Source organism: Carassius carassius, chromosome 27 (genome assembly GCF_963082965.1).
Source record: "Carassius carassius chromosome 27, fCarCar2.1, whole genome shotgun sequence".
Classification (NCBI taxonomy): domain Eukaryota; kingdom Metazoa; phylum Chordata; class Actinopteri; order Cypriniformes; family Cyprinidae; genus Carassius; species Carassius carassius.
In genome coordinates, this window is record NC_081781.1 from 23,182,222 (window position 1) to 23,292,734 (window position 110,513).

The 110,513-nt window shown below is 37.1% G+C and overlaps 1 protein-coding gene across 3 annotated transcripts; it reads left to right on the top strand.

Moving 5' to 3' along the window:
* Window positions 1–683: 683 nt before the first annotated feature.
* dlgap2b (discs, large (Drosophila) homolog-associated protein 2b) lies at window positions 684–91,325 on the top strand. 3 transcript variants are annotated; one of them, XM_059513172.1, is made up of 7 exons: window positions 684–898; window positions 1,412–1,466; window positions 63,386–64,539; window positions 76,161–76,375; window positions 82,126–82,282; window positions 84,463–84,682; window positions 90,062–91,325. In XM_059513172.1, exons 1-7 carry the CDS (start codon window positions 881–883, stop codon window positions 90,886–90,888), a joined length of 2,646 nt encoding a protein of 881 aa, XP_059369155.1. In that variant the 5' UTR covers window positions 684–880; the 3' UTR covers window positions 90,889–91,325. The 3 variants fall into 3 exon arrangements, with proteins under 3 accessions (XP_059369155.1, XP_059369156.1, XP_059369157.1); XM_059513173.1 differs by lacking the exon at window positions 684–898 and adding an exon at window positions 1,096–1,132; XM_059513174.1 differs by lacking the exons at window positions 684–898; window positions 1,412–1,466 and adding an exon at window positions 12,456–13,012.
* The last annotated feature ends 19,188 nt before the right edge of the window (window positions 91,326–110,513 follow it).

A 110,513-nucleotide genomic window follows, 5' to 3' on the forward strand; every position in this document is an offset into this window, starting at 1 on the left:
GCTGAATTCTGGGTTATGGCCCGTATCAAGTCCGCACAAGTCACCTCTCCATGCATCCTCGGTAAAAGGAGCGGAGCAAGAACACATCCGGGGATTTGAACTGGACTTGGCTAGATGTGAACTTTGAAAAGGGAAACAGTACTTGGGCAGCGACTGATGACATTTCACAAGTCCACAAGTAACGTTACAGACAAGTACGCACAACATGGCCGATCAGGCAAGACGCCCCCCCCCCCCCTGGATTTAAGCCAAAACGTGATTGGTTGAAGCGATAACGTGCTACGATTGGTCAGCTCAATGTGGCCGTTATTTGATTGGCTTGAGTAAACGGTGGGTGGAGTCCACTTATTTGTGGATTTATCTGCACGTCGACGCTAGAAGTGTTTCAAATCCACAAATGCACAGGAACCGATCCACAAATGCGTGCAGTGATTTACAAATGCACAGACAGCGGTTCACAAATAAATACCAGGTAGAGTTGTGTTTGTGACATTAAACACATTTGTAAATATATATATTTTTATTTGCAAATCTCATTTTATTTATTTGTGAGTTTTATATTTTTTTGTGAAACTCTGTACATTTATTTGTGAATTTGATATATTTTTGTGAATCTTGTTACATTTATTTGTGGATCATAATCTATTTATTTGGAATAAAGCAACAATTCTAACCCCATAAGGCAGTCTATGCAGTAAAAGCAGCAGCAGTGTGTTGTCGGAGGGTCTGCGGGGTTTCTGCTGATGCGAGCGCACTGCAGCTCAACACGTGTGTGTACTAAACCATGGGCTGCTGACACACACCTGCACGGTCCTGCGTGCTCACAAACACAGTCCACATTCACATCAAGGACTGAAGCGATGCCACGAGCCTCTGGAGAATGTCCGCTCTGAAAAAGGTATTGCAGCTGGCGTTGATTTGATGGAAATGAAACCGTAGTCTTCTAATCATCAGTATTAGTGCTCCGGTCGACTGACACCGTTTAACTCATTAGATCAGGGAAATGATTCACGTGTCTTTCCAAAGACTACAGATGTTTCTGCTGATGTCATAAATAGTCTTAATGAACGTTTTTACCCACCTGCTGTTGCCAGTGCTAAACAGTGATGACGTCATGTGCGTCTCACTTATTGTAAGTCAATGCTTTGTGTGATTTTACTAGAATAAGTGATGAATAGTATTTATTTGTATGCAGAGGGTTAATTAAGGAGTAAGTTGTGTGTTTTTTTTTTTTTTTTGCAGATGCATTTTATATTCTTATATTTTTCGTCAATAACTTGAGTTAGCATGGCCCCTGTCTCTGGGAAATGGTTTTATCTTATCTCTTCATCCTCTTCCTTCACCGATTGTCTCTCTGTGTGAAATTTACTCCATTGTACTATTTCCATCTTCATTTCTCCATCTGCTACAGGTGTTACCATGGATCCTGCAGACACATTGCTGCCTTTTCCTTGACAAGAGTCCAGGTCAGAGACAAGATGGGATATTTAGGGCCTTTCTCCGTCTTAACTCCTGACTAAAAGAGAGATGTGCAGTGATTTGAGGATTTAAAGGGACGGTTCACAACAAAAATTATTTCAGAATTTACTCACCCGTTGGTCTAAACCTGTATGAAATACTTTCTTATGTGGAACACAAAAGCAAGGGTTCTAAGAAGGATTTTGTTCATACACTCAAAGTGAAGCTCCAGAACGAAATCAAAAGTACTCCATACAACTGGTGCAAAACCGTAGCTTAAACAATCTCTGGTTAATACGGTGTTGTTCAACAGTTACATGAAAGTATATGTTTTCTTTAAAAAAAATTACAATAAAATCACTTAATCCTTTTTATTACGCTGTTATCCAAAAGTCCGTAAAGGTGGAAGTCATAAAGTTACAAAAGATTTGTTTCAAATAAATGCTATTCCTTTAAATTTTGTATTCCGCAAAGAATCCTGGAACAAATGTATCAAGGTTTCAGTAAAAATATTACAACTTGCACTAAACAGCACAACATTTTCAGCATCGGTAATAATAGGCAAGGTTTTTTTTTTTTGTACCAGATCAGCATATTAGAATGATTTCTGAAGGATCATGCGACATTGAAGACTGGAGGAATGATGCTGAAAATTCAGCTTTGCATCACCAAATTAAAATCAAATCATTCAAAATGGGGGGGGTACTAATTTTAATTATATTTTACCGGATATTACGGTTTATTTTTCTGTATTTTTGATCAAATAAATCCATCCTGGTTGAGCATAATCCACTTTATGTGTTTAAAAAATAATAATAAAACATAACTTGCAGATATCAAACTTTTGAACGGCAGAAAAAGTCACATGACCAACTTCCGCAGACTTAAGACATGAAGGTGAAGGAATGACTGCAGAAATGGAATGTTTGGGGGAACTCTTCCTTTAAATTTATTCTGTGAGTTAGTTTAAACTTACTTTGAAAAGCCCAAACCACCAAAGAATCACTTCGAGAGAAGTCGTTTAGTTTTTCCTGTAGTGATCCTGTTCTTTTCCTTGCCATTTACCTAATTCTCTATTCTAAAGTTCAACTGTGATGATTGTCTTGTGTTTGGAAGTGAATGTCTTTTGTCCATTATGAACTTATGCATGATTTGTGTTACATTAGAAACATCAGACTGGACTTTCTAATGCATCCGTACAGTGCTGGCCCATTGGATGTATATGCTTTTTGGATCTGAAAGAGAAATTTAGCTCTTTAGAATATCACGGCACTTCTTCTATCAGCTCTCGCGGTGCCCTGTGTTAACTTGCCCCTCTCTGTGAGGGTTCAAAGACCCTCAAGGTTGCTGATGAACCACTGTATGCAGTTTTCTAAATTCTTGAGCCCACATGATTGCTGGCAAGCTGTCCAGCCGACTGTGCATCAGCCCACAATGTCCTGCATGGCTATAGTTTACTTCAGTGTACCAGTGAATATTGAGAGAGCCCTGCTGCTGTTTCTATGGAGACGAGGGAGGCTGATGTCATTGGAGGTGATCCTGAACATGCTCCGATCTGTTTGTTGGAACCAGTATCTGATGCCGATTATGTATTCAGCGGTATACAAACCATCAGTATTCATAAACCAGATCCAGCAACACTCCTTTGTGAAAGCATTCAGACTGATTTCTAATAGCCCTCTTTAATATTTAGTTCATTCACGAAGAGGAGTGCAGAGAATATATTTCAGAATGAGTCACCAGTTCACCTTTTTTTTTAATTCATTCATCATGGCTCGGCGTTTTCCCGAGGTCACGGCCAACAGCGCATGTTAATGCTGTTTGTCTCTAAAGACATTTCAAATCAACATCTGACTCCTTAAACCCATGTTGTTAAACCAATTTAGTTCAGTGCAAGACTGAAAAGTACAGAGAGGTGTCATAATTTTGCTAACTCATCTGGTTTGGTTTCATTCTTGTATTTTCTTCAAGTTTTCAAGGCAAGTTTGTGACAGTTTGTTATTGTCGCTAGATGGCGCCATTTTTAGATGTTTTTGGTTGAGCGTCGTCTCATTCAGCTCAACGGAAGTTGCTCAGTTAGCACAGGACTCTTGTAGGGGAAGAAACTTTTATCAGAGAGAAAGATAAGCAGGATGGGACAGCAGTGAGGGGACTACAGGACAGGGAGGACGTTTAGCTAGGACACAATTCATTTTGATGGGCAGTGGAGAGCAGACTTGCGTCAAATTGCCCAGAACGAGTCCCAAATTCCAGTAACTCAGGTGATAGGATGAAAAGAATTATGCTCATGAGGCAAAATAGGCAGTATCAATTGCTTTCCCAAGATACATTAGAACTTTGTACATGGATGAATTTGTGTGAATGTCACGTGACACATTGTTCTGAATAAGGTTTCATCGTGCCACCAGAGGGAGACATACAGCAGTATATGCTGCAATTCGTCTATTCTATTCTATTCTATTCTATTCTATTCTATTCTATTCTATAGAACTGCTGTTGTTGTTTTGGGATATCGCATATACAATTTTGGGATATTGCATAAAAAAATGCTTAATGGAAATGCTAAGATGTGCATGAATGAAATTTGCATAAAAAGCACATGCTCTCTGAGGATTTTTTTGACCAATGAGAAAACTTGTGCATAAACTACGCTGTAAACCCATTTAATTAATGTCTTGATGTGCGTCAAAAAGTCACGTGACTGTCTCAAGAGACCATGTGATTGGATAACTGAACTTAAACTGATGTCTTTACACACCATATTTGCAAATGCTGTATGTGATATGTAAATTTGGGCATTGTGTTAAAGGGATAGTTCACCTAGAGCTAGTCATTAATTGCTGGTGTATGGTCTTTACTATAAATATGAATCTTTGGGGAACATAAATATTTTTTGATTCATATTAAAAGGTTTCAACTAAACAATGTGAGGAAAACTAATACTTTTTTTGGTTTTTATTTTTTTTGTGCAATATCCTTATACAGAGAGAAAAGCATTGGGCTTCCCCTGGAGCAAATAAAATGGCTCCGTGTGAATGCCAGCCCTAAAAAGGCTCATGTCAGGCAATTCAAGAGTTTCAACTGGCTGGACTGAATGTGTTCAGGGACGAAGAGCCCCTTGTAGTGGATCTCTCAGCTGTTCCCATGGGGACAGTGAGGCGGCTGGTTTGAGGGGATTCCTGAACCCCTGAAGCTGTCATCTTCCTCTGGGGATACCTGTGAGCCGCGGGTCAGTGGGCTTTGGAAGACAAATATGCCGTGATCTTTGAAACTGGAATTGGGTGAAGCCATCAGTGTTCAGTTGAAGATGAATTAGACGAAGGACTTGCGGTTAAATGAATGTACTTATTGTAGAGTTAACTGAAATTAGTATGTGCATTGTAACGGGCGAAGCTGATGTCATGAATGTCAGTAGACTGGGATTTCTTAAAAGTATATTCATAATTCGTTACCTGTGGATATACAAACAGGAAGTCGACTTGTAGGCAAACGAGTGTGGTACTGAAAGGGGGCGGAGCTACATAACCAATCAGAATCTGGCACTTCCAGCCAGCATTGGCAAATCTTCTGCAAATTACAGGGTCAGGAAAATAGTAAAATTTACAACATTTGACATATGAACTGCAACAGGTTTTTTTGTTTTTGTTTTTTTCAGTAAATTGAATGTAGCTTATAATGAACAGCAGAATGTGTTTCCTCCTTTGGGATAAAAATAAAGTGGTCACGTTTTGGTGTCCCTCCTTATGTTATTCCTCGGCTTTCTTCCAGAGGTCGGTCAGGTGCTATTAACGGCTAACTAATGGTCATATGGTGCTGCACACTGATATTTGGCATGTCTCCATACTGTCCATACTAGCGCTGGGCAATATAGCAAATCTAAATCACACCATATTCCAGCTTTTTGACTATTTTCCATGCATCTCTTCATTTATTGAACCTTTTTTTTTTATTTCTTCAATAAAACAAACGTCAGATTGAAAATAAAAGATTAATGGAGTATGGTTCACAAGAAAATGTCATTTTGTCTTTCTACTTAATTCAATGTGTTGCTTGTCAATTCTTTATAATTATTTGCAAAATATTCTTGCAATTTCAGAGTGAAAACTCTTTGAAAGTAGTGTTTCAGTGTATTTGTTCAGATTTATTTTTTCAATAATATGAACTGTCATTTCGATTAAACGGCCATTGTTGCCAAGTAAATGTTTAATTACATAAACTAAAAAAAAAATCTAGTTAAGAATGAAGGTGGCATGTTTTCCCACTTTGTTTTCTATTAAGTAAACCCAATTAAATATTATATTTAATTATTCAAAACATTTTAATATCAAAATGTCACATGGAAACTGTGACCATTTTGAGATAACAAATAATTAATTAAACAGATTCATTATGATTCATTAAAATGTAAATGAATCAAATTACCAACTATAATGCCATTTTTGATATTGAAACAAAATATGGAGAATATTTTTTTTCTAATTTTCTGTATATCGCCTATAGTAGTCCAAAATATTTGGACGATTGCATGATTTGCACCGTGGTTGTTACCTACTTGATGGAAGCAGAGAAATCAAGAAATGAAATGAGCAAGATTCCTGTAACAGAAGTGATTTGCAGGGTACAGCATGTGTGGAGGTATTTTTGTGTGGATGACCTTTCTTTTGAATTCGGCTTGTGACACTTCTCTCCATTGTTTTTTTTCTTTTTTCTTATTTCAGTTTCTATTAATTAAAAGGCACCGGAGTGAAATCAGCCTTGTGTTCCTATTACCTGTCATTTATCACTGAAATAGGCGTCTTGAGAAATCACATCTGTCTCTGTAAAGTCCCTAGGCTTTGTAAACAGCAAAAAAGTCTCAGGACGACATCGAACCAGCTTGTAACAAACCGTGGGTGGCAAATCGTACATTTTGCATTATGTTAATTCACAGTCCTTTTATAATACGTCATTTTCATGTGCAGCACCTTCCATTGGACACACTCTACATAAGTGGGAAGGGCCTTAATCACACAGATCAGCCAATCACAGGCTTCCACCAATATTTAATAAAGATCTAAAAGCAATGATATTTACACCATTCTAAGTTTAGGTATTTAAAGTGTAAAACAACATTTTATTTTTTGATGTCAGATAGCAAAATGATGGTTTCAGTAGAGTTCCAGTGGAATTCGGTTGGTTTCTGTATAATTTAAACCACAAGGTGTATACTGTATATATTGCTGTTATGATTTAAAATGTTTTAAATAAGCTTGGGGTTTGTTGTACCAGTGTTATTTTAGTAATACTGGTACATATGATATTATAGTTTTTGTTAACATTCTGAATTAGATTTTGTTTTTAGATTTCTTGCTTTCATGTTAATTTGAATGTTAAGTTTATCAAGCGCAAGGTTGGGGGTTCGATTCCCCGGGAACACATGATAGGTAAAAATTGATAGCCTGAATGCACTGTAAGTCGGTTTGGATAAAACTGTCTGCTAAATGCATACATTTATTTAATTTATTGAAATTTATATAAATATTTACATTTATCCATTTAGCAGACACTTTTATCCAAAGCGACTTACAAATGAGGACAATGTAAGCAATCAAAATCAACAAAATATTATCAAGGTAAAGATGATTGCAGTGACGTACAGAAGTTGTACAGTAAGCACTCGTGAGTCCGTTATAATAATGTGTGTACGAGTGCTCTTGGTGCGCTGATCGCACATTGTATTTATGCACAAGCACAGACATTTCCGTACATTCACGTTGTTCCCACCACACATATACAATAATGTTTTTATTTGTCATGTGTATGTTGCTGTGTTTAGTTATACTGAATGGATCCGTGTACTGTAGTAGATATATGCAGTCAGCAGGCGGTCGGTTTATTTATTTATTTTTTGCTTCTCCATGTGGTCCTGTTTGGTATCGTAACTTGACTTCTCTGATATGTAAAAAAGCTCTTTGCTGTTGCACTGTACACATCCTATAAAATTCAGATTTTTTTCTTTCATATGTGCTTATGTGGGCTCCTTTGGTGTACTTTTGGAGTTTGAAGTGGCCTTTTTTGGAAAGACATCTGAATTTATCTTGAAAAAAAGCTTGCAAAAAATACAGATTTTTGAGAATCACCCTTCAATCTTTTGGTTTACATTGCTAGATATATCAAATGATGACAAAATAAATATTTGACACAAGATAAATAGTCTATGCTTAATTTCATGAAGTATGTGATTAATCGCGGTTACTCACATAAAAAGATGTCAATCAATTGACAGCCCTATTATATATATATATATATATATATATATATATATATAATTTTTTTTAAAGCATTTTAAAGCATTGAAGTCTTAATTTCTTCATTTTCAAAAATTAAACCATAAAGCTTTTAGTTTATTATTTTTTTCCATGATCTGGTGATTTCAGACAGTTTGTGTCAAAGAACCAAAAATCACGCAATGATGTCACGTGAAGTTGTTATTAAATGGGGATGTTTTACGTTTACAGCATATAAAGTGATTAAACTAGACCTAACTCACTCTTTACATAAATCACGTGAAATTTTTCTCATTTATCTCAACTGCTTGGTTCAAGCCCTCGGCAGTTCACATTTCAGACATGTCTGAAAAATACTGTTCTCAGTTCAGTGATTTGATACTCACACTAAGCCATATCGCAAATTCGGTTTGATTTTGATTAAACATGCCGCCCTAATATATTTGAATGTTGTAATTGACCAATTAGAGTCAAGTGTTCCAAAGAGAAACACAATTATCATTTTAATTAGTCCATTGGAATTCCACTAAAGCAAGATGATCAGTCCAATAATGCATTGTCCTTGAGCTGTGTATGGTAACAGCAAGTAGTTACCCGAAAGGCCCACTTTTTGCCCTCTGCTGTGATTACGATTCACCTTATTCAAATGGGATGCAGCAGCAAAATAATGAGCAGCCCGATAGATCTGCCCTCTGAATAAATGAAGCGAATCACATTGAAGGGGAGGCTGTCATGAGATGTCTCAGACACCCACACACACCCTACCAGTCAAAACGGTTTATTCATTTTAAATCACAAAGTAAAGAAAATGTGACACCTTAAGGGCATTTTAACATTTCTAATGCACCTTTTTGCTGCCTGTGAAAGTGAATGTGATCTTCATAAGGAGTGTTAATGATATATTTGGCAAGGTGGGAGTGTAAACACACCCTGATGCTAATGAAGCTAATGAGTCTGAACCGTAGGTGTTAAGACAGTACTCAGCAACAGTCTCTCGGTTTAAACTCACGCTTTTGTTCCTTGAAAACAAACAGCAGAGTCTTGAACTAAGGTTATATTTAACCAAACTACAGACTTTGTTCATGTGAAGCACTCTAGTGGTTGTAACAGTCAGTTTATGCTATAAGTGTTAGTCAAGGAACAGATAACTTGACAGGCAGTCGATTTTGTTGAGGAAGGTTTGGCTGCAGTGGGCATTCAGAAGGCCAATGCTGTCTTATATGACAGTGAGGTAGCCTATCATCCAGTGAACCAAAAACACCTCTCAACAATGTGTGACAAAGCTCCAAGTTTTCACCAAACTTTAGAGGAATGTACTATGAAACTGACTTGCCGCTGAACTCAGTGTAATTGTAAATGTTTAGTGTTGTTTCCAAACAAGGATCCACTGCTGTCGTCACCAAACTAAATTCGGTTCATGAACTGAAGTATTTCTCTGTGGTGCGTGTTGGATGAATGCAATGCGTAAATATAGAGCTGCTTTATGGTAAGCCTTCAATGTTAGCAAAGAATAAAAAAAAGCATAGCCGAAGGGTGTTTTGAAAAATCTGAGACGTGGTCATGGGAATGGGGAAAAAACATAAGACCTCAAGACCAAGTGTTTTTTTTTTAAAGCTGAACTTTCTTTAAATGTGTTAAATGCTGTTTTTTAATATCACTTTCATTCACAAGATGTTGCGCGAGATGTGAGCACTATGGTCAAAACAAATCCTTCTATTGCATGTTTACATAGAAAAACTATGGGAAAGTCTTTTTGTGTGAATGGCCCCTGACACTGCGGCATGCAGGGAAAGAAATCAGAAGCCTTTTTTGGATGGATATCAATATAGGAGAGGATTTAGTGTGCTTCCTAAACTGCTTTTGTGGGAAAACAAGCCTATCGTTTAATGAATTGATGGTCTTTTAGCTAATCTTCAACATGTTTGCTATTAAACAAATTAAACATTTGTTTTGGATTGACCTATTTTTTACACTGACAAATTTGTGAAAAATAAGTGAAAGTCATGTTGCACTTCTCATTCATTCCTGTAATTTCTACAAACAATGATTGACTGTCGCCAGCTCTGACAGAAATTCAGTGCCGTCAAGGCTCTAATGTGAATTGTTATCAAGGCACTCAATCCAAGTTGACTGTTGCGATTTCTCAAATGGTAGAGCCTACTGTACAAAGTTGGTATCTTGCAGTGTTAAGACCAACTCTGATACATCATCAACATTTTGGAATATCATGTGACCTATGACATTGTTACAACCACTAGGGAGGCCAAGAATATGAATAAAGTTTATGTAAACTTTTAATCAGAAATTAATCAAATAATAATACAAAAATATGAGTAAAGTTATAAAGAAAAAACAATCCAGGGCTGAAGAGGAAAGGATCAACGCCCGCAGTCCATGTCCTTAGGTTTTATCCCAAACAAAATTACAGGTAAAACGGCACACCTGTCCTATACTCAAGCTGTGGAGGAGGCCAGATCATGGAACAACTTCACCTAGTGGATAAATACAAAACACCTCGGGCTGTAACAGACATCCACAGAGTTGATACTTCCTGCCATTTCCAAATATTACCATTTTTTTCTCCCATGGCCTTATTGGATGGTAAAGTGTCAAATGGATGCATACATTGGAATCTCTTCAGAAATAGTTCAACGGTTGGGCATTGAGTATTTGGACATACTAAATTTTTGTATACATATACATTTATTTATGTAGCGTGGTCATGTGATTCAGAAAGGAGCTTGCCTTACACTGTCAATCAAAAACTGTTCCAGTTGTCTAATTTTAGGTTTCTTTGAGATGAACAACTTGCTTCTCATTCTTGTGTATTTCTCTCGGTTCAAGGATGTATCCCAACAGACTCTTGTGAAATGGTCAAGGACTCATGTAAGCATTCACACCCACCAAAGTCCAAATGGTCTTGGTGAAGCTCACTGGAATGTTATGTAATCTTGAAGTGTCTCCTTTTGTCTGTCATTGCCTTCTAAGAATCAACGTTTCTTTGCTTTGCTTTTGAAGAGGATACCAAGTGCTTTGTTCACACTGCATCCGATTCTAATTTGTTTTTAAAATCTGATTGGCAGGACTGATTGCCCACGCTGTCATTTTGGAAGTGATGAATCAAGTCCATTTGTTCAGACAATGCAATCAACGTCTAGTATATATACATCGGTTGCCATAGTAATGGCAAAAGCCAAGAACAATGCCAAGAGACTGGTGTTCAGTAGCTGTCAGTTTGGAAAAGGAGAAAGAAAAAGTGTTTATGACATTCTGTCTTGGAACTGAACTTATGAGGTACATCAGGCAATAAAAGAGTCACAGGCAGTATTGTACTTTACACATCCATACATATTGTGTTCAAAAATTCATCCATTCACTCTACTCACTATTCACTGCCGCTGTCACTTAAGTCATTGAAAGGGTTTGAATTCTTTCATCATAAATACCTAGTATAATAAATTCAATATGTGAAAATATACCAATGACTTCACTGTCTTGTAACACTACAAGGTTATGCCTCACAAAGCAAATAATGTGTCAGAGTTTTATTAAACTTCATAAAAAAGATAATAATAAAAATAATAATTATGCAACGCAGAGCTTCTCTACAAGTGTTTGCACTTCTGGTCGCCCAAATTTGCATAATTAAAGTTACTACAGAAGTTCAATGCTAAGATAGTAGACATACATTGGAATGAATGGAAGTATAGACAAATCAATAGCAAATTAATTTGGACATGTTTTGGACATATTTTATGTTATATAAAATAAACAGATTCTTGAAAAATGTGCCTCTACCTACATTTTTGCAAAACTCTTACACTTTCCAGATTAAATGAACATTTAAGGCAGTAAAACGCATACCTTACTGCACATTTTCAAAGATTAACTGTTCAGTAAGTGGCGCTAAAACATGTGGCCACATTTTTATTCCATTGGTACAGGCACGTATTGTGGTGCTTCAGAATTCAAATGTATGCAGAGTGTCGCTAAAAGGCTAATGCTCTATCGTCTTAGAAAAAAGCAAACCCGCTACACCAAACCCAACCCTAAATCTACCAGAGAGTGTTTACGAAAGCAAAAGTGATATGAAAACACAATCATTGATGCAACTGTACTGTACTATTTTTACTTGTTTATACACAGGTCAAAATGTAGTTTCACAGGATTCGTACTTAAGTGCTTCACCTTGCAAGTGCAACGCTGTATCGGTGGCCTTCTGAGAAAACCTACTGCGTTAGAAAATCCATACATGAAGTGCTCTACGTGACACTAACATTCAAAAGGTTTGTACATACTGTATAGGCATGTTTTTACAGATATACTTCCCAGCACTACCAAAATATTTTGTGAAGCAAAAATAGTAGCACATGTAGTTTAACCGAAGTATAATTGAAGAGAGTACAGAAGTTCAATGCTAAGCTAACAGTTAGATGCAAACCTGCGCTCATATTAGCAGCAGACCCTGTAATCAGCTGAATTCTGTTTTAAAATTAGATCCTACAATAAGCTTGTCAAGACAATCTATTCTTTTTTTTCCCTTTTTTTTTCTCTCCAGCGCACATTGTAATTGTTAACAACCTAGTGATTAGCATCTCTCCTGTGCACTAATGTGTTTCCCAAAGGGAAATTATGGGCTTCCTAATTTGTCCATCTCAGGTTGCGTCCTCTTCCATCTGTGGTGACAGTGATGCAGAAATGAAAAAAAAAACGGAAACAGTGACATCATCACCATCATCATCACTGATCATACGAGAAAGAGGATTCCTTTTTTAACAGGATCGATTTTTCCTCTCGATTGGATATGAGGCATGGTTTTGACATTTACAGTGAGAGCAGAATAGGATGACAGATGAGATAAGAGGAATACAGATAAGTATTCCAGAGTGAGCAGGGGCCAGTGGCAATCAAGAATCCTGAATCCGGTATCTGGCTCCATGTTTTGCCGTGTGCCAGAGGAGTCCGTGGAAGATGCCGAGATCGCTGCAGAGGAGCTCTAAACGCACAGCTTAACACCAGCGCTGGGGAGATCGGCTCTCCTCTCCTCTCCACTCCTCTGCTCTTGGGGAGGCGACGGGAAAGAGAGACAGCAGAGAGAGAGAGAGGGGGGAACAACGGAAAAACGGCAAAAGACAGAGAGTAGCTGTTTTTTTTATTTTATTTTTTTTAACCAGGCTTCTTGGACTATCAGCCCTGTGTGAATTTTCCTGACTCTCTCTCTCATAACTGTTTTCTGGTTTTCTGGGATGGTTTGAAGAAGCCTTGTATGTGATGCTTCCTGCACAGAGGTAAGTCCAATCCAAACAAGTCGTATCCGTGAAGAACCAGTTGCTCTGAGAAATGAATGAACATGTCCTGAGGAGTTGGTGTTATGCGTGGGACTTATCTAGATTGTTGTTTTTCAGTTTGACGTGTAAACTGCTGTAGGTATGTATCTCGTGTGTGTGTTTCTATGCATGCAGGATTTAAGTACAGGTGTCCGTGATATGATCTTCTAAATCAATGGAGACATTAACATCTGCTCAAGTGTGGCGGGCACAGGTTGTACCTCTGTTCAAACCGGAGAGGCCAGGAACGTTGCCTAGCAATATTGCAACCTTCTCCATGTGGAGAGATGTGGTTTTATGCTCTGCTGCCTGACGGTGGGGCATCCTTCACGCGAGGACATGCCAGAAGCCACACGGAGCACATTGAGTACCCGTGTGTTTGCATGTGGCACGGTAGGAGGCAGAATTGAGGTTGTCTATGGTCCAGGCTTGCCACCAGTATGTGAAGCAGTGTGGGACGCTATCGCTGGGGTTCACAGATGAAGATTCACGGTTTCTCGCACTGTCATTCTCCCTTGACCACTCTGTTATACACTGAGCTAAACGTCTGCTGCGTCTGCAGCTCACTCGAAACTCTCCACACTGCAGGGGCCGAGCATCTTGACAGCCATCAGCACCTCTCACACACTTGCTGGTGTGTGTGTGTGTGTTAGACTGTGTGTGATAGTGTGAATGAGATTATGTGTCCAAGTGAGCAAGACTGTGTAAATATTGCCGCTCTACCTCTGTTATTGTGTATCTCGCAGGAGAAGCTTTTGTAGATTGAAGACTCTGTGTGTGTGTGTTGCGCTGGACCTGTGCTTTTCTAACAGATAGTGCTCAGAATCTCAAGCACACACTCAATCACGACTCAGACCAGCCGGAAACACAATGTTCTCACCTGCATGGATCGTAGTGTGTGATGCAGGAAATGAAAATTAAACCAAAAATGAAAAGTCATACATGCAATATATATAAAAAAAAATATGTGCATGTTACGCACACAATGAAACTTTAAAAACTGCACAAAAATTAAGTAGACTGCCAAGAACAAAAAGTAATACATATTACCAAGGTTTTTTTTTTTTTTTTTTTTTTTTTACAGTAATAATTTATTTTATTCTCTCTTTGGAATGAACCATATAATACCATGTTTGTATTGGACATGCGCCATGGTAGTGCAATATACTTGCATTTATTTATTTTTGAACACATACCATGTTACAGTCAGGTTTTTTTACATTTACCATAGTAACACCATGTTTTGGACATGTACTGTACCATTGCAGTACAGTGGTTTTAGGATGCATACTATTGCAGTGTTGGGGTTCACTAACTAAAATTAGCAACTGCTACTTAAAGGTGTAGTTCCCCTAAAATAAAAATTCTTCATCAATGACTGACCCTCATGTTCTTTAAAACCTGTTGTGTCCAAATAGCACTAGACCCTGTTGACTTTCATTGCATGGACAAAAATACTCAAGTAAATATTTAAATATACAATTTCAGTCACATTCGGTTACAAATTGCTTTAGTTCTTCTATTGTGACTCATTTTGGATAAAAGTGGCTGCTAGATGCATAAGCATAAAAGTTTTCGTTACATTCCCTGGGAATCGAACCCATGACCTTGGTGTTGATAGTGTCAGGTTTCATTGGTGCTACAATAATGGGAAAATGCCAAACCTTTCATTTAGTTTCATTGTAAATTGCAAGGTATAATTCACAAATCTTTTTTTATTAATTCTTTTTATCTACAATTTAGATTTGAGATTTGAAAGCTCTCCACAGAGCATGTGTGCACAAACACACGTCAGTGAAAGCTGCTATTATTTTAGTATCGACTTGTTTTTCAGAAACAACTACTTTTTCCAGTGAGTAGTGTGACCAAATGATCACTCTTTGATTATCACGTAATGTGTGTCAATTGCACGTGCAAATAAGTTTGTCAGTTTGGTATGTGTAATTAATATGGTTTAAAATGAATTGATTGATTGAATAATTTATTAATTTGATTGATTGATTCAACTATAGTATATATATATATACATACAGTATGTGTGTGTACACTTTATTTATGATTAATTTTAAATAATTTATTAATGATATATTTATTCAATAATATTTATTAATAATACCATTATTAAATAAAAAATTAATAATGATATATTATTGTTATTATATATTTTAGTTTTATATCCAATTTTTATAAAATTGTTTATTAAATCATATATTATATAGTTTATTTATATTATTTTGGTTAGTAGATCGTCATGTAAACTTTTCTGTTTTGTTTTAATAGTAACTCAACTATAGTTTGTGTTTTTAATTACAAGAACCATAGAGCAATGTAAGTCGCTTTGGATATTTATAAATATACATATTCATAATGCAAAAGCAATGAGTACAATGTTTTTTTATATACAAGTAATTCCATGGTATTCTTTGAAATAGATTGGTGTGCTTTGCAAATACTATTTTATATCAATAAAGTGATCATACAGTACCATATTAAATATTACAAGATCATGGTAATACCTTCTGATTACCTCACTGTACCGTGGTACCTCCTCTCTACTCTTTCACTGTACAAGAGGCTGCTGGATTTTCCTTTCTAGGAAACTTCATAAGAGCATCCAAGCCATATATTTATATATATGACCTGACCTGGCTTTGCTTGAGAACACGGGTCGTACATCAGTGCTAGCCAATCATATCGTGCTCATTAGTATTCAGTGCACACAAGAGGGGGTTTCCTGGATGCTGTATACATTAGTGCCGTGCTGCAGTGCAGTGTTTCCCACCGTTTCAGCTGTTGGGTGTCAAGGCAGGGTTTGGCTTTAAGTTCTGATCGGGGATACCAGTCATACACACGCTGAACTGTGCGCTGATACTGTCAGTAACCGAAACTGAGCTTGAGTTCATGCGTTATTCATGCATTGCAGCTCTTTCTGGGCTTCTCTGCTTTATTTCTGTCTCCGTTGTTCTCACTCTGTATTTTGCATCTCTTTCATTCTTCCTCTCTCTTTCTCATCCTCCTCTATCGGTCCACAGAACAGAGTGGGACGGGCCGCTCTCCCGCTTGTTTCCATGGAAACCGTGCGCGTGTGTGCGAGGGTGCGTATGCGCATGCGTTTCCCTTTACGTTCAACACATTCCTCAGAATGGTTCTGGCGTTTCTGGGATTCAGGAAAGATCATGGACTATGTGTGTGTGTGTGTGTGTGTGTGTATAGGTTTTTGCAGTGTGTAGTCACTTCAGCAGCCTGTTTGCCATTTGCCGTTCAACTGCCAATGATTAAGCCTATGATTGTGTGTGTGTGTGTGTGTGTGTGTGTGTGTGTGTGTAGATGGGTGGGTGGCAGCTAACAGGAGTGGGTGGCAACCAGCTCCTCTCCACTCGAATCCTCTGTAATACTGTGAATCTCCACCGTAATGAAGCAGATGATGCAGGCTGTTCTCTCCTCTCTGTGCATTTATATTTAGATTAACAAAAGCCTGATGACACATCGGGCCATAGATCGTGACATCTGCCCTTCAGTGTAGCTGCTTCGATTGTGTCAGATCAAGCTGAAAAAGAAGTATAAAGATTCCTCAACCGCCAGCAGGCATTGTACATTTAGTGGTATTACACATCTAACTGAAATATTTTGATATTCTGATAAGTGAACTGCAGCATTCATAAAATGGACTATTTTTTATTATATCTAAGAAGAAAGAAATGCATCAAGTCAACATTTAGAAATTGGTTTACACTTTAGTCAGTGAAAAATTGCTTTTGTTTCTCTATTGTGAGTCCATTCCTTGGAAATCATACCCATGAACTTAATGTTGAAAAGCAAAAATATAAAAATGCTTCATGCTGCAAGGTCTAACTGACTAAATTAAATGAATCTGATCACAAATTGTAGACATGAGAACTCTATAGAAATGTTTTTGTATACTAAGTTGAAAGCTGTATAAATGGACTAGCCTATTGAACGAAATGCTTCAGTAAACATTTAGATATTGGTAGTCACTTTTTTCTGTATTGAATTGTTTTTGTTCCTCTGTTGTGAGTTGCTATGGGCAAAAGCATTTGCTAAATGGATATAATCAGTTCATTCCCTGGGAATCGAACCCAGGGCCTTAGCAGTGCTTGTGTCACGGTCTACTATTTGAGCTACAACAATACAAAACTTTAATCTACAGTAGTTTCATGCTACAAGGTCTCATTCACAAATCTGATCACAAATTCAAGACATGAGAGCTGTTTTTGTAAGTGAAAAGTTGTATAAATGGACTATTGATTATTGTATTAAAAAAGAAAGAAATGCTTCAAGTAAATATTTAGATATTGGTATAGACACATTTTTCTGTGTTTAATGGTTTTTAATCCTCTATTGTAAGTTGCTTTGCATAAAAGCATTTGCTAAATGCATTATTAGTCAGTTAATTCCCTGGGAATTGAACCAATGACCTTAGCATTGCTAGTGTCACACACTACTATTTGAGCTTTAATGATGCTTCAATCTAACTTCCTGTAAATTACAATGTCTAAATCAAAAAATCTGATTACTAATTCAAGTCATGAGAGCTCTCCATAGAGATGATTTTGTATAATAATCAAAAGCTTTATAATGGACTATTGTATAGTGTATCAAACAATAAAGAAATGCATCATGCAAACATTTGTGATATTTTTAGACATTTTAGTAACATTTTAGAAAACAGTAACGTTTTCTATTGTAAGTTGCTCTGAATAAATATTCCCTGGGAATCGAACCCATGACCTTAGCATTGCTAGTCACAGTCTACTATTTGAGCTACAATAATACAAATCTTCAATCTTGCTTCAGATAAAAGCATTTGCTAAATGCATTATTAGTCAGATAATTCTCAGGGAATCGACCCAATGAGCTACAATAATGCAATGAGCTACAATAATGCAATGAGTTACAATAATGCAATAATGAGCTACAATAATGCATTACAAAACTTTGATCTAGCTTCCTGGAAATTACAAACTAATAAAAAAAATCAAGACATGAGAACTCTCCGCAGAGATGTTTTTGTCTAATTAGTAAAATAATAGACTACTGATTATAATAAATTCATCAATATTTAGATATTGGTATACATTTTCAGTCACATTTTTTCATTTTTTGTTAAATTGATTTTGTTTCTCTATTGCGGGTCGGTTTGGGAAAAAGCATTTGCTATGCATAAATGTATATGCATAAAATCAGATATACTAATTCATCTGTAAAAATATCAGAATATAGATTATATGTAGAATATAGAAACAATTTGTGCTACTGAAGTACTGTAGGGATTTCTGGCTCAGGACAGGACTTTTTTTTTTGTTGTTGTTGAGAAAACAGCCCTTTTAAAGATATGAAATGTAATACAAAACTGCAAATGCAAACAGAACAAGTGCAAAAAATAAACACTTTGAGTATTTTGAATGTTTACCTTCCACTGCTCTGAAAAAAACACACATTATGAATATGCCAAAACCTCAGAATTGAACAGTCCATGAAAAAACAATGTTTTGCCTGTAGTGTCTTGCCTTTTTATTTATTTATTTATTTAGTCATTTTTTTGTATTTCAAAGTAATGTTTTTTGGCCTAAAAAAAAACAACAACTCAAAGCTCATTTTTCGTTGAAATACCCCTATATGTGCAAATCTGAATCTTGTTTTAGAATTGAAATATTAAAAATAATAATAATAAAATAATCTGGCTGTCTCTCAGTAGATGTGTTTTAATAAAGGTACATATTTGGTAGCATTTTATTGTTGTTTTACTTGAAAAGAAAGTGTTTAGATGAGATGCTGATCTCCATGCTGATCATTGCCAGCCTGTCATCTATGACTGTGTTCACCATTAAGAGAAGGATAACACTCCATGCAATGAACTTAAATACCTGTTAACAACTTCTAATGGGAGGTTTCAGAATAAAGTGACCTCAGATTTGAGGTTAGTTACTGCAGCTGCTGTTTTCAGCAGACATGAATAGAGATTACAGAATCACAGATTTAGCTTACAAGTTAATTGCTGATTTTTAGGGGGGCTGAGATCAAAGTCGAGGCAGAATCCTCTCTAAATAGGGTTTAGCAAAGTCTATGACTGCATGGCAGTACATCCCTTACTCATCAGAAAATGTCCTATAATATTCCCTTTAAAATAAAAGTTTAATTGCTAGTTCACAAATATCCAGCTCACTGCTGAATGAACGTAGTTCAGTTGAATTTTCATTTTGGGGTGAACTAATCTATTAAGTAATATATATATATATATATATCTGTGTGTGTGTATATTAGTGCAGGTCAATGATTTTTTTTTTAAAATTGCGATTAATTGCATTATTGTCTGCGATAAATCGCATTGTTATGCACAAAACTAATAATGCATTCAAAAGTAGTGTATTGTGCACTTTTTCCATGTAACAATGTTATTACACTGTAACTAAACACAAACATGCAGTTTGAGCAGATATAAGAGTTAGTATTTTAATATTTTAATTTTTTTGTATGCAAAGAAAGGCTCACTTTGTATTCACAGAAGAAGGAAAGTCACATAGACTTGGACTTAAATAATGGTGCAAAAATGATGACAGATTTTTTTTTCATCTCCCATTTTTGGACATTTGAATCGCTTTCAATTTTTATTGGTGGAGTGGAAAAAGAGTTTCATGTGGGTTAAAACAGGCCTGTGCTTGTCTGTCCTTTGGCCACAGACTGAAGAGTCCCCTCCATTTCCTGCTCTTCTGCCATGTGTCCTGCCAGCTTTCAATAGGCTGCATGTCACGTTCACGCGGGAAGACAAGATTCGGCCAGGAAGCAGCCATACGAGCGAAGAACTGTTAGAGGGACAGGGCTGTGAGCAGTCAAATGTCAAGCAGGCAGCAGATGGTAGAGCTTGTTCACTCTTTCTTGAGACATTTTCAGCATTCTCTTAATTATTGATTTTATTGATTCTCTGGAGTCTTTAAACATGTCGTCGAAAAGATCAGTCTGATATTGCATGTATTTATTTATTTTCCAGAATTTTCTTTTTCCCCTGAAAAATGTGGTTCAGAAAAGTTTCACAAGAGCAGAAAATAGTTTCTTCACCTAGCCAAAAAATATGTCATTCATTTATGTATTAAGCTAATATTATAATTTAATATATACATATATATATATATATATTTTTTTTTTAAAGACTGTAATTTTTTACCAGGAATATCAAATCAGGTTAAGGGCTTTCAGCACAGCACAAGGACTATCAATAAATAAGCCAGGATGATTGTAGGTTATCTCTTTATTTCTTTCTTTTGAAATGAACTGTCCATACAAACCGAATAGATTTTCAGTGCTGCTTGACGGAGAGTGTACTAAGAGAGCGTGTTTGATTATTGCTTCTGTTTGCTTGGTTTAAAGCTGTCTGTGCAATACAGTGTAACATTAAAAATAGCAATAGCCGTTTGTCACACTACGCTGCTCATTGTTGGAAAAAAAAAACAGTTTGTTACTGGAAAAGCCACACTATTTAAAAATGAGTCTGTCACACCTGGAAAACAGTTAAGTGCTAAAAATGTGAACAGCTGTCAACACAAACAATTTATATGCATGTCTATTGTTATTATATATCATTATTGTTATACTGTTTGTACATGTTTAGCAAATTTGAAATGGAGTTTGAAGTTCTTGTTCAAGGATTGGGATAAAAGACACAGGATAAAATGTTTTTGATGTTTTCTTTGGGTTTAGGATTTTTCTGCTTAATGATGCTGAAGCTATAGAATAATAATAGTAAGATTGCACAATTTGTGTGATATACGAAGAGTTGTTTTGAAACTGGCTGTTATTAGATGAACGTACCCGGAATCCTATAACACTGACCTCAAAAGAGCAGTTAGAAATGTCTTCAGTGCCAGACACTTATTAGACTCCTTTTGCTACTTCGAGGATATTTATCTGTGTTCCATCAGACAGTACAGATATTGTCATCTTGAGATTTTGCGAGACTAGAAACCTTTCGCCAAAATTTCTGGAGTGACCAATCCTGCTGTTATTGCAACATTATAGGCTCTAGGGATGAAAAACACAAAGATTTTTCACATTCATAAAATAACTTAAGCTGTAATTCATGTAGCACTGGGCTTTGCTAGAAGGCTCAATGTTTCGCTCAAATGTGAGCTGCAAAGTCTCTCAATCTTAATGTGACAACTTCATTACCTCGCTCGCATGGGTGGAATCCCAGGAGTGCTGGTTTCGGTGTTTTTCTGGCTATTGAGAGACTACAATTCATTGCCTAGTAGAAATACACTAGATCAGCTCATGGGGAATATTGGCTATATTGTAAAGGAGCCAATTTTTGCACGTTATACATACAGCCATTTGAAATGACAACACTTACTACAAACAGAGTCCATATGTACTGTGAAACTCTATCTTTGTTAGTTCTTATAGTAAAACGAATTAAGGTTTTAAGGTGGATTCTTAAGCTAGCAAACTATAGCAATAATACTGTCACCTTTATTTTTTATATAGCGCTTTAAACAAAATACATTGCGTCAAAGCAACTGAACAACATTCATTAGGAAAACAGTGTCAATAATGCAAAAATGATAGTTAAAGGCAGTTCATCATTGGATTCAGTTATGTCATCTCTGTTCAGTTAAATAGTGTCTGTGCATTTATTTGCAATCAAGTCAACGATATCGCTGTAGATGAAGTGTCCCCAACTAAGCAAGCCAGAGGCGACAGCGGCAAGGAACCGAAACTCCATCGGTGACAGAATGGAGAAAAAAACCTTGGGAGAAACCAGGCTCAGTTGGGGGGCCAGTTCTCCTCTGACCAGACGAAACCAGTAGTTCAATTCCAGGCTGCAGCAAAGACAGATTGTGCAGAAGAATCATCTGTTTCCTGTGGTCTTGTCCTGGTGCTCCTCTGAGACAAGGTCTTTACTGGGGATCTGTATCTGGGGCTCTAGTTGTCCTGGTCTCCACTGTCTTTCAGGGATGTAGAGGTCCTCTCTAGGTGCTGATCCAGCATCTGGTCTGGATACGTACTGGATCCGGGTGACCGCAGTGACCCTCTGATCTGGATACAGACTGGATCTGGTGGCCACGGTGACCTCGGAACAAGAGAGAAACAGACAAATATTAGCGTAGATGCCATTCTTCTAATGATGTAGCAAGTACATCGGGTGTTATGGGAAGTGTTTCCGGTTCCGGTTTACCTAATTAATGCAGCCTAAAAATCCTTTAACGGATTTGGATAATAAAAGCATATTAGTATGTTATGTGTATGCCAGGTTAAAAAGATGGGTCTTTAATCTAGATTTAAACTGCAAGAGTGTGTCTGCCTCCCGAACAATGTTAGGTAGGTTATTCCAGAGTTTGGGCGCCAAATAGGAAAAGGATCTGCCGCCTGCAGTTGATTTTGATATTCTAGGTATTATCAAATTGCCTGAGTTTTGAGAACGTAGCGGACGTAGAGGATTATAATGTAAAAGGAGCTCATTCAAATACTGAGGTGCTAAACCATTCAGGGCTTTATAAGTAATAAGCAATATTTTAAAATCTATGCGATGCTTGATAGGGAGCCAGTGCAGTGTTGACAGGACCGGGCTAATATGGTCATACTTCCTGGTTCTAGTAAGAACTCTTGCTGCTGCATTTTGGACTAGCTGTAGTTTGTTTACTAAGCGTGCAGAACAACCACCCAATAAAGCATTACAATAATCTAACCTTGAGGTCATAAATGCATGGATTAACATTTCTGCATTTGACATTGAGAGCATAGGCCGTAATTTAGATATATTTTTGAGATGGAAAAATGCAGTTTTACAAATGCTAGAAACGTGGCTTTCTAAGGAAAGATTGCGATCAAATAGCACACCTAGGTTCCTAACTGATGACGAAGAATTGACAGAGCAACCATCAAGTCTTAGACAGTGTTCTAGGTTATTACAAGCGGAGTTTTTAGGTCCTATAATTAACACCTCTGTTTTTTCAGAATTTAGCAGTAAGAAATTACTCGTCATCCAGTTTTTTATATCGACTATGCAATCCATTAGTTTTTCAAATTGGTGTGTTTCACCGGGCTGCGAAGAAATATAGAGCTGAGTATCATCAGCATAACAGTGAAAGCTAACACCATGTTTCCTGATGATATCTCCCAAGGGTAACATATAAAGCGTGAAGAGTAGCGGCCCTAGTACTGAGCCTTGAGGTACTCCATACTGCACTTGTGATCGATAGGATACATCTCCATTCACTGCTACGAACTGATGGCGGTCATATAAGTATGATTTAAACCATGCTAATGCACTTCCACTGATGCCAACAAAGTGTTCAAGTCTATGCAAAAGAATGTTGTGGTCAATTGTGTCAAACGCAGCACTAAGATCCAATAAAACTAATAGAGAGATACTCCCACGATCAGATGATAAGAGCAGATCATTTGTAACTCTAAGGAGAGCAGTCTCAGTACTATGATACGGTCTAAATCCTGACTGGAAATCCTCACATATACCATTTTTCTCTAAGAAGGAATATAATTGTGTGGATACCACCTTTTCTAGTATCTTGGACAGAAAAGGGAGATTCGAGATTGGTCTATAATTAACTAGTTCTTTGGGGTCAAGTTGTGGTTTTTTGATGAGAGGCTTAATAACAGCCTGTTTGAAGGTTTTGGGGACATATCCTAATGACAATGAGGAATTAATAATAGTCAGAAGAGGATCTATGACTTCTGGAAGCACCTCTTTTAGGAGCTTAGATGGTATAGGGTCTAACACAAAGACTGTCTGTCTACTATCTACTGTATATGCTTAGCTTTAATCATGTATTTGACATTTGATATTTGTGGCGAGTGGGGCGGGGCCGAGGGACGTGGGAACAAGGAGTGAGGCCAGCAAAGATTGGGCAAATCAGGGACACCTGCGACCCACCGCCGGTCTCGAGTCCCACGTAGGAGATGGAAGGATATAAAACTGGAGCGACGACAGTGAAGGACGAGAGAGGACCAGGCCTGGGCTTTTAGTTGTGTTTTGTTTTTTTGAGCGCACCAGTCGTCCGTGAGGGGCTGGTGCGCTGTTTTGTGTTTATTTTGAATTATTAAAGTGTCCGCCGGTTCCCGCCTCCTTCTTCCGGATGAATATGAAGGTTTATCATTACAATATTATACTGTTTTTGACATTATATTTAGTATTATTGTCATGATTAATACTTTTACTATAACCATTAGCACAAAAACACTGAATAAAGATGTGTTTTTGTCAGAAAAATATCCATCTTAAAATGTTAGAAACACTTTTCTCTCACTTCCATTAACTGTCGTAGCCGGAAGCCGTTCCGGGCAGATGACGAAGGACATATGTGCAGCACATGCGGCAGTGATTAGTGACGAATGCGGAAGCGCGGAGAAAAGACAGTAAAACAAAATGCTGGTCACAAAAGTACAGAATGAGGATTTGTAAAGAAAAATGTCATCAGAGTTCGATTTAAGCCAAGAGAATACTGTTTTTCCTTTGCTAAATTAAGGAAACTTTGCTTCCTTTGCTCCTGTAAACAAACTCGCTAGACTAACTTCATCCACCTGGAATGGCTTGCACGTAGCGGAAATAAGAGAAAAGTATTTATTATGTTTTAAATATGAATATTGTTCTCACAAAAACGCATCAGTTTGCTACAGGATGCCTTTATTCCCCGGGAGTCATGTGAGGCAAATTTAATTATGGATGGATGTGCTTTATTTGACTTCTTTTGGACTGTTGAAAATTATGGAAGCATATGGGTAGCATTATTCAATTTGGGATGTAATATTCAAAATGACAATGCAATAGGTAAAATGACAATGCATTTCTGTATTTACATTTACATTTTCCAATACATTTGTGCAACGTTTGGTGCAAAATGAAAATGAAAATTAAATTACATAATTTTCATTTGCCATTTCATACACCAGTTTTAATATGTAAAATGAATACTAATTGTAACACTTTATAAGTTGCAAAATTAAAATGAAAATGTATCACAGAAATGATTAGATATGTATAACATGTTCAAGCAAAAACTGTGGCAAAATGATCATTTAAATGCTATTTTTCTTAAATGCATTGACACTCACAGTCAAGACACTTACGATTGCATTTTCATTCAGTGTCCCGCAATGAATGTAGCAAAATTCAATGTGCACATTGAAAATGCATTCCTAGCCGATCACGTGTCCGCCCCCTCGCGCCATGTCAATCACTGCGTGAACAAGGCGGGGCTTGCAGAAGGTCAGAGACTCAAATCTCAAGAAGAGGATTCAAGTGACAGAACATGGACAAGACAGTTGGTCCGTGTACGTTTTGATCATTTCGGTTTATGGCTTCAATATTTCATTCGCACTTGTGGGCGGAGCTGAAACGCTGCTTTCATCTGATTGGTCGAATCAGGCAAAATAAGAGTCAGTGCGAGTGAAGCACTGTAATGTCTGAATCTACACTCACTGTTAATTAGCATAATATTTAAATCAGATGTAGCTGGGCACATAATTCGTGCTGCTGCGACCTGCAAATTATTTCTAGGTTGTAGTATTGTATGAATTTTGTCCCACTGATAAATACAGTGCAAATAGTTCTCTCTCTTTGGATAAAAGTGAAGTGGAAATAAAAATCAATAATAGACTGAACAGTTCCATGTCTGTAACATTTACCACTCTCATCTTTTAAGTCATAAGGCACTAGGTATGTGTGTGTGACATTAATAAATAATTGTAAAAATTAATATAGTTACATTTCTAAATAAAAATAGTAAAATCAGCTCTATGCTGCTCAGTGCTCCTGTAGCCTACCCCAGAGCGCCCTCTCGTGGCTGTAGACGGTAATGTTTTCTCTTGGTTCTGAATAAATGCGACTTAATAGTCCAGTGCGACTTATATGTTTTTTTCCTCGTCATGACGTATTTTTGGACTGATGCAACTTATACCGAAAAATACGGGTAACATTATTATTATTATTTATTATGAGAGTAACTGACACAGACTAGAACTTTAATGTTTCACCAAATTCAGCTCAGATCTTCAGACTCGTCTGACTCGTGTTGCTGTATAACTGGCCAGACTTACCTTCCCAAAAAATCCTATTTTTTTTTTCATAAATTTAACTATATTTATTTCCACTTCACTGTTATCCAAGGAGACAGAAATATTTGCACTGTTTTTATCAGTTGGACAATATTAATACAATACTATAACCTAGAAATAATTTAATCTAACTGGCCAGACTTACCTTCCCAAGAAATCCTATTTTATTTTATTTCATAAATTTAACTATATTTATTTCCACTTCACTTTTATCCAAGGAGACAGAACTATTTGCACTGTTTTTATCAGTGGGACAATATTTATACAATACAGTATACAACCTAGAAATAATTTAACGGGGTCTCTTGCAAGTCGCAGCAGCACGAATTATGTGCCCAGCTAAATCTGATTGAAATATTATGCTAATTAACAGTGAGCGGTGGTTTCAGACATTATTACAGTGTCACACTCGCACTGACTCTTATTCTGTCTGAAAGAATGAAAAGACCGAGCTGAAGCTGGAGCGATTCGACCAATCAGATGAAAGCAGCGTTTCAGCTCCGCCCACAAGTGCGAATGAAATATTGAAGCCATAAACCGAAATGATCAAAACGTACACGGACCAACTGTCTTGTCCATGTTCTGTCACTTGAATCCTCTTCTTGAGATTTGAGTCTCTGACCTTCTGCAAGCCCCGCCTTGTTCACGCAGTGATTGACATGGCGCGAGGGGGCGGACACGTGATCGGCTAGGAATGCATTTTCAATGTGCACATTGAATTTTGCTACATTCATTGCGGGACACTGAATGAAAATGCAATCGTAAGTGTCTTGACTGTGAGTGTCAATGCATTTAAGAAAAATAGCATTTAAATGATCATTTTGCCACAGTTTTTGCTTGAACATGTTATACATATCTAATCATTTCTGTAATACATTTTCATTTTAATTTTGCAACTTATAAAGTGTTAAAATTAGTGTTAATTTTACATATTAAAACTGGTGTATGAAATGGCAAATGAAAATTATGTAATTTAATTTTAATTTTCATTTTGCTCCAAACGTTGCACAAATGTATTGGAAAATGTAAATGTAAATACAGAAATGCATTGTCATTTTACATATTGCATTGTCATTTTGAATATTACATCCCAAATTGAATAATGCTACCCATATGCTTCCATAGAAAATAAACAAAACACTACTCCGGGTGTATGTTAAGTCTCTGTGTGTGCGTGCTTGGACGGTTTGAATACAGAGCACAGATTCAGAGTGTCACTTCACTTCACTTCACTAAAAAAACCCACCCAGGGGCACTTTTGTTTGAACTTAACCCTTTAATTAAAGTTTAACTTTATATAGCACATTAAACTAGCTTGTTTTAGATATCTAACCATGTATTGTACAATTTGTGAGTTTCTATACTCACAAATTGTACAATACATGGTTAGATATCTAAAACAAGAGTACTGTAATTAGTACTGTACTGTAATTCCCATATTATTTAGTCTACATGATAAAAATAACTTACAAAATGGATCTTCTGCAGTGAATGGGTGCCGTCAGAATGAGAGTCCAAACAGCTGATTAACACATCACAATAATCCACACCACTCCAGTCCATTAATGAATGTCTTGTGATGTAAAAATCTGTAATAAAGCTGTTTGTTATAAATCCATAAACCATTGTTTCTGGTTAAAATACCAGTCCATAATGAATAATAACGCTTCCTCTAATGTAAAAAAGTCAATCTTCTGTTGTCCTCTCATATAAATATCCGATGACATTTGTTTAGAACTGATTTCTGTTTTTTTTTTGGCTTTTTTTTTTTGTAAACTGTGCTGGATATGTGCATATTTCTCCTCTGATTCAGACAAGATTTTTTTTTTTTTTTACTGGAGGAATCAATATTATAGATACAGGGCTTGTATTTTAGCTGGAAGCAACATCTTGATAATAGATTTGTTTATTACAAACATTACACTTTTAATAATTGATGTTACCTGTATTAATTGATGGCCTGGATTATTGTGATGATTTTATCAGCAGTTTGGACTCCCATTCTGACGGCACCCATTCACTGCAGAGGATCCATAGGTGAGCAAGTGATGTAATGCTGAATTTCTTCAAATCTGTCTGGTCATTCATCCTTGTGAAAAAATGTTTCAATAAGTCACAACAGATGTCATAATATCAGCAGCCGAAACAGAGCTCTTGTTTTGAAGCAATGCATTTTATGATGGGCGAAATTGGCTGGAGTGTCTGTGCAGTGGTGTGGAAGTAACTGCAGTTGTTCTTGATGAGAACTGGCTCACAGGGTTTGGGGTTTTCTTTGGACTGGGTCCTCATGTCCCAACCCCATTTTCCATTTCTCCCGTCCACCTCTATTGTCCTGATAAAAGTAAAAAATGGCCAGTTTACTTTACTTTTAAAAGACATTTATTTGAGTGTACAAAGTACAAAGTCACTGAGAATTTAGGACATTGGGAAATCTTGGAAATCTGGGTTGCTCTGCAAAGTTTGTGCAAATCTCCTAAAGTATGTCTCTTGATTCCATCTGAAGATTATTTCTGAAGCTACTTTTATACTTACTGTATCAGTCAAAAAGTTCATTAAGATATTCATTAAGATAATTCTCTTATTTAAAAAAAAAGTACTACAGTGGAATATTATTACAGTTTAGATACATGTTTTCTATTTTAATATATTTTAAAATGAAATGCATTTTTGTCATTTCAAATCTGGATTTTCAGCATCATATCTCCAGTCTTCAGTGTTACATGATTCTTCAGAAATAATTCTAATATGCCGATTTGCTACTCTAGAAATAATTATCGGCATTGTCAATGTTGAATACAGTTGTGCTGCTAATTAATTTTGTGGAAAATGTGATAAAATTCAGATGTTTGGGGTAAGATAAAAGAAAAAAAAAGTTTATTTGTCACAATTAACATAAAAAAAAATTAATGGCAAAAACTGTTTTAAACCGTGATAAAAAGAAATGTTTGTTGAGCAGCGGATCAGCATATTAGAATGATTTCTGAAGAATCATGTGGCTCTGAAGACTGGAGATATGAGGCTGAAAATACAACATTACATCACAGGAATAAATGTTAAAATATATTAAAATTGTTTAAATTGTAATAATGGTTAATTTATTTAAAATAAAATATGACATAGCATTGCTGTTTTTCCTGTAATTTAATAATGAAATACAAAATGTAAAAAAATTAATCTATACTTTTTACACTCCTTCTTTTGTCACATATTAACAGATAGATTCTGTGCTTAATATCCAGTGATACATGTAGATTAGCACAGGTGTGACATAACCTCAACTTGAATGTGCTGGAGCCTGATTCCAAAGTGTGGGATCCGGGGATAGACCCAGCTGGTGTGTGTGTGTGTGTGGAGCAGACAGGCATGATAACGTCTTCAGTGCTCCCCAGCAGCTGGCCTGAGAGAAAGCAGGACCACTGAGAGACACCGAGTAGACACACATATCTTCCTTGTGCAGCCACGGAGCATATAAAGCTGTGCTGTGCCGGCACAGGTCTCCAGTCCTGCACTTCTGTTCAAGTGTGAATGTCCTTAGATATGACTTGAAGCTACTTCACTACTTGAAGCTCTTATATTTCATTTAAAAAAATATATTTTTAATTTATTATCTTTTGTTTTTAATGGGATTTCTTTTTTTCTTTAAAAGTAATAACAGGAAACAATATTGAGAAAACAAGGTGAAACTATTCAACATACTTGTAAAGTTAGACATTTTTATTTTTATTTTATTTAAATAAAATTTGTGCATTCAGCAGACGCTTTTATCCAAAGCCACTTACAGTGCATTCAGTGTTTTTACCTAACATGTGTTCCCTGGGAAGCGAACCCACAACCTTGCGCTGCTAACGCAATGCTCTACCACTTGAGCCGAATTCATATTTTTTTCTGCTAAACACCAAAAACATAATTATACATAAAATAATGGAGTTTTCAGCTGAAATGAGCACTATGGTACATAAACAGCAACAACTTATTTTCATTTTTACACAAATTATGATTATAGTAACAGATTATTGATTAATAAAGGCTTATTTTCATGCAGTTCCTTGCACATTGCTATGTTAAGACCTCAGAACACCTTAACCATAGTGCATGATTTGTAAACTAATACATTTTTATGTTTGGAGCACATAAACATCTGAATATGTATTACTTCTGACATAGTAAACTGGCTCGTAAACTCCCCCGGTACACATTGAATTTGAGATGCAGATCACTCTGGCACGAGTCCTGTGCAACACATTTTATGATTAAAAAAAGCTCAAACAGTTGTACAAAGAAGCTCAAATTACATGGCTGCTTCAGCAAATGTGTTTTATCTCACATTTTCTTTGGTCAACACTATTTGCTGGGTTCTGGGTACAGTTTACTACTGTTTTAAGCATGCTACCCATTGGAGCGCATGGTTTCAAAGTCATATATTTTTTACTTTATTATAATTATTATTTATTTTTTTAATTCCGTAAAAAAAATTGCACCATTCCTTTGGTTTGTTTCAGATTATTGAGAAAGATGAGAGAATACCCAAATTACTCACTCATTTCAACACCTCTCTGTTCTGTAATGAGGAACTCTCTGGTATAGTTGTTGGAGTCCTACTGTAAATCAAAGCTACAATGCCACTGACATACAGTACCAGATCATGTTTGTTGCTTAGCAACCGGTTACAGCTCTTAGAGGAAGGATCCCCATTTCCAAAAAAAGACACAGTGAGAGCGGTTCCTTGATCTCCCTCTGTGGGTGTTTACATGCAGTATGTATTATAAGTGTTGATCAAGGCTTCTCTCTCCATCCACACACACCGAAGGCTTTCGCTCCATTGTGGCCCTTGTGTGGGAGGAGCAGAATCAAGGACCCTGGTGGGACTGAGGTTACATCACTGAAACAGCTTATTAGTAAAGATAAATAAGTGCATCTTCAAGTATTCTCCGATCTGACCGACCCCCATCTGAGGGAGCTTTAAACATTTCAAAGAGAATTTATTGTTGAAAACACGAGTGGTTAAGAAATATTATATTCAAGCAAAGAAAAAATGTAGATTTAGCTTTTTAGTATGCTTAATATGTTCCAACAAACGTTGTTTTTTGATTAAAAAATTGCTGCACTACATTAAAATATACAACAAGACGGTGTTTAAGTGTTTATACAAACAGCTTAATTTGAAAAAAAAAAGCAGGAAGCATAATTTTATATATATATAAGTGTAATATATAACACTATATAATTTAATAAATTATTAATTCAATATGATTTGATGCTGTTATTAAGATTTTATTTTAATTGATAAAATTATATATATATATATATATAAATGGAACAATATTATCTACATGTTTTGAACAATATTTAGCACTTATAAATTAATTGAGAGTTGAATTAAATCATTGTTAATTTATGTAGAAATAAATGAAATTATTTTATAATTAAAAAAATAAATTGGTTATGTTTGGTTTAGGACTGAAATTTTAGATTTGAAAATTTTTTTAGAAAACCTTTTTAACAGTTTAGATATCTATTTCGAATAAATACTGCTCTTTGGAACTTTCTGTTCATCAAAGAATCTTGAAAAAAGGTATCACGTAAAATATTGAGCAGCACAACTGCTATAAATCTGAATAAGAAGAATAAATGTTCACGGAGCACCAAACCAGCATATTAAAATGATTTCTGATGGATCGTGTGACACTGAAGACTGGAGGAATGATGCTGAAAATTCAGCTTTGCCATCACAAGAAGTATTAAAATAGAAAAGAAAAATTTTAAATATAGTAATATTTCACAATATTACTATTTTACTGTATTTCTGATTAAGTAAAATGCTCCATTGGTAATCATAAGAAACTACTTTCAAGTTCAAGTTACTCTAAATCACTTTACTTCTGATGTTTGTGTTGCATGCCAAATTAATTTTGAACCCCTCACTTTACATTATTGGGAACAACACCGTCTGCTGAGACTTTGACACAGCTAGTAAAGATAGTTAGTGTTAGAGATGGTGATTTCACCAAAGAATGAATCCACTGCTTAGAATAACTGTTTTGATGGCAACAGAATGCTTCTCTGAAACTCTTTAAGCTTGCTGAATCGTACCTCAGCAAACATTCAGCTCCTGTGGCTCTATGATTAAAAGCTTCTCTAATTAGATCAAACCGATAGCACCCTGGCATCATTTCAAAGCACAGCCCCTTGAGAAATCTCTTGCAAAGTCATACACAAGCCAAGTGTTGGTGGTAATACTCGAATACGAGCACATGCTGCGATTCTGCTTGGCTCAATCCTGTTAGACTGTTATATTCAACCCGAGTATGAGGAGCCCGATCAATTAAAAATGGGTCGTGTCTCATTGTTGATGCTTGATGCTGTGCTGCTCCTGGGGCGTCTCGCTAATCGAGATAAATCGCTATCTGAGTCGCTCCGATCAATATGTGCTTCACAACACACCCATTGACACCCACAGTCAAGGGCGGCACCATGCTGTGTACGTCTATGGCTCACCGGATTTCACTTTTGATTTGATCTGGAAGACAATGAGAGGAAATTAACAGTGAATTAGGTGTGTGATGTTTCTGATATATTGCCGATTACTTGCATTCATGCACACATGTCCCTGCAAAGTTTTCAGGACCTTGTCAAATATTTTTTTTATTTGCTAATGTAATTTTGTTCAAAGGATCAATGTTAAGAAAAGTGTCTACAATAATAATAATAATAATAAAAAAAAAAAACATCTTTAAGAAATGTAGTTCCACGTTTTTGGAAATGTACTCTTTGTCTTCTTGTTAGTTTCATATGTTTTGTTTTTGTTTTTTACAATTTTCTAGAAAAATGTAAAAATACACATACACATATCACTGTAAAAGTGATAATTAATGTTATTCTTTACAAACAATTGAATGTAATTCTGTTTAAAAGATCAATTACATGAACGTGTCCATAGTAAAGAAACAAGGATTTTTAAAAATCTAGTTTAAAACACAAGTTCTTAATTTACAGTTCAAATTCATGTTAGTTTTATACCATGAAACATGAAATTAGGTGTATTTAAGTCATTGCATACATGAATTGCACTTTAGATAAATAAATAAAGATGCTGTAATGCCTGCTTTAGGTCTTTTGGGATTGTTATGTACCAGCTTTGCATGTTGTTCAGTTACAATATGGTCGAGTGGTGTGCACCTTTAAAACCATTCTCAAAAACTCCTCTCTGTAACTCCTTCAAAGTGATCATTTGCATCTCTCTTATGTTCCCACTGAGAGTTTGGAGTGAAAGCCTTTCCTAGGCACTATCTGTGTACCTTGATGTAACTTCCAGTTCCTGATAATTGAACAAATCACGCCCAATGGGACATCTCAGCACTTGGATACTCTCTCCTTAATTTATGCATTTGTAGTTAATCTCCAACTACTTTATGCCTCATTTTCACAGTTGTCCTTCACGTTCACAGCCCGAATAATGATCCCTCAGCTGTGGGGTTTTTAAACTGAAAATGTGATAGTTATTTAAATGGCTCACAGGTACAGGCCATTTGCAACATAATTGTGTTCAAATTACTTAGAGCTCCTGCAGCACAGCCATGGAATATCTAAACAAATATTTTGTTTTTGTAACCGTTATTATGGTATGAACATCTACTATTTAAAGCTAAATAATCATTGTTAAAGGGAAAGTTCACCCAAAAATGAAAATTTGATGTTTATCTGCTTACCCCCAGTCTTATAATGTAAGTGCATGGGAATAACGGCTTAAAAAAATGAATAATAATACACAAACAAAACTAAATTAAATCCTGCGGCTCGTGACGATACACTGATGTGTAAAGACACAAAACTGAACAGTATCAATTGAGATTGTAGATAAAGTGTTAATGGTCCCCTTGATAGATTCTGTAGGTGGCAGTAATGCACTTATGAGTCTGCAATCCACCGTAAAGCAAGAAGAAGAAGAAGACGCCTCATGTGCCGGCTGTGTTTTGAAGAGGCGCTCATACAGTTCAGACTGTTCAGGAATTTTAGTGCATCAGAGGTAAAAAACAACAACAATATAAATGCATGCACAGACCAATCGCTTTGTCTTTACACATCCATGTATCGTAGTTTAATTTGGTTTTGTTTGTGTGTGTTTTTTTTCTTTTTTTTATTGTATGTTTTAGCCATGATTCCCATTCACTTACAGTACATTATAAGATGGACAGACTGCAACGGTTTAATTAAAAAATCTCAGTTTGTGTTCTACTGAAGAAATAAAGTGACCTACATCTTGGATGCCCTGGAGGTAAGCAGATAAATATCAAATTTTCATTTTTGGGTGAACTATCCCTTTAAGTCCAGATACTAAATTATGTATTTCATTTTAAATTATTTGCTTTGTTTCAGGAAAAAGACTACTCAAATGTATATTTTTTTTTGTCAGCCTCTGCTGACACATAGATTACCTCAATGCAAACATGAAACAAAAGCCACTGATTTCCATTTTTTAATAAAATTACATGAAAACATTAATGCCCAAATGAAAATTTGCTGAAAATGTACTTACCCTCAGGTCATCAAAGATTGTGTTTCTTCATCAAAACTGACTTGGAGAAATTTAGCATAACGAATGGGTGCTGTCAGAATAAGAGTCCAAACAGCGGAAAAAAACAGTTATCCACACAAATCAAGTTCATTAATAAATGTATTGTTAAGTAAAAAAATGTGAAGTGATTAAGACATTTTAACTTCAAACCATTGCTTTCAGCTGTCATAATAATTGTAAAAAAACAACTTTCTTAAGAACTTTCTTAGATTAATACACTGTAAGTACACTATAAGTACATGTAATTACACGTACTGTAAAATAAAGTGCAACCAATATGTTGGTAGATTTTGATGTGAGAGGACAACAGGGGATGGACTTTTAACACTGGAGGAAGCATTACAAAGGCCAGAAGCAAAGCCACCTCATAAAATATGTACGAGTTGGTCGTGAGATAGCGTTGGTGAGCAAGTCATGTGATGGTAAATTTCTCCAAATCGGTTATAGTGATAAAACAAACTCATTTAAACCTTGGATGGGTTTAGGCTTATCGCTTTGTTAGTTGTAGTGGGTGACTTACGATCCAACAAGCTTTGGTATTAAACAAGCTACCAAACAAGCTATAGAAGGCAATGCTATAATCACTAAAATAGTGGACTCATGGAAAAAAATACATTGGTTATTGTCAGTTTCTTTTTTTTTGGCCGTGACTAATTTACTGTATTAGTGACTCAGTATCATCTGTAATAAAGAGAAAAGAATCACTTCATCTGAAGTTTAAATTGAATGAAATGGCCTTGACAGCCTACATGCTGCAGTTCCTCAATGACTAGAGAACTTTGTTCTCTCCCACTGGACTTGTGTGTGTGTGTGTGTGTGTGTGTCTATTTTTTAATTATTTTTTTGTTGCCCTGTTTGTGTTTGCATTGTTTTACTACTTACACAGTTAATTTAAGTATATATAATTATGTGACCTACAATACACAGCATGGCTTTTGATTATATTTTTAGGTGTTGGTTTGACAACCCCCCCCCCAACCCCGCATAAATTCCACCAATAAATTAAGCTACCAAAACCATTCAGATGGATTACAACAAGCTTTATTTTTAATATACTGTAAGATGAGGGTCAGATTCTGTAATCACAGTTACATGGCCATATTATTGTGACTTGCAATTGAGAGATTTACAGAATCTTGCAGCAAATGTAATGTTTCTTCCAGTTCAATGGAGGTGACCAAAAGACAACAGATAAATGGCATAAGGTGTATTATTGTGTGTGTGTGTTGTTTGCATGGTGAGTATCTCAAGGTCATTCAATATACTTGGCTCACAGACGTTGCAGCAGTGTCCACTCTATAGATTATATAGAGATGTGGATTGTCTTACCATTCAGTGCTATTGGTAACATAAACCTTCATCAATTATTATTATTGTTCATGCCAGAAACCAGATTATGTTCACAAACATCAATCCCATGAAATTTGAGAATCTTTGTATGTATGTATGTGTGTGTGTATATATATATATATATATATATATATATATATATGACAAAGCCTCCCTTCTTCAGTACAAAATTCTCAAAACCTGAAATAAATAAATCCAGGGAGATTAGACTATATTTAGTACTATTATTTTATTAATCTCTGATGATAGCTGACTGCGCCTTCCCTGTAGGCAGAGACATGAGTTCATGGGTTTTAAGCATTGTCCTATGATGTATCCTTGTAATGTAAGCACTGCAAAAAAGTGCAGAAATAAACTGTTTTTGGTAATCATACATTTTAATATTTTTGCAAATATTTATTTTAATAATATGCCTTAATGAACCAACTCACTAAAATATACTGAACTTCAAAATAGGAGAAAGGACATTTTAGAAATGTACTTGACTATTATCTCAGTTTTCTTGTCTGTAAAGCTGCAGATGCAATACAGTGTGTGGGGAAAAATAGAGAAGTAGCCATTTGTGATTCTGTTTTACTGATTAGCTTGTTACAGGAAAGAGAGCCACTGAGCTACTGTCATGCCACTGAAAAATCTTGTTATTAGCATTGCCACTTTCAGTTCGTTTCTCGCCAACACTGATGACTATGGAGTGAAATTTCTACAATATATTCAGTCAGAAAACAAAGGTCCTCACATTTCCGATGTGTATGATTCTCTTATACAGAATATTATGTTTATTTACCTCTGTATATATTCTGTGGATTTGAATTAAATACATTTTTAGTTCCTATGTAAATATATATACATTTCTTTAATATTATTATTATTATTAGTAGTAGTGGTAGTATTGTTGTTAGTAAAAGTAATAGCAGAAGTATTAATAATAATAATAATAATAATAATAATAATTAATATTAATTATATAATAAAAATAATAATAATATTGTTAAAATGTTATTGTTGTTGTTAGTAATAATAATAATAATAGTTTGTTAATTTACCATAAATGTTTAGAAAGGCCCTATATAAATAAAACACTAACAAATTAACAATATGTTTGTTTTCATTTTCATTATCATGATCATTTATACTAATTAAAATAATATATAATGCTTACAGTAGTAGTATAGTAATAATAATATGATAAAAACATCAACAACATTATTATTATTATGTTATTATTATTACTATTAATACTCTGCGATGATAACTGACATTATTGAAACTGACCTTGAGTTTTTAGAAATGCTCTAAATAAATAAAATGCTATTGTTGTTGTTGGTGTTGTTGTTGTTGAAAATAATAATAATAATAATAACGTGTCAACTTTCAAAACTGCAGCTGCAGTTGCACTATACTTTTGTACTATTTGGGGTAATTGGTCAGTGTGAATGTTCTTAAAATCCATCATTGTCAATGTTTCTGTGCTTAAAATGTCTGGTGGTGTCATTTGAACTCAGACCTGTGTGCTGCTCTTGTTGGAGTGACAGTTTGTGGAAAGCATTCAGCTGTTTCGAGCTGTCTTGGCCTCACAGGTGGAACTGAACATGACGGAACATTCTAATGAACTGCATGAAGCTGCTTTCAGATCTCAGGGGCGGAGTCTCATTTACCAGCAACTGTATCTGTTGCTTGATAAGAAAATGTCAGTTTCATATCATCAGAAGAACATTGCCCTGCGGGAGGCAGAAGAGAAAAACACTCTGGGCCATTAGAGTCGAAGAGTCTCTTTGCAGTGCTGCTACCACAAGATCATGTGTTATTTACCAGACTGATCTCACAATAATTTATACACATTTTACGAGGTGGCTAATTCATACAAACCTCACTCATACAGATCATATGATTTTTGCTAAATTGCACATATTTTATGACACATGTACGCCGTCTGCAGTGCGTGTACAGTCTGTGTAAGCGGTGCAGAAACAGCAGCAAGAGCGCATTATTGCAACGCAAAAGCACATTAAAATAATGCACAAGTGCGAATCTCTCTGTTCGCAAGCAGATTTCTTTTGCTCTGTCACAAAACCAGACGTGCTTGCTCAGATACACGCTGCTCTCATGCCGGAGAGAGTGCAAGCACTTAAAACGTGTCTCCTCTCACTTAAACTGCGTCCTGTGCAATTTTGGCACAAATGGAACCTCATATCTCTATGCTCATGTGCTAGATATTAATTATTTTTGCATGTTTTTATTTTGTAGCCTTTTAAATTAAATTAAAATTAAATGTATGCATTTAGCAGACGCTTTTATCCAAAGTGACTTACAGTGCATTCAGGCTATCAATTTTTTTTACCTATCATGTGTTCCTGGGGAATCGAACCAATGCTCTACCAATTGAGCAGTGTGAACGCTCTGATCCGTTAACATGGGCTTGCAAAAAAGATGCATCACAGACAATGTGTGAACCTGGAGTTACATATGCCCAGTCTGTTCTGTTCTCGCGCTAGGTGCGTTGAATTCTGATTGGATCGGACAGCGTACTGCGGGAGGTCAGGGCCGCGGAAAATGGTGCTATAAAGCTATTTAGAAATCGCACACACTCAATTCGTGATTTTATGACGATTTCTATTAATCGCACAGCCCTAGAATGAACAGGCAATGAACAGAAAAAACTCAAAAATAACAGCAAAATGGAAAAAACAGATCCAGGCAGAGCTCGGCAGCGGGTAGACAGTCAGTGGAGCAAGCAGTCAGGAGGAAACTGTTGATAGCATTTATGCATGTTTGAATTTGTTATTCTGTAGCATATGCAGCAAAAATATCTAAGATAAATTGGCGGTTTATTCTTAAACCAATCAGAAAGCTCAAATAGTGGAAGCATAGTTACAGTTTAATATTTATTTTTTGTCATTTAATTATATATATATATGAAATATATTATTTATTTTATTAGTAATTGGCGGCCCACCTGCCGCGTACCACGTTGAAAACCACTGACCTACACATAACCCTGCCCCTAAACCTATCCATTACTGGGGTGTAGACAAATCTTAAAAAACAAGTGAGGTCGTACGAATTAGAATCCGAATACAGATACGAATATAAATTGGTCGTCAGATAGCATAGGATTTACTGACAATGTTCACATTAAAGAACACAAATGAAACATCTCATTTCCATAATGACCAGCGCAATCTACCAAACTACCACAAGCAATGCAAATTACCACCTGCTTTAAGACATGCTTTTTTCTACGCTAAATAATAGCGCAAATAGAAGTAATTTGACAAACTTAAACATTTGTAAACTGTGAATAGTAATTTATTTTAATAGCCTACTCTCCTCCCATAAATTTTGCGTCTGAAAGGGAAACTCCTACAAACGCAAAAATAACTGCGCCAATTCTTTACTGCACATCTTTAGTAAATCCTGACAGTAATATTTTAACACCAAAAGATGGTTTGTGCTGGCGCAAGGTGTGAGAGGGCTTTTTACATTTGCCAAAAATAGAAAATTTTATATCTAAAACAAACAAGCAAACACAGCTCAGATGAGGAAAAGTAACACAAAAGTGAAGTATTGCATAAAAAAATCTCGTAAAACGTAACTAAGTAATGTAATCAGTTACTTTTTTTATGGAGTATAACACAATATTGTAATGCATTATACATTTCCCCAACATTGCATTTTAGTGCATATTTCACATCAGTGAATAATAAATAAAATGTAATTTATTTTGTATAAAATGATAGATAAAATCAATTCAAAATAATATCTTAATTTTTTGTTTATTTACACTGCTTAATAAGTATAAAAATAATTATTTTTATTAGTATGTTATACTACTATTATTCAGTCACCTTTTCAGACTGTTACTTAGGAAATATACAGCAGTTATCATTCAAATATGTGCATCTTTAATCTGAGCTGATTGCTTGCTAAACACCATCGTTTCAACTCATTTATGCATTTGGCAAATGTTTTAAAGGCACATACCATTTATTCAAGGTGTAGCCTACATATTATGAGTTCACACATTCCCTACATTGTGTTCAAAACCCATGACCTTTGTTTTAAAAGCATCATTTGCTACTGTATGACCCTTTCAATGTGTTTTTAACCATACATGGCTGAAAGTGTTGATGTATGAGCAGTTTTCTCTGCAATTAGTCCTTTCATAACCACCAGTTCGACCCATTCATGCAGGTGCAAAGCTGTTTTAATGGAATGACAGGGCAGTGTACTTTCTCTTTTCAGCATGTTTTACAGTTCGAAAAGACCTGAAATGCCACTTAGATACGCTTATTATAATCTGTTCATTTACAAGAGCCATCCAGATGAACTGATTCACCAGAATGAATCATACTTTTCAAAGCTACATAGACAGATTCAGAAAAAGGGACCATTTAGGGTGATACCGATATCTGTACTGATTATTTCTTGAATGGATAAAAGAAAACATTTCATAGAAAAAGAAAGATATAGAGAGATTTCTGAGATGCTGCTGTTAACTACTAACTATTTTTTGTTCCCTGTCATTTTGTTTAATTTGATGTTTAATTCATCACAGATTCACTCTTATGTCATACTATAGGGTTCCCGTTTATGCAGATGCGCACTCTGCATTTATTGAGGACACACACAAATATATAGATTAAAATCCTTTTATAGGTTGTACTGCATGTGAGCTTGCTTGTTGTACCCAACAGCACAATTTAAGCAGTTCTATTTAAGCCCATATGTCTTACTAACAAGAAACTATGCTTCTAACCGCAGGTCGAGAGCTAAGTTTGCGACACTGTTTGCAAATGTTCAATTGAACTATGGTTTTGGGTAACACTGAAATGTTGAATGATGTTGGTAACGACGGAACTTGCGACCATAGTTGGCTAACGATGCTTTTGGGAAACGCACCCCTTATTGTTAATCTTCTATCACTTGCCACTAAAAGCTCACTCACAGTACATGATAAGATGTCTGTGTTTTGATCTGGAAGTATTTTAAAGCTTTTGTTCATCTGCAATATGTCGCTATGTTTCCTCACTTCAAAAATTATTCAACTTAAATTATATTAAACTAACTTAAGAAATCGAGTTGATTCTCATATACCTCAAGTGACTCTCAAAGATGCGTATACCCTCATGGGGTTGGAGTGCCACTGGTAACACTTTGGGCCTTATTTTAATGATCTATTCTAAGTGCATGGTCTAAAGCGCAAGACACAGGTGCACTCAAGGCGTGTCTGAATCCACTTTTGCTGGTTTAACGACGGGAAAACACTCTGGTCTTAATGGGTTTTCCCTATACTCTTAAAGAATAATAGGTGTTTTTTGGGCGTAATGCAATAAACCAATCAGAGTCTCCTCTCCCATCCCCTTTATAAACCAGTTGCGCTCTTTTTGCTCTTTTTGCGCTATTTACGTGGCGTAATGTAATTTTTCATTTTTAAAAGAGGTTTGTGTGCTGCTGTGTGTCCCTGTGTGTGTAATAAGCAAAGTGTACAGACGTTGTGCTCGCGCCATATTACTAACGCGCTCTTTAAATAACAAAGCAAAAATACTGTGGCAGACTTTAGACCAGGTTTGAGTTGGTCTATGGCACAGTCTATTTTCAGTTCCTCAAAATAGCAATGCGCCATCAGTGTGCCTGAACACACCTCTTTTTTAGACCAGCAGGCTCATGGGCGCACAAATGGGCGCAGAGGCATTTGCTATTTAAACTAGTGCAGGACGGTAAAATGAGAACTGCGTCAGGCTGAAACTAGAAAAAACACTTAAGCTGTGCCTTGTGCCGTATTTTGCCGGTTGAATAATAGAGCCCTTTATTTTGATGGGTCATACAACATACTGACTATGAGACACAAATATGTGTCAACTTATTCTAGTAACCCTAAACCTGACCGGACAGTCTACTCTGAGAGTTAGTAGACATGCATTTGCAAATTAATGAGAATTAGTTGACACTGCAAAGTTACTTATAGTTAGTAGAATGTCTAAGGTGGACTATCAAAATAAAGTGTTTTAGTGATTTATGTGTTGAATGTTAAGGAGAGCACACACTGAATTTTTCACTTTGGTTCATTTCTTTGTCAACATATCATTGGGCTAAAACCCACGAATCAAGACTGCCGTTGTGTGATGGAGGAAATAATTACTATTAAAGTAGGACTAAATTGTACAATGTGTACAAATTACCTGCATGAATCAATAAATAAAATTTATTAATTTAGCTTCACATACAAAGTGAAGTTTATCAACACTTGAGCACATTGAAATCTTTAAAAATGTGCTTCAAAGATCACTCTTACTTACAGGAAAAGGCACCTGTTTCATAGAATGACCTCTAAACAGAGGACAACGGAGAGCATTTTTTTGACTAGACATTGTGAGTTTTTCACAGCGTGCCATATGTGTGAACCACAAAATAATGCTGCTGGGATCTGAGTGTTATTATATTACTGGGACTGTCCTGCTTACTCACTGAACTTCATCCAGCATGAGAGAAGTGCTCAGTATTGGACTAGACCTTTTTTATTGTTTGAGAAGCCAATGCACTCGGAGACACCTTTTTTTTTTAACTAATTCTAAAAGGTAGATATGGCTCTAGATCCTTAGCTCACTACTAATTTAAGTTGAAAGTGTGTTTTTTAGTATTATTTAATATTAAAATATTGTTATGCATGGTATTTTTGACGTGTGATTCACAGATGATGTTGTTCTCAACCTCTTTGAAGAGAAAAAAAGATGTTATAGTTCCCATAGAAACAATATCCTTTAAATAATCTCAGTATTACTAATCCGATGGACTGAGTGAACCTTGCAAGAAAAGACAGAAACATCTTCGGTTAACATTTATCTCAGGTTTTTATTAAAGCATTGTGTTCATTCTTTTTGTTTACTTATCGGTGTGTAAAATGTCCACGTATTGAAAGGTTCATTTAGCCCAGTGTCTGCAGCTGTTATCCTGAACTCCCCAATGATTTCTTCTAGTATTATCTGTGTAGGAGCCATTTATATTTTCACCTTCTCTGGATAGGTTAATATAGCTATTATTATTCTAGTCACTGGGTGGGAGTGTTCCACTATGTGTGACACGTCACTGGGAGGTAGATATATTTACAGGTGTTGCAATTAGTTAGGAAAGGGTGTGGATGGCGAGGAACACACGGTTCTTACCGTAGCCGTGAGCACTCAGGTTACCAACAGCACGACAGCACTTTAATATTCAGCACTGGGTGAAGTACCATTTTATGTAAATTATCCCTTTTTTACCTTCATAATAAACGGGAACACCACCCAAAGAGAGCTAATGTTTGGACTCAGAATTTTCTGCTACGCGTTGAGAACACCTTGCCATCTATGCCGAGGCTTATAGGATAGCCTCAACACAGTAAGAACCTATTCCTTTTCGTTGGGAGATGCTTCTGAATTGGACAGGAGTGGCCTGATCGCTTGGATATTGAAAGGATTGCCCATTTCATTGGATTGCTTACCTGTCACGGAGCCTGGAAGTTATAATTGAAACATCTGTAAGTCCCCATGCAGACTGCAATCCCGGAAAGCTGGTGGGTACACTTTCATATATTTCTGCTGATGTATGGAATTGGAAAATGGTGGACTCTCGAAATTGAAATGAAAGACTGTTTCAGTGTTGTTGCTTCGTAAAATTGAAAGTGCTATGTTGTGTGTGCTGTTGGTTGCCTCTGCCTGAGCAAGATTAATTGTGCTGTTATCATTGAGTGCTTTGAACTGGATGCGCTTAATGCATAAAGATGATTGCAGAGGAAGAAACTGAGCTCGATAGAGCCAAAATTGCTTCTGTGGCTACAGATAAAAATTATATTTCTGATAAGTCTAGTGTTGCTGTTGCTGACTCGGGAATTTTTTGGAAAAACATCTGGAAATCTGGAAGTCCCAACTTATGCAAGCTAATAAAATTAAGCAGAGGATTGAGGTTCTTTCTGGAAAAAGAACATCTCAAACTGTGTTTGATGTGAAGAAATGTCTAAACAAATATACCACGTTGTGCAATGTGGCTTTAGAAACCCAAACTACGTTGCTGGAAATGCTTATGCCAGATTCTGAATACGACAAACAACAATATTGGCTTGCACATAAAACAGTGGAATTTAATACATTTGAGAATGACGTGAAGAAGTGGTTGGCCGATGCTGCTCCAAAAAATGATGACGAGAATCTTGATGTGTTGTCTATAACAAATGTTGATATAAGGCCTGAAGACAGTATTTCCAATGTCTCAAGGAAATGGTCAAAACATAAAGTTCACTCTTCTGTCCATTCCAAGGCTTCCAGTATTAGTTCTGTGCGTTTAAAGGCAAAGGCTGAAAGGGCTGCACTTTTACAGTCTACATTGAGAGAATGCATGACATTGACGCTGAAGAAGCAGCCCTTCAAATGGAAAAGGCAAAGCTGAAAAGGAAAAAGGAACAGCTAGAGGTTGAGGCCAAATTGGCTGTTGCTACGGCTAGATTGTCTGTGTTTGAAATGTGTGTGGTGGTGAAGATGTGGATGAGTATGAAGAGGATAATGGAGAGGATGCCATGAATCTTCCTGCTCATTTGAAATCACAAACATCAAGTTATGTGAACACAGTTCCTGTCTTGCAACTTCCTAAAACTGTCTCTTTCCAACGGGACCATTCTCTGCCATTAGCTGTACGGCCTTAGGAAAGGCCGCATATTCCACAAGCCCAGTCTTCTGACAGATCCAGACTCACGAACGCTTCAACAGCAGGGTTTCAACCACTGACCTCACAAGGGAGTACATGTATGCAATCACAGTCGCACCATCATTCCTCTGTTGACAATGTTCAACACCCTACTTTGTATGACCTTATGCAACAGCAAACTAACATAATCGGTCAGCTGGTACAGAACCAAGCCTTAGCCTTTCTTCCGCCATGAGCTATCCCAGAGTTTGATGGTGATCCACTTAAGTATGATGCCTTCATTAGAGCTTTCGAACAAGCAATTGAAAGGAAAACTACAGATAAACAAGAATGTCTTTATTATCTTGAACAACATAACAGAGGGCAGCCCAGAGAACTGGTTTGGAGTTGCTATAACATGGCTCCTGGGCATGGCTATGAGAGAGCAAAGAATCTATTGAAAGAATTTTTCGGAAATGAAATAAAAATTGCTGTAGCTTATATGGAGAAGGCTATGACGTGGCCTACGATGAGGGTTGATGACATTAATGCTCTGCAGTCCTTTTCAATCTTTTTAAAGGACTGTTGTAATGTTATGGAAGATTTACAGCATATGGAGGAGTTGAACGTGCCATCCAATCTTCGCCTGATAATGATGAAGTTGCCATATAAAGTGAGGGAAAAATGGAGGTCTGTCGCTTGGGAGCGACAGGAGCGCCGTGGTTACAGAGCTATGTTCCCAGACTTTGTGGCCTTCATTGAGCGTCAGGTAAAGATTCTGTCTGATCCTCTCTTCGGTGACCTACAGGGTACGCCATCAGACTCTTCCTCTAAACAAAAGAGTAGACATACCGGAAGAGGTCAAGCTACTGTTGCTGCCATCAATACTGCCTTAGGATCAACCACATCAGCAGCTTGGTACCAACAGCACAGAGGGCCAGCTTCACAAAGGAATGACGAAGAGTCATGCTGTGTTTGTAAGAGTCAGCTTTCAGTGGAGAAGTGTTCACAGCTTGATGAGATGTCACACAGGGAGAAATTGGAGGTTTTGAAGGTGGGCAGAGTGTGTTTCAGCTGTCTGAGGAGAGGTCATATGAGCAGGGACTGTGACAAGCCTTTGACTTGTGATGTATGTAAACACAAACATCCAACTGTCCTACACTTTAAACTTAAAACACATGAAGTGTCAGTCAATAATGCATCTGTGTCATTGGAGACATGTGGCCATACTGGGGCCGGAAGTGATGAATGTGTTCTCTCTATTGTGCCTGTACAGGTGAAGGCCAAGTCCGGGAGCATGATTATGAACACCTATGCCTTTCTAGACCCTGGGAGTTAAGTTTCCTTCTGTACTCAACATCTCATGAGAAAACTGAATCTTTCAGGAGTCTTTCTACTCTTGGCCAAGAGAGGTCTGTAGACACATTCTTGTTTAGTGGTCTTGAGGTGTCTGGTTTGAATGAAGAAAACTTCCTTGACTTACCTGAAGTTTATACCCAGAAGACCATGCCTGTGAGCAGAAATAACATTCTCACTCAACAGGACCTAGAGGGATGGAAATACCTCAAAGGCATTACAGTTCCCAGTCTTGAGGCAGAGGTGGAATTGCTGATTGGCACCAATGTACCAAAGCTCATGGAACCATGGGAAATAATAAATAGCCAAGGCAAAGGACCTTATGCTGTCAGGACTCTACTGGGGTGGGTCGTGAATGGCCCGCTGAGAGGTGGTGAGCCGCGTAAAGGCAAGATAGGCCTTCCTGAAGTCACTGTCAATAGGATCTCAGTCGCCAAGCTACAAGACTTATTGGTTTCCCAATACAATCAGGATTTCAATGAAAAATCAGACCATGTTTGCCTTTCTAGAGAGGATCAAAGATTTATGCAAATAATGGAGTGTTCAATTCAGCTTGATAAAGGACACCATTGCTTTGACCTGCCATTTAAGGCTAAAGATGTCATCTTGCCAAATATTTATAGCATCGCAAAGCAGCGTCTCTTAAGTCTTCGCAGGAAGTTCAAGAGGAATAAAGATTATCAAAGTCAAAGTCACCTTTATTTATATAGCGCTTTAAACAAAATACATTGCGTCAAAGCAACTGAACAACATTCATTAGGAAAACAGTGTCAATAATGCAAAAATGATTGTTAAAGGCAGTTCATCATTGGATTCAGTTATGTCATCTCTGTTCAGTTAAATAGTGTCTGTGCATTTATTTGCAATCAAGTCAACGATATCGCTGTAGATGAAGTGTCCCCAACTAAGCAAGCCAGAGGCAACAGCGGCAAGGAACCGAAACTCCATCGGTGACAGAATGGAGAAAAAAACCTTGGGAGAAACCAGGCTCAGTTGGGGGGCCAGTTCTCCTCTGACCAGACGAAACCAGTAGTTCATTTCCAGGCTGCAGCAAAGTCAGATTGTGCAGAAGAATCATCTGTTTCCTGTGGTCTTGTCCTGGTGCTCCTCTGGGACAAGGTCTTTACAGGGGATCTGTATCTGGGGCTCTAGTTGTCCTGGTCCCCGCTGTCTTTCAGGGATGTAGAGGTCCTTTCTAGGTGCTGATCCAGCATCTGGTCTGGATACATCCTGGATCCGGGTGACTGCAGTGACCCTCTGATCTGGACACAGACTGGATCTGGTGGCCACGGTGACCTCGGAACAAGAGAGAAAGAGACAAATATTAGCGTAGATGCCATTCTTCTAATGATGTAGCAAGTACATAGGGTGTTATGGGAAGTGTTTCCGGTTCCGGTTTACCTAATTAATGCAGCCTAAAAATCCTTTAACGGATTTGGATAATAAAAGCATATTAATCTGTTATGTGTATGCAAGGTTAAAGTGATGGGTCTTTAATCTAGATTTAAACTGCAAGAGTGTGTCTGCCTCCCGAACAATGTTAGGTAGGTTATTCCAGAGTTTAGGCGCCAAATAGGAAAAGGATCTGCCGCCTGCAGTTGATTTTGATATTGTAGGTATTATCAAATTGCCTGAGTTTTGAGAACGTAGCGGACGTAGAGGATTATAATGTAAAAGGAGCTCATTCAAATACTGAGGTGTTAAACCATTCAGGGCTTTATAAGTAATAAGCAATATTTTAAAATCTATACGATGCTTGATAGGGAGCCAGTGCAGTGTTGACAGGACCGGGCTAATATGGTCATACTTCCTGGTTCTAGTAAGAACTCTTGCTGCAGCATTTTGGACTAGCTGTAGTTTGTTTACTAAGCGTGCAGAACAACCACCCAATAAAGCATTACAATAATCTAACCTTGAGGTCATAAATGCATGGATTAACATTTCTGCATTTGACATTGAGAGCATAGGCCGTAATTTAGATATATTTTTGAGATGGAAAAATGCAGTTTTACAAATGCTAGAAACGTGGCTTTCTAAGGAAAGATTGCGATCAAATAGCACACCTAGGTTCCTAACTGATGACGAAGAATTGACAGAGCAACCATCAAGTCTTAGACATTGATCTAGGTTATTACAAGCGGAGTTTTTAGGTCCTATAATTAACACCTCTGTTTTTTCAGAATTTAGCAGTAAGAAATTACTCGTCATCCAGTTTTTTATATCGACTATGCAATCCATTAGTTTTTTCAAATTGGTGTGTTTCACCGGGCTGCGAAGAAATATAGAGCTGAGTATCATCAGCATAACAGTGAAAGCTAACACCATGTTTCCTGATGATATCTCCCAAGGGTAACATATAAAGCCCGAAGAGTAGCGGCCCTAGTACTGAGCCTTAAGGGTACTCCATACTCCACTTGTGATCGATAGGATACATCTTCATTCACTGCTACAAACTGATGGCGGTCATATAAGTACGATTTAAACCATGCTAATGCACTTCCACTGATGCCAACAAAGTGTTCAAGTCTATGCAAAAGAATGTTGTGGTCAATTGTGTCAAACGCAGCACTAAGATCCAATAAAACTAATAGAGAGATACTCCCACGATCAGATGATAAGAGCAGATCATTTGTAACTCTAAGGAGAGCAGTCTCAGTACTATGATACGGTTTAAATCCTGACTGGAAATCCTCACATATACCATTTTTCTCTAAGAAGGAATATAATTGTGAGGATACCACCTTTTCTAGTATCTTGGACAGAAAAGGGAGATTCGAGATTGGTTTATAATTAACTAGTTCTTTGGGGTCAAGTTGTGGTTTTTTGATGAGAGGCTTAATAACAGCCAGTTTGAAGGTTTTGGGGACATATCCTAATGACAACGAGGAATTAATAATAGTCAGAAGAGGATCTATGACTTCTGGAAGCACCTCTTTTAGGAGCTTAGATGGTATAGGGTCTAACATACATGTTGTTGGTTTAGATGATTTAACAAGTTTATACAATTCTTCCTCTCCTATAGTAGAGAATGAGTGGAACCGTTCCTCAGGGGGTCATCAAGAGTACACAGCTTTCCTCTCCGAAGTCATTGAAAAGGGGTATGCTGAGCTTGTACCACATCACCAGTTGAAGCGAGATGATGGCAAGGTGTGGTATATTCCCCATCATGGGGTATACCATCCAAAAAAGAAAACCCTTCGAGTTGTCTTTGACTGTGCTGCTGTGTTTAAAGGAATTTCATTGAATTCTCAGCTGTTGCAGGGGCCTCACCTCACAAGCACCTTACTTGGCATACTTACTAGGTTTAGACAAGAATGAGTAGCACTGATGGCAGACATCCAAGCCATGTTCCATCAGGTGAGGGTGACTCCGGAGCACACAGACTTTTTCCGCTTCTTGTGGTATCCTTATGGCGATACAAGACAAGCTTCCATGCAATACAGAATGAGAGTTCACCTCTTTGGGGCCGTGTCTTTGCCCAGTTGTGAGAATTATGCACTGCAGAGAATTTTGCAAGACTACAAAGACAACTTTGAACCTAGTGTTCTGAACACAATACTCCAAAATTTCTACATGGATGATTGTTTAAAATCTGTGTCATCAGAGGCTAAAGCCATGAAAATTGTGCATGAATTGACTGAAGCCTGTGCGAAGAGAGGATTCCTCCTGTTGAAGTGGACAAGCAACAGCAGTGAGGTCTTGGCTAGTATTCCTCAGCCACAGCACTCCAAGACCACCAGGGGGCTTAACCTGGATCAAAAGGCAAGTCCTGTCGAAACAGCTCTTGGTCTTCATTGGTGTATAGATACAGAAATGCTGACCTTTAGGATAGCCATCGAAGAGCGCCCACATACAAGACGTGGCATATTGTCTGTGGTGTCGTCTATCTATGACCCTTTGGGTGTTCTTGCACCATTTACTTTACCTGTTAAAAGGATGCTGCAGGATATGTGTAGGCTGAACATCGGCTGGGACGCCAACATACCTCATGTCTTCTCCGAGCAATGGTCTTAATGGCTGGCTGATCTCCATCACATCATTGGTCTCACTGTGGACCGGTGCATCAAACGGATGTTGCACAGTGGAGACACATTGGCACAAAACTTAATCCAGCAGATGAGGCCTCCAGGGGTCTAAGTGCTGAAGAATTTCTTGCATGCAGGCGGTGGCTGAAGGGACCAGACTTTCTCTTGAGGGGGAGGTGGAATGGCCTAAGACCATCATGGAACAACCTCTAATCCCCTTGGGTGACCCGGAGGTGAAGAAAGATCTACTGGTGAGTGCCTTTGTATCCCATCGTCCACTGAATGCAACAAAGGTGTTTTTAAGCTACTTTTCAGATTTTAAGAAGCTGAGAACGTCTGTGGCATGGATGTTCAGACTCAGAGATGTGCTTCTAAACCTGTCCAAAAGGAGAAAGGTTCTTGAAGCCTCTAAAGGCATTGGCCACGATAATGGAGGCCGAAGAAGCGACTACCTCTATGCCGAAATGCAAAGGGAAAAATTGGCACTTTGTGGACAGCCACTGACTGCAGGTGACCTTGAGAGGGCAGAAAGTGCCATCATCTGTTTTTTCCCAGCAAGAAAGGTTTTCCGATGAGATTGCAGTTTTGAAAAATGGAGGATCTGTCAAAAGAAACAGTGACCTCTACAAATTGGACCCAGTGTTGGAGGATGGATTGCTGCGTGTGGGAGGAAGGCTTAGTAGGGCTGACATGCCAGAAATTGAAAAACATCCTGTCATTCTTTCTAAAGAGAAGCATGTGTCCAAATTTCCATCAAAGGCTGGGTCACGCAGGTAGAAATCACATGCTCTCTTCTCTCAGGAAGCTATACTGGATTACTCATGCCAATTCTGCTTGCAGGAAGGTCATCTCTGAGTGTGTAGTTTGTCGCCGCCTCCAAGGAAAGACGGGGGAACAAAAAATGGCTGACCTACCTTTAGAGAGGATTGTGCCAGACTTACCTGCTTTCACAAATGTGGGAGTTGACTACTTTGGGCCAATTGAGGAGAAGAATGGCCGGGGCAGAGCAAAGCGCTACGGCGTTCTCTTTACCTGCATGGCGAGCAGGGCAGTTCATCTTGAAGTTGCCTATGCTTTAGACATTGACTCATAAATGTCTATAAATGCCATTCGCCGTTTCATGTGTCGCAGAGGTCAGGTGACACACCTGACATCAGATAATGGCACCAACTTCATAGGAGCTGAGCGGGAGTTAAGGAAAGCCATTGCTGAGTTAGACCAACAGAAGATTCAGCATGTCTTACTGCAGAATGGTCTGACATGGTCCTTTAACCCTCCAGTTGGGTCTCACCATGGAGGGGTTTGGGAGCATCTTATTCGTCTTTTGAAAGGGGTCCTTTCTTCCACGCTCAGACTCCAAACACTGGATGGTGAAGGGTTTCATACCATTCTTTGTGAAGTCAAAGCCATTCTCAATAGTCGTCCCATTACAAAGGCTTCTGATGATGCCAATGACCTCGAAGCACTTACACCCAACCACATCCTGCTCTTCAAGTCAAAGCCAAACCTCCTTCTTGGGCTCTTTTGTAAGGATGACCTGTATCTGAAGAGAAGATAGAGGCAGGTGCAGTTCCTATCTGATCTATTTTGCAAACGCTGGGTGAGGGAATACTTACCACTACTCCAGGAGAGACAGAAGTGGATGAGACCAAAAAGAAGCTTTTCTGTTGGAGACATTGTGGTTATAATGGATCCTGTCGCTCCACGAGGGTCCTGGCTGATGGTAAAAATTACGCAGACATACCCTGACAAGAAAGGCTTGGTTCGCTCAGTGCTGCTGAAAACAAAAATGGGTCAGCTGGAACGGCCAGTAACAAAGATCTGCCTATTGATGGAAGTCGAAGTGTCACAGATGAGGTCCTGACTTGCTGATCTGCCTGCAGATGTCCTAAGCTCAAAAGAAGAAGATTGTATTTAAGATTATCATTGCCAAATGGCTCCTTTAGTTTAAAATTGGTAATTTGCGAAATTGTGGTTAAAGTAAACATTCACAATTATAGGGCCGGGGTGTAGGAGCCTTTTATATATTCACCTTCTCTGGATAGGTTAATATTGCTATTATTATTCTAGCCACTGGGTGGGAGTGTTGCACTATGTGTGACATGTCACTAGGAGGTAGATATATTTACAGGTGTTGCAATTAGTTAGGAAAGGGTGTGGATGGCGAGGAACACACGGTTCTTACCGTAGCCGTGAGCACTCAGGTTACCAACAGCACGACAGCACTTTAATAATCAGCACTGGGTGAAGTACCATTTTATGTAAATTATCCCTTTTTTACCTTAATGTTTGGACTCAGAATTTTCTGCTCCGCGTTGAGAACACCATGCCATCTATGCCGAGGCTTATAGGATAGCCTCAACAATCTGATATACTTCTTTTGCATCACATGCTTTAGAAAATATCTTTGTGGCTCAAATTTGCTAAATTCTTGCAATATAATCCTTGTATTACTTTGCAGCTGAATGGCCAATAGCTCATTTTTATTTACTTGTCAAAACCAAATTTCACTTACTTGATAAGTGTGAGTTTGGCCCTTGTGTACTGTATATCTGTAGCTCTTGAAGTTTATTATTGCTAAAAAGCCTTATATTCCCATTTTCTACCAAATTATTGCCTGAAACTGCTTTCTTTTTAGTAATATAATGGAAAGTGTTCAGTTCATGATTAATAGTGTTCATGTAGCTCAATTGGTAGAGCTTTGCTCAAGGTTGGGGGTTCGATTCCCATGCATTTAATTTTAATTTTTAAATTTGATAATGACCACACATTTGGACAGTTGAGCAATTTTTTCAAATATGTTCTTACTGAGAGCCAACGCTTATAATCTGACGAGCTTATGAGTGTTCACTGTCCCATCATTTTGGTGATTTTTCTTTGCTCTCCTCTCTGTCTGTTATGAAGTGAGGAGCTGTTTATTGGGTGGGGCGTCCCCGTCCTGTGTGTGCGAGGGCAGCAGTGGGTGTGAGTGGGAGACTGAATCAGAGGTGAGCTCCTGCTCAGGCATCCAGCGCAACTCTTTTTCTCTGGCATTCGCTTCCTTCAGCTTTATGTAACAGTTAACTGGGAGCAAACACAAAGAACTGACTTAATTCTCTCTCAGACGTTGATTTTGTCTGAATGTAAGCGAAAGCCAGCTGTCTTTTCTCTTTTAGGTGTTCGGTTAGATTACCATCATTACGGTGAAGAGGAGCTTAGTGCCTGAAACCTCTTGTCTATCTTGTTGAAGGTTAGAGGTGAGCTCTCCTGCACTTACTCCATTAGCTGTTTGCCAATAGTACAGTGCAACACCAATATTTACACTAATGGCAGGTGATTGCGAGGGACCTCGGTTACCCCTTACAGGAAGCCGAACCCCTCCCTTCTGCGATATTTTTAGCTGCGCGACTCACATGGCTGTGGATTGATGCCTGTTACTCTGCTTTCGTCTTTAGTGAACTTTTGTTTGTGTGGAGGTGGAAAGACTTGATAATGGCGAGTTATGCAACTGGCATTGGAGAAGATACAAGTGCAGCTTTCCTTAAGTAAATGCAGTTCATTTTCTGTCTCATCCGTCATCTCATTTCGTCCTCCTGGGTCATTCATGTTATTTAGTGCCTTTTGAACTCTGTAACCTTTGTAAGGAAGCATTATAAAAAGAGTATTTTTCTGAGTGCTCTAGCTCATGCTCTTTATTAATTATAACATGATCCTTTTTAAGTAATTTCAAGAAAATTAAGAGGATCGAAATAAAGAGCCGGAGTCATAAGTCCATTTTTGAGAGTTAGCTTATTATGAGAGGTGAAGTTAATTTTGAACATTTGGAAACTTTGTTAAAAATAAGTGTTTTAACCTTCTGATTTCTAACTTTATCAGAGAAAATAGAATTTTTGAGAACAGTGGTTCTTAGTCTTTCTAATTCCATTGTCCACAACTCAATTTAAAGGCCCCATGACTCTTTTAGAGGTTTGTAATTTACTGCATAAAAATTAAGGCACAAAAATAAAGCTCAGCAAAACCAGAACCTGATTTGTGGTGGCTGTGCTTTAAAAATAAATTATTATAAGCTTAATTCAAGTGACAAAGGATTTTGAAAGTCTGACAGTAATCAGCGTTGAGTACTGTAAGGATAACCCTGCCTGGTTTAACTGTTTCAAAATTATTAACATTTGAAAATATTCATTAGAAATAGAAATAGTTACACTACTTATTAAATTTTAAATTGGGTAACTTGTAATCTGTAACCCATTATATTTCCAAAGTAAGCTTCCCAGCATTGTGTATAGCATTGTATAATCTTATTTAATACAGACATAATTCATAGATAGAGAGACCTGTACCTAGAGGACTGTATTCCGTGTCAGTGTACTAAACACAATTCTTCCTAAATGCCAGATTCTGTGACTTCAGTGACAAATACCTTTTTGTTTCCTAGAAATCACACAATTCAACATATCTCTGGTTGCTCTGGTAGTGACCCTTAACGTGTCAGTGTGCGTAATTGTGTGTCAGGAAGATGCTAAATGTAAAACCCACATGGTTATCTTTCTCTGACTCATTTAGTTGCCAAGGCATCCACATGTTCTTTATCATTTTCAGTAGAGATGTATTGTGAAAATAGCGAAACCGCAGAGGAAATGTTGGGAATGTTGCATATTTAAACGTCGCTGGCTTCATTCTGTGTATTCCAGTGGGCTGCTTTGACTGGGAGGCTCAATAATAATTTTACAGCAAGATCCATTTACTGTACCCTGAAGTCCTTGCACTTATGAGCTCTTTATCACCCAGACGTCAGGTATTCAGATCTGTATATATCAAGTATACAGATGTATAAATTGTAATAATTCTTGGTTGAAATCCAGTGACATCTGCGAACAGCTGTCCTGTTGTGAATTACTGTCATCCGTGTGTAACAAACTCTCAAATCTGCTTTTCATGGTCAGAGTTCTCAGCAATGGTTACCATGACAACTCTTGTGTTATATCTCATTCTCTTTGATATACTGCAATGGATTATGGGCCCCGGGCATTATGCATGAGGAGATTTAGCGCTAAAGGTGTTTCCCGCTCTGATTTCTCCTCTGGCACGTCAGCATCTTTGCTTTAATATGTCATTTACTGATATTAAGCTGTTATCTCAGATGATGAGAACACATGGTTTGAATGATGCTACGTTAGATTGGCTCTATCTCTTACACACTGAAAAAGAAATAAATGCATTTTAATATTGGTTTAATAAAAAAAAAAACAAGGTTTTGTTGAGTTTGTCTAAAGCAAATTTGTGGTTCTAAAAAGTATTTGATGCTTTTTGTTGCTTTGGATAAAATGAATGGGAAAAATACTTCCGGAACCAGCGCCACTGAAAAAGTGGGTGGTCACTAATGCACTCTATAGACAATTTAACTTTAGCTTACAGTGAAATCAAGGTGTTTATTGAGAATGTATGCGTTTTTTACCTAAATCACAGCAGCGCCCATCTATGAAGGGTGTACGCTGTCAAATATACACAACTGTTAGCCAATCCTAGCAGTGGGCGTTTACTTCCAAGTCTACAATCCGTCACGACTATTCAGACAGAGCGTTCATATGAGGGAGGTAAAAAAAAGAGCCTATTACTTCTCAATTATGATGTTTTTTTTACATAAGAATCCTGATAACATTGTAAGTGGACATAAGAGAACAGTACAAAATAATAAAAAGGGCAGTTCATGTCTCCTTTAACAATAAGACTATGTAACAAATGAGAGTATTTTACTTTTTCTGTCAACATTAGTTTAACTCACAATCAAAGCTTATAAAATATAGTGTATTGCAAAGAAAGAGAGAGAGAGAGGTTTCCTGCAGGATCCCATTAGTAAGAACAAGAGAGTCTATCTGAAAGACAGTTAAATATTATTACCTTTTTTTGTGATATATTTGGACATGGTTTCATGTTAGAATGAAAGTGAGAAGTTCTTATAAGATAACTATAAGCATTCCCATTCATTTCAGTATCAGTGGCCTGGATGGTGCATCTAGTCCCAGAAGTACAAGTTTGGTAATTAGGCATCTTTGCTCATGGGCACTTAAGTATGGAGACATGTGACTAATCACTGTAAATCTGCAGGAAAAATACACCCAGTTTTTATTGGGTGATGGCAACACAAGAAAATGCACATTCCCAAACCCTTTACTAACAACTTTCCTGGTTAAAGGGGTCGTATGATGCGATTTCAATTTTTACTTTCTCTTCGGAGCTTTACAAGCTCTTTGTGCATGAAGAAGATCTGTAAAGTAGCAAAGACTAAAGTCTCAAAATAAAAAAGGGATATTCTTTACAAAAGTCAACCATGCCCTCTTTAAACGGCTCATTCTAGCACGCCCCCACATGTCTACGTCAGGATGTGGGAAGATTTGCATAATGCTGCCCAAATGTTCACGCATAGGAAGAATGTGTAACTTTAACTCTCGTTGTTGCTGCTGCCGCCATGTCGTGGAGATGCTGTGTGTTTCATTGTTTAAGTGAACCTACTTTGTTTTGGCATACCAAAAGAGGACACAATGAGAAATCAGTGGTTAAGTTGTATTTACAGCACTGTTCCAGAACAGTTCAACCCAAATATTCAGATGTGTGCAGCGTATTTTACGGAGGACGAGGACTGTTTCCTGGACCAGTAGCCTACAATGCTTCTGTGCACAAAGGTTGTTTCTATAAAGTGGGGCAATTCCAACTTTGGAAGTCTGGCACTTCTGACTCACAGTTTGTAAGTACATTTACATATTTAAAGAATTTACCAATGATGATTCAAACGCAAGTTTTGAGCAGTGTAGAGTAGAGCTTGTTATTTGTAATTTCTCAGATCACAAATGCAGACATGGTTTTATGTTTATGCAGCGTGATATGCAACACGTAAAAAGATAGTATAAGTCATTATAATCAGTAATTAGGTCCCCACTGGATGCAACAAATTATGTTTTATTAACAAGGTTCGGGAGGAGCACGATCAGATAATCAATCAGTCTAGCCCAGCTGGAGCTTGTCAGCTAATCACCTAAACAAGCACAACACGGATATATACTGTGTGTATGTATATATATATATATATATATATATATATATAGATATATAGATATATAGATACATATATATATATATATATAGATACATATACAACCAACTTAACACCAAATATGCTACTAATTGCTCTACTATATTATATATTATACTATATTATACTATATTATATGTTAGTGCCTTGTTTGCAAAGGGTTTTATTGGTTTTGTCTCGTCGTGCCGGGACACGGCATCACAGTATGTTAAGGGGCATAACATTTCCGTCACATGCTTGAGGTATTTAGAAAATCACAACGCACTGGATAGCTGACCAATCAGAGCACACCTCGCTTTTCAGACTGATGAGCTTTGTAAAAATCGTTGCGTTTCAGAAAAGCGGGGCATAGAGGAGAAACAACGTACATTATGTTATGTACATTATGTGGAAAATAATGTGTATTTTTTAGCCTTAAAGATCACGTTTTTTGTTTTTTTTTGAAGCTTTGATTTTGTTAACAGTGTACAATATAACATGTTCATGTTTCGCGTGTAAAAAAAACAGTATTTTTCACACAATTAACTTATCTGTATACTGCTGTTTTCACTGTCATAAAAACAGGCTGATGACTTCCTTATTCTATAAAGTCCCTCCTTCAGAAACACATAATGAGTTCTGATTGTGCCAGCGGTTCCTGTGTTGTGATTCGACAGCAGCTGAGTGCGCGCTGCCCTCCAGGAAACGTGATTGGACTAGTTTTGCAGTAGTTTTGAGAAGCAAGTGGGCAGGATTTGTTTTGAGAAACTGGCAATCCTGATCTGAACTCACGTGCTGGATATGTACTTATAATCACAGGAGCATTTTTACTGATGAGATGCTCATGAAAATCGCATTCGATTATTTGCACAGCCCTAACATCTAGTTAACAAAGCTAAACAGCATTTTCCTTTGTGTAATAAGTTACGGAAATTGTTAAACGCACCAACTTAATAAAATACACTTACCGGTTGTGGTCCATAAACAACGCCTTCTTGCTTCTTGAAAGCAATATCTTGCTTGGCAATGAACTTTGAGCTTTAGAATTTTACAGATATTATTTATACTCTAACAACAACATTACACACTAACTAAAGTTTAAAACATGGGATCACGAAGAACGGGACCTTAAACCGCATAAACACATTGCATTACACCAAATAATGTTCTTTTTAGCAAAGTCATATGACCCCTTTAAGACACTTGTAAGAGTACTTAAATCATTTTGCAAATAAAATACTTTTATCATTTCTAGATATTTGCCTCCAAATACACTGTAGACTTTGATATTTGCAATGAATGTGCACTTACAGGACCCTATTTTAACATTCTTAGCACATGGCGCAAGTGCACTTAGGGCGTGTCCGAATTCACTAATGCTGGATTAACAATGAAAAAATGGTTGGCGCACTAGGCGCATGGTCCAAAGGGGTTGTACCTAGTCTTTTAAAGAGTCACTGACTCATTGCATATTAAACAGAATCAGTGCATCCTCGCTATTGCAGGTGAGTGTTTTGACAACATGAAAAAAAAAGTTATTTCCAGACAAAGCATTGAGATATCATTTACAGTACTTACAGTTTGTGATGCAGCTGCAGTCAGATCTAGTACCACTTCATCTTTCAACACCATGACATTGTTTAAAAAAAAAAAGACAACTATCCACTTGTTTCTTACAGTGAGATCCTTCCAATATTTGTAAAAGGATTAGCTATTTAAACCAAACGCCTCAAAGCAAACTTTTTTTTTCACTCCATCCTCTTGACGACTGATTTAAGCATGTGCACTGTGTCAGAAAGCGAACGTGCATCTGTAGACAAGCTAACAGCAGTGATTGCAATTTCTATTTGTTTTTGACATGACCCGACACTCCATTCAGCTTAATCAAGTCTTGTGTTAGCTGGGTCAAGCCATTAAGCAGCTAAACGCCAGTGGGTAGGGCCTATGGTGAGATGATGACTATTTGTCGATTCGTCAAGTGTTTATGCAAATGTTTGTGCCCGGGAGATGCCATATTGCACCTCACATCCAAAACTAACTTGATTAAATAAATGCTTTTTCTATAATGAGGAGGTTGTTTTAAGCTATGAAACTTGCTTGATGTTTTAATGGTACAAAGACCTCTTGACCAAGATGAATTTGATTTCTCATTTCCCCTTTAATAGAACTTTAAACTATAAATCATTTCCATTTAATTGTAAAAAAGATGCATGCAATTAAGTATCTGAAAACATTACATTTGTTTCACACTTAAGTATTTTCTTATAAGGGTAGGCTTTAATAGCTAAAAGCAAATCAAGATGTCTGGAGCTCTTTGGAGTTTTAGACCTGACCCGGGGTGCGTTCCCCGTACAACGACGTAACTCGCCGATTAACCACCATAGTACGATGCATTGTTGTTGAAATGAACTAGCTAGTTACAACTGTTTCCCGAACACGGTCACATCTCCGTCACCATATTAGTTCTACAACATAGGGCCATTGTTAATGACGTCACACGCATGTGATGGAGTAATAACATCTCTAAGATGCTGATATATTGAACATGGCACCTGATGACTAATTACTATTTTTTTTGTTCCCTGTCATTTTACTTTACTTGATGTTTGATTCATCGCAGGTTACTTCTTACGTCATACTCCGGCGTTCCCTTTAGGTATTTATGGTGGGGCAGCTGTGGCCTAATGGTTGGAGACTTGGATTAGTTATCCAAAGGTCACCAGTTCGAGTCTTGGTGCTGGCAGGAGTTGTAGGTGGGGGGAGTGAATGAACAGCGCTCTCTTCAACCCTCAATACCCATGGCTGAAGTGCCCTTGAGCAAGACATTGAACCCCCAGTTGCTCCCTGGGCACTGGATATATAGCTGCCCACTGCTCCGGGGGGGGGGGGGGGGAGGTGTGTTCACTTCTCACTGCTGTGTGGGTTACCATACTTAGCAAATGTCACGACTTTCACTTTATGTATATGTGCACTCTTCAAAAATAGTGCTTTTAGAGGACGTGCATAAATACATAGATTAAACTGCATTTATGTTTAGATAGAATGGAATATATAGATTGTACTGCATGTTAGCTTGCTTATTGTGCCCAAGATCATATTTATTTAAGCCCATATCCCTTGCTAACAAGAAAGTATGCTTCTAACCACAGCTCAAGATCTGTATTTCCAACCACGCAAGTTTGCGATGCTGTTTGCAAATGTTCGTTTGAACTATGGTTTTCAGGAAACACATAATCACTGAACTATGTTGGAAACGACGGAACTTGCGACCATAGTTGGCTAACGATGCTTTTGGGAAACGCATCCCTGATCAGCTGGTTGTATGGCTGATATTTTAGGTGGTGGGGTACCTCAGCATGGGAGATAAATGCATGTAGTGTGCAGTAGCAACATTTTTTCTGCTTCTCTATGGTGTGTTTAGACAGATGCACTTAAGACTAAGAAAGGCCTTAGGGTGACAACTTGAATCACTTATGTTAGCTGCTAGTTTAATACAGGGAAAAATTACCTTTTTATTCCAGTCCCACACAATGTCACTTTCTCACCTTTGAGGACTTGGAAATATTTGTACACTATCACATTTTGAATATCACAAAACAATGAAGTAGATCCAACTTTGATTGGTTGAGCAGTGTACCAGGAGTGTTGATATACAATGGTGATGTACGTTTCACTGTTTTTTATCACTACGCATGTCTGCAGACAGACTGTCAGCTTGTGCATCAGTGATGGCGAATCTTTCAAAACACTAATTCAGTCTGGAGCTAAACAAGTCATTGAACTATTTATTCATCCATTTTGTAAAAAAAAGGTGACTTATATGGCTGAATCATTGAACCATTAATTCATATGATTCTTTCAAAAATTCTGATTCATTGAGAAATTGTCTGACTGAGTGAGTCATTGAATGATTCACTTAACTGATTTGCTCAGAAAAGTAATTCAGAAACCAAACAAGTGACTGTCTATGTCCGAATGCAGAGTAGGTAGGTACTTTGAGCAAGTAATAAAAAATGTTCTTTATCAGGGGTGTCCAATCCTGCTTCTGGATGGCCAACATCCTGCAAATTTGAACTCCAACCCTTTCTAGCACACTTGCTTGGAGTTCGAAGTAATTCTGAAGACCTTGATTAGCAGATTCAGGTGTGTTTTATTAGGATTGCAGCAAAACTCTACTCAAGGCCTGTTTCACACCGCAAGCTTGAGCTTTGCATCAGCTTTGTGTCAACTTCATATCAGCGTAACTACAATGTCACTGCAGCTGCAGACACGCAAGAGTATTCACTCTGGAAGTGTTTTTACAGCATCTCAGCAGCGGCTTCAAAGCTGCAAATTCCTTTACAAAGACACCTATGCACTTGTTTTTAGAAACTGGTAGTTTATAAACTTGATAGTCATGAAAGTTTGTTAAAAGGGGATTCACCTTAACATCTGGATTTGCATGTAAATGGTAAACAACAAACACAACCAAGAAAATGTGTGGTTTTATAAGTTTTTTTTTTTATTTTATTTGTATTTTTTTATAATACACCATTCACATACACTTTCAGCCAAACTGAATCATTAAAAACAAGTTCAAAAGGGCAAACGTTCTAAACATAATTGATTTTTCTTTTCTTTTCAAATCATATTTGTTTTGTTCATCAAAAGTGTGCTTTCATATTTGAGTTGAGCATGAACCGTGCAGCAAAAATATACTCGGCATTGAAACATTCCTTCACTGCTGCTAATGCAACGCTCCTGCTTGATGCTCTTATTTGTCACTGAAAAAAAATGCACTTCTCACATTTGTGGTGTGAAACCAGCTGAACAAACCAGAAACAGGTTTGAACATCCCTGTTCTATATATTAGAAATGAGTGTAGTACAGTATGAATGTAATCCGGACGTACCTCTTCACAGTACATTCAACTGATTCATTGAAAATCTATGTCCTTCTTACATAAACAGCTTTTCATAATCCTTTTTTTAAAGTTTTTGAATTAGTAACAGAAGCTTGAATTAATCTAGCAACTAGAGTTTATGAAAGGTTCAATTTATCACATTGTTCGCATTCGCTAAAGTGAATGTTATTTTCTTTCCAATATCAAAATGCAAACTTTACATGTTTTGAATGACTTGAGTGTAAGTAAATGTTGACAAATTCTTATTTTAACCACCTTCTGTAAAGTACTGAAATGAAATGCACTTTTTTTTGTGCAAGATAAATGCTGTCATGAAAAAGTTCTGTCATGAAACTCTAGATGATGCAGGCTGATGATATTCACAGCGTTAAACAACTTGGCACAAGCTGATTGGTTCATGTTGCATATGCAGTCAATAAGCTTACTGATTTACATTTTAATGACTGGTTAGAAGTTCCTCTGAAATCCTTTACCTTCCTCAGCTCCACCTGTATAGATCTGCAACAGGTTATTATATATGCTACTTTTGCAGCAGCAGTACTGTATGTCTTAAATGCTCACAGTCCCGTATACACTGGCAGTAGCAAGTAGCAAAGCGATGTTCAACATAGAGGCTTCGAAGCTTGTATCTTTGGCGTCCGAAGCTTTGTTTTTGCACACAACCATGTGACTGCTTTGAATTCTGATTTAAATAACACGAACCACTCACTCAGTTTCAAATGTCACTCACGTCTTTTAAAAGGAATAAATCATAATTTGAATAAATATTTGCGTGTGTAGTTTTGTGCATGTTCATTTTGTATTAATTCCTGGTTCACAGACATTTTAACTGACCATTCTATGATAATCTTCGATTATTTTATCATATGCCTACAGCCTTGCTTTAATTTATTTTTTTTATTTATTCATATTGTGTTATACAATGACTGACATGAAGACTTATGTACTGTATATTGACTTCATATTTCCTTTGCTTTATACAGGTTTTCATAGCACACACTAGTTTGTTATCTGAAACAGTCCAAAAATGACTGGGTACGCAAAGGCAGCTTTTTTCCACCGTTTTGGCTTGAAAAGCTTTGAGTAATGAACCTTTTTACGATACAGTTATGGGGAAAGTTCGGTGTACTAGTAATTTTCCATTACAAGTAGCAAGTTCCTGTACTTGCGTTACAACAACAGCAATAACCAACAGCAGCATAGCAGATCTATTCTGCCAAGACCAAACAGATAAACATTGTCATATCCATTACCATGCTGAAATCTTTTGAGAGTTGTCATGATAGAAATAATGTTGAGACTAATCTAGTAAAACTGCTCACCTTTAATGTCCTTCTCTTTATTTCAGACCAGCAGTATTCCCCCTGGTCACCATCCCGAGATTTCAATGAGGATAGTAGCCTCGCTCCACCCAGGAACATGAAGGGCTTATCAGGTGGTCGCGCACCGCACCAGATTCCCACACTGCCCCCGTGTGGACTGGCGGAGTGCGAGCATCTCCATGACCTGCATGGCATGCACGTGTCTGATCTGCGCCACTCCTACCTGCTCAGCCCCACGGAGACCTGCGCCATGGACTACCATCACCGTCTTTCCCCCCGCAGCTCCATTCACTCCGACTGCATGATCATGTCACCCGTGGCGCTAACTTCCACTGCCCCCGCCGACCACATCTCCAGCAGCACCTTTCCCAGAATGCACTACAGTTCGCAGTACTACGACACAGCTGCCCGGGAAGACTGTGCAGCCATCACCACCTCAGCCACATCTGCCGCCATCGCTGCTGCAACATCTGCCTCTCACCACGTCAGCAGCAACAGCAACCGCATCCCCCCAAACCTGCTGGACCAGTTTGAAAAACAGCTTCCACTTCATCGTGATGGCTTCCACACACTCCAGTACCAACGCACATCTCCCGCCACTGGTGGGGAGCAGCGCAGTGAGAGCCCCGGTCGCATCCGACACCTGGTGCACTCCGTCCAAAAGCTCTTCACCAAGTCCCACTCACTGGAGGGATCGTCCAAGATGAATGGCACCAAAGGTGACAGTGGAGGTGGGGGAAGCCATCACCATCACCACGGCAATCATCACTCATCCAAGCATGGCAGCAAGCGCAGTAAAAGCAAAGAGCGAAGGCATCGGTCAGGGACAGGGGGCTGGTGGAGCTCGGATGACAACCTAGACAGCGATAGCACCTACCGCACGGCCAGCGCCTTGAGCCGCCACCATTATGAGCATGTTGGCCACAGTTTCCCAGAATCCATGCACACTCACTTTGGAGACCACTCTCTCAAAACATCCAAAAGCAACAATGACGTCAAGTGTTCGGCCTGCGAGGGCTTGTCCATGGCACCTGAGGGGAAGTATATGAAGAGGAGTTCCTGGTCAACGCTCACCGTAAGCCAGGCCAAAGAGGCCTACCGAAAGTCCTCCTTAAACCTAGAGAAGCCCATGATGCATCGGGACCTTAAACCATCATTCCGGGCCTCACACTACCTACAGGTCAGTCATGGCTTTCTTAAACATATACACTTCCATCCTTGAGAATATGATATGATGGTGCCCCAAATGCCTTTCAGAAATAAACCAGTAGTTATATGATGGGAAAGATGAACAGTTGATTTAATGGTTTCCTTTTATATGACAGTGTCTTCATGGAGGAAATCAGTAATTCTATTGCATGTGTTCAACATACATATATCTGTTTGATTTTGGAGTAGATATTGACAAAAAAATTCCCTTAGACATTGAATAGTTTTCAAGATGACAGTATGTTCATTTTATTAATATGTAATGAAAATTGTTTTGTGATATCCTTCCTGTAGCTCAAACAGTAGAGCATGGTGCAATCGATGCCAAGGTCTTGATTTTACTTCTGAATAAATCTACCCCCAAATACTGGATTCTGGACCAAGGTGCAGCTACCCATAAACCCAATGCATACTCTATGCATGTAACTAAATGCTACTGAAGTGTAATTACATTTATTTTTATTGCATTTTAACATTGTTGCAAAGGGTATAAGTAGTTTTTAGTGTATAATCTTATTTTATTAGTGTCTTCTTTTATAGTCATTTTTCTTTATTAGGTAAACCACTGTCCTGGTAGAGCAACAGTTTCGATGAGAATCCAGGCAAGTTAGTTAAATTCAGTATGTTTATGGCAAATTGCCTGAATAACAACATATTTAGTTTAATGGCACATGTATTTGACAGTAACTCTATTGAGTACTGTGGTTTGTTACCAATGGTCAGACCAGTTCAAGACCATTGACACGCAGACTGTTTCGTCACTAGTTTAAACCCAAGGGGTGATTCATGAACTGGAGATTTCTGATGGTGAAGCACTTTAACCCAGGTTACTTTCTAACCCAGATTGTTCTTATTGTTCTTATTTATGGGGATTGGTCTTTGAATAAGAAACACATGAATGTTTAATTTATATTGGCCCCTTAGATGATAAACTGCTGATTTTGAGTGTCTCTAAGGAGAAACTGTCTGTTTTGTCCACTTTCTTTTACTGAAACAGATGCGTGTGGGGTAAAATGCAATTGAATCCAGTAACTGATTATCTAGTGTTATTGTTTAAGGCCCTGTGGGAACCATTGATGCCTAAGAAGGAGGGATCAATACAAACAGGATCCGTGATGTAGTGTAGTGAACTTTTATTTGATAGATGGCTAGATGTCTGAAGTATTTTTCATCAAATAAATGCTATGACATACATTTCATAAGTTTTGTTTTGTTCAACAATGCCAGAGGAAATAATTAACTGCATTGGCTTATAAGTTTTTCTGTTTTGTCGGTAAGTGCCAGAAGAGGGACTTTTATGTTGACAGTGCAAGAGCTTTAATTTTGACAGTGCAAAGAATGCCATAATGTCTTAACAGTCAAAAATATCCATATTAGTACACCACTGATTTCATTTATGTGATTTTATAAAAAAAGCTGTCAAAACAGATCTGAATAAAATCAGTTGTCGTTTTGGAATGATAGGACAGTTTGAGTGCATTGCATTGTGGTATATGTTATTTCACACATTGTGCGTTGTTGTATACTGCCTCTGATTCTCATTCTGAATTATGGCATGAAGCACACATAGGTCATGCTGACTGCTACACAATTATTCAACTAATATGTTCCTAGCATCTAACTGACATCTTCCTTCTTGAAGGTTAATTATGGCATAAGTAGAAGTGGTCTCCTTGTTCTGAGGAGCTATACTTTGTACAAATCATCAGCACATACAGCATTGTCATGTTTGCATAGGAAAAAAATGAAGCCTGTCATCTTGCTGACCTTATTAGAGACTGTCAGTGCTCAAGACAAATGACAGCCTGGCTGAGTTGTAAGTGACATGAAACTGGATACACTGACTAATTAACCATTCAGGAATAACCGTGAACTTCAAATTTGATTTCGTTATAAATCCGCTGTGTTCCAGTGTGCTTAACCAGATGTGTCTTACATGCATGGTTTGTAACAGTTTGATATGAAAACCTGTAAAGGTTAGGCTTTGTGTGAATTTAAATTTAAGCTGATGAGTAAGAAATGTCCAGGCAAGCTGTCTCAGACATGTTTCTTCTAAAATCCCTCTTTCCCATTGTCTATCCTCGTAGGATGTATGTGAATAGACAATTTTGGACAAGTGCAAGTAAATGTATAAGCTATGAAATAAATGCCTATACCATACTTAATATAAGCCTGGATATTTTGTTTTTTAAAACACATCTAGTTCATTAGTATCACAAAATTCTTACCTTTATGACTGATAAATATAAATCACATAATCAGATAAACTAATAAATCAAGTTTATTTGTTTATTTTTAAACAAATAGATTTCTGAAACTAGAAATCCACTGCCCAGTTTTCAAAGTTATCAAGACGGTTTCATTAAGTTACTACAACTTTGTTATTTTTATTATTACTGGTTACACTATAAAATAACTTTTATTAATATATCGTAATTTATTTAAGTTGGTAAAAGGTCTTATTCATTCTTTAGAGTGTGGATGGGAAGGCGATTTAAATACATACATCTTAAAATCAGGCCTAAATATATTTGTGTGTGGTTTGATCTTGGAAGCATACTGATTGATTTAATTGTTTTGCATATTTTGTTATCATGGCAAATCTGAGCACAGTTTGCACATTATTCAGATCTGTTTTGAAGCTCAAGATTATCAGGGCCTTCCTCCCAGCTGTACTGAAAAGACCAGTTTGGCATGAATTTTCATGCTGGTTTGCTGGTGGAGCAGCACAGCCATGTTATTAACCACCGAAATTGAGTCTGATTTTGGTAACGCTGTTCTACCAAGAAAATCTGGGAAAGAGGAGTTAAGATGTCTTTGGGTAAACAGCCCCCTGATTAATCAGCTAGCTTTCACAATGTCGGTACATCTCTGTGAAGTGGCGCTCATTCATTTAAAACTTTATTTTGCAGTATTTGAAGATCTTAACTCCTTTATCAACTCTAACCCCTGGAGACATTTCTATCTCCCAGCATATAGAGTAAACAACAGGACTGACCTTGCAATGATAGCATGCAATCTCACAATTTGGAAATGTCCAAAAGTATTCTGCAGTCATCATTTCAACATCTGATGGTTTCATCTCATTAAGATTCCTCTAATACTGCTCTTGAGTGGAGTTATATCTCGATCGGCACTTCCTCACTGTCCGTGAATATTAAATGATATTTACAGTTTATGGGTGTGTTCTCTGTAGCGCCTCTTTGTGTTAGAATAATGTACTGAAACCCGGCTAACACTCTCTGGAAGAAGATAGGAAAATTAATTATATGAATGTCCATTTAGAGATATTCCTGTTTGTTCCTGTTTTACCAGATTTAAGGTTGATTTGTGTGATATACAGAGAAATGCTGAGGAACAGCAAATAGCTTTTATGCTATTGAAATGGGAGATTCTGCTAATTGTGTCAATCTTGAAATAACGAAATTAAACAAGAGCACATAGTGTGTTTCAGTCTTAAAATGTATATAAAAATGTAATTGAAATAAAAGGCCACTTAAAGGGTTAGTTCACCCAAAAATTCACTCTATTGTGCTAAAAAAAGAGAGAGAGAAAAGAAAAAGACACTCATAACTCAAAGAAACTCTTTAGAACGACTGAAACTTTTTAAAAGTGGCTTTTTAAAGAGTCAAATTTAGTGACCATGCTTTATGTATTTATTGACTTAAGTATTCTTTTAAAATTGCACTTTGTAACAATATCACTTATTTTGAATGGTTTACTAACCTAAAACTAAAGCACATACTGAAATATATATTATTTTACTAAATTGCAATTACAAATGTGTAATCACAAGAACATTTAAATTCATGACATACAAGTTTCAATACAAATTACATCCAAATATATTTTAATTCACCATAAAAGACAGCAGAAGTAACTATGCAATTACATATAAAGATGTCCTGAAGTCCTTCTTAAGTAGGTCAGAAAAGCACTCTTTGGTGACATTTAATATACATTTTAACTATACATTATTTAATTGTAAATTACATGCAATTAAGTGTTCAAAAACATTCAGTTCGTACTTAAGGATATTATTTTGAAAGTATTATTTCCCTAAAAAGTACTCTTTTTAAAACATATGCTAAACTGTACTTATTTTTCACAAGGCATGGCAACCCTGTGGCTTATGACTAATTCAATACATTCGCTTTCTTTGTAGTTCAGTGTTAAAAGTGTAATATTTTATGCTGACTTTAAGAACTTAAAAGTCTCATATCATGAGGAATCCAATTTTCGTTCATTTTTTGAAATGAAAAAGCTTGATGTATTATGATAATATACTGTAATTCCCAGAACTTCCTCCCTATGTTATTGGAACTAAACTGCAAAAATGACTGCGAGCTTCACGCACAGACATCACACAGATAAATGCATCAATGCATCGTTGTCCAAAAAAGTGACCAGTAGGACAGGGCGGGAAATTATAATGGGGGGAAAAAATCCTAATATTATAAACTGATCTAAAAAAAAAATACAGAGTATAAAAAGCATGATATGACACTATTGAAAGTGAAATGAAGCATAGACTTATGAAAAGAGATATTCTAAAACAATTTGAGGTAGAACAAGGAACTGTTGCCTGTCACGGTCTGCTGAAGAGATGAATTGGTGCTTTTCTCATGACGCTGTCTAGACATTGTGATTTTATCACAGTGATGTGCTTCAGAATCCAGTCAGGACACAGAGAACATTGTAAAAATGTTGTAAAAATGTTGTAAAATTGGACATAAAAGTTTTTTATTTTTCACCCTAAAATCAGTTTACCCACATTTGTTCACATGTTAATTCTGTAGCACTGTGTTGGAACAGTCAAACTATGTTTGATTTGTCCAAATTGATGAATTGTTTATTCCATCCATTTTCAACCAATTTGACCCATTTAGGGTGATTTGTGACCCGGTTGTGAACATGATGGGTTAGCATTATAGCATTGACTCCTCTCATGTGACTTTGGGTTGTATTTTGCGGTTACAGGCTTCACAGTCATACCGAAACACCACCCTTTGACACTTCATCTGCTGGTGGCACTGCTGGAAAATTATGGAAAATTCACATATATTTACTTTTTTACATACTTCTTTTATGGAAAAACATCCATTGACGTGCTTGCTGGCTTGCATCCAGAAATTAAAATGCACTTTTAAAGGATCTAGCTGTATCTACCCACCATTATCCAGTCTGATGAAATGCTCTATGCTTACTTTTACTTTTAAAAGTTATTTCACGCAGAAATACACTAGACAAAATTTTACTGTAAATGATTCTATAGGACCAAACTGGCGATAGAGTCTACATAGTAATAATAATTTTGTTTAATCATGGCTAAATGGTTTTGTTAGGCATGACAGTAGGGTTCACAGTATTCCCAAATGTAGCAAATGATTTGTCATCCATCTACTAGAACAAGTTTTCCCAATGCGGGTTCATGAGGGAACTTCAGAGGGTTCACATAAGAATTCTCTTGTGTCATTCTCCACTGCGTTCTGGAGATTACCATGACACATGTGTGTGATGCTGCTGACGAGCAGAGGAGTGTCCATCACTCTCGTGAATGGCAGCAGAGACTGACCAGGAGAAAAGAAATCGTTTATTTTACAGTCCTGTTCCCCATGTACATACTATGTACTTATTATAGTAATTACAATAACTATGTAATAACTAGGTACTAACCCTGAACCTACCCCTAAACCTAATCCTACCCCATGTAGTTACCTTGTATTACCAGAAATTTCTTAGATAAATACACTGTAAGTACACTATAAGTACATGTAAGTACACGTACTGAAAAATAAAGTGCAACCATAAAGTCTTTATTTTTGTTTTCTTTGCGCACAAAAAAGTATTCTTGTAGTTTCATAAAATTAAGGAAATGAACCTGTCTGTGCCTTGAATATGGTAATAACATTGCTGTCTATGTAGGGTCAGAGAGCTCTGGGATTTCATCAAAAATATCTTAATTTGTGTTCAGAAGATGAATGAAGGTATCACAGGTTAAGAACGACGTTCATTCAGTAATTCTTGACAAAACTAAATCATAATGATATATCATAATGACATAAATCGTAGTTATGTAACTCCATATGTGTCCCTGGACCACAAAAGCAGTCCTAAATGTCAATTTTTCAAAAAAGGTATGTCTACTTCAATAGTTTATTAGGATTGGACAACATTTGACTGAGATACAACTATTTGAAAATCTGTAATCTGATGGTGCAAAAAAATCTAAATACTGAGAAAATCGTTGTAAAAATGAATTCCTAGGAATGCATATTCCTAATCAGAAATTAAGTTTTGATATATTTATGATAGGAACTGTACAATATATCTTCATGGAACATGGTCTTGACTTAAAATCCTAATGCTTTTTGGCATAAAAGAAAAATCGATAATTTTGACCTGTACAATGTCTTTTTAGCTATTCCAAAAGATATACAGTACCCCAGCAACTTAAGACTAAAGCATATATATGTCCAAAGTCACACACACACACACACACACACACACAATACAGACCAAAAGTTTGGACACACCTTCTCATTCAAAGAGTTTTCTTTATTTTCATGACTATGAAAATTGTAGATTCACACCGAAGGCATCAAAACTATGAATTAACACATGTGGAATTATATATGGATTTATATACATAACAAAAAAGTGTGAAACAACTGAAAATATGTCATATTGTAGGTTCTTCAAAGTAGCCACCTTTTGCTTTGATTACTGCTTTGCACACTCTTGGCATTCTCTTGATGAGCTTCAAGAGGTAGTCACCTGAAATGGTCTTCCAACAGTCTTGAAGGAGTTCCCCGAGAGATGCTTAGCACTTGTTGGCCCTTTTGCCTTCAGTCTGCGGTCCAGCTCACCCCTAAACCATCTCGATTGGGTACAGGTCCAGTGACTGTGGAGGCCAGGTCATCTGGCGCAGCACCCCATCACTCTCCTTCTTGGTCAAATAGCCCTTGATGCCTTCAGTGTGAATCTACAATTTTCAGTCATGAAAATAAAGAAAACTCTTTGAATGAGTCCAAACTTTTGGTCTGTACTGTATGTATATATATATATATATATATATATATATATACAGTATATATATTAATTTTTTATATCTTTTTACTAGTGGGTGCAGGACACTATAGTTATTTTATGTAAGTGAAGATAGAAAAATAAAGTAAACTTTATTTCATACATAGAGTAAACTACCAGTAAAAATTTAGGACCAGAAATTATTCAGACACTTTGACCTGACCATGTTTTTTGTTTTTTTCTTTGATTGCTAATGCTACCTTTTTACACCACAGACTGAACAAAGCATTGCTTAGTAATTGGTTGACCTAAATTGGTATTATCTAATTTTGTACTTAAATTTAACAGCTGACATCTATTCAACCTAATTCAGTCTCAAAGATATCTGACATTTTTAAGAATAATTTGTTGTGACTCAGTTTAACTTTGAGTTCTTCTTGTATTTTATTGGCATTTTCTACAACATCAGAGAACCATAAACATGCAAATGTGTCCGGGAGCTGGGTGGTCAACCCTATACATGGGTTATTGCATGTTTTAGCATGGCTGGAAACCTCTTCTGACCAATCAGAAGCCTGTTTTGTAATGCATACGAGCTGTTTTTCATTTATTTAAGATGCATGTTTAATTATACTCATTGTGTCATCTTGTTGCAGTTTTCTATTTATGTCTTGTCTTATGCAGTTTATTTTAATCTACATCATGTTGCTCAAAAATACAAACAATAGTATAATGCATACTGTAATGACTGTTGTGTCTGATGTCTTAACTGCGAGGTGTTTACTTGGATACATGTTTGCATAAATAGTTTGTTGAATGACATTTTATGGAGCTCTCGGAAATGCTTCCTTCTTAATAAATTGTCCAGTATAAACAATGTCTATTTCTCATTTGAAGTCTTAGCAGCACTGTTGCATATGCATGCAGTGTTCATACTTATTCATGTGTGGTTGCTATGGCTACATCCTACACAAATTTCTACCGTTATCCCTTGAAAACAAAACTGGAGGTGTTAACAAATGCGGTGTTCAGATGTAAGAAGATTTTTAAGGTTAAGAGGTCTTTAGGTTGCCTGACCCATTTTTTCTCACTGCAGATTTTCTGCCAATAAGCTCGAGCACAGTGGTTTTATTATAGCCGTGTTCTGCGAGGGAGCTGTCTACGGCCAGAATATGACATTTAGAAAGAGCCATAGGCTGCATTCTGCAGAATATTTGAACCAAATTTCAAAGACAGTAGAAGTAATTATGAAATTACATACGAAGATGTACTTAATGAGGAAAGAAAGCAGTCTAAAGTTCAGCTAATATCAATTTAAAATACAGTTTTGTTTAATTGCACATCTGAAAATACTACATTCAGTTCACATTTGAGTATATTGACTTTGTACCAAATAATTGAGTCAAACATTGACAACTCTAGCTTCAGCATCCCATGACTGTAAATGACAAACATGCCAACAAATAAACGTGTTTAGTGTTAGATATTTTTAGCCGTATCTTGTAAAACGCTGTTGCTTTTGAATTCCATGGTTTAATGAGTTACTTTCACAAAGAACCACTTTGTGTAAACAGAAATGGATTAAGCACTTAGACAACGAGTGACAACCTTCCACAGTGTGTATGTGCTATTGCTAAAATTAATACAATTACATAGCAACTCCAGCATCACTCTATAAAATAATTGGCTTCTGAAAGCCGAGATTCATCACAAGCAAATGTTCTCTTACTGACATCGCCCTGAGAAACGATTACCACTCTAACAGAGCTTTAGAGTATCTGAGAGTCGCTTCCGCTAGTCATTTATATCACTTTATATTCTCTTTGAACCTGCAGAATACAACCATGCTAAATCCATTTACTGACCAGACAAACATATCATTTCTTTTTAAATATGTAGGTCGTGATGTATTGACATGTTAGTTAAAGAAATAAGTTAATAAGTCTACATAATTACTATCAAGAGAATGAAAGATAAGCTTGAATGGGATCCAGGTTTTCTGTGGATCTCTGACTTAGCTGTTCATGTCCTCTTGCTATTCTATCTGTCTGTCTGTCTGTCTGTCTGATATCTATCTATCTGTCTGTCTGTCTGTCTGATATCTATCTATCTGTCTGTCTGTCTGTCTGATATCTATCTATCTGTCTGTCTGTCTGTCTGATATCTATCTATCTGTCTGTCTGTCTGTCTGTCTGTCTGATATCTATCTATCTGTCTGTCTGTCTGTCTGTCTGATATCTATCTATCTATCTATCTGTCTGATATCTATCAGTCTATCTGTCTGTCTATCTGTCTGATATCTATCAGTCTATCTATCTATGTCTAGCTGTCTGATATCTATCTGTCTGTCTGTCTGTCTATCTGTCTGATATCTATGTCTGTCTGTCTGTCTGTCTATCTGTCTGATATCTATGTCTGTCTGTCTGTCTGATATCTATGTCTGTCTGTCTGTCTGTCTGTATGTCTGTCTGTCTGATATCTATGTCTGTCTGTCTGTATGTCTGTCTGTCTGATATCTATCTGTCTGATATCTATCTATCTGTCTGTCTCTATGTCTATCTGTCTATCTGTCTGATATCTATCTATCTGTCTGTCTGTCTGTCTGTCTGTCTGTCTGATATCTATCTGTCTGTCTGATATCTGTCTGATATCTATCTGTCTGTCTGATATCTGTCTGATATCTATCTGTCTGTCTGATATCTGTCTGATATCTATCTGTCTGTCTGATATCTGTCTGATATCTGTCTGTCTGTCTGTGTCTGTCTGATATCTATCTATATCTATCTATCTATCTATCTATCTATCTATCTATCTATCTATCTATCTATCTATCTATCTATCTATCTATCTATCTATCTATCTATGTGTTTAATTTGAAAAGTAGTTACATTTTTATTTAAATTTTGTGTTTCTTGGTAACACTTTATTTGAACCCTTTAAATATTGTGATATAAAAAAGTGTATAAATGCAACTTATTAAGGATTGTATGATCTCATGAACAATTGTAACCACAGTAATAATACTTATATGTTTTACTTATGTATTACAATTATAATTATAATTTATATATTCATTGTTATGCTTTTAGCGTGATGCTTTATAACATGACAAGCAAACAAATCTAGAAGAAAATGGGTAAATAAATAATTATGAAGTTTGCAAATATTATAATGCATTTAAAATTTGTTAACTTTCATTGATGAGAAGATACTGTATAATGCATTAAAACATACATTATAAACAGGGGTGCACATAAGTGGTCCGCAGGTCCGCATGCGCGACCAAAATAAAAAAATGCGTTATATAAATATGTTCTGACAGCACATTTGTGTACCGACATGGTTGACAGGTGTTAAAGCACAATTACCATTTTAGATCACAAACTGTACTATATAAGGTTTATTTTCAACCTGAAAGCATAAATCTTGGCTATTCCTACCGTTTCAAAACACAATACAAAACTGTGACATTCATCCACTGATGCTCTTTAATCAGCAGCGCTAAATCCGGAAGCACGTATACTTACTTGCTGGCAACCTGCCAAAATAAAAGCCTGCTGATTTTAAGTTTGAATATGATGAAAACGTTTTTGTTTATTTATTTTTAGATGCTTTTTTCCAAAGCGACTTAAAATTGGGGAATACATAAAGCGATTCTTCTTAAAGAGGCAAACAAACAAAGTAGTAGTAAATATTAACATTTTATTTTTAAGTTTATTTCCTATAAAATAAATGCATTTGTATTTAATACTAGGACCTCTTTTTATTTTTAATAATATTATCACACACTATTATTTAGTTTATTTACTATTATTTAATTTTTAAAAAACTAAATAAATAAATAAAGTGTAATAATATTATAACTATTATTAATTCTTTTTTATAGTTGCATTTAATGGGTCACACTATATGCAGTGTGAGGACCAAACCAAATCTCCAGGTTCTCTTATGAGAACCAGGCTGAAAAAATTATGTGCACCCCTGATTATAAATACCTTTATAATCCATTATACATGAGTAAAGTTTTGCCAGTTTTGATTTTTAAATCATGTGTTTTAGTTAAATAAAAAAAAGATTGCTTTTATTTTAAATTTAATTGCTTTAAAATTGCTTAATTGCTTTTTTTATCCATTTGACAACCTTTCTATAGCTTCTTTTTTAAAATCGATTTATTGTTACATTTCTTTTTTTTAACATGTTTATTTTATTTCAACTTGTTTATTTATAACTGTATCATCTTAGTTTTTTGGGGGAAAAATATTGTTACATTTAATTATTTTTTTTAAATTAAGAAGTTCAATACAATATTGAAAGAAGTTCAAAACAATAAGTTCAATAAAAAGTCTGTTTATATATTTATTTACATTTTTATACTTGCTAATAATAAAGCCACAGGGACTTCCTGGAACTCCTGGCTAATGGTGATGGATATATTGGCGGAAAGTTAAGCTGCATTTGGCAGGTTTAACGAACAGCTTGACATGATGTGTTATGAAAGGTGCAGTATTCTCTCGCTCCGCGTGTGAGGACAGGCTTTGATGCTGTGTGTTTGTATCCCTGCAGGTACCTCAGGATGAGTGGGGGGGTTATCCAGGGATTGAGAAGGACGAGGAGATCCCGTGTCGCCGGATGCGTAGCAGTAGTTACGTCAAAGCCATGGGAGACGATGATAGTGGTGAGTCTGATACCAGCCCCAAGACGTCGCCTCAGAAGACTGTGCGGTCCGATGCCCTTGTCCTTAAATCAGCCATGCAGAGGCCACATATAGACACCCAAAGGTAAGTCTCAATAGATCTTTATTGTTCTCATTCTCTGGCCGTTGTGTATCCTCCTGCTTGAGCTGTTTCCAGGGCGTCTGCAGAAACCCTCATTAGAATCAGCTGGTTTTATCAGTGTAGATGCTGTGGCGTTTGAGTGGCTCACAGCATCGCTGAGGACAATATTAATGTGCAGAGAAATTGTGTACTGTACGTTCTCTTAATAGTCTTCTTATCTTGTGCACTTTAGACCATATTCAGTGCAGTCAACATCTTATGAGGCCTGGCCACAGGGGTGTACGAACATATGTTTGGGTCGTAAATTGTGTAAAAGAGAAATTACTTTATAGTTATACCCCTGGTTTCACAGACAGGGCTTAACACTAGTCCTAGACTAAAATGTAAGTCTGAGCTGTTTCCACTGAAATAAACTTGCACTGACTGATCTTAAACATATGTCAGTGCCTTTTTAGTTTTAAGATGCACATCGGTAATGTTTTTTTCTAAGCATGTTTATAAAAATTACTTAAATGTCCTAATTGATCTATGGTCTGATCCTGGCTTAGTCTAAGCCCTGTCTGTGAAACCGGGCCATAGTTTAATTCTTGTCCTGTATGACTTTCTTTCACAAACAAGATACTTAAAAATAAAAGAATTTTTGTCCTTGCAATGAAATTCAGTGCAATGAAATTATGCTCCATTAACTTTCATTGTATGATCATAAAAGTGTTACAAAACAACTTGCAACTTTTTTTTTTTGGTGAACTGTCCCTTTAAGGATGTATATTGTTTTATTTCCTCAGAAATAGTCTAGCTGAATCAATAGAACATTTCCTGATGAAGTAACTCTGATGCACAAATCTGTTTCATCTAAAATTTCCCAAAGTTCGGGAATTCTATTTTTCCACTGAAACTTTCCAGATCTGACATCAAATCTATTTAAAATAATTTCTATTTATCAAACAATTCTTAAAATGGATGATGGTTTATACTATTCATATACATTCATCTTTTCACTCTTGCTCTATATAGGATTTTTCATTCACTGTGGTGTGATTGTGTGTGAGGTTAGTTCTTCTTATCTGACTGATATATTATTTATGACGTTTGTAACTGAGAAATAGGTAAAACTCTGGATTCTGGCTCTGGGTGATCTGGAATTTGAAATGAAATATTTAGTGAATTTATATGAATGAATATACACCTTTATACATTTTTCATCTTTTAATACCCGGTTACTTTGTTGTCATCAGTATATTTGAGCATATTTTGGGCCTGGAAACACACGTGTCACACATTCAATAAATTAATATGTCTAAAAGGCATGTACAAGAGCAATATCCAAACTGTACATGCATACACTACAGTAGAACAGTAAGGAATCATATAAATAATTTCCACACAATATTTCTTTCTGTGTTTAGATCTCCATGGAGCCCTTCCTGAAAGACGATTAACCCACATTGCCCTAAAGAGTGTGCCTATAATAAGTGCACTATGAGATATTATGGACAAGAGACATCACTAAATAACAATAATTAAGACATCTCAGGGCTTAACTATCATCAACTCTTGTCTTAATGCAGTTGCTGGTATACAATATTCTGTAGCCTGCAGAAGAATATTGGATTTTGATGCTAGGAGCCTCTCAAATATTACAGAGCTTAAATATTTCAATGTTGCAATCATCATAAGAACATTAAGGACAACACGATCAAATCAGAGTTTATTGATTGTATTTTAGTGAATGTCATATCAATGTTGTCTCCCTGGTTTCATAAACTCTGACAATAAAAAAAGGGAATAGTCAGATTTACTATTAATTTGAAAGAAACAGCAAAGTAACACATTGTATTAAATTTTAAGTTTTGAAGTAATGAGAATCGTGCAGTGACCACATAAAGACAGAAATAAAGCATAATCTATTTTATCTAAAACTTTTTTTTTTACAGTGTAATGTGGTGATTTGGCTACTCTTTATATTTTACATATTCAACCAGAATGATGGTATAATGAAACTACATTTAATGTCAGAGAATCTTGAAATGATTATTTTATTTTATTTTATTTTATTTTATTTTATTTTATGCCTTTGCTCTATTAACAGACAAAGGTTGGCAGTACTTGCAATCAAATAATAATAATAATTTAATAATAAATGTTTGCTGTCAAACTGATGATAAGAAGGGCATCTGTTTGGGTGTGGGGCGACATTGCTGAAAATGGAAAACAACATGAGGCACAAGGTGTCTAGGTTGCTCCAGAGACACCATCAAACTCTGTATTTCCCAAAATAGTTGCTCTATGTGTGACTTTGGTGCCTGCAAATCCTGCTCACTCAGAAACCTGTGAGCTGGGTTCATATAGCTGCTGATGACACAGTAAAATACATTCCTTTTTACATTTGTGTTCATAGAGAGCACTTTATTAGCAAGGAAAGGAATCAGTTTCCATGTCAATTACCCATTCTAACTTACCCACAATTATATGCTGTATCTTTTTGAACTTAAAATTATGCTGATTGGATCAACTTAGAGTAAACTAATATTTTATGTACAGTAGGTGATAGGAATAATTTTCACTTAATAAATAGTTCAGTGTTTTTTTTTTTTCTCTTTCTCTCTTGTGTTGTTCCAAACATGTTTGACTTTTTAATTCTGTATAACAGAAGTTTTAAATAAATTATTGGTATATATTATGAAAGTAAGTAGGAAATGGCAAAACGACAACATTTTGGGGATAAATTGATACCCTTGATATTCTTTAGGCGAGAGTTTTTGTAACAACTATAGTTCGTCTGTTAATTTATGGCAGTCATAGAAAAAGCTGGTATTTTGTTCAAAGGCCACAGGAAAAGGGGATCTTAGTAACTTTCCAGTTCACAGGACACACTAAGATTAACCATTAGCCGCATTTCCACAGTCGGGCCAGTGCGAGCCAGGGCTTAAAACAGGCCGGGACGGGGCTCATAGCCTCGCGCCAGTAACACCGAGGCCAGAATAGCGCAGGGTTTCCACAGTCAGGGCCTGAAGCTCTGCTGCGCGTCACTAAAACACACCCTTTACACGCCTCTCAGAACAATGTCATGCAACCTCATCATTTCACCAACAAAGAGAAGTTATCAGAAAACTAAGAAATAAATCACTGGAACATGCGCGATCACACACGAACATGATAAAAGCGGCCGTTTGTTTGCATGCTTTGTTAAATATTCAAATTCAAAAGCATCAATGTTTTACTATAGAATAAGTGATACATTGATCATAATGAATTAATTTATCAGGACTCAAAATTAAAGAAATTAAGACTCAAAATTAAAGAAATAAATTTATTTGTATTTTATTATTTTGTACGCTTATGAAAATAGCCTGCTTATTCAGTCGAGTCTGTTTCTGTTTATCTGTAGCCACAGTAGCCTATATACATCACATTTATAATGAATGATAATATCTCTATTTTTATAAAAGCTCCCGAAAAAAAGATTATTATATTTTTATGAAAGGCAACATAGAGCTAAACTCTCGAAAAGAGAGACAGATAATATAAGTTACTAAATGAATACACGATTGTGATAGAGAATAAGAAGCTGACGTCTGATTTCTTCAAGCGGTCATAATTACTATGTTTACTGTGGTAATGTTATAAATATTGTGCTTTTGTATGATTATAATCCACATCGGATTAAATTATTTCAAACACACGCTGCCGACTGCAAGTGAGCTCAACTTATTAAAAAAAAGTTTTTAATGCTGGTGTTTAATGCAGCTTTTTGTTATGATCCGCAGCGCAGACTCTTTATTTTTATAAAAGCACCCGAACAAAAACCATTATTATATTTTGATGACATATTCTACGCGGAGCTAAACTCTTGAGATGAGACTTATGACAGATAATATAAGTTACTAAATAAAAACACAATTGTGATAGAGAATAAGAATCTGACGTCTGATTTCTTCAAGTGGTTGCATTTACCATGTTTACTATGGTAATGTTAATGTTTATCGTGCATAGTCTTTTACATCGCTTTTAAATATTTCTGCCTTGTATGGTGAATATAACCCACATCAGATCAAGTTATTTCAAACACTCGCTGCTAACTAAGAGTTAGTTTTGAGCTCAACTTATTTTAAAAAGTCTTTAATGCTGGTGTTAAAGCTGTTATCTTTCTGAAATGATCCGCAGTGCTGAGCTCTCTAGACGTGGAGAAACTCCGCCTTTGTTCATAACCACTCCTCTAGCCCCAGCTGGCCCGCTTTGGCCCAAGGTTTTCGTCGGGCCAGAAAACCCTGGCCGTTGGCCCCGAGGAAGCCCTGGCGAAGCACAATCAAGCCCCGGAAGTGACAGTGGAAAAGCGACTGGCCCTGGCAAGCACTAGCACGCCCAGTTTAAGCTCGACAGTGGAAACACGGCTATTGACATTTTAGAGACTTATAATCATTTAGGTGCATGAAAGTAAAGCACCAGCATTGTGTTACTTTCTTGTTTTCAGTAATTTCAGTCTTATTAATTAGCTAACAACTAGGGAATTAATGTCTATTATTACAGGTTATTACATTACATATTACATATTATTACAGCCTTAAATCTCAGCTTCTGTTTTATTACATTACCGTGCTGTCTATTCAATACACATTAAAATACAACCTTCATGATATCTCAGAATAACTTGTGCAATAAGTACACTGATTTTGACTCTACAGTAGGTTAATATTTCATAAAAATTTAAATGAGAGGCACAAGTCTAGGCTGCTTTGTGTGGTGATAAAGAATAGTGAGATATTTGAGATTATGTACATTTTAAAAGTGAAGTGTATAATGTTCTGAATGCTTTAATTTGCAATGACCATTTAACCATCCAACCATTTAAAAGTTGATTAACATGAAAAGTTTGTTTGAGCATCCCAGAGAGCCAGACACAGCAACATTGGCTCAGTCTGTGGTGTTAGTTTGGGTATCAATGGTACAGTATCTATTTGCCAATCAATGGCAGACAGAGGAAAACTTGTTTGAAAACTGTCATTATTTTTATAATTATGTTTCAGAAATCACACACTTCAGTTTTAAGGATAAAGAACCAAGGTTATTCTTTTTCTTGTCATGAAAGTAGTTGAGAATTCACACATTAGCTGCTGATGAGAGAACGGAGGATAGAGGGAACGCTGTCAATGTTTGAGATGTCTTGGCAGTGAGGAAGTGTTAGAGGCTTCAAAAATGCCATCCTTTTTCACTTTCGCTCTTTCTCTCCTATCCATATGGTTGACTGATATTTCTGCTGACAGATAGTTGCTGTCTATGGTTTTGGATTGAGACTAGAAGCCCTGATAATGTGTGTACTGAGGCCTTGCTGTAACATGTCACATGATTTTTCCCACAACAGTTGCTCTTTGTTAGGAACATCATACCACAAATAATTCTTAGCAATAACCAATTTGGAAAAATAGTAGAAATAAGATGCATGATGCTCATTATTGTCCAAAAACAACCAATAATGTATGATTTTCCCTTTGCACCTCTGGAAAAATTGTTTGCTTGTCTCTTCATTTTGGTATGTATCTGTCTTCATATGTGGCTTATAAGTTTACATACTGAAAATGTCTTACATTTGGGTTCATGATGGCAAAGCTGTTAACAAAGTCACTTTATCTTAAATCATATCCTCTGAGTTTTCCAAAAGTTCACCACTGGTGGTTATTGCAGAGTGACCCTTCAAATCTAATACTGAATAGGTTACTCTTTAGCTATATTAGTTCTTGGTTGTTCCCTCCATTTAGCTCTGGCTACCACTTGCAAACAACGAGAGATATGCGCCCTCACCCCAGCGTGTCTCTGGACCCAGCAACCAACTTCAACCCTCCACAGTTTCGCTCCAGAAATCAGAGCTACATGCGTGCAGTCAGTACCTTCAGTCAGGCAAGCTGTGTCAGCCAGGTGAGTTCAACCACTCGCAACACCACATGGCAATGACACACAAGCACGGACTATCTACGTACAGTAAGTGGTTTCAAGCAGAGGGTTTAGTTTGAGATTCTCTGCTCTTTTCTTAGATTGTCTCTTGAGTTGTTTTGGATAGTAGGCTTTATGCAACCTTAAGTCGAATGCTCTATGATTAATTAAGTGGTTTTGACTGATAATTAGATGATCCAAGATTGTCCAAGTTGGTTTAGGTGGAACAGTTGAATACTTTTTCTTGGGTCTTGTACAGTCTGCTAGGTTATCTTTGTCAACCCTGTTGGAGTTGATGGATGACCTATGCAAAGCTAGTGAGGGACAGGTTGGGCTGATTAAATGTTTCAAAACCTAGTTAAATTTAGGGGTTTTAGATGGTTGACCAGGGTGAGTGTGATTTCACCAAGTACAACATGTCCCTGGATCAATATCATTGTTGATCCTGGAACAACATTCCAATCAACAAATCAGAATTAAGGGGTTTACCTTTCAGGAAATATCGGTTTTAGGCTTATGACTGGAATAAGGTTCTTTTACATCCTAGTTAATCAGCAATCATTTCATACTGATTTTAGGAATAAATTATGGGTAGGGTTAGGTTTTGGGTATGAATTGGATTAAATCTGTATTTTTGGACAGTAATGTTGATCAAGGATCAACAAAAGATGTTGATCCAGGAACATGTCTTGTCAAAATCATGGTGACCATTGACCAGCGTAACTATCTGCTGGTCAGGTAGAGAAAGACTGAGAAATTGAACTTGGTCAACCTGATTAAACTTTGTAGACATATTTGGCTAAACTACTGGAGATATTACACTGTTAAAAAGCCAGCTTGATTTGGGTGGCTAACCAACAAAGCTACCAGCAGGGTGGACTGAGGACAACTTCGGAGGTCATCTTGGTCAGCTGGGTTAGAATTGGTTGATCGCCTTGGCTAAGCAAGTGGGGGATATGTTGAGCTCATTAACTATATTCAAAAACTTGATTTTTGTGGTTTGTCCCCACTATAACCAACTGGCAGGGCCAGTGAGACCTAGTACCTGCCTGGTAAAAGCTAGTAGACCATAGTGGTTAAGCTAGTGGGGAATAGGTTGAGCTCATTAACCCAGCTTGACACAGGTTTTTGACCAAAATATCTACAGACTGGGTCAGGCCAAAGACAAATCGTGATGCCATTTTGGTCAACCAGATTAGAATTTGTAGCTTGCCTTGGCTAAGCAAGTGTGTAATATGTTTAGCTGATTAATTATTTTCCAAAACTCAGCTCAAAAAAGACCATCTTACTGGGCCGATGAGCCCCAGTACCTGATCAGCCTGGTTATAGCTGGTAGACCATCTTGAGTAAGCTGGTTTAGCTACTTGACAGTGTTCCAAAAATATTTTGAGCTAGTTGACCAAACTGAATTGTTTGTTTGTCCCGAGTTGTGGATGTATTTATTTAAGAACATAATGTTTTATCATGTTTGGTCAGAGAGACAATAACTTGATGTGATGTTACCTTTGTTAAATTCTGTTCATACAAGCCATTGTTAAAACAGGATGTCAGAAAGCTGAAGTCAAGTTCTGTTGAGCTGTGGTATTTCATGTGGGCTTTGGGTATGTGGCTTATTTTACTGGATTTTAATGATGGAGTAGGTTACAGTTGAGATGTTTTATGGAGGTTTTATAGAACATGCAAACTGTCAAGCACACTGGAAAATGTTTTAATTAGGGTAGAGAAAGTTTTCAAATTTGTGTTGTAGTTCTAAGGTAGACTTAAAAGCAGTAATTGAACAATTACATAGACTATATATCTTTTAGCTTCATAGTGTAGTTGATTTAGGAAAGTTAGCCATCTTATGCTCCGTGTATGAAAATCTCTGTTTTCTTGCTGTCTGCTGCTGTTGACTGTTTGTCTCATTTTCCCTCCGAAAGTTCTTCAAACAATCTGCTTTTCTTCATTTACCTATTATGAGATTATAATCCAGTTTGAAATGTTTTCTCTTATCTTGTTGCTTTTTGACATAAATCTACTGAGACGCTCAAGGTCGGAAATTGCCAGTGGTATATTCCTCCTGCTAACACTCCTTCATATTTACTGTGCAAAGGGGAAGAATCAAAGTGAGAAAGAGAAAGGAAGAGGAAAAATTAAGGACTGCTATTCCTGTTTTTGTCTCTCAGGTGAGTGAGACTGAGGTCAATGGCCAGTTTGAGTCAGTTTGCGAGTCCGTTTTTAGCGAAGTAGAATCCCAGGCCGTGGAGGCCTTGGACCTGCCTGGCTCTTTCCGCACTCGAAGCCACAGTTACCTGCGTGCAATTCAGGCTGGGTATTCCCAAGATGATGACTGCTTGCCTTCAATGACATCTTCTACTGTCACTTCAACTCTCAGATCCACAACAGGTAACCGTATGCCTCAAATCCCACCTGAGAGAGAGAGAAAGAAAAGGCTTAGAGCACATACCCGCCATACATTCAGCACATGCTGAACTACATACTCTGGCATACCTACATATGTACAGTGGGATTCCCATGTGCTTGAGAGATGACTGACTTGAATGTCGTTTCCGTCAGCCCCTGTCTGTTGTGTGTTTGCTTTATTGCGTCAGTGCTCCCCGAGTGTTGAGAGACGGTTGCCTGCAATTCCCTTTGCACGAGTCATGCGTCCTTTTCTGGGCTTCTGATTGGTTGGGTCCAGTAGTAATGACAGGCTAGACTGGGGGTCAGAGGGACTTAGGCAAAAACAAATCAGCACAAACTAGCACAGCTATCCAGAGCATGCAACACAACATGGACTAGGGTTTTCACGCAGCACAGAAAATCATGTTAAGGTTGGGCAGGAAGGCCAGTTTTAGATGTGTTCACAGTCCTGAAAAATGTGTGTATTTTCCAATCATCTAAATATTGAAATGGAATTAAAAAATACATATTTTGGTTTGGTTTGGTAAACTTGAAATGCTGTTTCAGTCCTGAATGCACAAAGCAAAGAATGTGAACTGCACAATCAGTTTTATTTGATATTATGTGTAGCATAAAACATCTAAATTAGTCCAAAAAAAATTCACAACGCTTCAGAAGTAAAATCAACATATTTACTTGAAAAACTATAGTGAAAATACATTTTTATTTTTCAACAAAATGAGCAATATGCACTTGTTTTTGAGTTCTCTCAGAATGATTTTTTTTTCTTTTAATTTTTACTAAATTCTAATATTAATGCTTAGTGTTTAAGCCCTAACATTTATTGAATATTAGATAAGCCAACCCCTCCTCATGGTTAAATGTATAAATTTATTTTATAGAAAATATTAGTTCATTTAAAAAAAAATAATAATATGTCTGTTAACCACTTAAGGGCTTGGTTTATTATTTTAATTATTATACTGCATTATATAAAGTAGAATATTTAGTAGAAAATAATAGAATATTTTCGCATTGAAAAAAAGTTTTTAAAAGTTTAATCGTAATATTGGATGTGAGCAATTTTTCTGTCACTGAGGTGAAATTTTGGTTGGTTTGTTAATGTGCTAATTGAATTATAATTTATCAATCTCTGTATGAATTCAAAAACTGGAGGTGAAAACAAATCCTATTATCTTAATCCAGTTTTAACATTAATCCTACTAATGAGTAATTTTCACAACCTGAATGGGTTTAGGAAGCCCTGACAGAGCAAGTGTGGAGGTTTTGTGCAGCACATACTCATGAGAAAGTGTGCATTGTGTGTCACAGTTTTCTTTGTGCAAGCAGAATGCCACCTCCGCACCCTGTCCCAACACCCCTGCTGTGTTCGGCGTACACATGGAGTAAAGCTATGAACCCTATTGAAATACCACAAAATGATGTCAAATGACACTAAAAATTATTTTTTTATTTTTTCAATATTTTTTTTTTTACATTTAAAAACCAAAATGTTAATTTATGTATGATTTGTTTGGTCACTCCAGTCAAACTCTGTTTCTTTTATTTAATGTGGGCTTCTTTGTGTTTGTTGTTCAAATTGGAGTTTGATTTGATTGGACCTTCATACTGTCAACAACTCATACTGACAATACACAGAGGACTCTAAGGAGAAAGGAGAGCTCTCCAATCCCACCGTCTCACTCTGCTGAAGTGCTTTCACCACATTTGGCTCTGTATGCAATCCCTGTCAGCTCAAGTCAACCGGCTGTAGGACAAAACCATTTTCTCAAAAGGATTTCATCCGCTATGTTTCACCTTGGAGGACTTCTTGTTTCAGCAGTCCTGTACTACTTTGGATTTACAAAGAGAACCATAGTTTGTGTACGTGTAGATCCTAAATTAGATGCTTTCTTTCCTTAAAGGCTTTTAAGAAAAAATTCAGATAATTGCTTGAGCTCTGGTATTGATGCTCTCTGGTTCTATAGTTAATTCAAAAGCAACGACTAATCAAAATAATGTTATCAAGCATATCCCATAAATTCACCAGTAGATGAAGCTAAATTTAGTTGCCGCTAAAATCATTGAGTAAGGTGTTGGGTGTTCTGTGATGGTGAAGAGGGAAGGTGGGCATCATGGCCCCTCGTTGGCCATCACAGGAAGGAGATCCAATGGGAAAAAGCAGCTGGAGAGATGCCTGTCACAGGTATTATAATGTCAACACGCATACATCTTTCAATGGATATGTGTGTTTTTGCACTGCCTTCTCAACTAAATCAGGATTAGACCTTTGAAAGACACATCTCTAAAGGTCAGATCCGGAGTTCAGGCGCCAAAGTAGCAATGCTTTTCTATAAAAGGCATTTCAAAAGTATTTGTTGATTACCACAAAAAAGAATTGTGATTATATATACAAATTAACCAAAAGAAAAAAGAAAGACGTACACTTACAATGAAAGTCTATGGGGCAAGATATTCTGGAGCGTTTAAAAGAACAATCGTGAAGATTTTTAGTGATATTATCACACTAGTGCCATGTTGACGTGTAAAGTTTAAGTGTTGTGGTGATGTTTTTGCAATACTTTGGATTTAGACTGGTGCAATGCCTGGCCCCATAGAAATCCATCGTAAGGGCAATAATATACCTTTAAATGCAATATTTGTTTATTTTTACAAACTGAGAGATGAGTTTAAATTCTGTGGTAATCGACATCACTTCACATACATTCTTAATAACTTTTATTTTTTTTAGTGGTTGGGTCACTTTTAACATTTCTGTTCATATTTATACCAACCTTGGCATCCTTGCAGAACAAACATGGCCAGCAAAATGCGGTTGGAAGTAAGAGCTGGTGTGGAAGATTTCAGCTGTGATGGACAGTGGGATTGCAATCTCTGCCTGGTGCAGCCCTCACAGAGGACTTTATTGGATCGTGTTTCTTCTTAATCCCGCCCCTATAATCTCCACATGGTCCAATCAGCTCGATAGATGGGCTTTTTAACATATTCAATAGGGTTCATATCTCCTTGCCTGAATGATTGCGTGACATTTTATTGCCTTTTCATCTTTTCTGTTGCACAAAAGCAAGACAATGCTTAAAATTAGCCTCCACATTTGCCAGAAAGTGCTGTGATTTGATAAAAGGTGGTTAATAACATTGAAATATTGTTTTTTATTGGTTATGCTGTGAAGAGATGGAAAGGCTGAACAGAGATGTTCTTTGACGTGAGTGAGAAGGCAGTGTAAACACATATCTGAAAGCTAAATGTATGTGAGTAAAAGAAAGTGAAACCCTGACAACACAATTTTTAACATGAACTCTTTCGTTAAACCAGGGGCGCTTCTAGCCTTTCATCTTTTTTGGATATAATTGGATAAAAAGTCTTTCTCTGGAGCACAATGTCATTTTCAAGTTGCACATGTAAGATCTGCTTTGTTGTTGACAACTGACAGCCATAATTTTGGTTCCTACAGAGGTAAATATCCTCCTCATCCAGTCTTATGAAATGTCCCATTCAGAGGCATAGCTACCAGGGGACCAGAGATTGAGAGGGGCCCAGAACATAGCCCCATAGCAAAATTATTCCCAGGGGACAGAATTCATAGCAACATCACTGATCCTACTATTATTTTGGTGTGACAAACTTCTGCGAATGATTCCAACCCAGGCTCATTAAAAATAAATGCATGTAGCACCGTTTCTGCAACACCAATATTACAGTACGTACCTCATTGCATGTCTTGCTGCAGATTTAAAAGTGAAATGTCCAGTGAGTGGTGCTAAAATACATGTTCAATACATGACCATAGCCACCTTTTATTACGTTGTTACTAGTAATGTAAAGATTAATCGCGAGTCGGTTGAAAATCGATTCAAATACATGATGATTCAAATCAGTTGAGATGCTAAACAAATTGCGAATCATTTAGGGGTAGGAGTTTATATAGACAGTACAGACCAAAAGTTTGGACGCACCTTCTCATTCAAGAGTTTTCTTTATTTTCATGACTATGTAGAATTGTAGAATTACAATTTTGTGAAAAAACAAAGATTATGAATCGAATCGAATCTTGAAATCAAAATCGTAAATCGAATCGAAACACGAGTTGAGTGAATCGTTACATCCCTAGTTGTTACAGGCACGTATTGCAGCATATGTATTACGTTGTAATAAAGTTAATGCAATAACATACACCCTACACCAATCCCAATTCTAAACCTACTAGATAGCATGTCGAAATTGTTTTGAAAGTCATAATATAATATTATGAAAAGAACTATGCGGAAATTATGCTTTCTTAATTGAAACAATGGCCCTGTAAATCATACTTTGTTGGAGGAAAACTGGAAACTGCAGAAATTCATACATATATATAAATATTTGAGTTTTGCAGAAAACGTAAGTAGGTACACGTGTTTTCAGTGTGCCTGGGTGGAACGATTCAGTGCATTAGTGAACTAAATCACAAACAATTTCAGACTTTTGCAAATTTGACAAGTTGCTTTAAAACAGATTAGCAAATTTCGCAACACTGATTCTAAACAGCTGAAAAAAACAACAACACATGACTTGATTGCTGAAATATTATCAGTGAAAATGATTTTCAAGGTGATATATATATCAATCCCATTAATACATAAGAATTTATCAGTAATATTTTATTTGGACAGAGTGGTATTTAACTTGGTCTCATGCCTCAGTAAAAAAGGTCTAGTGACGCATAAAAAACCTAGCAGATATTTGCTTGCTTCCTGTGAAAATCAAAAGAAAAAATCCACTAACCTGCAAGTAAACATTAATTGGAATTTCTTCCTCATCCATCTCATGTACAGTATAGTCTTGTTCTTCAGTCTCTCTCCATACACTATCAGAAAATAATGTTGAAAAGTTGTACCTTTAGGAGTACAACAGGGGTGCAACCCTTAAAATGACACATTTGTACCTTCTTTACTAGTACCTTAAAGTAATAATATGTATTAGAAGTATATGTATTCTATGTACTTAGAAGTATATACTCTTATGGTGCTATTATAATAAACTGGGGTAAAGAAGGTACGAGGGTGTCCCTTTAAGCGTACTGGCCTTGTGACAAGCTATTTTACCCCCTAGAGGTACGATTTTGGCCATTTGTATTTATTTGTAATTTTATTTATTTTTTTAATTTATGGAAGTGAACTTGATACATATGAAAGTTCCTGAATTTACTCCCAGGAACAAATGCAGTGTGCAATTGAAAATTGTGTGTACAGGGCATTTACTCACATACTGCTAACATGAGACTCAAGTGTTGACATTATTTAAAGTGAGAGGCTTCGCCGAATTCCTCACCTGTTCATCCCTTTGAATTTCCCTATGTCCATATTCAAATTTGTCTTCCAGAAGGGTATGATGCAATGGAGGGCACCTCGTTGCTAAATGAGGATATAATTGAGGACGATGATGGCGCCAGCTCCTCAGCTTATCAGGAAATCGAGCGGTTTGAAAGAGAAAACGCTGCACGTAGCCAACACAGCACCAGTTCCACGGTCACAGCTATCTCCATTCCTCCTACCTCCTCTCATGCCTACCGAGTCCCATGTCCGCCCCCGTCCCAGCCCCCACCAGATCCTCCCATCCCGCAGGCTATTCAGGCTTTCAAGGAGTCCGCAAACATGGTGGCTGCCTTCAACATGCAGTGGAAGGAGGAGATATCGGCGATGCGCTACGAGCTAGCGGAGCTGCGCAGGGATGTCTGCGGAGAGCTCAAGACTTTCAACAGCAACTTCTTTAATTTCACCCAGTGCTATAACATGTGGACCATGTGCCGGGAAGCTGCCACTGGCACCAGTTCCAGCACCAGCACCAGCGAGAGGGTGTCTGTTGGCGTCCAGACCGGCGCTAATGGTCTGGTGAGACAAAACACTGCAGACGCCTCAGTAATGTGTCAGCCAGAACCGGCTGCCTTCAACATTTTCGACCTGATGGAGCCTCCACGCATCGAGATCACTGAGGGAACTCCTGAAGGAACCACAGCCGCCAACAGCCCAACCAGTCCAGATAGGCCCACCACCGGCCCACCACTGTCAAAGCGGTTGGGACGGTCCAAACTGGACACTGGCAAGAAGAAGAACTGCAGTCGAGCAGATGGTCAAAGAAGTGCCAGCCTTGAACTCTGGTGCAGAAAGTACACTAGTGGACCAATGTCCTACTTATCTCTATCCTTCTGATCATTCTTATCACTGGAACAGACATTAACTTTGTTTCTGAATCAACACTGTACACCTGCATCCAGAGAAGAGCTTGTCCCTTTTCTCTTTTCAAAAAGATGATAGCTTCTCCAAAAGGAGAAGGTGTCGTTTTGGCATAATGGGGATAGTGTAGCTTTTCTAGATGGAACCATTTGCTGTGCTGGATCATAAATCTGTTTACATCACCACAGAAATGATTCATGAATGTCATTTGCATTGTAAGGAATGTCGCAATTGTCTGACTGTCACCATCAGTGTTTTGTCCAAGGCTAAAGCAGTTTTTGTGACAGAGGTGAATTACCTCACTGCTCAATCTGACCAAAAGAACTTATGAATATAGATGAAAGATGCAAAAAAAATTAACTTATACTTTTAATGTTTATCAGATAAATCAAAAACATTTAAATTCGGCAAATTCTTTCATTATACTACTTTGCATTGTTTTAAGTTAATTATTTTTCTGTTTTGTAGACAGGTGAAAATATGGAATACTGTTAACTTTAATGAGTTCAGTTGGTAGGCAATCCGCGTATCATTCGTTCATTTTTTAATTAATTGTTTTATATATATATATATATATATATATATATATTGAAAGTAGAAAAATTTGAAAACGGCTGCCTATTTTTTTTGGGGGGGAAACGAGAATTCAACTTAAATTTTAGTTTGTCATTCAGGGATAGAAAAATAAATAAACCGCTTGAATATTCAATTTCTACACGTGGGTGGGAATTTTACGCCCCTTTATGCTGATTGGTCAGCTGAAGCTCAAACTGTGCTGTCATCAGTTCTTCCACAGTATCACGCAGCAGAATAATAGTCCTCCACTGCTGCAGTTGTACGGATTCTTAACAAATTTATTTAAGTGCCCAGCTGATGCAAAGAATAGAATTTATAATCTACACAGAAGAAAGCCCTGTCTAGACTCTCACTGTTTGATGCAAAAAGATAAAATGTAGTTGCAAGAAATGCGTTAAGAATCCTGCAGCAGTGAAGAACTATTATTCTGCTGAGTGATACTGCGAAAAAACTGATGATGGCACAATTTGATCTTTGGCTGACCTACGAGCAGAAAGGGACATTTAATTCCCTCCCATGTGAATATTCAAGCTGTTACTTTCCTTAAAAAAAAAAAAAAGGGAGCCATTTTTATTTTTTATTTATTTCCTTCAATACTAAATCAAAAAACGAATGATACACAGACCGGTAGGCCAACATGAAAGGCTAATTTGGATTCTTATACATTCCTAATTAAGTTTTATTTGAGTATAATAACTTATATCAAGATTAATATTAACGGTTGTGCTACAACATAAATGGTCAAATCTAATGTGAACTTTGAAACGACTGTGTGATTGCTATCAAGTTGCTACTTAAGAACTACAACAATTATCTGTGTACATGCTATATTAACTGCTATGCACTTACATTTACTAAATTTATTATTTTATACAAAGCACTTTCAATTACATTGACAAAAATACCTGCATGTAATAACATATGTCATTACACCGTTATAACAGTGTAACTGCTACACGTACACAATAGCAGCAAAAGAGTTTTGCAACACAACATGAACACAATAAGTGCATTGTTGAAAATTTGAAAAAAAGCTCCTTTAGGGCTACAACAGCTTGTCACTGGGACAGTAGCCTCGAAAGGACACTTTTGTACCTTCTTTACCATTTCTTTACCGTACCATTAAAGTACACATTACTACCTTAAAGGTTTTACTACTTACTACTCTAAGGTACTAATGTGCACAATTTAGAGGGTAAAAAAGACACTAAGGTGTCCCTTTGAGGCTACTGTCCCAATGACAAGCTGTTGTACCCAAAAGGAACTATTTTGGTGCATTTTGTCCTAACAGTCCTTAATGGACCACCATTTATGGTCTTATGTAGCAACTTTTCAAAGTTTAAAAAATCACATTTGAACCGTGACTCTGTAATTTATGTTGTAGAACAATATATTTTAACTTATTTGACAATAAAATCATCTCTTCTAAAAGCCTTTTAAAGGAAACCCATTATATCGGCCTGAACAGCAAACTGAACAGCTCTATAGCGGTCACGCAACGCTTTTGCTTTTCATGCCAAATTAATTTGATGAATCATGCACAGTAGTCATGTAGAGCTGTTGGTTCTCAGTTTCCCAGGAGAGTCACATGTGGATTTAAAGAAGTCAAGAAATTTAAATAAATCTAAAGAAATTCAAATGGTATTTTAACTTAAGCGTAAGCCCTTACCATATTTACTGTAACTCTGCATCTGTGGTGTAATTACTAGCTAGCATATATAGAAAGCATCTGTGGACTATTTACAAAGTAGTGCTGAGTGGTACATCTTTTAATTATTGAAGTACTTTAATCAAGGATGGAAAAGGAAGCGATTTATTTCACTGAACAATACAAAAATGGGTGCCCCTATCAATTTCAGATTCCTCTATAAATGCCTTTGACTCCCATAATCCTAAAGGTGTAGTTCCAGCTGTGCAAAGTATCAGTAGTTAATCATTACAGATGTTAAATCACTATTATTTTAACACGTTAGACCAGATAACAGAGTAAACATTCGTTATGCTTTGTACTAAATCATAACCAATAACATAGCTCTTTAAAAGTGTCTGATTAAAGTTGTAATTGAATCACAGTCTAGATATATAATGTCCCTTTTATAAATGTGATATGTATATATGTGTTAAAACCATTTTAATTGTGTTAGTAATAAGTCAAGGAGACCCACATAACAAAATATTTGAATAATTTCATAATTTCCTGAATATGACCTGATTACCACAACTTTCCACAAATTAAACACAAATTAAAACAATTCTACAGTGTACAATTCTCAATTACAATACCGATAAGTCCTAACTACGATTATGGACTCATTTTACGACTAGACTGACTGTTATTTAGTATTAAATATCAAATCAGGTAATGGCATTTAAAAAATTGCATTGTTAGCTGCTTTTCTGAAACTATGAATTTAGTTTTGGATTATATTGCATTTATATTATTTTATATTAATTAGTGCACTACAACTTATGTTTCATGATTACATGCACAGGCTTCTTGTATACTGGAAATACAGTAATTTTATTTCAATATTTCACTGCATTTGATAGTGCGCAATATTACAGCTTTTGCAGAATTCTGTTGCTCCTCTTCACTCTGTTAATTAAATATATAATGTAAATGTTATGTAATAAAGGTAATATTTATTTAAAATATTAATTTATTAATATAAATCCCCCAATGCAAATCGTTTTTTCTACATAGGCATTTATAGAACAATTGCAATCTGAATTATAGTAATGAAAATCTATCGCTCAGCACTACTGTAGTTTTGTACTTCACAAAATGAATTACTCCAGTTTTTCTCATAAATGTTCTATAACTGTTACCTTGACTCCCACACACACTCACAAACTTAATGATTTATTTACTTAAATTAAGAATATAAAATTCAAAACAGATGCTGTATCCCCCTTTCTATTATGTTTCATTTTTTGGAGGATTTGTCCTAATCAACTAGTCCAATGCCCTGGATACTAATTGTGCTTAATTTTCCATTTTAAGTGACTTGTTCTGTATTTAAGGGACCATCTGAATTTGTCTCCACAGGACACACACAGCATGTGGAACCTATATGTACCAAATGTGCATACACGGAAAAAAGAAAAAGAAAAAAGAAAATGTTAAATCAAATATTTTAATCAAATCATGTAATCAAATCTATCTATCTATCTATCTATCTATCTATCTATCTATCTATCTATCTATCTATCTATCTATCTATCTATCTATCTATCTATCTATCTATCTATCTATCTATCTATCTATCTGTTTGCTTTCAGGACATTCAATCTCCATGTGCCACCATAATAAAAAAAAAAAAATGAGACACTGTGACAATTATTGAAAATTACATTTATGCTCCATATAGTAAGCAGAGCAAAATATACATTATGTTAAAAAAATATAAGATGAACATTCCTGAGCACAATATATTTTTATGTACTAGGTTTAAGTAGTTTATTTAGAACAGAGGCTATATGAAACTATTTTGTTTACTGAAAATAAATATCACCATGCCAACGTTTAAGGCAATATTTGTCTGTTAAAAATTAAGTTCATTTTAAGGCACTGAAGAGAAGAGGAATAAAAGCCACTTCTGAACTAGTGTGATTTTAAGAAACGTTGGTAGAACTTTTTTTGTTAGATTCCATTTGTTGTTGCAGGACCACTTCTTTTATATATAAAACCATAAAACAATTTAGAGTATCATACACCATTATGTCAGTACAATTATCACAGTGTAAAAGATCGATTTAATATACAGTATTACCATATAACGCATTTATTGAGATCTGCCTGTGTTTAGGCATGTTCCCATTTGAGTGGTAACAAATGTTTTCATTCTTAACTATCAAAAGTAATTTCACAAATATTCAAGCAGTAAGACATATCTTCATTTACACTGAGTAAATTATGAAATACACTATTTTTGATCATGGATTTTAGTTTCAAACTTTAAAAATACCAATTTAAAAAATAAATAAGATCAACCAACATCATCCATCCAACTATCCACTGAAACCATCTTAAATCCATGAACTCTAAGCCTAGCCAGTGATTTGGCATTAAAGACACTGTCAACTGCCCTTGCTCCTTTTGCAACGCACAGAGTGGCACGGTTTGAATGTACTGACACCGTCCGCACTAGTGATGTATAATTATGAACTCATCAATCTGTGGGAGGGCTCTTGCTGATGTGTGTCCTGTTACACATGGGAGATATTGATTTATATAGTTTAACTGATCTGACAGTTGACATAATTAAATAGTATGAGATGATAGCCTACAAATATTACAATTATTTTACCAATGCTTAATGAATGGACGCTTTTGTTTGTTTGTTTTGCTGCATTAAAGGGATAGTGCACCCAATCCTGAAAATTATTTCTGATCGGTTATTTAGTCAACCTTACTTTGTCTCAAACCTACATGACTTTATTCTAAGCGTAAAATTATCTATCTATCTATCTATCTATCTATCTATCTCTCTCTCTCTCTCTCTCTCTCTCTCTCTCTCTCTCTCTATATATATATATATATATATATATATATATATATATATATATATATATATATATATATATATATATGTATATGTATATGTGTGTGTGTGTGAACTGTTTTGTCCATTTCATGAAACAACTTGATTGTCAGATCCAAACAACTTTTGTGATGTAAGAAACATGTAGGAATGACATGAGGTTGAACTAATGATGACAGAATTGGGTGAACTATCTTTTAAATTAGTGACAATATATTGTTTGGGCCTCTTAACTTGCTTTGTCTTTATAGAGAATTTTGCCTCATCTTTTTATTCTGTCAGCTATATGAGATTCACATTGAAAAACAGTGGCAGAATGTCTGGGGAAAATGTATGGATTTTAAATGTATAAATTGATCTTCTGTTATTATATTCTAAATGTCCATAATGTGGAAATCTATGATATGCTGTTTCATGATGAGCTTTATCCAAGGAAGGGGTTTTAGCCATAAGAAAACTGCTAAAAGGCAACCATGTAATGTTAAAGAAATTATATGATGGATTATATTTTTGTGGTGCAAGAACGACCTAGAAACTGTTATTCAACAAATAATTTATTGGTTTAGGCTTATTACTCATGTTACTCATTGATACATACAATCAAAGTCAATCTTTTATTCCCTCAGAGGTGCAATAGACTGATGAATTGCTCCCGTTTTCATTTGTTTTTGATTTGCTAAGAGACATGTTCAGGGAATGGAAAGATGTTTTTTAAAGGTGCTGAAGATATCGCAGATGTTCTCACGATCTTCATTCATTCTATGCAAGTCCTTTGTTTATCTGTACCTGTCACTGGCATGTGTCGATTTCATTTTAAATGAAGCCCTTGGATAATTTTTGACAAACCTTGCATGAATCTCAGGCATTTATTGTAACCTCTCCCCCCCACCCCCCCCCCCCCTTTTTTTTTTGCTTTTGCTGTTGCTATTCTGTTGTTATAAGTAATTGCATTTGTTTGTTATGCATATAACAATACTGTTTCAAAGTAGCAGCTTCAAGATTTTTTTTTTTTTTTTTTACAATCATCAATACAGTAAGTCAAGACAATTATGTAAAGTATGGTTATAAACGAATAAGGCAATGTATCCTCTGTATCTGTGAAATTTAGATACCATGATGATGATTTATTGGAATAATAGGATTTAATGGGATCACCAAAAACCAGAAAAGGAACTTAAAAATGTAGCTTGCTTATAATTTAATACCAAAACTACCATGAAATCACACTTCCCCTCTATTAACAGATGTTACATTTGTCCAAACTATATTATTTATATGAGTGGAGTTCTAACAATATGGCTATCAAGATTAGGAGGATTAAATGCTCTTTATTTTTAGACCAATTGGAATGAAAAATGAAATGAAAATGCTGTCCTCATCTGCTCACCCTTGTCTTATCCCAAACCTGTATTACTTTCATGTTCCCCTTTAACCGAGTTTTTGGAATGAATTGAGACTGAGTTAATCATGACTTTTTTTTTTTGAAGTCCTTTAATGTTTCAAAACTTGTTATATGTGCTTCTCTTTCCAAATTAACTGTGATTTTTTTTTCTCAGTGTAAACATGCCTTATGTACTATCTTTCTTTTCAGAGATATATATATAAATTAAATTATTATCAGATATGACATGGATTGTGCAGGTATTTATCAATCATTGGACATCAGAATTTCATGTGGGATCATAGCTACACTGCTGTGCTCAAAGAAGTATTTAAAAGAAAAAAAAAGTGAACCATTTTGAAAGTATGTATCTTCTATAAGCAAACATATTAACATAATAGGCAGGGTTCAAAAACACAAATAAAAAGAATATTACAAATTCATACACCTCTCGGACCCTTTAATTTACAATTATTTAACCACATACATAGTCTTTTGCAAATATGTCATTAACATGGACATCAACTCTAGATTGGAATTCTAGAATTAATAAAAGGAAAAGCCCTTACAATACCCCAGCCTGAATGATATGCTACCATTTTTAATCATACATCTGTAACATCCTTTGAAATTCTCGAAAACTAATGTATGAATAAATTTGTGGCAGAAGCAAATTTTTTATGATCATAATTAAGTTTAAATTGTGAATATTGTCTGTATATTTTAGTTGCTGCATATTTTAAGTACTGTTGATGAAGTTTAGTTGTATAGCTTCCTAGAAAATGCAACTTGAGTTCATGAGGGGAAAGGATTTTGCTATAAAACAATGTTCCTCTTTAGGAACTTGAGCTGCATCCAAAAACGCTATGGGAACGCCCCCAGCATGACCACCCTCTGAATCACATGTGTAATTAGTCCAATGATGCAATGACGTCGAGACGTCACAGGGCGGGTGAGGTCATCGACCTGGAAGCTTAAAAGCATGTATGCTGTAGTCGGCATCAGCATTCTGTCATCCTGCAAGCGCTCTGTGTGTATAAATTATCAGTCTGTCTTGTGAGTCTTATTTGGTGTTGTTTGACCACAATAAACTTCACTATGTCTTAAGCAAGTACTAAGACAAAACATAAGGGTGATAGCAGATCACGTTTCAGATGGGGTGTTCCTCCCTGCCTGCGCTACATTACGAGCGGGGATACACAGAGTCTGTGAGTGGTCTGCTTGCCATTGAAGCATGTGGAGTCGGCTCTCCAGGGAGAGCATTGTGAGGTGCTTCCTCTGTGTAAGCTTCACTCCCGGAAGGCTCTTTGAGGAGGAAGCCTTCACCAGCATTCCCCATGGTGCTAGCCTTGGCGGAGCGGAGCGGCAGCTGCACTCGTGGGGTTCACAAGCGGATCTGGCAGAGGGAATAGAGACAGGCGCTACATCCCCACCCGCTAGATCCGACACCTCCTACCTGAGATCGGAAGCCCACTCCGTGGTTTCATCCCCCTGAACAAAGGGCTTGATGCTGCACCTCTCTTCCTCTCTTCCTTGAGTAGGTTGATGTGGAGAGCCTCAATGACGCTCCTCATTCGCCTCAGTATGAGGAGCTTTTGGAGGTGGTGACTCATGCAGTAGCCAGATTAAACATCGAGTGGCCCACTGAGAAGCAGACTGAGCTGCAGGAGAGCAAATTAGATGAGTGTTTTCTGCATACCAGGCCACCACCTCCACGCTGGGCCTGCCTTTTTCCCCTGATCTCCATGCTAAGGTTTTGAGAATGTGGGTTTGGCCATTCTCAGCCCGCCTCTTCATCCTTGTCTCAGATTACTATGGCAATGTGGGGGGATTGAATGAGTGCGGTTACAGAGCAATGCCCCAGATGGAACGGATGCTTGCGAGCTACTTGTCCTCTGGTGTGGCATCGTCTCTGAAGGCTCCGGCGCTGCCCACAAAGCCGCTATGTACAACATCAGTGCTGGTGGTTAAGGGATGTGCGGCAGCGGGTCAGGCTGGTCAGGCTGGTTCGTGTCTGCACACTATGGCAGTATTACAGGCATACCAGGCTGACCTGCTCAAGGATTTAGACCAGGGACAGGAGATCATGTCTGAGAATATCTCTGAGCTGAGAAGGACCACTGATCTCTCCCTCCGCACCACCAGAAAGACCGCTCGTTCCAACGGGAGGTCCATGGCAGCAATAGTGGCAGCAGAGAGGCATTTGTGGCTGACCCAGTCATATATGAGAGGAAAAAGACAGGGTCTGTCTCATGGAAGCCCTTCTTGCGTCTTTTGGCCTGTTCAGCGATGCCTTCTCTTCCGCCTGGGAACATAGCGTAGCTGAGAAGCTTGCTACATTTTCAGAGGTCTTTACAGCAGTTAGATAGGCTGTTCCCTGCCGGTACACTGCTCCAGGGCACCGATTGAGCTCCCCCTATTACACCAGAGGTAAGTCTCAAGAGACTGATTCCCTTAGTAGACTATTTAGCAGTGTGGAAACTACTGGCAAATGTGTCTCAGTGAGTCCTTCACATGATAGAAAAAGGCTATTGTATTCAGTTCGGCTCTTCTCAATTCAACAGGGTCGTTCCGACTTTGGTCGGCTCCGAGCAGACATTGGTAATGGAACAAGAAGTGAACACTCTGATGAGAAAGGACACCATCGAGGTGGTCCTTCACGAGAGAGAGAATACGGTTTCTACAGCTGGTACTTCATAGTTCAAAAAAAGGATGGGGGTTTAGCGATTTTCATGCAACTGACGTTCAAGATGTGTTTCTGATCAGGTCCGAGGACTGGTTTGTCACAATAGAGCTAAAAGACGCCTACTCCAAGAAAAGTGTGCTTTCTCCATTACAGAGAACCACTTATCTGGGTGTGGTGTGGGATTCCACCACGACTCAGGCACGTTTGTCCCGTGCTCAAATGAGAGGGAAAGAAGGCCATATACTCACTGTCAAGCAGTTTCAGAGGCTGCTGGGTCACGGTTGACATCCTGTCAAGTCAGGGGCCGAAGCCTGGGGAGTGGATACTTCACCCTAAAGTGGTGAAGCACATATGGAGAGTTTTTGACCAGGCTCAAGTGAAACTCTTTGCAACTCAGTCGACATCGCAATGGCCCCTGTGGTTCTCTCTGACTCATCTAGCTCCTCTGGGACTGGATGCTATGGTGCAAACTTTGTCGAGGCTTCATCTGTACACTTTTCCTCTGATCGCTCTGCTCCCGGGAGTTCTGGAGAGAGTATGCTGTGACGGGGTCTTTCTACTGCTAGTAGCCCCATTCTGGCTCGGCCGAGTATGGTTATCAGACCTGATTTCACTCCTGGACTGCTCTCAATGGGATTTCCTCTCACAGGCAAGGGGTATGATAATTTATCCCTGCCCGGAGTTGTGGAAACTGTGGGTGTGGCCCCTGAGGGGGCACAGCTCATAGCTTCTGGTTTCTCAACTGAGGTTGTTGAGAACATCCTCCAACCCAGAGTTACCTCTACGAGGAAACTGTATGCCCTGGAGTGGAAACTTTTCCCTTCATGGTACAGAGACTGCCAACTCGATCCAGCTTACTGCACATTTGTTACAGTTCTGGAGTTTCTTCAGGCCCAATTCTCTGCAGGGTACATCCACTCCACCTTAAAAACTTATGTTAGTGGCCATTGCAGTCTACAATTCCCCTGTTGGTGGCCAGTCAGTGAGTAGACACTCCCTAGTGACACGTTTCCTCCACGGTGCACTGAGGTCCCCCGTACGGTCCTGTGTTCCCCCGTGGGATATGGCTGTGGTGTTAGAAGCTCTCTGTACAGCTCCTTTCGAGCCCATTGAAGAGATATCTGATCGACATCTCACAATTAAGTCTGCCTTTCTTCTGGCTATTTCCTCTCTGAAGAGAGTTGGGAAAATCCAGGCCCTCTCAGTGGCCCCTTCTCATCCTGACTTAGTGCCCGGGATGGCCAAAACATTTCTTTACCCTAGAGTAGGGTATCTCCCCAATGTTTCCTCTTTCATGCCAGTGTATAGTACTGTAGGCTTTCTGTTCTGTCCTCCTCCCTTCAGGGAGCCTGGCCAGCAGGATCTTAACTGTATGCGTCCAGTTCAAGCACTGGACATGTACATCCACCGAGCTGCCCTATGGTGAAGGGTGGACCAACTGCTCTTGTGCTATGGTCCCCCCAAGAGGGCTCTTCCTTCTACAAAGCAGACCCTCAGTTGGTGGATAGTTGATGCCATTACTATTGCCTATGAGTCCTTTGTTCTCCCCTCTCCGATGGGAGTCAAGTTAGAGCTGTAATCGGGCCTTAAAAGTTAGGCCCGACAGGACCCGAGCCCGACAGGTTTCGGCCCGAGCCTGACAAGTACATTTTGATTGACAGCTGTTTAAAAGCCCGAACCCGTTTACAGCCCGACATTATTCAAATGTTCGCACACACACATCTCTTTTTCCTTTTGTCAAGAATGAGTCATTTATACATGTTTTTAACATAATTCATAACTAACCACTTGGAAGTTGGAATAAAGAAATAAAATAAGTCCTCTGTAACATCGTAACATGTCAGCACTCTAAACAGTCATAGGCTCATTTAGCCTATAAATAGACCAACGCACAAATAAAAACAAGTCTTTTTAACAAATTAAATTAAGATACATTTTTTTAAATTAAGATGGGTATTTGGCAATAACGAAATTAAGATAAAGGCTCCGCCGGATTTGCTTCTCCACTAGCAGCTGACATTTAATATTAGTGTATACTCTGTCCACATTATGCATTTAAGACTCAATGAATATTTAGTTATCATTTGAAAAACCTTTACTCACAGAGATTAGACTAAGTCTAAAATGATTGAATCCACTGTAGATGTCTTGAGCCCGTTCCTGCGCTCACTGATGGTGTGTCATTATTCACTCATTATTCTCATTATAAATATGATCAAAACTTTTCCACACCTCAGACTTTGCTTTAGTTGCTGGTGCAACCAAAACGTAATCGCCAGAGACAAGCCTCCGTTACACCTACTCAGCATCCATTTTCACATCTTTCTCGCGCTAATCGAAACACATCACATGACCGCTCGTTTACCTTGCAAACCGGAGGTACCTCGCAAACCGGTAAGATGATAGAAATGAAGCCCGAACCCGTCGGGTCCCATTGGGTCCCGTCGGGTTCGGGCAAAGATCTTCAGCTCTAAGTCAAGTCTCATTCTTTGAGAAGTATGGCGGCCTCAAAGGCCTTTCTGGCAGGTGTATCAATGCAGGACATCTGCAACGCTGCAGGATCGTCCATGCCACTAATGTTCGTGAGGTTCTATGTCCTTGACATGCGAGCCACTCCAGGCTGTTCTGTTCTCTCATCCTAGTACACACTAGGCAGGGATTTGTCAGTCTGACGGCGTGGGCAGCTCATTCCCATTTCGTTTTCGGACGCAGCTTGAGTTCCTGAAGGGGAACGTACCAGGTTACACATGTAACCATGGTTCCCCGAACGGAACGATATATTGCGTCTCGAAGCCTCTCTTCCGGCATCCCTGCCAGTGCTTGCTTCATTCCTAGAAGCTGACACCAGCTCCACCACACATGCTTTTAAGCTTCCTGGTCAATTACATACCACCCATGACGTCTCGCCCTTCCATTGGACTGATAACACATGCGATTCAGAGTGTGGTCATGCTCGGGGTGTTCCCATAGCGTTTTCGGATACATCGTCTCATTCCCTTCAGGGAACCATGGGTAAATCATGCGTAACCTGGGACGTTTCCCATTAATGTAAGAATATAAATGATAACATTTCTAGACAAAGCATTAGTTACAGACTTCTTTCACAAATTTTCTGAAAATATACTCACACTCAGGTCATCCAAGATGTAGATTTATTTTTTTTTTTTTTTAAATATGAGCAGATCTCAAGAAATTTAACTTTACATCACTTGCTCACCAAGGGATCCTTTGCAGTGAATGGGTGCCATCAGAATGCTGTCCAAACAGTTGATAAAATCATCACAATAATCCACACAACTCCAGTACATCAATTAAATGATATTCCTTTAAAGCTTTGCATTTTGGCAGTAAAACTGAAAAAAAAAAAAACTATTTGCCAAGTTCACCCAAAATCTAGAATTTATAATTTCAGTGTTTACTTTTTCTGTTAGAATTTATTATTATTATTATTATTTTGTTAAATTTGTGCATTTTACATGTTTAGGCAGAATTTCACAGAATAAAAATGGCTTGCTAGATTCATGATGACAGATCCAACACTTGATTTGCAAAAATTATTAAAATATGTAAAAAAAAAAAATGGAATTATAATATCTTAATCAGTTAGTATGCAATTCTAAAAATAAATAAATAAATAAAATAATAGCATATGCATATCACTTACAGTAATGACCAATAAATGAAACATCCAATTTTATTTACTTTATACAAATTTGTAACTTTTTTTATTTATTTTATTTAGTCATTTATGTCATAATGTATAAAGCATTACATTTTAAGAAATTAGTATAAGTTTTTTATTTATCTTTTTATTTATCTTTTTTTTTTTTTTGCCCAAATACTGTATTCTAGCTTCTTGCTGTAGTTTAGTACACTAAAAGCACCTGCAGTAAATTCTTTGTGAATTCGCCTAATTGTGTTTGTTTTGTTGTTTTGTTGTTTCTTTGTTTATTACAAATAAAGACACGTACATATCATCACTGCAGAGAGCGCGCAACACAATGCATGAGTCAGGGATAGTGTTTAGGTGTTTATGTTATATATTGTTGAATTATTTGTTGTTGTTGTTTTTTTGTTTATTTGTTTTGTAAAAAATTTTGTTCATTTCTTTTAAATTTACTTCTCACTAAGCTATCCTTTTTTTCTTTTATTTTTTTTTTCTTTTTTCTTTTTAGGGGCCCGTAGCTTAGCTGGGGGGCGTAGAATGTACGGTAGGTCTGACAGGGCTCCTTTGTAATATACCTGTTGTACTTCATTTCACATCATTGTTTTGTCTACTTTCATATTATCTAGCAAAACATTTTCTTTTTTTTTAAAATAAGTAAAGTTAAAATGCTTAATTTAATTTAATCCTAGAAGGATTTCTTTGTCTGTTTTTAAACACTTTTTTTTTTAATTATTTTTATTACTCTTGATTTGTTGTGTTGAAGTGTTTGATTTGTAATTTGAATTCACAGGGGATTGTGCATGATAACAGCATCAATAGCATAAATTAACCCAAATAACTTTTTAATAAGTTTTTAATATAACTGTAGTGGTCCTAATAAAAGTCTTAACATTTTTATAAAGTCTTAACATGTTCAGCCAATAAGAACATGTTACATAAAAAGGGATAATATAGTTTTTAAACAATTTAATATTTAATTGAAACAATACAATGTTTAAATAAAAATGTTGTAAAGTGAGATTGCAATCATTTAAAATCTTATGTTTCCTCAATACCAAGTGAAAGCAGCTAGGACAGGGTAACTGTATTTTGGAACGTACTAATATAAATTTGTAATGTAAATTATGAGTGAGAGTTTTCACTAGAATGTTGTGTGGTATTATTTTAGCTGATTGTAGTTCCCTATTAAAATGGTCTCTCATGTTGTGTTTATGACTTTTGGGGGAAACTCAGTTTTCCTCAGTAGACTGAAGCATGATTTGTTAACATTTGTGCAGCTGCACAAAGATATGGCTGTTCAGCCCACCAAAATGGGCGGAGCCAACTGCCTATATAAATTGGTGCTTATTCCCAATTCATCAGAATCTTTCTCCTTCAAGTGTGAAGGTCATGTCCTCGCATAGCTCTGGAGACAAAGAATGAAGAAGCCCGCTAATTGCTGTAGAAGAGCCCTAGCAGAGAAAAGACACTGTTGCACTCAGAGCTTCTCCTCTGTGTCCATCCAGCAACATCTCAGAGCAAATTTCCTCTTCTAAACAAACTAATTTCTGTGGTGTTTGTTTCAAAATGCCACTATACGAATGTGGTACCCTGTACGACCCAGTTTGAATAGCAAGTTCATCCTGACAAAGGCCTTTGAAGAGCTCAGCTTGGATCGGTCAGCCCCAGAAGTATCTGCCAGGGTTCCGGCAGCGAGGCTCCCATCAGAGACCAGGACCTGATGGCATCCCCTGTAATACCGCTGGGCCTGCTCCACATGTGGCTCCTTGCAGTACTGGCTAAAAGCCTGTGTTCTGTCCCATGCCTGGTGTCTGGGACACTTTTGCCTTAAGGTGGACCATCAATGTGTCTCAGCTGGGGACCCTTATAAGGCCCCTCATCTATATCAGACAGGTTTCCAATTGGGACTGACTTCCAGAAGGAATGTTGTTATGACAGATGCCTGCAACTCAGATTGGGGAGCTCTGTGCGAGTGCAGGCCAGCTTTGGGCTCCTGGTCCAGCCTAGAGCAAAGGCTACACTTCAACTGTCTCGAAATTATGACAGTTTTCTAGACCCTTAAAACCTTCCTGCCAGCTCTTTGTCCTATGGGCTCAGTGCAACCAGTGCTCATTGAGGGTGGTGCACGTTCCAGGCAGACTGAACCAGGGATTGGACTTGCTGTCCGAGGGCAGTATGTGTCCGGGAGAAAGGAGATTCTTCAGAAGACTTGTTTTAAAACTCTTATTGGCCAACATTTTTCTCCAAGTAACAGGACACGCTGGCTTAGGTATGGCCTAAGGCCTCCCTATATGCCTTTCCCTCATTTACTCTGCACTCTCAAGTCATCAGATGGTTCAGATGCTCAGATATACTGGTGGGCTCCACTCTGGTGAAAACAGTCATGGTTCTCCTATCTGATTCAACTGTCATTGTCAGCTCCCTGTTAATTCTGCTGAACAAAGACCTCCTCTCGTAAGTGAGGGGTTACTTGTGGCATCCCTAACCCAAGATGTAGATTCTATATTTGTGGCTCTCTGTGAAGGTAGCCAACACTATAGCGGAGGCCAGAGCACCATCTACAAGGTGCCTTTATCCTATAAAGGCCAATCTGTCTTCTCCAAATGGTGTGCAGTTTTGAACGAAGACTCATCCTCTCATGAGGTAGCAACCATTCTGTCCTTTTACAAAAGCTGTTGGATAAGGGTTGCACCCCTTCTATGCTCAAGGTATATGTGCCAGCTATCACAACAAACTTGCAAACCAACAAAAATCCTTGTGGCTGGCCAGTCGGTAGGAAGAAATTACTTAGTTGTCAAGTGAGGAGCCAGGAGACTTAACCTCCTTGACCTAGTCATCCTAAATGTATATGACTTTCTTCTTTCATACAAATCCAGTCAGAGTTATTTTTAAAAATCTCTTTGATCTTTCAAGCTGTTTGATGCCACTCGGTGGGTGTTGCACTGCCTCTGTCCATAAGAAGTTTAATAAAAAAGCGCATCCATAAAAAAAGTGTCTCCAACGATCTCCAACTGAATTCGTCTGAAAGTAGAAAGTAATATAAACCTAGAATGATTTCAAGGTGAGTAATTTGTGGTTCAATTTTAATTTTGGTTGAACTAACCCTTTAAGATCAGCTTACACCTCATTTGGCTCGGATTGCCCCATTAGAGTGAGGGCCCACTCCACTAGGAGGATATATTCCTCATGGGCTTGGTCCACCAGACTTGGGGATATTTTCAAGGCAGCCAGCTGATCGTCGCTATCTAGCTTTGTCCGGTTTTATAACATGGACATGCCAGCATTCCAGGGATGGGTCTTGTCAGCTTAATTGTCTTGCACCCCAAGTAAGTGGTTTAGTCTTGAAAGAGTGCTCCGACTGGTGGCCTGAACCTCACAGTTAGCCTATGTTTTTTAGGGCCCTCATGGCAGTGCACTAGAGCTGGGCTCGCAGGACGGCTTCTGTTCTGCACTTATAGCATGGCATTGTGGTATATCATTCCCCCAAGCATTATAAACGGAATAAGTGTTGCATGCCTTTCCATGCTGTAACTGCATGCGAGTCGATGCTACCACTCCTCAGTTGAAATGATTCTGATGAAAATGCATTCAGTGTCGACTTACATAGTTAACTCTACCCTGTTTGGGTGAGCTGAAAATGGCTGCTGCACAAACTTTAACAAATCAGGCTTCAATATTCAGAGGAAAACAGTTTCACCCAAGCATTATAAACACAATGCTTGTTCCCGTTATCTCAGGTAACCAAGGTAACATTAGTAACTGGAGCATTATACTATGAAGACATCCACTCTGCATTCATGGGGGCATTGCCACTGTATGTATGTATGTATGTTGAGAATAAAGGTCATCAAGCTTTAACCTCAGATCTCCACCAAGAGGTGAGGTTTGCGAACTCGCCCTCCACCTCCACAGTTCTGATGGACAAATTACACCACTCTCCATTTACATACCTGTGTTTCAAGCCATCTATTCAATCATTAATTCATTCACCATATGTCTGATTCACCACACAAGTATCTCTGAAACACGTGAACAAGTCTATCGGAAACAGAGAGAAATTAGTCGAAACTCAAAGAAGTCACATTATGGCTTTTTGGCCTAAAAAATTGCATTGCTAGAGTGAAATAAATGATCCAAGACGGTAGACACAGTGGGATGGAAAAATAAATATTACTGTAAAATGTATACTAAAATCGCTCATCCAATCAGATTTAAGAACAGGAACTATCCTTTAGTAATCTAATGTGTTCAATGTAGGGCAGTGTTTTTCATTTCCAGTCCTTTAGCCCTTCTAACTGGAATCATGGCTGAATATCCTGTGATGTCCACTTCACAGGGCACTTATGGTCGAAAAGAACAAATGTCTATAGTGATAAGAGATGCATTAAAAATATGCTGGCAGGGGCTGCTGGAATTGAAATCCACTGATATTGAATATTAGCCTGCTACTTGTACTACAGCATATGTACTCTGCACAGTATGCAGAATTTATATATGCATTAAATATCCAGATGACTACTGTCCATTCACTGAAATACTGTATGTAGCTTTTAACAGAGCACATCATGTTAGGGACTGTATCCCCCAATGCAATGTGCATTGATTGGAAAGTTTATCAACCATCGTGTGACTCATTACTTGATTGGACTAACTAAAAATATCTGTACACAAAATCAGATTCTAAAAATAAAATAACAATATTTATATATAGGTCATGTGATACTCCAGCAAATAGATTTTTGGAATGTTGACAAGGAATATTCAATGACAAGGAATATTCAATGAAATTTCATGAAGTGATTTTCAGTCAGGCCGTTATATTTTGGTGTGAATGCCTTGATGTAGGCCTACTTTTGTTCCTGTGTCTCATATCATCCTTCATCCATGTCATCACAGTCATTAAGCATATCACCTTCCACACTGTCAGAGTCCATGCACACATGATAAGGACGACCCAGACGAAACACTCAGGATCAAGCAACGCTCTTACTGGAATCTTCAGTCAATGACCTGGCACAATGGTGAATTTTAACCCTTTTTCCAGTTATGGAAGAACTGGAACTGAAATCTGATACTGATCAAATACCTTTGAATGCTTGTGTAATTCATTTAGACTGTTGTTTTTGTGTAAATTTAGTCATATTTATATGATATACTTGATAATTTTTTTGATTGCAACATTTAAGTTTTTTCATAAAAACGTATTTTTCATTTAACTTATTTAGAGCTTTGCAAATTCATTCATGCATTTAGTTGCATCTTTAATTTTTTATGTTTAAAATAGTTTTTGCCTTTGTTTATTTATTTATTTATTTATTTTTATTTATTTATTTTTTTTCATTGTCTTAATTGTTCATTTTACTTACTTTCAGAATTTGTGTTATTTTTAAAATATCACTGATAATCTAAAATGTTTGATAAAATGTAATTGTTTATAAAAGTGTATATTATAATGGTTTGGTTTTCAATAGTTTTCTTACCAACGTGGCAAATGACCAAGTGCCACACACCGTAGCTTTTTACTTTTAAACACAACGACAATTGGTGGAATATATATGATGATGTTTATAACTGATTTTAAGCATAATTTTAGTTGGCGTACTGAGGGAGGCAACACCCTTGTGAAAAAACATGCTTAATTGTACTAGTAGTGTACTTCCTATCTTAAAAATGTTTATTTAAATATATATATATATAATATCAAAGAAATAAAATGCCATTTACTTCAAGAGTTCATTTTCATGACTGTTTTGCATTTAAAAAGTGGGTTTCACTTTATTTTGATGGTCCCCTTAACACATTATTGACTATAAGTAACATTGCACCTACATATCTGGTAGGGTTAGGTTTAGATTAAGCTGACGTACTTGCAAAGTTACTTTTACTTAGTCAGTGGAATATCTATTGGGGAGTGTCACAATAAAGAGTTATTAAAGGGATATTAAAGCAGATATTAAAGGGATAGTTCACCCAAAAATGAAAACTTTGTCATTAATTACTCACTCTCACAATAATGCCATTTTAGAGAGTATCACGACGTATGCACATGCTTTCCTGAGGGTCAGAGAGCTCTCAGATTTCATCAAAAATATCTTAATTTGTGTACCGAAGATGAATGAAGGTCTTGTGGGTTTGGAACAACATGAGGGTGAATAATTTGTGACAGAACTATCCCTTTAAGCAAACGGGCTAAAAATAATCTAATAGAATTTAGCTGACATATAGGTGCATTGTTACTTATTGTAAAAAGAATGTTCAAAAGAAACCATCAAAATAAAGTGTTAACAAAAAGTGCACATTGTAATACTTCAAAGTACATTTTAAATATATAAAATAAAAAAAATCATGTGTTAAAGAAGTACATATACAGTATGTTAATGTGTTTACTAACATTCTAAAGCACGTTAAATAATTGATTATAATTTTTGCTAAAGTTAAGAAAATGTTTAAAAATAAATGCTTGTCAGTACATTTGGCAGAGCAAATTAACTATAATTAATTATAGTTTCAGAGACAATAGTAATTATGTAAGTGTCTGAAATTAAAAAAAATATATATATATATAATTAATTTTATATATGCATATTTATATTAAAATATATTATTTCCATAAAGTACACTTCATTTTCACAAGGGTATGATTAAACTTATACTTGCATCATGAGCTACATTAAAGATTATGGTGAGAAAATCATAAAGAATAAGTTCTTTCAAAAGAGGTTCTTAAATGCCAGAACCTCTTTTGAC

Bases quoted from the DNA above. Each gene is read 5' to 3' on its own strand.
- dlgap2b (XM_059513172.1), top strand. The intron at 1,467-63,385 runs GTCAGAGACAAG...TCTTTATTTCAG, and splicing joins TTTCCTTGACAAGAGTCCAG to ACCAGCAGTATTCCCCCTGG. The intron at 64,540-76,160 runs GTCAGTCATGGC...GTATCCCTGCAG, and splicing joins GGGCCTCACACTACCTACAG to GTACCTCAGGATGAGTGGGG.